The sequence below is a fragment of the Rattus norvegicus genome, chromosome 17, assembly GCF_036323735.1.
Source record: "Rattus norvegicus strain BN/NHsdMcwi chromosome 17, GRCr8, whole genome shotgun sequence".
Lineage (NCBI taxonomy): Eukaryota > Metazoa > Chordata > Mammalia > Rodentia > Muridae > Rattus > Rattus norvegicus.
Genome location: NC_086035.1, coordinates 66,052,286 through 66,196,464, shown reverse-complemented (window position 1 = coordinate 66,196,464; position 144,179 = coordinate 66,052,286). Strand labels below are relative to the sequence as shown.

The window sequence follows — 144,179 nt, the reverse complement described above, 5'->3', positions numbered from 1 at the left end:
GTATGATGAGGTAGAGATTGTTCTAAAATAGGAGTTGGTGGAGCAATGAGAAGACTAAAGTGAGCTGTAGAAGGATTGTTGGGAATTGGTCTTAAAGAAAGTGGACACGGTTATAATTAAGTCGCGTGTGATATACATGTTATTAAAAACTATACAGCCAAAATTCAATACTCTGAGATAAATGCATTCCTGTTTCTCTTGTTTACAGCAATATCCATTCATTATTAGTAATGTTTAAAGAAAAGAAACTGGTTTAGAGAAGTAATTTCTTTCTTTTTTTGAGAAATGATACACAGAGATCTGTGATCAGTTTTTTTTTCTTTTTAAAGATTTTATTTACTTATTTGTTCACACTTTCACAAACACCCATGCACACAGAGAGGCGTTTGATTGTAGCCCCTCTCCCCTTGTCCTCTGGTCTCCTTCCTCTCCCACAGGACTTCTTTTTTCTCTCAATGAGATGCCCCACCCCCAAGTACTTCCTCATTTTGCTGGTTGTTGCTCTGCTTTGTTCAGTTTTGGTAATCAACTGTTTTAGGATCGCCTGCACCGGCATGGGTTGGAATTATTTACTTGAGCAAAGGCAACTTCCCAGTGGCCCCAGGACAGAGGATTATGACCCCTGACTCCAGCAGCCATTCACTGCCTGCAAATACTCAAGACAGGGTGGAACCTTTTAAGTCATTCTCAATCCATGAAGACATATTGATAGACCCAGACTGAGATACTGTGATCAGTTTTATCATGTGTTTTATACGGTTTCCCATTGGGAAAGCATTCACTTGCTGTGTGGCCACTGCCTTCACAGTGGGGAAAAATACCTTTAAAAGAATTGTTCCTGGGGTTGGGGATTTAGCTCAGTGGTAGAGCGCTTGCCTAGGAAGCGCAAGGCCCTGGGTTCGGTCCCCACCTCCGGAAAAAAAAAAAAAAAAGAGCAGCTCTCTGCTCCCAGACCCGGTAAGAAGGAGACCCAACCGCCTGGTCAGGTGGGCACTCCTGAGGCTGCAGAGCGGAAGAGACCACCAACTCTGCTCACCCCTGCCCACATCCCTGGCCCAAGAGGAAACTGTATAAGGCCTCTGGGCTCCCGTGGGGAAGGGCCCAGGAGTGGCAAGACCCCTGTGCCTGAGACACCGCCGGAACCTGAAAGAAACAGACTGGATAAACAGTTCTCTGCACCCAAATCCCGTGGGAGGGAGAGCTAAACCTTCAGAGAGGCAGACAAGCCTGGGAAACCAGAAGTGACTGCTCCCTGCACACACATCTCGGACGCCAGGGGAAAAAGCCAAAGACCATCTGGAACCCTGGTGCACTGAAGTTCCCGGAAGGGGCGGCACAGGTCTTCCTGGTTGCTGCCGCTGCAGAGAGCCCGTGGGCAGCACCCCACGAGCGAACCTGAGCCTCGGGACCACAGGTAAGACCAAATTTTCTGCTGCAAGAAAGCTGCCTGGTGAACTCAAGACACAGGCCCACAGAAACAGCTGAAGACCTGTAGAGAGGAAAAACTACACGCCAGAAAGCAGAACACTCTGTCCCCATAACTGACTGAAAGAGAGGAAAACAGGTCTACAGCACTCCTGTCACAGAGGCTTATAGGACAGTCTAGCCACTGTCAGAAATAGCAGAACAAAGTAACACTAGAGATAATCTGATGGCGAGAGGCAAGCGCAGGAACCCAAGCAACAGAAACCAAGACTACATGGCACCATCGGAGCCCAATTCTCCCATCAAAACAAACATGGAATATCCAAACACACCAGAAAAGCAAGATCTATTTTCAAAATCATATTTAATCATGATGCTGGAGGACTTCAAGAAAGACATGAAGAACTCCCTTAGAGAACAAGTAGAAGCCTACAGAGAGGAATCGCAAAAATCCCTGAAAGAATTCCAGGAAAACACAATCAAACAGTTGAAGGAATTAAAAATGGAAATAGAAGCAATCAAGAAAGAACACATGGAAACAACCCTGGATATAGAAAACCAAAAGAAGAGACAAGGAGCTGTAGATACAAGCCTCACCAACAGAATTCAAGAGATGGAAGAGAGAATCTCAGGAGCAGAAGATTCCATAGAAATCATTGACTCAACTGTCAAAGATAATGTAAAGCGGAAAAAGCTACTGGTCCAAAACATACAGGAAATCCAGGACTCAATGAGAAGATCAAACCTAAGGATAATAGGTATAGAAGAGAGTGAAGACTCCCAGCTCAAAGGACCAGTAAATATCTTCAACAAAATCATAGAAGAAAACTTCCCTAACCTAAAAAAAGAGATACCCATAGACATACAAGAAGCCTACAGAACTCCAAATAGATTGGACCAGAAAAGAAACACCTCCCGTCACATAATTGTCAAAACACCCAACGCACAAAATAAAGAAAGAATATTAAAAGCAGTAAGGGAAAAAGGTCAAGTAACATATAAAGGGAGACCTATCAGAATCACACCAGACTTCTCGCCAGAAACTATGAAGGCCAGAAGATCCAGGACTGATGTCATACAGACCCTAAGAGAACACAAATGCCAGCCCAGGTTACTGTATCCAGCAAAACTCTCAATTAACATTGATGGAGAAACCAAGATATTCCATGACAAAACCAAATTTACACAATATCTTTCTACAAATCCAGCACTACAAAGGATAATAAATGGTAAAGCCCAACATAAGGAGACAAGCTATACCCTAGAAGAAGCAAGAAACTAATCGTCTTGGCAACAAAACAAAGAGAATGAAAGCACACAAACATAACCTCACATCCAAATATGAATATAAAGGGAAGCAATAATCACTATTCCTTAATATCTCTCAATATCAATGGCCTCAACTCCCCAATAAAAAGACATAGATTAACAAACTGGATACGCAATGAGGACCCTGCATTCTGCTGCCTACAGGAAACACACCTCAGAGACAAAGACAGACACTACCTCAGAGTGAAAGGCTGGAAAACAACTTTCCAAGCAAATGGTCAGAAGACGCAAGCTGGAGTAGCCATTCTAATATCAAATAAAATCAATTTCCAACTAAAAGTCATCAAAAAAGATAAGGAAGGACACTTCATATTCATCAAAGGAAAAATCCACCAAGATGAACTCTCAATCCTAAATATCTATGCCCCAAATACAAGGGCACCTACATACGTAAAAGAAACCTTACTAAAGCTCAAAACACACATTGCACCTCACACAATAATAGTGGGAGACTTCAACACCCCACTCTCATCAATGGACAGATCATGGAAACAGAAATTAAACAGTGATGTCGACAGACTAAGAGAAGTCATGAGCCAAATGGACTTAACGGATATTTATAGAACATTCTATCCTAAAGCAAAAGGATATACCTTCTTCTCAGCTCCTCATGGTACTTTCTCCAAAATTGACCATATAATTGGTCAAAAAACGGGCCTCAACAGGTACAGAAAGATAGAGATAATCCCATGCGTGCTATCGGACCACCACGGCCTAAAACTGGTCTTCAATAACAATAAGGGAAGAATGCCCACATATACGTGGAAATTGAACAATGCTCTACTCAATGATAACCTGGTCAAGGAAGAAATAAAGAAAGAAATTAAAAACTTTTTAGAATTTAATGAAAATGAAGATACAACATACTCAAACTTATGGGACACAATGAAAGCTGTGCTAAGAGGAAAACTCATAGCGCTGAGTGCCTGCAGAAAGAAACAGGAAAGAGCATATGTCAGCAGCTTGACAGCACACCTAAAAGCTCTAGAACAAAAAGAAGCAAATACACCCAGGAGGAGTAGAAGGCAGGAAATAATCAAACTCAGAGCTGAAATCAAGCAAGTAGAAACAAAAAGGACCATAGAAAGAATCAACAGAACCAAAAGTTGGTTCTTTGAGAAAATCAACAAGATAGATAAACCCTTAGCCAGACTAACGAGAGGACACAGAGAGTGCGTCCAAATTAACAAAATTAGAAATGAAAAGGGAGACATAACTACAGATTCAGAGGAAATTCAAAAAATCATCAGATCTTACTATAAAAACCTATATTCAACAAAATTTGAAAATCTTCAAGAAATGGACAATTTCCTAGACAGATACCAGGTATCGAAGTTAAATCAGGAACAGATAAACCAGTTAAACAACCCCATAACTCCTAAGGAGATAGAAGCAGTCATTAAAGGTCTTCCAACCAAAAAGAGCCCAGATCCAGACGGGTTTAGTGCAGAATTCTATCAAACCTTCATAGAAGACCTCATACCAATATTATCCAAACTATTCCACAAAATTGAAACAGATGGAGCACTACCGAATTCCTTCTACGAAGCCACAATTACTCTTATACCTAAACCACACAAAGACACAACAAAGAAAGAGAACTTCAGACCAATTTCCCTTATGAATATCGACGCAAAAATACTCAATAAAATTCTGGCAAACCGAATTCAAGAGCACATCAAAACAATCATCCACCATGATCAAGTAGGCTTCATCCCAGGCATGCAGGGATGGTTTAATATACGGAAAACCATCAACGTGATCCATTATATAAACAAACTGAAAGAACAAAACCACATGATCATTTCATTAGATGCTGAGAAAGCATTTGACAAAATTCAACACCCCTTCATGATAAAAGTCCTGGAAAGAATAGGAATTCAAGGCCCATACCTAAACATAGTAAAAGCCATATACAGCAAACCAGTTGCTAACATTAAACTAAATGGAGAGAAACTTGAAGCAATCCCACTAAAATCAGGGACTAGACAAGGCTGCCCACTCTCTCCCTACTTATTCAATATAGTTCTTGAAGTTCTAGCCAGAGCAATCAGACAACAAAAGGAGATCAAGGGGATACAGATCGGAAAAGAAGAAGTCAAAATATCACTATTTGCAGATGACATGATAGTATATTTAAGTGATCCCAAAAGTTCCACCAGAGAACTACTAAAGCTGATAAACAACTTCAGCAAAGTGGCTGGGTATAAAATTAACTCAAATAAATCAGTTGCCTTCCTCTATACAAAAGAGAAACAAGCCGAGAAAGAAATTAGGGAAACGACACCCTTCATAATAGACCCAAATAATATAAAGTACCTCGGTGTGACTTTAACCAAGCAAGTAAAAGATCTGTACAATAAGAACTTCAAGACACTGAGGAAAGAAATTGAAGAAGACCTCAGAAGATGGAAAGATCTCCCATGCTCATGGATTGGCAGGATTAATATAGTAAAAATGGCCATTTTACCAAAAGCAATCTACAGATTCAATGCAATCCCCATCAAAATACCAATACAATTCTTCAAAGAGTTAGACAGAACAATTTGCAAATTCATCTGGCATAACAAAAAAGCTATCCTCAACAATAAAAGGACTTCAGGGGGAATCACTATCCCTGAACTCAAGCAGTATTACAGAGCAATAGTGATAAAAACTGCATGGTATTGGTACAGAGACAGACAGATAGACCAATGGAATAGAATTGAAGACCCAGAAATGAACCCACACACCTATGGTCACTTGATTTTTGACAAAGGAGCCAAAACCATCCAATGGAAAAAAGATAGCATTTTCAGCAAATGGTGCTGGTTCAACTGGAGGGCAACATGTAGAAGAATGCGGATCGATCCATGCTTATCACCCTGTACAAAGCTTAAGTCCAAGTGGATCAAGGACCTCCACATCAAACCAGACACACTCAAACTAATAGAAGAAAAACTAGGGAAGCATCTGGAACACATGGGCACTGGAAAAAATTTCCTGAACAAAACACCAATGACTTATGCTCTAAGATCAAGAATCGACAAATGGGATCTCATAAAACTGCAAAGCTTCTGTAAGGCAAAGGACACGGTGGTTAGGACAAAACGGCAACCAACAGATTGGGAAAAGATCTTTACCAATCCTACAACAGATAGAGGCCTTATATCCAAAATATACAAAGAACTCAAGAAGTTAGACCGCAGGGAAACAAATAACCCTATTAAAAAATGGGGTTCAGAGCTAAACAAAGAATTCACAGCTGAGGAAAGCCGAATGGCTGAGAAACACCTAAAGAAATGTTCAACATCTTTAGTCATAAGGGAAATGCAAATCAAAACAACCCTGAGATTTCACCTCACACCAGTGAGAATGGCTAAGATCAAAAACTCAGGTGACAGCAGATGCTGGCGAGGATGTGGAGAAAGAGGAACACTCCTCCATTGTTGGTGGGATTGCAGACTGGTAAAACCATTCTGGAAATCAGTCTGGAGGTTCCTCAGAAAATTGGACATTGAACTGCCTGAGGATCCAGCTATACCTCTCTTGGGCATATACCCAAAAGATGCCTCAACATATAAAAGAGACACGTGCTCCACTATGTTCATCGCAGCCTTATTTATAATAGCCAGAAAATGGAAAGAACCGAGATGCCCTTCAACAGAGGAATGGATACAGAAAATGTGGTACATCTACACAATGGAATATTACTCAGCTATCAAAAACAACGAGTTTATGAAATTCGTAGGCAAATGGTTGGAACTGGAAAATATCATCCTGAGTGAGCTAACCCAATCACAGAAAGACATACATGGTATGCACTCATTGAGAAGTGGCTATTAGCCCAAATGCTTGAATTACCCTAGATCCCTAGAACAAATGAAACTCAAGACGGATGATCAAAATGTGAATGCTTCACTCCTTCTTTAAATTAGGAAAAAGAATACCCTTGGCAGGGAAGGGAGAGGCAAAAATTAAAACAGAGACTGAAGGAACACCCAATCAGAGCCTGCCCCACATGTGGCCCATACATATACAGCCACCCAATTAGACAAGATGGATGAAGCAAAGAAGTGCAGACCGACAGGAGCCGGATGTAGATCGCTCCTGAGAGACACAGCCAGAATACAGCAAATACAGAGGCGAATGCCAGCAGCAAACCACTGAACTGAGAATAGGTCCCCCGTTGAAGGAATCAGAGAAAGAACTGGAAGAGCTTGAAGGGGATCGAGACCCCAAAAGTACAACAATGTCAAGCAACCACAGCTTCCAGGGACTAAGCCACTACCTAAAGACTATATATGGACTGACCCTGGACTCTGACCCCATAGGTAGCAATGAATATCCTAGTAAGAGCACCAGTGGAAGGGGAAGCCCTGGGTCCTGCTAAGACTGAACCCCCAGTGAACTAGACTATGGGGGGAGGGCGGCAATGGGGGGAGGGTTGGGAGGGGAACACCCATAAGGAAGGGGAGGGGGGAGGGGGATTTTGCCCGGAAACCGGGAAAGGGAATAACACTTGAAATGTATATAAGAAATACTCAAGTTAATAAAAAAAAAACATATATAATTTTAAAGTAAAAAAAAAAAAGAATTGTTCCTAGCTGAGAATGGTAATATACGCCTTTAACCCTAGAATTTAGGAGGCAGAGGCAGGCAGATTTTTATGCATTCCAGGACAACCTGGTCTACATAGTAAGATCATGTCGTCTTAACAAACGAATAAAGGAACAAACAAGAATTATCCCTACTTGGGGCAATTACATAGTAATCTTACAGTACATTTGAAAGGGCAAATGTTTAATTCTAGCTACGAAATTTAGCTGATTATATAAACAAATAACAATAATTTGTCAAAATAGTCTGAAGCTTTGTATTTCTTCACAAGTCTATTCAAGCCTTTTAGAAAGCGCCCATTATCTCCTTATAAAATAAGTACTGGGTGCCCTAGAAACTAATTAAGGAAAAAAACTACAGAAGTGTTCTCCATTAAAGAGAGACATATGTTGTATAAGAGACTTCTATGTAAGATAACTAAAAAGTCAAAAGTGGTTACAGAGTCATCCCCAAAATGTGGAGAAAACCAAACGATTTCATCAACCAAAAGAAAAAAAAACCAACACACACCAAAGATTTTAGTCTTAGGGCTGGAGAGATGGCGCAGCATTTAGCAGCATTTGCTACTCTTGCAGAGAACCCCAGGTTCAGTTCCTAGAACCGGTGTCAGGCACCTCACCACCCCCGGTAACTCCAGTTCCTCCAGATCAACTTCCTTCTCTGGCCTCTGCAGGCCCATGCACACATGTGGCACACAGACATACACTCAGGCACACACACACACACACACACACACACACACGCGCGCGCGCGCGCGCGCGCGCACACACACACACACCATAAATACATCGTTAAAAGAGTCAATTCTAACCGGAGGGAAAGACTATGTGGATGTATGTTCAGATCCACATTTCCCCTATCAAACTCATGCCAGCTTTGAGAACCGAACACATCTACACGGACTTCAGAAATGCAGAATAACATCTTCTATTGCAATGACAATTATCTCAAGCAACTGAAAATTTTCTCTTACATTTTACCTTTCTTAAGTCCCTTTGTAATTTGATATTTCGATTATTTCGATGCTTAGAATTTCACTTGGTATATTCTCCTAAGTGACAATGCTAATCTTAATTTTAACGGTGTTACTATGAGGATGTCACTAGGTCCTTCCAGCAATTACGTTTTCGTTACGACTTGACTTACCTGGAACCCCTGCCTCACTTGAACTCAGTTGACCAGCCGTAGAGGCAAAAGGCAGGACTAAGTCTGAAGGGATGAGTGAGAAGACAGATGGCAGGTCCACGTGGGCAGGAAAAGGGGCAAAGGGCTTTTAAGGGAGCTGTGTTGACAGTAGGGAAAAGCTGTTAGGAATTGTAGTTCAGTCTTTGATGTACACATTGCGTGGTCAGATGATAGGTCAATAGGGTGGTGCTAAGTTGTTGAGGTAAATATTAAAAAATGCTAAACCTATTATCCAGTGCTAGTTCGCCCACCCGTGGGGTCACATGGCGCTGTTGGGTATCTATCTCAGCGACTCCACGCTGCCCCCAAGTCCTCTTAGACCCAGGCAGTCCGCTAGCTGTTCCAGTATGGCACCTTGCCACTCTGATCCCAAGAGTCAGTTCTGGCACCCGTGGGGCTATACGGAACTAGTCATAGTATCTTTGATTATTATCTCTCCTGGCAGTTCTCTGCTAGCCGTGAACTCCCTGGTCCCAGCTACCTGGTAAAATCAAGACTCAACGAACTGCAACCCAACAATCAGATATATGTGTTAAATTCCCAATCCACAATACATCCACACAATAAACTCATAACCCATTGATAAGGGTGTAATCCGTCCATTCAGATAAGATAAATTTTCCTACACAAATCCATTCCTTAAGGAATATACATAACTACCTTGGCAATTCAAGATCACCCGGATCTAGGTCATCCTTCTTGCTCTCCATCTCGATTCTCCTCCTCCTTCCCCTTCTCTCCCACCTTACAAAAGCTTTCTCCCCGCCTTATTATTTTTTTACTGTATTTTTTACTGTACAATCATGGCCTTGACCTAACCTGTGCCAGCCCTCACTTGCATATAGACATCAACCTACACTAGGTTATTATGGGAGTTACACCCTTTCCTTGGCCTGTTGTGTTCAGTGAGTTCTTGGATCTGTTTTCTCTGATACTATTTTAATATAGCCATGTTCCCCTGTGGTCCCAATTAACCCCAATATATTTATTAGGTACCTTTCTATTCCCAGGAATAGGTCATCTCTGCATGTCTGTGCATGTGGGCAGTGTTGAGCAGCAGATGCCCTTCAAATGCTTACCCAAATGCAGTCATAGTCCCTCTTCCAAATGTAGGGGAAGGCTGCTTCCCAAATAGAGTCTCTGTCTGAAGCTCTGCTCACAAAACCCCATTGTTGTGCACTCTTTGGAATGACAGTAAGAAAAGCCTGCTCCCAACAGAGAGAAACTCAGTGACACTGCATGATTTTGATTCTTAATCCTTTGAAGTATCCATTGAAGAACCTGGCCAGCGAGGTTCTTGTTACTTTTACTTTCTTTGAACTCAATAGCTGCACTTCTTTGCTATTATCTTTGAGAATAAATATCCGGGTGCAATGGCTGTTCCAGGTTGTCAATTTGACTATATCTGGAATGAACTATGATCCAGAATTGGAGGGCTCAACTGTAATCCAGATCTTGAGTCTGGAACACACAAGTTCCTGACCTGGATCTTCACATGGAGATCTTGACACACAGTGGCCATGAAAAACTTAGGCCTAGGCAAGTAGTACACAGCCTTAATTTGGGAAACCAAGGCAAGGAGATCTCTGAGTTCAAGGTCAGCTGGGACAGATCCAGGCATGGTGGTACGCACCTTTAGTCTGGACCACACCTTCTGCTGGAGACCTACATAAGGACATTGGCCGAAAGATTTGCTCTTCTTCACCTGCTTGCATTTACTTGCCAGCACATCCGTGGGAACTCAACTTCTACAGAAGACCAGCTGAAACAACTAGCCTTGTGGGACTGAGTAACTACTAGATTCTTGGACTTCCTAGCTACATCTGACCATTTTTTGGGTAGTTGGACTACAGACTGTAATCACAGTATATTCTCTCAGTATAGAGAGACATTCCATAAGTTCTGTGACTCCAGAGAACCCTGACTATTACACATGTAATCCCCCCAATTAGCTGTGAGGACTAAAAGCATGCTGAGAGGTTGACTGTAGTTAATTCATAGTAAGGGAATACTAAAGGTCTTAGGGGAGAAAAATAACTTTTACTCTTATGAGCCTTTACACCTAGATGCGTTTCCTTTCTCTTTTTGTTCTGATCAAGAATGACGGGAGTGTAAAGATTGGTGAGAAAGTCTGGAATGCCTGGAGGACTGATATAACACTGGGACAGCCAATGGTATCAGTCACAGGCTATATTATTCTCAGGGTAGGACTACCCTGTCTTGCTACCCTATTTCAGGTATCCTCCAGACTGCTATGCCCACAAATCTCTAATCACAGATGTTTATGCCCTATGGGTATTCAACTGAACTTTCATGGCAACTGTGGGTATTAAGGTTGACAGAAAACTAAATTAGGGATGGGCAAGATGACTCAGTGGGTAAAGATACCATCAAGGCTGATGACCTGAGTTCAATTCCCATGCCCCTCAGGATAGAAGGAGAGATCCATCTCCTTCCCACTGTCTTCTGATCTCCAGATCTGCACTGTGATACAGGTAACACACACACATACTCTCTCTCTCTCTCTCTCTCTCTCTCTCTCTCTCTCTCTCTCTCTCACACACACACACACACACACACACACACAAATAAACATAATATTTTTAAAGGTAGAACGAGAATACAATAACCAACTACCACATGTTCAACCTCTCTCAGCTGTCCATCCTTCTGACCATCCTCATGCTGACATAGGAAAGTGTGGCCTCAGTATTGGTCTGAGCCTTAGCCTCTGGCTCTGACCAGTTTCTTCTGTTTCATTTGTGTCACATGCACAAGCTTATGCTTCATGTTTTCACTGCTTTGCTTCCTCACCATATTGGACTCTGGCCCTCTGAGATCATGAGCCAAGCCAGTTAAGCAGTTTCAGTGCTTGAAGACAATCATATAAGGGGAATTTAATATACATTAATAGACAGGGTGAACACACAATGGCCTGTGTGTGTTAAGGGGCAGACGTCAAAATATGAGCCACAGTTTCCAAGCATGGTAGGTTGAAAAGTTGCGAGGTTGAGGAAGAAGAATTTTGAGTTCTAGGCTAACCTGGGTTACATAGTGTGATGCTCTCACAAACAAACAAACAAACAAACAGAGGTTAGACAAAATGAAATGAAATTGCTTTACAAACACAGGGTTTAATTTAGCAAGATGTAAAATGTAAGCAAAGGTTGTTGGGGGTACCTGGAAGAGAATGGGGGACAAGAGACACGAAGAAAGACGCCAAGACAAGAGTCTGATCAAGGCGACAATTTTATTTTTCCCAAAGCTGAATTTATACCATAACATGAGTAACAGAGGGGGGGGGACTGTGAAACGTTTATGTAGGCCAAGGACACAGTATTCGTGTGGTCAGGGAGTCGGCTGATGTTGACAGGATGTCAGAAAGGTCACAGGTTTGTCATATTATTAGTCAGCAGGAGAGCTTTATCGTATCATTCATCCTGACCACAGATTTGTGTTAGTCTTCTGCAGCTCGCTGGGGATTCTCCATGAACCCAGTCATACTTAATTCTAACCATAATAATAACATCAACAATGGAGGGCTTCAAGGGCATCGCTCCCAACAGTAAAATCCGTATTATTTTTTTCATAAATGGTGTTCTCTCCTCCGTAAGAAAAACAAAACAGCTGGCTAGAGACTTGAGTTCAAAGTGTTCTTTTGAGGACATCAAAGCACTTTGTCAAATCAACTACTTTTAAAAAGTATATTTATTTAAATGACTGCTCACTCATTTACCCAACTGATTTGAGTTTGACTACGTGACTGTGTTCTATACAAATAGTTAGCATAGCAGTGAAGACAGAGGCTCCCACCGGACAGGTTATCTATCCAGTGGCTGCAAGTCAGAGCAGGATACAAGTTAAGTATTAGCTAAGTACTCTAGTCTTGCCAAATTTGGGTGCTTAACAGATTATTCTGGATTTAATGTTCTTACGGTTTCCTCCACACAAAGCCTCAGGCCTTTGAGAGGACTGGCATGCCCGCCATTCAAGGGCTGCCTCCGGTGGTTGTGTAACTTCAGTTCTTACAACGTTGACATCGGCTCTATCTTTAGGGGATCTTTTCTTCTTTAGTTCCTCTGTTTCTAATTTGGGGAAAACAATGCATTTCTTTCTCACACCGAGGCAGTTGAAAATAAAGAAATGAAGCAACTGGGGGAAAAAAGGCAAGAAACCACGGGATGGGATTGGTTGTTGGTAGCATGTTTGCGCGCTGTACGTGAAGCTGCAGGTTCAGCCTCCAGCACCGAGCAGGCATGCTGGTGTGTGCCTGGAATCCAAGGGCCAGAGGAAGTCTAGGCAGGAGGATCAGAAATTCAAAGTCATCCTTGGCTACACGAGAAGTTTGAGGCTGGTCTGGGATACATAGCTCTGTGTCAAGAAAGAAAAGAAAAGAAGATTCAGAGATAATGATAATGATTTTTGGCTTTCTGGAAAAGAAGAGTCCTTTCCCTGTTTTGGTCCGGGTGCATAGCTAACATCTGAGCTGTGGGTCTGCCCTGAGCTCAGTGCTGGACTGGGGCATCCTCACAGCCAGTGTCTGATTTCCTGTTCCTCATACTCTGTATATCTTGTCAAGCTCTATGAACTTGGTCGCTTCATCTAAGTAAGGCCACCATGCATACAGGAACTGCTCCACGACGAATCTCAGCCAGGGGGTGACTTGGACTTCACCCCGGGCCCCCCTTTCTAGGAGCTCTTCCAGTTCCTCTCGAGTCAGGTAGCTGAAGCTACTGACTTCACTTGGATCTGCACAGATCTTGACGTCTTTCTTGATAAGCAGAAGGTAACAAACTTCGTGTTCTCCCCAGACTGCATCAGATTTTGCCTTATAATGATACCTTGTCATAAACACGATGTCCTCTAGAGAAACCTGTGATAGAAATGGATACAATGAGAACAAATGCAATGGTGTAAAATGCAGAATACGTGGAGAAATAAAAGCAAATATATGTGTTCTCAAGAGACATTAACAACTTTGTTTAGTAGTTGGTAATTGATTAAAGCTTAATTTGGTTGACTGATCTGTTCATTTTTTTGTGATTGTAATATATTTTATAAATGATGGATTTTTTACAGTATATTCACACACGTGTAAAATATACTTTACACACACACCGTTTAACACCACTTGCCTCTTTTTACACTTCTTGTTGTTACCCTCTTTCATAACCACCAATCTTCTGTTTTCACCATAAAGACACACACACAGACACACACAGAGACAAACACACGTACACACAGATAAACACACAAACACACAAATCTAGATTCTGTTTATGAAAGAAAATGTGATAATTGTCTTTCTTAGTCTTGTTTTGTTTGGTGTGATGATAACACACATAAATTAATGATAAAATAAATTTTAAAATATTTTTAAAAGAATATATTACACACACATATCCCCCACATTTGTTTTAAATAATATCAACCTTTCATACATCCAATCCAGTCTACTTCTACAATTTGAGTGCTGTGACTACTGTCCCAAGAAACATACACATGTATCTTTGTTGTATGTGTATAAGGACTCCTATGGGCCTGTGTACAAGAGCTATAGAACCAGCTCAAATGGAAGTCTTTTTTTTTCTTAACAAGCAGCAACATCTTGTTTGGCATTTCAATGTAGTTAGGGTAATCATTAGGGTAATGGTTATGATGTTTAAGTTTCACCCCATGCCCTTTAATATACATTAAAGATATAAGACCCGTATGAACTCCAGACATGAAGGGGAGAGATATACTTCCACAGCACTCTTTGCCATTTTTCTTAGAAGTTTTCAGATGTGCCATAGGGAGTGGCATGAGCTTGCATCATCTCTAGGCATTTTCTTTGGTACTCACAACACAACACTGGTGTAAAAAGAAGGGAAACAGGGGCTGCTAAATAGGGCTCGGGCTTGCTTTATTTCTCATGGGAACACAGGGGCCCCCACACTGATACTGGAGAAGATGATGCTTGGCAACTGCTTGGCATAGACAGTTATAGAATAACCCAAACATCTGTGTCTCTTTCTTCTAGCTCATGTTGAGGTGCAGATATGGAAGAGGAAGCCTTATCGAGAGGCCCCGAGCCAGCCTGAAGGACTGCTATTTAAAAGACAGTTCTTCAACCTACTACTGTGTCTTGATTTTGCCAATAATTATTTCATTAAAACTTTGGAAGACATATTTATCATCAATAGATTTAATCGGTGACAGAGCTGTTTAATCTGTTCTCCTCTGCCTTCTCTATCCTTGCTGACTTCTTTAGCCAGTTGTCTCAGCTCGTGGCAAGTGCTTCATGCACTTTGCAAACAGACTTGAGTCCTCAGAAATTTACAAAGGACTCAGAGGCCTTATCTAGAGCACTCGTAAAATGCTGATCAACATTCAAAGCTGTGTTGATACGTTGGACAAATTTACCACGTACTTCCAAAAGTCATTGTCCATGTAGTGTTGGCGTGTTTTCCGTAATCACTCCCAGGCCCTTGCTGTGGATGAGAGTCCTCTGTTCCTGAGTCATTATGAGGTAAACCAGTAGACACGGCGTGGTGTAAGTCATACATGTTTGCCATGTCATGTTTCTCTTGGCAAGTAATATGGCATTCCACATGCAAGAACTGTAAGGGGCCTGCTGTTGTCCGTTGGGGATACTCATGATCACTTTAGTATACGAACTTGTATGGATTTTCAACACTGAAATTCTTTATCTTTTAGTCCACCTAGAACCTTTTTCCTATGTGGTGATAATTTGATTTTTTTTATAATAAACATGAAGTTTCTTGCTTGCAATAACCCCCTGCTTCAGTTGGAAAGGGAGACTCCAAGATTCCCTAAAAAAAAACTTTAAGAGAAAAAAGTCCCTTAAACTCTTCAGCGTGAGCCAAGGAGTTAACAACCTGTGGATTTCTGTCTGGTTTGGGTCTTCTCCACCACAGTCATTTTGATTTCTTGGAGCAGCTCTGGGAAAGGGTGGTTTGAAGGAGTTCAACCATGGATTGGTGCCGCGTGTCTAACCTTGGCTCTGCTCTTTCTGCCAGATCAGCTTCTGTCAACTTATCCTTTTTACTAAACTGGGTAATGACACACCTATTTAAGCAATCCCTTTAATCTCAACCTGGCTACCACTGTCTGCCTAGGACTCATTTCTCAGTCTCCAGGATGCTCTTGTGCCAATGTACAACATGTTTTCCAAACCAAAACCAGACAAACCACCTGGTACCTTTGTAAACTCTTTCTCTACGAAGTTCAGGGTAGACCACGCATAAAGCCCAGGTAAGAGTTGGTCATTCCACATTGCTCTCTTGACATATTCTAACACGATGGCTTCGGTCAGTTGGGCTTTTATTCCATGTCTCATTGAAATCTACTACTATTGGTTCCAAAGACATTGTACTAGTGTGGAAACCTTATAGTTTTTTGTAGGTCCAAAGTCAAGGATGAAGTGAGGGTCCAGAGGTGGGAGTAGCTTCTCACATAGCAAGAGATAATAAGTATTTCCTATAGAAGTCTTCATTCTATTTTTTTTGAGGAGTTTCCATGCTGATTTCCATGGTGGATACACTAGTTTACACCCCACTAGCAGAATAAGAGGGCTTCTTTCTTTCTAACCACATCTCTGTCAGCATTTGCCATTCTTCCCAAGAAGCCATTTTTGATAGTAATAAGACAGAACCTCAGTGTATTTCAGTTCTTCAGTTATATTTCCCCCAAGGACAAAGAACATTAAAGACTTACAGGCTATTTGCACTTGTGTTATGAACTCGGGTTCACTCATTTGTCGATTTGCTGTTGAGATTGTTGGCCTTTTTTTTCTATACCTTAATTTAGACAACTAAATCTTAGTTAGACCCATTGAAATGGCCTGAATCCTTTAAAGAAGAAACTATTCCACCCCCTATTTCAGAGATCACCATGCAAGCTCAGCAGTTTTCTATGGAAAATATCTATCACCTCTCGAGCCCCTGCTCCAGTGGATAAATGAAGGGATGTGCACAGCCAATCCTAGACATTCTTTTCAGTGCATATTTGCATATTTTGTGAAACCTCAGAGTTTTCCCAAAAGCCAGATTCCTCAGTAGATTTGACCTTGCCCAGATATCGAATTCGCCAAGCCCTACCACCTCTTTCTCACAGCCTCTGGGGGAGCTGAGGCCAGTGGCACAGACATGACTACCTGCTCCTGGGCGATGCCCAGCTCAGCCTGCAGCCGTCTCAGGGCTGCCCTCTTCACTCCCAAGGCGTCCTTCTCCTCCATTTCTTCAGGATTACTCAGTGGATGACTAGAACAGGAATCACTAAAGTACCCTGGAGAAAAGACACATGAGAAACAATTTTTTTTTTGGTTCTTTTTTTCGGAGCTGGGGACCGAACCCAGGGCCTTGTGCCTAGGTAAGCGCTCTACCACTGAGCTAAATCCCCAGCCCCGAGAAACAATATTCTTATTTGTCCCTGGAGATACAATAGTTGCAACAGAACTGCAGCCCTCACAGGATCATCAAGGCATGAGAGAGGAGAGAAGGGAAGGGAGTCAGGGTCCTTGCTTCCAGGGCTGTGATGTTGTTAGTTGAAAAACTAAGTGTTAGTTGAAATTCCTGGACAGATCACACCAAGCCAGCACAGTTCTCCCTTTGGGAGGGGAAGAAGCGAGGAAGAGAAAGAGAGAAGAGAGAGTTGTGTTGGAGATTCCACTGAATCAAATCGCGTAGGCCTGTTCTTGTTAAGCCACTGTGAACCTACCAGGGAAGGTAAGCTTCGTGTCTGCTCGGCGCTGAATCAGAACTTTCTTCTCTGAGTTGAACAAAGCAACACTGAAGGCTCGGTGCAGCAGCCCTGAAAAGGCAAAGGTCCTCGTGTGCGCATGCGTGACAGACTTGTGACGGTTGCCTGCATCCTGTCTTCAATCTCCATGTTTCCAAAGAGACCTAGATGCTTCTAGCAGTTGCATGCTTCATAGGACCAAGGTTTCATACCATCTAGCTATTAAAACTTATTTGACAAACTTGTGAGGGAAAACCAGATCTAGATGCTAGCGAAGCAAAATCCGCACACAAAGATTTTATTCAGGATTATTGTAACTGGGACAAAAGAGACCTCGGTATAGATTTGGGACCAACTCTGAGCATCAAATGGACACTTAAAGTCAAGTGACAGAGTGGAGGTGAGGGGAAATGTCTAAATGGGAAGAAAGACAAGGAAAAAGGAGAGTTGGGAGAAATTGGTACGTTCAGCTGGCCTTGGAGATCCATGAAGTTTTGAGGCAGAGGTAGGCAGGTCTCTGTGAGTTTCAGGTCTGCCTGTAATTCCTAGCAAGTTTCAGACCAGCCAGGACTGCACCATGAGACTCTGTCTCAGAACAAACAAATAACACCTAGATAATCCAATACCCCCGTGATAGGGCTTGAAAACACGATTGAGGTTCAGGAGGGGGAATTCTTTTTGATCCTCACAGGATTCTTATCCCATAGGATTTTAGAGGGAAGTGCGCAGCTGCCTATAAGGTTCAGAATTCTGATGCTGGATGGTTTAAACAGACAATCTTCTGTCCAAGTCGCCTCCTCATTTTCGTCTTTGCCTCTTTATCAAATAAAAAGGGAGAGGAGGAGAAAGGGAGGGAAGAGGGAATGAATGGAGAGGGAGTGAGAAGAGAAAAGGAGACAGAAGGATAGGGAGAGGAAGAGGGAGAGGGAAAGGGAGAGGAAGAAGAGGGAGAGGGAGAGGGAGGGAGAGGGAGAGGGAGAGGGAGAGGGAGAGGGAGAGGGAGAAACTATTGCACAGTAGACAAAACAAAACTACCTTTCTCAATGTTTTTATTCTGATGGCAGTTCCTCTTAGTGTCTGCACCAATGACCTTATCGTTTTCATCAACAACAATCATCATCTCATCTAAACGCTCCAGCTGGTGTTTATCGATCCAGTCAACAGTGACATCAGCCATGTCTGCTAGCTGTGATCCGACCTGTGTAAAAGAGTAGCACCATCTACTGTTTTGCTATTCGTTATCAGACACCTCCAAGGTCATCACACAGCTTCATCCCTCAATGACAGAAAACACTATCTATGGACGCAATATCGTTGTTAGGTACCAACGGGGCATGTATGTTTCCAATTGCATATTTCTGTAGAGAAGCTCTTGATGACTTTCTGAGTGAGAACATAGCCCTCAAGGTCCCTTGAGTCTTTTCAAAGATGACCCAAAGGTAAATCTCCACAAAATGAATGAATGCCGAGGAAAAGTACATGTAATGCTGTTTGTGACATATTTCAAAATGAAGGCCTGGCGGTTGGAACAGACCTGGAGACATTCTATATAGTCTTTCCAGAAAGTCATGTTCACCCATAGAAAGGCTAGTGTCTCCCTCTTACTGTCTGTCTTAGTTAGGGTTTTACTGCTGTGAACAGACACCATGAGCAAGACAAGTCTTGTAAAGACAACATTTAATTGGGGCTGCCTTACAGGTTCAGAGGTTCAGTCCATTATCATCAAGGCGGGAACATGGCAGCATCCAGGCAGGCATGGTGCAGGAGCTGAGAGTTCTACATCTTCATCTGAAGGCTGCTAGCAGGATACTAGATTCCAGGCAGCTAGGATGAGGGTCTTAAAGCTCACACCCACAGTGACACACCTGTAACAGGACCTCACCTCCTAATAGTGCCGCTCCCTTGCCCGAGCATATACAAACCTTAACAATGTCCAGATGGATTTTCTAAGAACATATTGTCAGTAACAATTATTTTGACCAAGTGTTTCTATTTTCTTTCCCCTCCTGTTTGTAAGTCCAAGACAGTTTTTCTATGTAATCCAAGTTGGGATCAATTTAATTCATTAGCCTTCTGCAAAAGCCTCCTAAGGACCAGTAAGTTTGGCACGGGTCCCTATGTCCGGCTTTTGCCCTCTTTAAAGAAATATGAAGGGGGTGGTAAATACAGTCAATTCCTTATGTAGGTATAGAAAATGTCAGAGTGAGACCCATTATTGTGTACAGCAAACGTATGTTAGTAAGAGAAGCAAACAGTCACATTAAAGACTTTGTAATTCAATTCTGCTGTCCATCCTCATCCTCTTATTTCCCTACAAAATCATTGTCTCGGGGAAGAGGCTGCTTAGCTAGATCTCAGAGCATGGGATGGAGCAAAAATCCAAGAGGGGTGGGGAGGAAGAATTTAAAAAATATATTGACGACTTCCTCAGCAAAGGACTTTCTAGAGTGAAAGATACGAATCACTCCTGGCTATTGGAAATTGTGGTGGTGATGTCCAGGCTGACCTGGGACCTTCGGGTGTGAAAGGGCCACAGTTAGGAGGTCTCTAAGTCTTAGTGTTTTGAACAGGAAGCCTTGCCCTAGTCTCTCTGTGTCTCACTTTATCCTGTCGCCTTCCTTGTGCAATCTGTTCTCTTCTTCTTTTCTTCAACCCTTGAACAAATGTTCCAGGCATCAACTATCTCCAGTGCCATGGAACAGGGCAAAATTATAAAAAACAAAGGAAATATAAAAGAGCTAGAAAAATACATTCATGAACAGGGTAAGTAAGATTCTCTTAGAAAAATCCTTTCTAGATACTAATATAATAGCACACATTTCAAGACACAACCGAACCACTAGTAAGTATCCACCTGGGGAAAGACATGCACAAAAAACAGGACAAATCAAAATGCAAAATTTTATCTTCCTGACATATTGTAGACCTATCACGTTATCAGAAGTTCTTGTTTTACAATAAAAATGTGCATAGTAGGAGATCACAGAAGAGCATAAATACATGATTTAAATATAAAGAAACCTGCTGAAGGGAGATCTCTTCCGTCGGAGGGCAGTCGACCAAATTCTCAGTGCAGTGGAGACATGGGCTTCTCCTCCTCCCTTTTATTCTAGGCAGGCCTTCTGAAGAATGGACAGTGGCCAGCCCGGTGTCAGGGACACCTCTCCCACTTAATCTACAAATCCAGTGCTAATCTCTTCCAGGAACTCCCTCGACAATCTCTCGTCTCTATGAGAAAATGCCTGACGAAAGAAAATTAAAGAAAGAATGTTTATTTAGCTTGCATTTTGAGGAGGCTGCCCGTGATGCTAGGAAGGTGGGGTGACAAAGGAGTTTAAATGAGTGGACAGGAAAGTGAGGCAGCTGGTTACACCACAAACAAAACAAAGGGACAAAGAGGAATTCAGCTGTCTTTCTATCGCCCCCACCCCTCTTAATTCAGTCTGGAACTCTCGGCCAAGAGCTGCCCAGAGGTGTGTCTCATAGGTGATTTTGAATTTCTTCAAGTTGATAGATTAACCATTTCATAGATACACAAAGAAATAATATTTGATTCCTACCTGAGGTTAGTGTTGTAAGTTCCCACATAAAGTTAACCCTCACTTAAAAGTAACGTACTTATAATTCCTGTTAGCTGATGAGAGGGCTTTATCACTCAGTTTCTAAAAGACTGCCCAGCTTAAAATAAAAACATAAGGGGTTGGGGATTTAGCTCAGTGGTAGAGCGCTTGCCTAGCAAGCGCAAGGCCCTGGGTTCGGTCCCCAGCTCCGAAAAAAAAAAAAGAAAAAGGAGAAAAAAATAAATAAAAACATAAGAAAGAAACAATGAGAGCAGAATAGAAGTTAGAATTTTTTTGTAAATAAAACTCAACATCCTACCAAGAGAAGTATTTTCAAGAGTTCATGAAATATCTGTGTTTGGGACGAGGTAATAGACCATTGACAAAAGCTGAAGCCATAGATGACATTTTATATGTGCTACAACCAACACTAAACATATGTCTATACTTCAAAACAGTAGGAAAATGATGCCGTGAGATAATTTAGTAAGTAATGTCAGAAAGTTTCATATTATAGCTTGTATAATTCACTGGCATTGCCATCACTGACAAGCCTGGTTCAGTGGAATACACCTGTTACTCCAACACTCCAGAAGGTGAAGCAGGAGGATCAGGAATTCAAGACTAACGTAGCCTACATAGTGAGGCACTGTCATAAACAGGACAAAAGAGGATGGTGGTAAGATGGACACACTTGTTGCTTTTGTAGAGGACTCAGATTCAGTTCCCTGGCACCCCCTATGGCTTCTCTCAACCATCAAAGTCCAGGTTAGGATATCTGATACCCTCTTCTGGCCTCCACGGGCACTTCTGCATACAGTGCCCATTCATACACGTGGGCACTCATAGATACAATAAAATAAAGATAGATACATCTCTTTTCAAAAGGATGTAACAAAGAACGTCATGTCTTTAAATGGTGCATTAATTTCTTTAAGTGGTGCGTTATGAAATTTATTGCCCTTCATTTTAAAGATGAACATTTAAAAAAGAACATTTTGAAATGGGGTTGGAGAGATGATTCAGCAGTTATGAGAGATTATTTCTCTGGGAAAGGACCCAGGTTCAGTTCCCATCACCCTATGGTGGCTCATAACCTGTAGAACCAAATTAAGCACAGAATGTACTACGGGCAAATTCACTCAGTATTCTCTATCCCTTTTCAACGGGCTCCAGAGCATAAGAGAGGGAATGTTGTCACTGGGTTAGTGGAGGAATCTGGATCTGTAGAGCACAAAAATACAAGTCATGAAGAGAAAGAATGAGAGGAGAGAAGGGAGAAGAGACAGATACAGAAGGAAGAAGAAAGAAAGAGATAGGGGTGGAGATCGTGGTTGAAGAATACAAAGAATTTTCCTAAAACAGTTTTCACAACTTTTTTTTTCATTGCTGAAGGGAACCCTGGGCCTCACTAAGGCTCTATCACTGTGCAAGATTTCCACTGTTATGGTTTTCAGAGTTGCAGTTCATAACCAAGATGGTACACATGAAAGCCTTAGAAGAGGATTTATAAAATCAGACGATTACTAGGAAAGATTGTTATGTTATATGGAGACAAACTAGAAGCAGCAGAAAGAGTATGAGCTATCAAGGGGAGATAGAGAAAGACAGGGCTAGAAGAAAAGCAAGCAATTGGTGGGAGAGTGAAATTTCAGTGGATAAAACTCGGGGATGCTCTTCCCGAAGACATGGGTTCGATTCTCAGCTCCCACATTTTGTCTCACAAGAATCTGTAACTCAGTTCCAGGGAATCTAATGCTCTTTTCTGACCGTCACAGGCACTTGGGTGCATGTAGTACATAGACAGCCATGTAGGCAAAACACCCTCACATATAACATGATAATAAAATGTTTGAAACAAAGATTAAGAACTGCAAAAAGACTGGGTTAAAAGGATTAGACAGAGCAGTGCATATATGAGGGGGACACATGCACACAAAAACAAAACAATAAAAAACAAAACAAACATGTGTACTTTGAAAAACAGTAGCCCAGCTTATGCTTGCTGGGTGTGGTGGCTTACACTTCTAATCCTAGCACTCAGGAGGCAGAGGCAGGTGGATCTTTGTGAGATTGAGGCCATCCTGGTCTACAGAGTGATTTTCAGGACTGTCAGGGCTACATAGAGAGACATTGTCTCAAAAGAAAAAACGGAATTAGTATTACTGAATTCAGACGGATAGGGCTGGGAGAGGTTCAGTAAGTGAAGCGCTTTCTTCTAGGGGAGACCCTGTGAAGAATTGATATCCTTTTCCATGATTTATTTGTGAGGCCATGGTGGAATTCTGGCAATGAAACCCAAAGCTTCACATGTGCTAAGAAAGTGAACGGCATCTCCGTCCTATTTTCTTTTCAAATGTTTGGTCGAGCTCTCCAGTGAGGCCACCCTGCGTATCCTTTCTCTGCGGGAAGATTTTAATTGCTCATCTCTTAAAGAGGTATACAGGACTGGATTCACATCCCTGTATCAAGCAATTATTTATCAATTCCATCACTAATTTTAAAAATATGGGGCTGGAGAGATGGCTCAGCGGTTAAGAGCACTGACTGCTCTTCCAGAGGTCCTGAGTTCAATCCCCAGCAACCACATGGTGGCTCACAACCATCTGTAATGGGATCCAATGCCCTCTTCTGGTGTGTCTGAAGACTCTACAGTGTACTCATATAAGTAAAATAAATATATCTTTAAAAAAACTGCCCTCTCTCTTTCTCTGTTCTGATCTCTCTCTCTCTCTCTCTCTCTCTCTCTCTCTCTCTCTCTCTCTCTCTCTCTCTCTTTTATTAACTTGAGCATTTCTTATTTACATTTCGAATGTTATTCCCTTTCCCAGTTTCTGGGCCAACATCCCCCTAACCCCTTCCCCCTCCCCTTCTTTATGGGTGTTCCCCTCCCCATCCTCCCCCTATTGCCGCCCTCCCCCCAACAATCTAGTTCACTGGGGGTTCAGTCTTAGCAGGACCCAGGGCTTCCCCTTCCACTGGTGATCTTACTAGGATATTCATTGCTACCTATGAGGTCAGAGTCCATGGTCAGTCCATGTATAGTCTTTAGGTAGTGGCTTAGTCCCTGGAAGCTCTGGTTGCTTGGCATTGTTGTTCATAAGGGGTCTCGAGCCCCTTCAAGCTCTTCCAGTTCTTTCTCTGATTCCTTCAATGGGGGTCCTATTCTCAGTTCAGTGGTTTGCTGCTGCCATTCGCCTCTGTATTTGCTGTATTCTGGCTGTGTCTCTCAGGAGATCTACATCCGGCTCCTGTCAGCCTGCACTTCTTTGCTTCATCCATCTTGTCTAATTGGGTGGCTGTATATGTATGGGCCATATGTGGGGCAGGCTCTGAATGGGTGTTCCTTCAGTCTCTGTTTTAATCTTTGCCTCTCTATTCCCTGCCATGGGTATTCTTGTTCCCCTTTTAAAGAAGGAGTGAAGCATTCACATTTTGATCATCTGTCTTGAGTTTCGTTTGTTCTAGGGATCTAGGGTAATTCAAGCATTTGGGCTAAAAGCCACTTATCAATGAGTGCATACCATGTGTGTTTTTCTGTGGTTGGGTTACCTCACTCAGGATGATATTTTCCAGTTGTTCTGATCTCTCTTAAGTCACGTCCCTTTCCTCTCTCTCCTCATGAGAGTTGGGCATATCCTAAAAAAAAAAATGATCCTATCAATGTGAAGGCAGTACAGATGTTTTTCTTATTGACTTTTGGTATTTTTTTTAAAAAGCTAGTAGATCACTTTAGAGAAGTTTTTATTTGCAGAAAAATGAGGAGAAAGCACATTTTCATGTAGTCTCCTCATATGCAAGCCACTCCTGTCCCTGTTATTGCTACTTTGCTTTAGTACGATACATTTATTATTACCAATGAACCTACAATGACACCTCAGTGTCATATAAGGTCAACAGTTTACAAGAAGGCTAATTCTTGGTGTACTTTCTTTAGACAGATGTATAATGACACATACTTGTCATTGTAGTTGCATACAGAAGTTTCATGGTTAATCAGGGATGAACCTGATTAATGAGTCAGTTTCTCTGAACAACCAGGATTACAATCCCAAAGGTATCCTCCCTACTCCGACATCCTCCCTAATTTCCAGCCCATCACCATTGAGCTTTTAACTGCTTCCATTTAAAAGAATAGTTTTATTTTATTCTATGTGTATGGGTGTTTTTCCTTCATTTTTAAAAAAAGATTGATTTATTTATTTCAAGTATGTGAGTACACTGTCACTGTCTTCAGACACACCAGGAGAGGGGTTCGGATACCATTACAGATAGTTGTGAGCCACCATGTGGTTGCTGGGAATTGAACTCAGTACCTCTGGAAGAGCAGTTGGTGCTCTTAACCACTGAGCCATCTCTCCAGCCCTTTCCTTCAATTTTTATGCACAGCATATAAATTCATGGTTTCCCAAAGGCTAGGAGAGGTGTCAGATCCCCTGGAACTGGAGTAACAGATAGCTTTGAACTGCCATGTGAGTGCTGGGAACAGGTTTCGATCTTCTCTAAGAGCAGTCAGTGCTCTTAACCACAGAGCCTTCTCTCTAGGTCCCTAACTTTCTCTATTTTAATATGTTAAATTCATTCTCTGAGATTTTCATATGTGCATATAATGTATTTCTATCTTGTTTGCCTCGTATTCCCACCAACTCCTCCTGGATTCTCTCTTCACATTCCCCTCCAACCTCACGTCTTTCCTTGTTTGGTTTTGTAATGTCTTGGGTGACACCGCCTTTTCTTTTCCAGAATGTCATGTGTTTGGGACAATATGCTATGTTTCCTTCTGTATTGAGAAGGTTGTCTTTATTCTTTAAGTGGCTGACTCTTTAAAACACAAAAAGGTAAAGTAATTCGGAAGGACAATCAAGGGAGATTCTGCATATCAACCTCACACTGCCGCACATGTGCACTTGAACCCATACAGACATGAGAACACACCCGTGAACACATGCATGCAGAAGTTTCTTTCTCTTCACCTCTTTGTCTCTCTCTGTCTCTCTCTGTCTCTGTCTCTCTCTGTCTCTCTGTCTCTGTCTCTCTCTGTCTCTCTGTCTCTGTCTCTCTCTGTCTCTCTCTGTCTCTCTCTCTCTCTCTCTCTCTCACACACACACACACACACACACACACACACACACACACACACACACACATGAGAGAAGATTAGAATAGATGCACGTCCCTGTGTGCACATCCTCTATCAGAACGTGGCCATCCTAACTCGTGCTACAGCTGTCTCTGTTGTCCTCAAGCCTTTGGGTCTGATGCCATGCTGTCAGTTTCTGTTACAGTGTTTTCTTACCATCTTTATTTAGAGGTTTGCTTCCAAAGTCATTGATTTTCTGATTCTGTTCTCTTCTCAGCCCATTGATTTCCTCTCCAACCTTCACTTTCTTCTTTTTTTCTTGAGGTTAGTTCGCTCTTCAATTTCTGGTTTCTTGAGGTATAAATTGTTATCTGTCTGAGGTTTCTTATGGTTTTTAGAGTTTTGTGTACACATGTGTGAGCGTGTTCATGTGGGTACAGGTGCATGCACCCATGGCATGAATGTGGAGGTCAGAGGACAACCCTGGGTGTCTGTCTTCAGGTGACCTTTATCTGCTATTCGATATGGGGTCTCTTATTATCCTGCATCTGTCCCTACTAGCAAGCTTCAGAAGGTTTTGTCTGTTGCTTTCTCCTGTCTCACCATCACCAGAGGTACAAGGCTGCCACCACACGCAGCTTTTCAATGTGGAATCTAGAGATCAGAACTCCACTCCTCGCTCTACGGAGGTAAATCCTCTACAACGGTGCCGTCTCACCAGCCCATTCGACCTTTTTTCTGATATGGGCACTCATAGTTATAACTGCTCCCCAGCATTATTGATCAATATGTTGTGGGTGCCCTCACTTGACTAAATATATTTCGCTAATTTCCTTTGTGATATCCTTGAATTGTAAGTTACCTAGAAGAAGTGTGTGATTTAGCTTCCAAATGTTTGGATTTTATAAATTTCCTCCTGTTATTGATTTGTGGTTTAATCTTATTGATCTCATATGATTTTGTTTCCCTTTACAGTTATTAAATTCTATTCCACGTCTCAGCCTATCCTGAAATGTATTCATACACATAAAATTAAAAAAAATCTAAATGAACAAAATTAATCAGCAGAGTATTGTCTTCAAAACTGAGATTTTTTTGGGAGGTGGGGGGTTCAAAATAGGGTTTTTCTGTGCAGCCCCATCTGTCCTGGAACTCACTCTGTAGACCAGGCTGGCCTTAAACTCACAAAGATCTGCCTGCCTCTGCCTCCTGAGTTCTGAGATTAAAGGTATCTTCCACCATTGTCCAGCTAAAAGTGAGAATTGTTAGTATTTACGGGATCTCTCCTCCCCTCTAGCTTTGATTCTGAAATATGTCATAACCATCTTTTTCTTTGATCTAGAATTCTGCCATGATTAGAGAGAAAGAATGACTAGGCAAGGTTGGAGCAACATGAAAGCAAATGGTTGAGAAAAGTGTGATTTTTTTCCCTCAGACTTTATCATTAGTTCTGACATGACCTCTAAGTTTTTCTTAGTTTTCTATTTATTTTTAACGTCTCCTTGAATGATTTTCCTTATTTTTAAATTTTAATCACAGCAGCCTGTTCATGTGTGACCTTCAGTTAAAACTTTCAGTAGAGTGAGGAAAAGAAATCCCAACCATACAGGGTCAAGGGTTTCCCCCATAAGGCAGGAAGAAAGCCAAGTTCTTTGTAGATAGCCTTCCCATTTTCCCCAAATCCTCATGAGTTGAATTAACATAATCATAAAACACAGGAGCAGCTAAAGTACCAAATTACAGTTTCCCCTGCAACCATTTCCTCTTTTTGTCAAATTAAATATCAGAGTGATGACAGATGAAAGGTTCAAGTGAGCACACAAACAAAAGGATACCTTAAATCGCTTATTGAAAGCAGCAAAATGGCACCCAAATACATCTGAAAATCGAGCTCAGAGTAAACCATCAGCAAAAGAGTGGACCATCAGCAAAAACATGAAGGTCCCAGCCCAGAAAGAACTCCCTAACAATCCACTTGGGGTGGCAATATCAGATGGCTGGTCACGAGGTCCCGTGCTGGTATCCGGTGTCTACCTGGGTGACTCGTTTGGTGATCACAGATTGTTTGGCGTGCCCAGATTTATCCACACAAAACTGTCAACACAAAAACGAAACTCTCAACTCCAGGGGAATAAGATATTATTATCAAATATGAGTGATCACCAGGTGGGAACACAGATTCCGGTTATCTCAAACCTCATGTTCCACTGTGAAAGTGTAGTCACATGGGATTTTATTAGTTATAGAACAAAGTGAGAAAAAAAAATAGGGACCTTTACCAAACACATTGGTGGAGGACAATAGGTAGATATGAACTAAGGAAATCTCTGTTAATGACCCAAGTATTTTCCAGTAATATTCTTTGGCTTTCAAACTGCTGAAGGCTAGTGTTTTTCTAAGAGAATTGGATAGTAACAGAGATATAAAAGAATGACATAGAAGAATGGCTTCCAAAGGAACTGAAATTAGCCCAAAGTAATTGGCTCTAACCTGTTATATTTTAACTCTATAATCATAGGTTCCATCATTTGTCCTTGTAGAATCCTTAACATATGGGGCTCCTCAGTATGTGTTTGTCAGATAGAGTTCAAAAGGCAAAGAGATTCATTCAGGTCATGTAAAGGCGAATGTGTCAGTATTTAGTTGAGCCGGCCTCTCCTAGCTCCACGGGGATGGGAGGATGATTAGAAGACCCATGGCAACACCTTGGGATAAAGAGGCAAACCTGTTTATGGAGAACATCTGTGGATGTTAGCAATCTAAGTAAAGCAGTGCCTTCCCAACATTGCATTGAACTCAACATTGGTCTTTTGACGAAGCAAGTAATGGAATCTTTTCATCCTGTCTTGTTACTTGCAAACATTTTGCTTTAGTATCGCTTTCATTGCTGATTTCTGGTTCAGTTTTGGCTGGACATCTGTAGGCCCTCGGAGATCCTTCCATTCCTCGGTGAATAAATACAAAGATTGTATCACATGGGTGACATACTGCTAGCCTCTGAGTGTTTATAGAATTGGAGAAACAGTTGGAAAAAATCAGAATTTTTAAGTGGTATCCTGCCTGCATGAAAAGGGGCTTAACCTCCCAATCCAAAAGGGTATCAAATGAAAATTCCAGTGCAAGGGATGGCATCATTCCCTGTGAAGTGTTGATCAAGAAGACCCAAAGGCCCCTAAAATGACAGAGTATCACTAATGCTATTGGTTGCATGCCCGAGCTAGATGGTACAACTATAGGCTTAAGATCATGTAGTATGTGAAGAAGACAACCTCAGACTGAGCTGAAAGCTGCCTTCTGAAGGGTGACTTTTATGGTCACTGGAAGTTATTATTATCCAAGATGTCAAGGGAGCATTTTCGACAACTGTTCTGTGCAGGGGTGGACCTTATCAACATGAACAATAAGATTTGCCATCTAGTACAGTAGTGGCATAGGTACAATGGTTATGAACAGAGCAACAGATTCCTGGTTGGGATTAAGAACTGCTCCATAAAGGAAAGTCATGTCTGGCACTGTAGTCAAGGACAAACTTGTGATTTGTGAAGTCCTAGGCCCCATTATGGAAGCAACAGCGACTGTCTGGTTGAGTAGGGTACCTGTCAAATTGTCCTCTCTCTAAACATTTGTGTTGATGCCTATAGACTACAGCTGCTGTTCCACATTTGTTTTGGAAGAAAACAACAAATGGGTAGTGGTTGCTGATAGATTTACCACTGGCTAAAATCTCAGGTAGAGATGAAGCTTAGGGTGTCATTGCCGTCCAACATTAAAAGAGGGATTATGAGTATATCGCCCCTTCCAGGGTTCAAGGAACACTGTAGACAAGAGGATAGAGAGAATGTAAGAGTTGAAGAAAAGGGGAGGTAGCCTCGATCTAGACATGGAAAGTAATGATTAGTGGAGCAGAGTGATAGAATGATAGCAGTCAGATCTATGGTGGCAGTCATGGGGCTAATGATACTAGTAGATGGGTGGGGGTAAACTCAAAGGAGCTTCACTTGGGATTTAAGCCATTCATCCTTTCTGTCTTTCCCACTCCACCATCTTCAAATGATCTTGGAAAATGCTAGAGCATTCAAGAAGTAGACGGCTGATTGAAGGAGGACTCCATGATGGAGCTTCTATATTGCAAGGACTGTGAATTGACTCAGCCATTTTGAAGTCACCCAAATTCTTGTAATGTACCCTTGCCCCATGCTCCATAAGGAAATGAACACACCGAGTCACCAACCTGGATTCTGGTGGACTCACACTTTGGTCTGTCATTGGTGTCCTATCTGAGTGAACAGGCATTTGTTTTCATCTTGCCTGTTATTGTAATCATTATGTCTCACAGTATATTCAGATGGAAAAATTAGGAAAAAAAACCACCCTGTGTACATAGAACACATTAATACTTAATTTGTTGGCCCCTGAACATGCACTTTCTTTTTTTTTATTAACTTGAGTATTTCTTATATACATTTCAAGTGTTATTCCCTTTCCCGGTTTCCGGGCAAACATCCCAATAACCCCTCCCCCTCCCCTTCTTTATCGGTGTTCCCCTCCCCATCCTCCCCCCATTGCTGCCCTCCCCCCAACAATCACGTTCACTGGGGGTTCAGTCTTAGCAGGACCCAGGGCTTCCCCTTCCACTGGTGCTCTTACTAGGACACTCATTGCTACCTATGAGGTCAGAGTCCAGGGTCAGTCCATGTATAGTCTTTAGGTAGTGGCTTAGTCACTGGAAGCTCTGGTTGCTTAGCATTGTTGTACATATGGGGTCTCAAGCCCCTTCAAGCTCTTCCAGTTCTTTCTCTGATTTCTTCAACGAGGGTCCTATTCTCAGTTCAGTGGTTTGCTGCTGGCATTCGCCTCTGTATTTGCTGTATTCTGGCTGTGTCTCTCAGGAGAGATCTACATCTGGCTCCTGTCGGCCTGCACTTCTTTGCTTCATCCATCTTGTCTAATTGGGTGGCTGTATATGTATGGGCCATATGTGGGGCAGGCTCTGAATGGGTGTTCCTTCTGTGTCTGTTTTAATCTTTGCCTCTCCCTTCCCAGCCAAGGGTATTCTTTTTCCTCATTTAAAGAAGGAGTGAAGCATTCACATTTTGATCATCCGTCTTGAGTTTCGTTTGTTCTAGGGATCTAGGGTAATTCAAGCATTTGGGCTAATAGCCACTTATCAATGAGTGCATACCATGTATGTCTTTCTGTGATTGGGTTAGCTCACTCAGGATGATATTTTCCAGTTCGAACCATTTGCCTACGAATTTCATAAAATCGTTGTTTTTGATAGCTGAGTAATATTCCATTGTGTAGATGTACCACATTTTCTGTATCCATTCCTCTGTTGAAGGGCATCTGGGTTCTTTCCAGTTTCTGGCTATTATACATAAGGCTGCGATGAACATAGTGGAGCACGTGTCTCTTTTATATGTTGAGGCATCTTTTGGGTATATGCCCAAGAGAGGTATAGCTGGATCCTCAGGCAGTTCAATGTCCAATTTTCTGAGGAACCTCCAGACTGATTTCCAGAATGGTTGTACCAGTCTGCAATCCCACCAACAATGGAGGAGTGTTCCTCTTTCTCCACATCCTCGCCAGCATCTGCTGTCACCTGAGTTTTTGATCTTAGCCATTCTCACTGGCGTGAGGTGAAATCTCAGGGTTGTTTTGATTTGCATTTCCCTTATGACTAAAGATGTTGAACATTTCTTTAGGTGTTTCTCAGCCATTCGGCATTCCACAGCTGTGAATTCTTTGTTTAGCTCTGAACCCCATTTTTAATAGGGTTATTTGTTTCCCTGCGGTCTAACTTCTTGAGTTCTTTGTATATTTTGGATATAAGGCCTCTATCTGTTGTAGGATTGTTAAAGATCTTTTCCCAATCTGTTGGTTGCCATTTTGTCCTAACCACAGTGTCCTTTGCCTTACAGAAGCTTTGCAGTTTTATGAGATCCCATTTGTCGATTCTTGATCTTAGAGCATAAGCCATTGGTGTTTTGTTCAGGAAATTTTTTCCAGTGCCCATGTGTTCCAGATGCTTCCCTAGTTTTTCTTCTATTAGTTTGAGTGTGTCTGGTTTGATGTGGAGGTCCTTGATCCACTTGGACTTAAGCTTTGTACAGGGTGACAAGCATGGATCGATCCGCATTCTTCTACATGTTGCCCTCCAGTTGAACCAGCACCATTTGCTGAAAATGCTATCTTTTTTCCATTGGATGGTTTTGGCTCCTTTGTCAAAAATCAAGTGACCATAGGTGTGTGGGTTCATTTCTGGGTCTTCAATTCTATTCCATTGGTCTATCTGTCTGTCTCTGTACCAATACCATGCAGTTTTTATCACTATTGCTCTGTAATACTGCTTGAGTTCAGGGATAGTGATTCCCCCTGAAGTCCTTTTATTGTTGAGGATAGCTTTAGCTATCCTGGGTTTTTTGTTATTCCAGATGAATTTTCAAATTGTTCTGTCTAACTCTTTGAAGAATTGGATTGGTATTTTGATGGGGATTGCATTGAATCTGTAGATTGCTTTTGGTAAAATGGCCATTTTTACTATATTAATCCTGCCAATCCATGAGCATAGGAGATCTTTCCATCTTCTGAGGTCTTCTTCAATTTCTTTCCTCAGTGTCTTGAAGTTCTTATTGTACAGATCTTTTACTTGCTTGGTTAAAGTCACACCGAGGTACTTTATATTATTTGGGTCTATTATGAAGGGTGTCGTTTCCCTAATTTCTTTTTCGGCTTGTTTCTCTTTTGTATAGAGGAAGGCAACTGATTTATTTCAGTTAATTTTATACCCAGCCACTTTGCTGAAGTTGTTTATCAGCTTTAATAGTTCTCTGATGGAACTTTTGGGATCACTTAAATATACTATCATGTCATCTGCAAATAGTGATATTTTGACTTCTTCTTTTCCGATCTGTATCCCCTTGATCTCCTTTTGTTGTCTGATTGCTCTGGCTAGAACTTCAAGAACTATATTGAATAAGTAGGGAGAGAGTGGGCAGCCTTGTCTAGTCCCTGATTTTAGTGGGATTGCTTCAAGTTTCTCTCCATTTAGTTTAATGTTAGCAACTGGTTTGCTGTATATGGCTTTTACTATGTTTAGGTATGGGCCTTGAATTCCTATTCTTTCCATGACTTTTATCATGAAGGGGTGTTGAATTTTGTCAAATGCTTTCTCAGCATCTAATGAAATGATCATGTGGTTCTGTTCTTTCAGTTTGTTTATATAATGGATCACGTTGATGGTTTTCCGTATATTAAACCATCCCTGCATGCCTGGGATGAAGCCTACTTGATCATGGTGGATGATTGTTTTGATGTGCTCTTGAATTCGGTTTGCCAGAATTTTATTGAGTATTTTTGCGTCGATATTCATAAGGGAAATTGGTCTGAAGTTCTCTTTCTTTGTTGTGTCTTTGTGTGGTTTAGGTATAAGAGTAATTGTGGCTTCGTAGAAGAAATTCGGTAGGGCTCCATCTGTTTCAATTTTGTGGAATAGTTTGGATAATATTGGTATGAGGTCTTCTATGAAGGTTTGATAGAATTCTGCACTAAACCCGTCTGGACCTGGGCTCTTTTTGGTTGGGAGACCTTTAATGACTGCTTCTATCTCCTTAGGAGTTATGGGGTTGTTTAACTGGTTTATCTGTTCCTGATTTAACTTTGATACCTGGTATCTGTCTAGGAAATTGTCCATTTCCTGAAGATTTTCAAGTTTTGTTGAATATAGGTTTTTATAGTAAGATCTGATGATTTTTTGAATTTCCTCTGAATCTGTAGTTATGTCTCCCTTTTCATTTCTAATTTTCTTAATTTGGACGCACTCTCTGTGTCCTCTCGTTAGTCTGGCTAAGGGTTTATCTATCTTGTTGATTTTCCAATCTATTTGGAGTTCTGTAGGCTTCTTGTATGTCTATGGGTATCACTTTTTTTAGGTTAGGGAAGTTTTCTTCTATGATTTTGTTGAAGATATTTACTGGTCCTTTGAGCTGGGAGTCTTCACTCTCTTCTATACCTATTATCCTTAGGTTTGATCTTCTCATTGAGTCCTGGATTTCCTGTATGTTTTGGACCAGTAGCTTTTTCCGCTTTACATTATCTTTGACAGTTGAGTCAATGATTTCTATGGAATCTTCTGCTCCTGAGATTCTCTCTTCCATGTCTTGTATTCTGTTGGTGAAGCTTGTATCTACAGCTCCTTGTCTCTTCTTTTGGTTTTCTATATCCAGGGTTGTTTCCATGTGTTCTTTCTTGATTGCTTCTATTTCCATTTTTAATTCCTTCAACTGTTTGATTGTGTTTTCCCGGAATTCTTTCAGGGATTTTTGAGTCTCCTCTCTATGGGCTTCTACTTGTTTATTTATGTTTTCCTGGAATTCTTTCAGGGATTTTTGTGTCTCCTCTCTATGGGCTTCTACTTGTTTATTTATGTTTTCCTGGAATTCTTTCAGGCATTTTTGCGATTCCTCTCTGTAGGCTTCTACTTGTTCTCTAAGGGAGTTCTTCACGTCTTTCTTGAAGTCCTCCAGCATCATGATCAAAAATGATTTTGAAACTAGATCTTGCTTTTCTGGTGTGTTTGGATATTCCATGTTTGTTTTGATGGGAGAATTGGGCTCCGATGGTGCCATGTAGTCTTGGTTTCTGTTGCTTGGGTTCCTGCACTTGCCTCTCGCCATCAGATTACCTCTAGTGTTACTTTGTTCTGCTATTTCTGACAGTGGCTAGACTGTCTTATAAGCCTGTGTGTCAGGAATGCTGTAGACCTGTTTTCCTCTCTTTCAGTCAGTTATGGGGACAGAGTGTTCTGCTCTCGGGCGTGTAGTTTTTCCTCTCTACAGGTCTTCAGCTGTTCCTGTGGGCCTGTGTCTTGAGTTCACCAGGCAGCTTTCTTGCAGCAGAAAATTTGGTCTTACCTGTGGTTCCGAGGCTCAAGTTCGCTCGTGGGGTGCTGCCCATGGGCTCTCTGCAGCGGCAGCAACCAGGAAGACCTGTGCCGCCCCTTCCGGGAGCTTCAGTACACCAGGGTTCCAGATGGTCTTTGGCTTTTTCCTCTGGCGTCCGAGATGTGTGTGCAGAGAGCAGTCTCTTCTGGTTTCCCAGGCTTGTCTGCCTCTCTGAAGGTTTAGCTCTCCCTCCCACGGGATTTGGGTGCAGAGAACTGTTTATCTGGTCTGTTTCCTTCAGGTTCCAGCGGTGTCTCAGGCAGGGGTCCTGCCGCTCCTGGGCCCTCCCCTACAGGAGCCCAGAGGCCTTGTCAAGTTTCCTCTTGGGCCAGGGATGTGGGCAGGGGTGAGCAGTGTTGGTGGTCTCTTCCGCTCTGCAGCCTCAGGAGTGCCCACCTGACCAGGCGGTTGGGTCTCTCTCTCACGGGGTCTGGGCGCACTTTCTTGTCCCAGGACCCAGATAGTCAGCTATCCAGAGTAGAGAGTCCAGTCTGGTCTCCCATCTTATTCTGTCTGTTTGTCTCTGTCTGTCTGTCTGTCTGTCTGTCTGTCTGTCTGTCTCTCTCTCTCTCTCTCTCTTTCTGTGTGTGTGTGTGTGTGTGTGTGTGTGTGTGTGTGTGTGTGTACATATTCATGTGGATGTGTGCATGTGTTTGGAGGCCAGATGCTGACATTGTTGCCTTCAACTGTTCTCCTCTCTGCCTTATTTATTGAGACAAGATCTGTTGCTGGGCCTGAAGCTCAGTGACTCTGTTAGGCAGGCCAGCCAATGTGTGCCTGACACCCTCCCCTTCGCTCCCCTCCTCCCAGCATTGTCACCAGGTTTACAGGTGCTCACTGCTGCACTTGGCTTGCTACCTGGGTGCAGGGGATTCATGTTCTTGCAGGACACTTTACTGACTGAACCCTTTCTTTAGCTCCTAAACTGTCACTTTTTAAAATCTACATTCCCAGCTCTCCACCTCAGGAATAAGTCAGTTTAGGATGACTTGTTGAGAATATTCTCGTGGATTCAAGATAGGTCTTCCCTGTTCCTACGACTTGCTATAAAAATTCTAGGTCAAGTTTTCCTTGAAAATATTTTTTAAGATTTGTGTGCATGCATGCGTGCACGTGTGTGTGCATGTGTGCGTGCGTGCGTGCATGTGTGTGTTTAATACCCTGAAGTACAGCGTGCTCTAATGTTTCTTTCCAGGTGATTTTAGTCTAGGTGACTTTCTACTGTGTAGCTATGATTAGAACACTTTATCCCCATAGAAATAAAGATAATTATTGAGTATGAAAAAAGTTGCGCAAACATGGGAGGAGGAACTAAAGAGCCTAGCATTGATGTAAATCACACGCAACAATGCGCACTAAAGCAAGCTTTACTTGGCAGCAGAGTTAGTATTTCAGTGAATTAAACAAAAGGGAAAAAACAATGTAGGCATACGACCTGGAGCAAGGACTCATCGACTTTCAGATAATGAGTTACGAAGATGACAGGTTAACAAAGGCTTTGTTAAATGGTTCATTGTGTACTTGGTGAACGACAGAATGGTGGCTGCACAGGGTTGTCTAGTTCTCTTAGGTCCACTGAAAAAATCTATTGAAGAATCTATTTTCAACTGGTATCCCTTAACGAAATTGGGTTGTTCTGGCTAGTTTTATGCCATCTCCATACAAGCTAGAGTCATCAGAGAGAGGGGAGCCTCACCTGAGAAATGCCTCCATAAAATCAGGCTGTAGGTAAGCTGTAGGGCATTTTTAAATTAATGATTAATGGTGGAGAACTGAGAACTTATGGGTGGTGCCATCCCTGGGCTGGTGGTCCAGGGTTCTGTAAGAAAGCAGGTTGAGAGAGTCATCAAAAACAAGCCAGTAAGCAGCACCCCCCATGGTCTCTGCATCAGCTCCTGCCTGCAGGCCCTTGTCCTGCTTCAGTTCTTGTCCTGATTTCCTTGGAACCATAAGCTAAATAAACCCTTTCCTCCCCAAGTTTCTTTGGAGTTTTATCACAGTGAGAGTCTCATCACCCTACGACACATGTCTATTACGTTGTGTTTGTTACATAGATTATTGGATAAAGAAGTTCTCAGAGGGTTTCAGTCATACCCAATTGTGGTATAGTTCCCATTAGTGTGATGCCAGTTGAGTGACACTGTACTAAGAATAATACCTCTTTCTCTCCCCCACCTCCCCTCACTTCCTTTCCACCCCTGACCCCATCTTTCCCTGTCTTTCTTTTTCATGCAGATGCCAAACTCAGGACCTTGGACACACTAGGCAAATACTGTACTCTAATAGCTATTTGGCAAAAACACAACAACCAGAAGTCTAAATTTTAGATCTGGAGAGATTCTCAGCAGATTAAGAGCACTTGCTGGTCTTGCAGAAGACCCTAGTTCGGTTCTTAGTACTCATATGTGGTGGTTCTCAACCACCTGCAACCCAACTCCAGGAGGTCTAATGTTCTCTTCTTATCTCTGCAGGTATATATGTACACACACACACACACACACACACACACACACACACACACACATACACACACACACACGAAGTGGTATTTTATGGTTTCTTTGGAAACTCAGTTATGTCATATGATGTTTTGTTGGGGAAGATAGGTGAAAGGATGTTTTGCTGAAGCAAGCACATGAGAGGACATACGATGTTTAGAAAGAATAGAAATATGACCCCACAGCCAGTGGGAGGAGTCTCTGGCATTGGTTCACCTTACATCTTGTTGCTGATCTTTGCTTGTCATGACTTTGTAGACAGAAACTCACCAAAGAACTTTTCATGATATTCTGGGGGCTGCTTGCTGCTTGCTGCTTCCATGGACTCAGATGGACTGGTGAGGTCTTGAAGAACTTTAGACAAAATCCAAGCTTACATGCATGCATACAAACAAACAACATGCAGGCAAAGCACTCATACACATAAAATAAAATAGGAAAAAAATTTTAAAGTCTAAATTTTCTATGTCAGGTCACCTTATCTATAGAACATAGTTTCCTATTTATAAGGTGACCTGAAGTACTAACTTGTCCTTCCTTTGCAAAACAAAGGAAGAAAAAGTGAAGAGCTAAGTACTTCTTGTTTTGAGGCAGGGTCTCTCTCCTTACACACTAGTTTCCTGCCAAGTCTCCTGCCTGTGCTCCCGTGTCACCCTGGGAAAGCTGAGATTACAGCTGTGCATCACTACATCCAAGGGCTGAAGTAAGCTCAGCAGACTTGTATGGCTTTTGCCTGCAGAACCGACTCCCAGTCCCTAGGCGTCATCGTCTTTAAAAGTGAACGAGTAGTTTGCACTGGTTGGCTCACCTTTGCATTCATTCCCCTGCCCGGCCTTGAATGCTTTCCAAGGCAAAACCACCATTGGCTTTTTTGGTGGCTGGATCAGAAAGATCCAATGGCAGTGTGGTTCAGCAGACACCGTTTGAACATGAAGCAGAATGGTTGAAATATTCCCAGAAGGGAAGTATTTAGCATTCATATTTACAGAAAATAGATGCTTCTTGTGGTTGGAGAGATGGGTCAGCAGTTAAGAGCACTGGCTGCTCTTCTAGGGGACCTGGGTTCAATTCCCAGCAACTACATGACAACTCGCAACTGTCTGTAACTCCAGTTCCAGGGAATTTAACATGCTCGCACAGACATACATGCTGGAAAAACACCAATGCAAATAAATCATAAACTTCATTAAAATTTTGAGGTTTTTTTTTCTTTTATGTAATTTAACCATCATTTCTCCACTGTGAACTTTGTAAATATCAAACTGTTGTAAAGGTTGAAGGGCTTCAATAGAGTGGCAAAAGGCAAATAAGAAACAAGGTTTTGGCCTGAGGGAATGACCGGATAAACAGTTCTCTGCACCCGAATCCCGTGGGAGGGAAAGCTAAACCTTCAGAGAGGCAGATACGCCTGGGAAACCAGAAGAGTCTACACTCGGCCCACATCTCTGACTCCATAGGAAAACACCAAACGCTATCTGGAACCCTGGTACTCGGAAGCTCCCGGAAAGGGCAGGATCTTCCTGAATGCCTCCGCCTCGGAGAGCTCATAAGCAACAGCCCATGAGCAAACTTGAGCCTCGGGACCACAGGTAAGACAAACCTTCCAGCTCCAACTGACCTGCCTGGTGAACTCAAGACACAGGCCCACAGGAACAGCTGAAGACCTGTAGATAGGAAAAACTACACGCCCGAGAGCAGAACACTCTGTCCCCATAACTGGCTGAAAGAAAACAGGAAAACAGGTCTACAGCACTCCTGACACACAGGCTTATAGGACAGTCTAGCCAATGTCAGAAATAGCAGAACAAAGTAACACTAGAGATAATCTGATGGCGAGAGGCAAGCGCAGGTACCCAAACAACAGAAACCAAGACTACATGGCATCATTGGAGCCCAATTCTCCCACCAAAGCAATCACAGAATATTCAAACACACGAGAAAAGCAAGATCTAGTTTCAAAATCATTTTTGATCAAGATGCTGGAGGACTTCAAGAAAGACATGAAGAACTCCCTTACAGAAACACAGGAAAACATAAATAAATAGTAGAAGTCTACAGAGAGGAATCACAAAAATCCCTGATAGAATTCCAGGAAAATATAAACAAACAAATAGAAGCCTATAGAGAGGAATCACAAAAATCCCTGAAAGAATTCCAGGAAAACACAATCAAACAATTGAAGGAATTAAAAATGGAAATAGAAGCAATCAAGAAAGAACACATGGAAACAACCCTGGATATAGAAAACCAAAGGAAGAGACAAGGAGCCGTAGATACAAGCATCAAAAACAGAATACAAGAGATAGAAGAGAATCTCAGGAGCAGAAGATTCCATAGAAATCATCGACTCAACAGTCAAAGATAATGTAAAACGGAAAAAGCTACTGGTCCAAAACATACAGGAAATCCAGGACTCAATGAGAAGATAAAACCTAAGGATAATAGGTAGGAAGAGAGTGAAGACTCCTGGCTCAAAGGACCAGTAAATATATTCAACAAAATCATAGAAGAAAACGTCCCTAACCTAAAAAAAGAGATACCCGTAGGCATACAAGAAGCCTACAGAACTCCAAATAGATTGGACCAGAAAAGAAACACCTCCCGACACATAATAGTCAAAACACCAAATGCACAAAATAAAGAAAGAATATTAAAAGCAGTAAGGGAAAAAGGTCAAGTAACATATAAAGGCAGACCTATCAGAATCACACCAGACTTCTCGCCAGAGACTATGAAAGCCAGAAGATCCTGGACAGATGTCATACAGACCCTAAGAGAACACAAATGCCAGCCCAGGTTACTGTATCCTGCAAAACTCTCAATTAACATACATGGATAAACCAAGATATTCCATGACAAAACCAAATTTACACAATATCTTTCTACAAATCCAGCACTACAAAGGATAATAAATGGTAAAGCACAACATAAGGAGGCAAGCTACACCCTAGAAAAAGCAAGAAACTAATCGTCTTGGCAACAAAACAAAGAGAAGAAAAGCACACAAACATAACCTCACATCCAAATATGAATATACCAGGAAGCAATAATCACTATTCCTTAATATCTCTCAACATCAATGGTCTCAATTCCCCAATAAAAAGACATAGATTAACAAACTGGATATGCAATGAGGACCCTGCATTCTGCTGCCTACAGGAAACACACCTCAGAGACAAAGACAGACACTACCTCAGAGTGAAAGGCTGGAAAACAACTTTCCAAGCAAATGGTCAGAAGAAGCAAGCTGGAGTAGCCATTCTAATATCAAATAAAATCCATTTTCAACTAAAAGTCATCAAAAAAGATAAGGAAGGACACTTCATATTCATCAAAGGAAAAATCCACCAAGATGAACTCTCAATCCTAAATATCTATGCCCCAAATACAAGGGCACCTACATACGTAAAAGAAACCTTACTAAAGCTCAAAACACACATTGCACCTCACACAATAATAGTAGGAGATTTCAACACCCCACTCTCATCAATGGACATATCATGGAAACAGAAATTAAACAGAGACTTAGACAAAGAGAAGTCATGAGCCAAATGGACTTAACAGATATTTATAAAATATTCTACCCTAAAGCAAAAGGATATACCTTCTTCTCAGCTCCTCATGGTACTTTCTCCAAAATTGACCATATAATTGGTCAAAAAACGGGCCTCAACAGGTACAGAAAGATAGAAATAATCCCATGCATGCTATCTGACCACCACGGCCTAAAACTGGTCTTCAATAACAGTAACGAAAGAATGCCCACATATACGTGGAAATTGAACAATGCTCTACTCAATTATAACCTAGTCAAGGAAGAAATAAAGAAAGAAATTAAAAACTTTTTAGAATTTAATGAAAATGAAGGTACAACATACCCAAACGTATGGGACACAATGAAAGCTGTGCTAAGAGGAAAACTCATAGCGCTGAGTGCCTGCAGAAAGAAACAGGAAAGAGCATATGTCAGCAGCTTGACAGCACACCTAAAAGCTCTAGAACAAAAAGAAGCAAATACACCCAGGAGGAGTAGAAGGCAGGAAATAATCAAACTCAGAGCTGAAATCAGCCAAGTAGAAACAAAAAGGACCATAGAAAGAATCAACAGAACCAAAAGTTGGTTCTTTGAGAAAATCAACAAGATAGATAAACCCTTAGCCAGACTAACGAGAGAACACATAGAGTGTGTACAAATGAACAAAATCAGAAATGAAAAGGGAGACATAACTACAGATTCAGAGGAAATTCAAAAAATCATCAGATCTTACTATAAAAGCCTATATTCAACAAAACTTGAAAATCTTCAGGAAATGGACAATTTCCTAGACAGATACCAGGTACCGAAGTTAAATCAGGAACAGATAAACCAGTTAAACAACCCCATAACTCCTAAGGAAATAGAAGCAGTCATTAAAGGTCTCCCAACCAAAAAGAGCCCAGGTCCAGACGGGTTTAGTGCAGAATTCTATAAGACCTTCATAGAAGACCTCATACCAATATTATCCAAACTATTCCACAAAATTGAAACACATGGATCACTACCGAATTCCTTCTATGAAGCCACAATTACTCTTATACCTAAACCACGCAAAGACCCAACAAAGAAAGAGAACTTCAGACCAATTTCCCTTATGAATATCGACGCAAAAATACTCAATAAAATTCTGGCAAACCGAATCCAAGAGCACATCAAAACAATCATCCACCATGATCAAGTAGGCTTCATCCCAGGCATGCAGGGATGGTTTAATATACGGAAAACCATCAACGTGATCCATTATATAAACAAACTGAAAGAACAAAACCACATGATCATTTCATTAGATGCTGAGAAAGCATTTGACAAAATTCAACACCCCTTCATGATAAAAGTCATGGAAAGAATAGGAATTCAAGGCCCATACCTAAACATAGTAAAAGCCATATACAGCAAACCAGTTGCTAACATTAAACTAAATGGAGAGAAACTTGAAGCAATCCCACTAAAATCAGGGACTAGACAAGGCTGCCCACTCTCTCCCTTATTCAATATAGTTCTTGAAGTTCTAGCCAGAGCAATCAGACAACAAAAGGAAGTCAAGGGGATACAGATCGGAAAAGAAGAAGTCAAAATATCACTATTTGCAGATGATATGATAGTATATTTAACTGATCCCAAAAGTTCCACCAGAGAACTACTAAAGCTGATAAACATCTTCAGCAAAGTGGCTGGGTATAAAATTAACTCAAATAAATCAGTAGCCTTCCTCTACACAAAAGAGAAACAAGCCGAGAAAGAAATTGCGGAAGCGACACCCTTCATAATAGACCCAAATAATATAAAGTACCTCGGTGTGACTTTAACCAAGCAAGTAAAAGATCTGTACAATAAGAACTACAAGACACTGAAGAAGGAAATTGAAGAAGACCTCAGAAGATGGAAAGATCTCCCATGCTCATGGATTGGCAGGATTAATATAGTAAAAATGGCCATTTTACCAAAAGCAATCTACAGATTCAATGCAATCCCCATCAAAATACCAATCCAATTCTTCAAAGAGTTAGACAGAACAATTTGAAAATTCATCTGGAATAACAAAAAACCCAGGATAGCTAAAGCTATCCTCAACAATAAAAGGACTTCAGGGGGAATCACTATCCCTGAACTCAAGCAGTATTACAGAGCAATAGTGATAAAAACTGCATGGTATTGGTACAGAGACAGACAGATAGACCAATGGAATAGAATTGAAGACCCAGAAATGAACCCACACACCTATGGGCACTTGATTTTTGACAAAGGAGCCAAAACCTTCCAATGGAAAAAAGATAGCATTTTCAGCAAATGGTGCTGGTTCAACTGGAGGGCAACATGTAGAAGAATGCAGAGCGATCCATGCTTATCACCCTGTACAAAGCTTAAGTCCAAGTGGATCAAGGACCTCCACATCAAACCAGACACACTCAAACTAATAGAAGAAAAACTAGGGAAGCATCTGGAACACATGAGCACTGGAAAAAATTTCCTGAACAAAACACCAATGGCTTATGCTCTAAGATCAAGAATCGACAAATGGGATCTCATAAAACTGCAAAGCTTCTGTAAGGCAAAGGACACTGTGGTTAGGACAAAATGGCAACCAACAGATTGGGAAAAGATCTTTAACAATCCTACAACAGATAGAGGCCTTATATCCAAAATATACAAAGAACTCAAGAAGTTAGACCGCAGGGAGACAAATAAGCCTATTAAAAAATGGGGTTCAGAGCTAAACAAAGAATTCACAGCTGAGGAATGCCGAATGGCTGAGAAACACCTAAAGAAATGTTCAACATCTTTAGTCATAAGGGAAATGCAAATCAAAACAACCCTGAGATTTCACCTCACGCCAGTGAGAATGGCTAAGATCAAAACCTCAGGTGACAGCAAATGCTGGCGAGGATGCAGAGAAAGAGGAACACTCCTCCATTGTTGGTGGGGTTGCAGACTGGTACAACCATTCTGGAAATCAGTCTGGAGGTTCCTCAGAAAATTGGACATTGAACTGCCTGAGGATCCAGCTATACCTCTCTTGGGCATATACCCAAAAGATGCCCCAACATATAAAAAAGACACGTGCTCCACTATGTTCATCGCAGCCTTATTTATAATAGCCAGAAGCTGGAAAGAACCCAGATGCCCTTCAACAGAGGAATGGATACAGAAAATGTGGTACATCTACACAATGGAATATTACTCAGCTATGAAAAACAATGACTTTATGAAATTCGTAGGCAAATGGTTGGAACTGGAAAATATCATCCTGAGTGAGTTAACCCAATCACAGAAAGACATACATGGTATGCACTCATTGATAAGTGGCTATTAGCCCAAATGCTTGAATTACCCTAGATGCCTAGAATAAATGAAACTCAAGACGGATGATTAAAATGTGAATGCTTCACTCCTTCTTTAAAAAGGGAACAAGAATACCCTTGGCAGAGAATAGAGAGGCAAAGATTAAAACAGAGACTGAAGGAACACCCATTCAGAGCCTGCCCCACATGTGGCGCATACATATACAGCCACCCAATTAGACAAGATGGATGAAGCAAAGAAGTGCAGACCGACAGGAGCCAGATGTAGATCGCTCCTGAGAGACACAGCCAGAATACAGCAAATACAGAGGCGAATGCCAGAAGCAAACCACTGAACTGAGAATAGGACCCCCGTTGAAGGAATCAGAGAAAGAACTGGAAGAGCTTGAAGGGGCTCAAGACCCCATATGTACAACAATGCCAAGCAACCAGAGCTTCCAGGGACTAAGCCACTACCTAAAGACTATACATGGACTGACCCTGGACTCTGACCTCATAGGTAGCAATGAATATCCTAGTAAGAGCACCAGTGGAAGGGGAAGCCCTGGGTCCTGCTAAGACTGAACCCCCAGTGAACTAGACTGTTGGGGGGAGGGCGGCAATGGGGGGAGGGTGGGGAGGGGAACACCCATAAGGAAGGGGAGGGGGGAGGGGGATGTTTGCCCGGAAACCGGGAAAGGGAATAACACTTGAAATGTATATAAGAAATACTCAAGTTAATAAAAAAAAATAAAAGAAATGCAGGGACAAAGATAGAACAGAGACTGAAGGAATAACTGACCAATAACTGGCCCAAATTGAGACCCATCCCGTGGGCAAGCATCAATCCTGACATGATTAATAAATACTCTGTTCTGCTTGCAGATAGGAGCCTAGCATCACTGTCCTCTGAGAGACTCCACCCAGCAGCTGACTCAGACAGATGCAGAGACCCACAGTCAAACATTAGAGCTGGGAGTTTCTTATGGAAGAGTTGAGGGAAGGACTGAGGGATACACAGGAAGACCAACAGAGTTAACTAACCTGGACCTTTGGGGCTCTCACAGACTGAACCACCAACCAAAGAGCACATACACGGGCTGGACCTAGGCCTTCCTGCACATATGTAGCAGATGTGTAGTTGGGTAGTTCAGTCTTCATGGGAGTCCACCAAAACCTGGAGCAGAGGCTCTCCCTAAATCTGTTGCCTGTCTATGGAATTCGTTCCCCAACTGGTCTGCCTTGTTTGACCTTAGTGGGAGAGAATGCATCTAGCTCTGCAGAGACCTGATGTGCCAGGGTTGGGGGATACCTACAGGGGGCCCTACCCTCTCAGGGAAAGGGGAGAGGGAGGGGAGAGACTCCATGGGAGTGGAGCTGGGAGGAAGCAATTGGGTTGTAGAATGAATGAATGAATAAATGAATGAATAATAAATATTCAAAAAAAGACACGTGCTCCACTATGTTCATAGCAGCCTTATTTATTCTTTTTTTTTTTTTTTTTCGGAGCTGGGGACCAAACCCAGGGCCTTGCGCTTCCTAGGCAAGCGCTCTACCACTGAGTTAAATCCCCAACCGGCAGCCTTATTTATAATAGCCAGAAGCTTGGAAAACCCCAGATGCCTTCAACAGAGGAATGGATACAGAAAATGTGGTACATCTACACAATGGAATATTACTCAGCTATGAAAAACAATGACTTTATGAAATTCATAGGCTAATGGATGGAACTGGAAAATATCATCCTGAGTGAGGTAACCCAATCACAGAAAAACACACATGGTATATACTTATTGATAAGTGGCTATTAGCCCAAATGCTTGAATTACCCTAGATGCATAGAACACATGAACTCAAGACGGATGATCAAAATGTGAATGCTTCACTCCTTCTTTAAAAGGGGAACAAGAATACCCTTGGCAGGGAATAGAGAGGCAAAGATTAAAACAGAGACTGAAGGAACACCCATTCAGAGCCGGCCCCACATGTGGCCTATACATATACAGCCACCCAATTAGACAATATTGATGAAGCAAAGAAGTGCAGGCTGACAGGAGCCGGATGTAGATCGCTCCTGAGAGACACAGCCAGAATACAGCAAATACAGAGGCGAATGCCAGCAGCAAACCACTGAACTGAGAATAGGACCCCCATTGAAGGAATCAGAGAAAGAACTGGAAGAGCTTAAAGGGGCTTGAGACCCCATATGAACAACAATGCCAAGCAACCAGAGCTTCCAGGGACTAAGCCACTACCTAAACACTATACATGGACTGACCCTGGACTCTGACCTCATAGGTAGCAGTGAATATCCTAGTAAGATCACCAGTGGAAGGGGAAGCCCTGGGTTATACTAAGACTGAACCCCCAGTGAATGTGATTGTTGAGGGGGAGGGTGGCAATTTGGAGAGGATGGGGAGGGGAACACCCATACAGAAGGGGAGGGGGAGAGGTTAGGGGGATGGTGGCCTGGAAACCGGGAAAGGAAATAACACTCGAAATGTAAATAAGAAATACTCAATTTAATAAAGCAAAAAAAAAAAAGTAAAAAAAAAAAAAAAGATGAAGAAGCCAAGTCTTTAGGAGGTGGGAGAGTTTGTCAGTTTTGATAGCCATGTGAAAAAAAGGCTCATTTCTCCCAGGGCCAATGTCTCTTCAGTGGACTCTGCAGGGTTTCCTTAGATGCCTGCATCTGTTCTTTTGAGACAGGCAGGGTCTCTCTAATCAGGGTGACCTTAGCTCACTCACTGTAGTCACTCTAGTTTTACACTCATGGCAGTTACAGATGAGAGCCACCATACCAGCTCCTGTATTGGGTTTTTGTCTTATTAAAAAATAAGTACTTTTTCTCCTTGTTCCTTTGGTTATTGTGGGCAGTTTTCAATGTTGCATTTTACACACTAGTTTTGTTAAAACTGTTTTGGATGTAGGAGAGTGACTCTGGGACAGCCGAGACACTTTGGAGTGAGTGTACTTCGGTTAATGAAGCCTGGTTGTTAGGTTGTAGATACTCCAGGGATTTCGGATCATCCTTTGGAGGATCGGAACACCATTGAGATGCAGGCCATCACAGCCCTGGCCCAGTTCTGTATGTGATGGATTTGTCTGAGCAGTGTGGACATGGGTTGAAGGAGCAATTAGAACTCTTCCAGAATATCAGACCTCTGTTTATCAACAAGGTAAGTGTGCTAACTAATGCTTAATTTACGTAGTAGCACCTTCTCACTCATAGGTAATGGGTTCCAAGACCACTGAAGCCATTCTATGTTCATTCACCACAGATGTTAGTGATGTGACAACTTACATAAACCTGGTTGCCTGGTAGCACAGACAGTAGTAAGCCAGACAAAGGGATGATCTGTGTCCTGGTGGGAATGCAGCACTAAGACAAGACTTCATTGCACTGCTTAGGATGGAGCACATTTTATTTACAAGTTGTTTATTTATAGAACTTTCCACTTGGTGTTTTATAGCAGTAATTGATTTCAGCTTGGGTCAGAGAAATGGCAGGAAGCAAAGACATGGACAAGGAGAGGGACTACATGATTCTATACATTATTCTATACATTATCCTATACATGATTCTATACATGATTCTATACATTATTCTATACATGATTCTATACATGATTCTACACATGATTCTATACATGATTCTATACATGATTCTATACATGATTCTATACATGATTCTATACATGATTCTATAGTGTAAAAGTAGTAACTTCTTTTCTTCCTTGCTAGCCTCTTATTGTTGTAGCAAACAAATGTGATGTGAAGAGAATAGCTGAACTTTCTGAAGGAGATCAGGTAAGTCACTGATACATTAATTATGTATACTTTCTTTTAAAGTAGCTGTGAGTCCTTAGACCGTCCTTTAGAAAGATTTTTAGTGCTCCCAGATCAGGTTTCTATTCGAGAACTAAGATGATCCTCAGTGGTTTAGTGGCAGGACATTAAAGCTGGAGTGTAGTTTCCTGATTCCTGCTCTGTGTCCAGTCTGTAGGAACGCCTGTGTTCTGGGGTTGCTACACTAAACCACTGGGAAATGTGCTTCCCTAGAAAAGGACTGCTTTTAAATTGGTACCCAAGGGGAAGCCAGGTACCTCAAGTCATGTGTACTTTTATCTTTTCCAGGCCTTAGGCTATGAAATGTTCTAGGGAAGTATTTCCCACAAGTTTCTCTTTAGAACGAGTGTAAATATGGCTTACTTTATTACATAATGGAATCTGTAGCTAAGTAAGTTTGCAAGTGAGTAAGGGAGAACACCTTCTAAGTTCAGTGTCTGCCAGCATTATCCATGAGGTAGGCTGCATTGGTAGTCAAAAATTTTCAAACAGTTTAACCCTTTTAGTAGACAGTTTTCAGGATAAATGCTTTGAGAGACAGGTACTTGAACAGTGCTCTCACTGCCATCCTGAGTATAAGTTCCCTTCATGTTTACCTGTAGCTTGTCAGAAATTAATACCCTAGGGCTCATAGACTCCTGGTCCAACCCCCTGGGGTATGGAGCAGTATGAGTTTGCACAGGTGACAAGTGCACACTGAAAGTGCTGTCTGGATATATCTTTATATCTTTTGTCATGTTTAAACCAAGGTGGATGGTTCCTGAGTGGAAGGGACTTCTGTCCATGGGAAGCATTAGCTTGTCCTAAGTTGTCTTCTTAGGGCAGAACACAGCAAGTTTGGGGCTTTTTTTCGACTACTTACTTATTTAAAGACAGGACTAATGTAGGTTAGGATGGCCTTGAACTCTTTATCCTCCCGTCTGCTCATTCCAGCTGGCAGGATCGTATATTCTTTAAATTACTAATTATCTAACTGATGTCAGAGAGTCAGTTTATTTTAAAAAGCAGAGAAACAAAAACTCTTTATATCTTATAAATAATCTTAATTTGTCAGTCCATATGGCATTGAAGAGAGGAGGAGGCGGGAAGGGAGTGGGTAGAGCCTGGAAGGCTTACAAGTGAAACAAACTGGTCAGGTGCTCGGGCTTTGGGGTCAGCACAGGTCCAGCTTCACTACTCAGCAATGTGGTAGGAAAGGGAGTCACCCTGCGGAGCCCCACATGTCTGGCTAGTGAAGGTACTGCCTGGATAATTGGTCACTGGCCAGCGGTTAGTAGAGAGCTGACATCACTGTAGGTTATCTTTCTGGTCTCTGATTCTCTCTAGTGAAAACAGTGCCTACCCAGCAGTCGTTGCTGTTACAGGAATTGGGAAGTGGATGCTGTAGAAATGTACAGCTTGCTTAGCGCTTGCACTGTAGAGCCTGTCCTTCAACATTGGTGTGTTGTCACATGGTAGTAACAGTCAACAGTTATCACATGACTGGGGGCTCAGTGACTGCCTTACACCCCGGGTCACAGTGACTGCCTTACACCCTGGGTCACAGTGACTGTTTTACACCCCGGGTCATTCGTTGTTAAGTGACAGGATTTGTGCTCAGAGACCCTAGCTTTCGCTGAAATCATGCTCTAGACCCTTGATAATAGAAGTTGACCTTGTTCATGGGAACTTTTAGTGTCTATTAGAAGTTGGTCCCCCGTCTCTAAGCTAGAGAGAGGTTTGTAGTTGTAAACATTTGAGAAGAGCATATTGCGTCCCTTCTTTAGAGTCTTAGTGATTCACAAAATGAAACAGCAAATATTTTTGTATTTTCTGAAGAATTCTCTTGGGCTATTATAGCAGAAACTTTAAAATAAGGAATGGCACTGAAAACGTCTTTTGAAAAGTTGGTCCTGTCTTCATGAGGAGCTGTGCTTCAGAAATCCCAGCAGGGAGACTGAGGCAGAAGCTAGCTTGTATTACATGGTGTATGTGTTCTAGGCCAGCCTGAACTACGAATCCAGGGTCTGCCTTCTTAAAACAAAACAATAAAAGTTGGTCATCCTCTTCTTTTGCATTTTTCCTCCTAAGAAATTGCATCTTGAGTTTGTGGATATAGGTCAGTGGGAGCTTGCTTGTAGCTGAGTTTAACCCCTAGTGCTGGGAGTTGGGGAGTAGGGGAAATCTTACAGAGTATTCCACAGAGCTTCTGACTTTGATCCGGTTTGATTCTATGGGGGTTTGTTTGTTTAATTTTTGAGGCAACATTTTTCTCTGTAGCTTTGACTGTCGTAGAGCCTCACTTTAAACCAGGCTGGCCTTGAACTCAGAGATCCATCTGGCTCTGCTGTTCCACTTATGTATTTATTTATTTATTTTTAATTATATAAGATTGTTGTAGAAATTAACTTAAAACTGTTCTTAGAGTTAAAAACAAATCATAGTTGTTGAGCAAATAGTGTTTGCAACTTCCATTCACAAAACATTAATGCATGTTGCCCTTCTTTTCTTTGTATTCCAGAAAATATTTCTAGACTTGCAGGATTTCCTGTATCGAGACCAGCACCCTGACTGAGGAAGGTGTCATTCAAGTTAAAACGGAGGTTGGTGCTTTCTTAACTCGGGGCTAGTGTTTTTGTCTGAGAACGGTCAGTTGTGGGAAACTGTTTGCATTTTGGGAATTACTAACACTGGAAATAATTTAGGTGGGGTTTCTGTTTTTGTGTTTGTTTTTGTTTTCCTTGAATACGATTAGTTGTTTAAATTGTTAGGTGAACCTTTGGGAAACCTAGTTACCTGCTGAAAGAAAATATGTAGGAAGTTCCATACTGGGTTGTGAACCTGTGGATGAGTGGAGGACTTGATTCTTCCTTGCAGTGTGAGGCTGGGGACTGGCCTCAATGGCTTTGTGACTCTTATTTTTCTACTTTCTTAGGCTTGTGATAGGCTTTTGGCTCACCGAGTAGAAACGAAAATGAAAGGAAATAAAGTGAATGAGGTTCTGAACAGATTGCACTTAGCTGTGCCCAACAAGAGAGATGACAAGGTAAGGCAAGGCCGCCCTTCTTCGCAGGCTTCAGTTTGTGTTGCTGTGCTGGGCCGGTGGCCGCTTGGCACGTCCTCTTCCTGGTGTTGCCCAGAGTCACACGCGGGTTTCACTTTTTCATTCCTGGTGAAGTCACACGTGCCTGTGGGAGGGATGAAGTAAAGAAGAGTTCTGTGCACCTACTTCTCCCTGTCACAGTCTGCGTTGTAACTTGTTGTTTGTCCCTTAGAAGTAGCTTGGGTGCAATTGTCACACATCCCCATCCCCCCTGTTTTTTAAATTGTCAGTGGAAGCATATTTTTGTGTTTTTCTGCCATTATAAGCAGTCTGCATCTTTATAGATGTGTTCCTACAAATAAATCTGTATTTTAGGATATACGTTCCTAAAAGTTGTTTTCTTTATCACTTTTTTCCTTGCCTGCTTTGTAAATATGTACACAGTGTGCATTCCTGGTGTCTGTGGAGGTCCAGAGACAGCATCAGATCCCCTGAAGTCATAGTTAGCGGTGAGCCGCTTGAGTCCTGAGTCCTGTGAACTGAACTAGGTCCTCCGCAGGAACAACCTGCAGATTTTCTTAACCACTGAACTATCTCTCCAGCCCCTCTTTATTTTATTGTTGTTTTTAAACATCTCAAAAAACCTGCACATTTTCATTACATTAGCATTAGTGCTCTTTCGTAGTTATTAGATTGTGGGTTCTAGAGAACTGGCGACATTATTTCTAAAATACTTTAGTGTCATTTTCCTCTGTATTTTCGTATTTTTGTTTCTGTTTGCTTTCATTTTTCTTCTGAATAGAGTTTTATGTGTGCTCAATTTAGTTTTTCCTGAGGGAGGTGTGGTTTACTACTTGTTTCATGGAGTGGTCATTGTTCTCAACTAATTAATGAATTTAATGCTGTTGAATTCTAAACATACTTAGGTTTATGTCTGTTTCTCATTCTACTGTTTTCCTGTGTGTTTTTCTTATATGTTTTATGATAATTTTTGTTTTTGCTTTTTTTCCAAATGAACTATAGTATCCATTTTGGGGGTTGTCTGGTCTCTTTTACCTACTCTGGCCCCAAACCTCACTCCCCAGAATGTACTTTATTTTAATTGGTGTGGGTTGTTTTGTGTTTCCCTTGCAGACTGCCTTTGTGTGTGTGTGTGTTTGGTTCCTTTAAGTTTCTTTCATACTCGGGAAGGCATTTCACATACTTTAAACAATGTCTTCTTAGGAGAGACCCCCGTTCATCCCAGAAGGAGTGGTAGCTCGTCGGAAGAGAATGGAGATTGCAGAGCCCAAGAAGAGGGTAGGTTACTGGACCTCTTTGTCCAAGTTTCTTATGAACAGGGACAGAAGGCCTGCCTGTGCACCAGAAAAAGTGGTGCTGGGTGGTGGTCTTAGCCATGTGAAGCCTCCTTGGTGCAGGAGGTGCAAATTGAGTGTGCCCAGGGTTTGGCCCTGTAAGATTCAGGGACACAGTGGTGAATCCTTAGCATATGCTTGACTGGAGCTTTTCAGTTGATGTCATAGTGCAGTGAACAAAGTCCATGAGACACGTAGTCCCCAGGTGGGCAAAACAGCCCTCCTGATAGACATAGATGTGCAAAAGGTCAGAGGCTGCTTCATCGGGAAGGAGGCTGCAAAGCATCTGGGGACATAAAGCTAAGACAAACTTTTGGGGCTTTCTTTTCAGGAACGAGATCTTGAGCTGGAAATGGGAGATGATTATATTTTGGATCTTCAGAGTAAGTAAGGTGTTTTGGAGTGTCAGTTGTATGAAAAGTGTTTCAGAAAAGAAAGGAACTCAGTGAGTGAAAGTCTTCCAGCGAGTTTATTGGTTTATAAACTTTTACTTTTTTTCTTTTTTAAAAAAAATATTTATTTATTATATATGAGTCCACTCAAGATGTCCTCACACACACACAGAAGAGGGCATCAGATCCCATTACAGATGGCTGTGAGCTACCATGTGGTTGCTGGGAATTGAACTCAGGACTTCTGTAAGAGTAGTCAGTTCTCTTAACCACCAAGCCATCCCTCCAGCCCCCAAGATTTTACTTTTTTGAAGATTAGAAGTTGCAGACTTACAGAGCTGTGTATAAATAATGTCCTGTTGTTTCAGATGAAAGGATTCTTTTTCGGTAGTATTTGGAAGTTGGACACACGGGTCAGTATTGTTCTTGTTAGTAGTAAGTTAAGGGTGTTGAACACAGCTGTTTTGTTAGGCTATAAAGTGGTTTTACTTATAAAGGGATTATCCAGAGTAGTCATCTTGATGACACAGTACTTGAAGATTTGAGAAACTACCATAAACATAACTCCTTTTTCCTTTCAATATTAGAATACTGGGACTTAATGAATTCATCTGAGAAGTATGATAAGATACCAGAGATTTGGGAAGGCCACAATGTTGCTGATTATATCGATCCTGCTATCATGAAGGTCTGCAATGCTTTTTAAATTACTTGCCCCACTTTGATGAGACTAGAAGAACTTCACCAACTTTTACTCCTTCCTTGTTCTCCTTTTGTTCTATGCCCTCAGACATCTTTTTCACCCTGTTTTTGCTCTCTTGGAGACATCACTTCTCAATTCAAAGGACACTAATTATTCTTTTTCTGTGTGGTCCTGGTGGCGCCCAGCCTTCCCCACCGAGCTGCAGTGGCCCCATCATTTTGCTTGTGTTGATGTCCAGTGTGGAGATCCATCCTGTCCCTGGCTCCGTCCTCTCTCTGGAACATCTTCTGAGTCTTCTCAGACAACCTCCTGCAGTCTTTTGCTAGTTTAGCAAGTGACAGCGAATTAACAAGAAAATTCAGTCCATGGGGTGTGAGCTCTGATTTACAGATTTCTCTGTCTCACTGACCTTTTTATGTTTGGCTCCTTCTAATCTGGAAGGGGGGATTAACCTCAGTGCTTTTCTTAGACACATTCCCACAGAGAACTGGCCCACCGCCGACCTCTCTCCTGCTGGGGCACCTATCCCTTGCTTGCTTTTTCATAGCGCGTCAATGTTTACACGATTGTCTTCTCATTTATCTATATTTCTGTGTGCGTGCGTGTGCGTGTGCATGTTTGTGTGCGTTGCTGGGGAGTGAACCCAGGATCTTGTGCTTGTGAGCTTTGTCACCTCGCTGCATCCCCAACCTCTGTGCATTTAAAGTTTCACTTTGTAACCAGTGCAGTTGTGCTTAGTATGGTATTTAAGAGGATGAATGGGGGTTTGTACAGATTTATTTTGTGTATCTGCTGGGGACACTAGGGAATGAGGGAATGGGTCCCTATGTTTTTTATCTTAAAGATGAAATGCAATTGGCAGAAAACAGTGCATACGTTGGTCATGCTGTCTCTTTGGCCTTCGTAAATCCTCTTTTCCATGAGATTAACTGTACACGTGGGCCCCGGTTGTGACGAGACCACACAGCGTTCTCATACCTTCAGGTATCTGAGGAAACATGATTCCTGTAAATATGTCGCTGCACTTACTTCCCTGCAGGGTTTCCTTGTTAACTTCATGATTCTTTTTAAAGAAATTAGAAGAGTTGGAAAAGGAAGAAGAGCTCAGAACAGCTGCTGGGGAGTATGACAGTGAATCTGAGAGTGAAGACGAGGAAATGGTGGAAATCTGACAGCTGGCAAAACAAATTAGAGAGAAGAAGAAGTTGAAAATTCTACAGTCCAAAGAAAAGAACACACAGGGACCCCGGATGCCCCCGACTGCTAAGAAGGTTAGTCTGGAGCACCGCAGAGGCAAGTCCAGGCTTGCATGCTGGATCCTGTGTAATCTGCCATGAGAGCCAGGCTTCGCTGCCTGGGATGTCAGGTGCGGCACACCCGGGCGTTCGCAGGGTCTTTGCTCTGGGCTGCAACTTCTCTCCATGCATTGCAGCTCCAGGTGCATCCCTGCTGCTGCCGTGATGTGAGTTAAACCGAAACCTGATGGCAGCTGAGGATGTTAGGTAGTTGTTAAATAGGGTCTCAGGTAGTCTGGGCTAGCCTTGAGCCTGTAGCCAAGGAGTTCCTTCCCGACTCCTGCTCCATAGGTGCCAGGAGTACAGCCGTGTGCCACTGGCATTTTTGTTACCTAAGTTTTCTATTGATTGAGACTCCTAAATCCACAAGGCAGCTCGCCAGCCCCTGATGCTGCTGAGCATAGGAGCATCGCTCTCCAGGTGTGAATGGACCCTGAGCACCACTTGGCTCTGTGTCGGGATATCATTGTCTTTACTTCTGTTCTTGTTGGAACTACCTCTGTGTCCATAGCCTTCCTGAAAGCTGAGGTCAGGGAGTGAGTGGCAGGTTCCCAAAAGGGACAGATACTGGGCAGTTAAAGTATAATGGAGGTGGGGGGTTGGATGTGGGGGGTTGGCGTTGTAGATTCCACAATGGACGCTCCTGGTTTGAAAATACTGTTTTCATGTGCTTGGGCGGCCACTAATATTCACAGACGTGTTGTTTCTCCTGGTGCTTAGTTGTCTGTGAGAAGAGAGTCTGGTTCCCGAGTCTGTCTTCCCTCATCTGTAGTGCCTTCTCTAGCCCATGCAGCAATTCTCTCACCCCGAGAACATAGCAGTCTTGCCATGACTTCTGTGTAGCAAGTGCACTGTTTGTTTTTGTGGGGTGTAATTGAACTGTCCAGAAACTGAAGTTATCCCAACTGGCAGCAAGCATTGACAGTAGGTAATAGTCACTGTACAGCTATACTCTGAAGACCCGGAGCAGGAACAAACTCAGTCTCTCCTGCTGTATGCTGACACGTGGATCCTTTATTTGACTCCGGCTGGGTGGGAGAAATCTCCACCATCAAGCCATCAATCAGCCCTGCACCGACTCTGCTGGGTATCCCTCAGTTAATTCACATCTCACACTGTCTCCCTGCCTGAAGGGGGCATCAAGACCGTAAGGCTGAGACTTTCCTTGCACCAGGCTAGCCCCACTTGCAGGTTATGGGGCAGGGCCTCTAGAGCTCAACTCTCTAATGGCAGAGTGTGGTTCCCCTGATCCTGTCTTTGAGTTTGCATAATTTACTAGAGTACCTCACAATTGGGAAAACATTCCCTTTTGTTGATTACATTTGCCAGTTCATCGTAAGTGTATTTTAAAATTTAAGAGATAAAGACAGTGAAGTGCTGAATGAGGGCAATCTGAAGGGACCTTCAGTCCTGGGCCATGTGACCCCTCTTAGCACATGGCTGGGTGTTTCTCATTTTCCTGTATGCTAGGCATCTAGAGTCACTTCAAACTCTGTTCTTTTAGGTTTTTATTAAAGCTTTTTGCATAAACATACTTGGATCCTGGACTGTAAAAGTGTGATGGGCAAGCTTCTAAACTAATGCTAACAGACTACGTCTGTCCGCCCAGCCTCTTTAGGCCTTTCTGTGCTACATACCTGTGCGCCTCTGAAACAGGGTCTTGAGTTTGCTGCCACAGGGTAATCAGAGCTAGCCTGCTCCCGAACAGAAAGGCGGGGGAAGGGGAACGGACATTTTTAAGTTCTGTCGTCTGCCTTGGAGAGGAGATTATATATAATATTACATGTAATGGTGTAATACTGTAGCATGTCCTTCCATAGAGACATAGTTGGTGCAGCTTTCTATTACTTAGGAAGAAAATGGAGCATTTGTAAAGGGGCAGAAGATGAGAGAAACCGAGAGACGGACTGACTGACTGACTCTTGTGTATGACCTGAAGTCCATAGTTAAAAAGACTCAACTTTACCCCAGGTAGCCTCTGGAACCAGGGACTAAAGGCCAGATGCTCTAGTCTTTTCTGTTCCAGTCCTGAGGAAAGGATGAGGGCTGCGGGCTGGCATCCAGTAACCGAGAGCAGAGCACGTGTCTACCAATTCTCTGTCCAGCACAGCTTCACCTGTGTTTTTCCTCTCTCTCTCTCTCTCTCTCTCTCTCTCTCTCTCTCTCTCTCTCTCTCTCTCTCTCCCCCTCTCTTCCTCTCTCCTTTTCTTTTAAAATTAAATTTCAACAGACATTTTACTTAAAACAAGTTATCTTCCCTCCCCTCCGCACCTTCTCAGGTTCAACGGGCAGATTTAGAGAATGAGATGCGTAGTCTTGGCGTGGACATGGATGATAAAGACAATGTAAGTCTGGAGGGGCAATGTGGTTTCAGATGATCCGTGCTTTTGTTGTTTTGAGACGTTCATTGTCTTGCTGTGTCGCCCAGCCTGCCTTCAAACTCAGTCTTTCCCTGCCTCTAGTTCTCCAGTGCTGGTGGCAGGCATGTGCTGCCAAACCCTTCCCACAGTCAGGTTGCTTAACAATGCGGGTACCTTCCGAGAAATCTGTCACTAGGTGATCTGCTAATGTAAATGTCATGGCATGCACATGATATACGTAATGTAGCTGGTGCATATGCCTACTGCCTCAGCTGTTTCGAGTGGGAGGTTGAAACCTCAGCCTACATCATGTGAACTGTGGACCAAAGCCATTGCCATCACTGCTTGTGATTGATGTTATCCAGTAAAGAACATTAGTGCACAGGATGTGCAAGAGCTGCGGCCTAAGAGCACCATCTTACTCACCACCAGCATGGGTGCTGAGCTGGACATTCCTGAAGCCTTGTCAGGAGACACAGGAGAGCATAGCACTGCGTCTGACCCTTAACCCCTGGCTTCAGACCAGAGCCCGCGAGTAAGCTGCAGTAGGTCTTCCAGAGTCTTTCACTTGCGAGTGATATTGTCTTTAAGAGCTTGTCTGTTTTGTCTTCTTGTTGGACTAATTTCGATTGTTACCAAGAGCACTGTTTGTTTTCCAGGCCCACTATGCAGTCCAGGCCAGAAGATCTCGGAGTGTCACCAGGAAAAGAAAACGAGAAGAGTCTGTTCCTCCCTCTTCCATAGCCCGCAGTCGCAGTCGGAGTTGCTCTAAAACGCCACGTGATGTTTCTGGTCTTCGGGATGTCAAGGTTTGTTTCGTTGATCTGGGACAAAAGAAAATAAGAACCTTCAGGGGTGTTTATAGAACCTCCAGCAAGCACCAGCCATTACTTGAGGAGGGTTGTGATTAAGAGATTAGCTGTTCGTCCTATCTTCTATTTGTAGCATCCTTTGAGAGGAACTTGGACCAGAAGCAGTTGGATCCCCTGGATAGGTGTTCTGGCAAACCATTCTGAACCCCTTGACATGGCAGATAGACAGACATGGCCTCATAAAGTATGGATAGTCTAGGCTTAGGTCCCAACTGTTTGCAAAATACTAGGAAGAGGCCCCATTTCCAGTGAGGAAGTAGGCTGGGAAAACTTGGTTCATTTTCCTCATTAGGGGAATTGTTATCTCTTCAAGGTGGTAGCTTGTCACTATGGTATAATTTGTAATGTCTTTTTCAAAGGTGCAATAGTTGCTTAAAATCTCACTGAAATTTCTTTTTGAGAAAAAAACTTTTTTTTTAGTATTTTGAAAATTCAAATATAAGAGAAAACCTATTTAAACTAGCAGGTTCTCTAATAGAAGGCTGAAGTTTTCATTTCAGATGTCATTTCTATCTGGAAGTCTAGGAAGTGAGTGTTGAGTTGAGGTAGTGTTTTACTATGACTCCTAAGCGGCCTGAGAGTCCAGACTGCTCCATGTTCACCCGGGAGTAAGATTACACTATTGGTCTATGGGTTTCAATACTGGCATTGACATGAGTCAGAAGGTTCAGACCATGGAAGTCTGAACAGATGCTCTTGTAGTCTACTAACGGAAGAAAGGTCCAAGGCTTCCTCGCGTAGTCACTGAGCTCAGATACTCTTATAGTCTATAACTGTAGAAAGGTCCAAGGCTTCCTCACGTAGTCACTGAGCTCAGATGCTCTTGTAGTGTATGACTGTAGAAAGGCTCAAGGCTTCCTCATGTAGTCACTGAGCTCAGATGCTCTTATAGTGTATAACTGTAGAAAGGTTCAAGGCTTCCTCACGTAGTCATTGAGCTCCTGCAGATAGTGTGGTGGTCTGAGAACCCGGTGACTGAGACAACTGGGTCTTGATGGTTCCTTCTGGCTTTGGTAAAATGGTTCCCAGGTAATTACAATGCAGGACAGAAATGTGGTTTTCATTGTTGTGTGTTCTCCTGTGTAGATGGTGAAGAAAGCCAAGACCATGATGAAGAAAGCCCAGAAGAAGATGAATCGCTTGGGGAAGAAGGGGGAAGCAGATAGGCATGTGTTTGATATGAAGCCCAAGCACCTACTCTCTGGGAAGAGGAAAGCTGGTAAAAAGGACAGGAGATAATGTCCTCTTCGGTCGGAGTAGTTTAACTAGACCCGTGATTATTTCTGAGTGTGTGATGGTGTGTTTTATAGAATTTGGGATCAACATCTGTTAACCAAAGAAACGATGGAAATGACTTTTAAATGCTTGTTGCTGTGCTGAAAACTGGTAAAGCCGAGTAAGCGTGTGGTGCCGTGGCCCTGCGCAGTCAGATGTTACCTGCAGAGCGCTCTGTACTGGATGACGCGCTTCTTTCACAGCCAAGGGACTCATTTTGCAGAAAAGATGTATTGGTGTAAGGAGGCTGCTTTGGTGGGGGAAAACTTTTGTAGTAGATCTTTTGACACCCAAAATACCTATTTTTGTTAAGAAAGTATTCCTGCTGGGAGGTCTTACATTTAGCGTGTATCAGAACTTAAACTACAGTCTTAAATTATTTTCTGCATCTGTAGTACAATGCATCATTGTAACTTCAAACATTTTATCCAAAGTAAACATCCAGCAAAAACATAGTTTTGATTATTTACATTTAGTTTGCTTTAATTGCAAGTCTCTTGATAGCCAAAAGGAAGGGGCAGGGAATAGGACTTTGCTTAGAGCAAAAATAGGTTTTTAAAGGGAATAAGTGCCTGGATATGTCTTCTTTCACTAACAACTGCTGGATTAAGATTGGTGTCCTAGAAAGTAAAGAAACATTGATGAGAGGGATCCCAGTGTGGCTGGAACTGCAGCCCTGTCCACAGATCAGAAGACAGCCTTCCCACTGTCAGCGCTTCCTGTCAGTGTGACCGCTTCTGACCTGTATCGGAAACCAGTGATGTATACATGTATTATATTCTCTATCCTAAATCATATGGACTCTTTGAGACTTTTTTAAAAAATAGTTTTATTTGTCTTGGATATGTCATGTATTTGCATTTCAAATGTTATCCCCTTTCTCCCCTCTTCCATCCCCCTCCCCAGCTTCTATGAGGGTGCTCCCACTCCCACCCACCCACTCCAACCTCAACACCCGAGACTTCTTATATTGGCTTTAGTTGTCTGATGACATTTGATGTCTTGATCTATTTTTTATGTGTAGATGATTAAAGTCTATAATCATTAGTATGACTAATACCTTGATTAAATCATAGAATTATTCATCTAACAGTAGAAGATCTAGACAAAGCTTTTTTTTTCCTTAATAGAACTTGTATTTACTTAAATTTCAGAGGCGTTAGTGAGAAAGGGTAGAGAGTGCTGTTCAAAACAAAACAATTAAGCAAATACAGGAGCAGAATGTTCGAGGTCTTGAGCTTCACTGTGTTAGGAATCTGTCCTCATTGCTGTTAGAAAGAACTGGCTGTGAATGCTGGTGTTTGGTAGGTAGGCACTGGGCTACCTCTCTGCCTACCATGCCCTTTAGCAGTGCTGGTTACTAATAGAAGAAGCTGGAATGTGGTGGGGATTCAGCCGCTCCTCCTCTGAGAGAGACACTAAATAGTCTTTAAATGTTAGAGGACTCATTCTGATTGTAAGCATATACTACAAAGACTACAAAGACTAAAGACAGCACTGCAGTACTGTCATAAAGACAGCCATGCAGATGGTTGGAACAGAGTAGAGTAATAGCAGAAATCATTATCCTAAACAATGGACCAGAACAAACAGTGGGCAAAGGACTGTTTCTCCAGCAGCCACTGTGGGAAATGTATGGTTAAAGTCAGGCTCTACCTTACACCACATTAGAACATACATGTTTAAAAGCCTAAGGAGGAGAAGGACATGCAGAACTCCAAAGCTTTAAAGAAAAGGGTAAAACCATCAGAACAATTGACAATTTCTTGGCTATGGCACCAGAGTAAAGGAAAGGTGAAAGTACATAAGCAGGACGCCCTCGGGATTCTTGGTATCGGAGGAGACAGCCTGCGGGATGGGAGAGGAGATCTGCAAGTGGCAGGAGTATGAGTAATCCATGGTTTGTAAAGCTCAACAGAGACCAACTCAATATTGCAAGGGTCTTGAATATGTATTTCTCCAACCGAGATAGTCAGGTGTCCAGATAGCCACAGGCAGACATCTTCAGGGATGCTTTCACCTAAACACTGGGGAAATACGAATGAGCGCGAAACCACTGCTGCACACCCAACAAGCTGACCAGGTCAAACAACAGCCAAGAAGGGGGTAAGCATGGGAAACCCAGGTAGTTCTTCCCTTGTAGTACGTCCCTCAGGTGCTTGGTAGAGTGCTTTGCTAACATGAAACATTCCTGGATAGACAGTCAACACACAGGTGGAAACCTTACCATGCCTTGCTCCTTATCCTGCTTGCTGCTAAGGTGATCCCTCCTTGTTTGAGAAAAATAACTGACTGTATTTTCAAAAGCTATCTCACTCATTTTTAATTTTTTTCTAAAGATATCAGTCATCTTGTTTGTAACAATGATAGTTTAATTTCATGTTTATTCTGTTCCTGGGGTTCAATACATAAAACGAAAAATGTTTATAACCAGAAAATGTTCACTGGATCAAAGTTTTCCCTAGATCTGTCTGTGATAATATCAATAATACAGTGATCTGAAGTTAGGGTCTATTTCCAACAAGGTAAAAGTTACTGTTCACAGTGGGGAGGGCGTGATGCCTATTCTTGGTTGTCAACCTGACTATGGGGATTAACTAAAACCCCAAAATGGCGAGCACAACTGTGAGGGATTTTTGCTTAATTTGAAGCTTAGATTCTTCCTGGGCATTCCAGCAGGGAAAATCTACTGAGTCTAAATGTTGCAGCACGACAGGAGAGATGGGAGAAAAGACATCCTGGGGTTTCGGTGTTAGAATTTGTTCCCTCCAAGTCAGCCTGTTGAACTCTGAATTCATTATAGGAATAATGACTCCTACTCAAGGAAGAATTAGGCAACATCCACTGGATGTTTTTAATTTTCAAGACAGTTGCCCAAGCTTGGTGTAGTGGCAAATGCCTTTAATCCAGCACCTGGGAGGCAGAAGTAGAGGGATCTCTGAGTGGAATGCTAGCCTGGTCTACAGTGAGTTCTAAGACAGCCAGAACTTATAGTGAGACCCTGTCTTTGAAAAAAGAAAAGAAACATACCCAGTACTATGGGGAACAGGGAGTTTTTTGATGACTGAATCTTCTAGCACAATTCTCATAGTAAAGATTATGTGTTTCCATCATTATTGGTAAGTATATTCACAATAACATTTGACCAGGCAAATTTATTCGTTGATTTATACTGACGAACATTAAGCTGCTTGCTTTTTGGCCGTTATTTAACATGTAGAAGACAGGCTTAATGTTTTGTACTGGGGGTCAGCAGTGGCCTAGGTAAAAATTCAACAGGAAGTACTTGATTAAGCTCATCAGCTCCACAAAGAGTCCTTGTGAAATCTGTGAACCCGGTGAAAACCAACAAAGCTCTTATGTAATCCTCACGCACCACATGCTGCCTACAGAGAGAACCCTGATCAGGTGAGCCTATGTAACACAAGGGATGGTGGTGACACCACAGGGAGGTTTTAGGAGAAAAGAGATATTTTTCCATAGATGATACAGAAATATTCTGAGCTGGAGAGAAAGAGGAAGCACTTAAATGAAATGAAGAGCTTGAATTTTATTTAGTGCAAGCAATTAGGAAAGTGCAAGCAAAAAGGAAATTAGAACTCAAGGTTCTGTCATACATGCCAGTTTTACCCATGGGTTATTAAAGAACTTTGTTTTTGAGACATTTTATAATTTTATGCACACGAGTTATTTGCCTTGATCTGTATGTATACCACATAGTTCATTCCAGGTACCCACAGAGGTCATAAGAGTGAACAGGAGCAAGTACTCTTAGCTGCTGTCATTTCCCACACCCAATCCCTGCTTCAACCATTACTTTTCTACACCCCTCAAAGTCCATATATCTTGTCAGGCTCCACAAATGGGGACACATCCTCTAAATAAGGCCACCAAGGCAACAGGAAGTCTTCTACCATGCTTCTGAACCATGGGGTGATCTTCTCTGCCCCACGGGCCTCCCTGTCCAGTAGCTCCTGAACATCCTCCTGGCTCATATAGCTGTAGCTTCTCACTTCCCTGGGATCTGGGTTCAGCGTAAGGTCCTTCCTCACCAACAGAAGATAGCCAATCTCATGGTCTCCCCAGACGGCATCTGACTGACACTTTTGGTATTTTCGGGTCATGAAGGTTATGTCCTTTATGGAAATCTGTTAAAGTTGTTACAGTATTAATAATAGAGAAAATGGGCATTAGATAGAAAACAGCTCATTTCTTTCCTCATTCCTTTCCAGAATGCCATACAAGCACTTAAGCTTCAAGCAGATGGTAGGCAAATCACAATGAAGAGAGCACCGAACTTGGGTTTCATTTCCTGGTCACTATGGCTTCCTTGTTCACTTACAGTGAAGACCATGTATACAGGACATAAGGCTAAACACAGTTATGTAGTGTAGGACATACAGTTACGGGAAAGATTTCTTTTAGAAAATGCAAATAAAAGCACTGGAGGGCTGGTGATGGTAGTACACGCCTTTAATCCCAGTACTAAGGCAAGGCAAGCAGATCATTGTGAGATCCAGGTTAGCCTAGTCTACAAAGCAAGAACCAGGACAGCCAGGCTTACCTACACACACACACACACACACACACACACACACACACACACACACGCACATACACACAAACCAGGACAGCCAGGCTCACCTACACACACACACACACACACACACACACACACACACACACGCACATGCACACACACACAAACCAGGACAGCCAGGCTCACCTACACACACACACACACACACACACACACACACACACACACACACACACACACATACACACACACAAACACACACACATGCACCCTCTAAAAAAAGTTGGGCACTTCATAGGAATGCTGTTTCCTATGGGAGACAGAAGCCATGTTAGCCAGCAGCCACTCCCTCAGTGATCATTTGATGGATGAAACTTGACAACACTGGCATGTGACATTCTGTGTATTAAACAGATCCCTGAGCACATGAAAAAGTTCATTGAGCCCCATGCTGAGTGAGTGGGTACCTGGTCCTGGGGGATGCCCAGTTCAGCCTGCAGACGTCTCAGGGCCGCCCTCCTCACTCCCACGGCATCCTCCTCTTCCAGCTCCTCAGGCACATATAAAGGGTGACTAGAACAGGAATCTGTAAAATGTCCTGGGGCAACATACAGCATGCAGCTTTAGAGAGAACACTCTTTATTGAATAGGAGCAATTTCCTTCCTGGTCATAGTGTAGAGAGTGGGTTCACCTTGGACTTTTATCAGTATCAGCTCTTCTATATGCAAATAGTAGATTATAAAATCTCAAAACTTGATTCGAGTTGCAAAATGCTTATAATTTAATGTCCTTGTATCGAGTGCAAGTGGGACTGTCTTTCTGTCTCTCTGTCTCTCTGTCTCTCTTTCTCTCTCTCTCTCTCTCTCTCTCTCTCTCTCTCTCTCTCTCTCACACACACACACACACACACACACGGGGTTGTGAGGGAAGAGTGCTCAGATGTGTTCTCTCACTAGTCATTCCTGTGAGGTTCCCAAACCCTAAGTTAGACTCCAGTGTTCCCTGGGGTTGAGCTGGGTGGCTCACCAGGAAAAGTGTACTTGGCATCTGCTCTCTGCTGAACCAAGAGCTGGTTTTGTGTGTTGAAGAGGACCACACTGAAGCCTCGGTGTAGCAGACCTGCAAAGTGACCATGTGCGAGTTAGGGTCATGCTGGAGTCAGCATGGAGTCTGCATATCCATCTCTTTCTCAGTCTCATGCAACTCAGGATGATGGCACCAGGAGTGGCTGGTGATTCTTGCTGGGATAGAACCTATGCCAGTCGACTGCATTTGGTGACTCACACAGTAAGTCTGCAAGTGAGTACTGCAGTTTTCCTCCACTTGTAAACAAAACCTAGAGAGCCAAGAAGTAAAGTAAGCCTTGCAAGGCAGGCTGAGCCCCACTGTGTGAATCTAAAGCTATAACTTGAAAGTATGTCCTAGCTGCTTTGGTCACACTGTGCAGGCATATGGATGACCGAGTGGCACACAGACTCACTGCTTATGCCTGGAAGTTGGGACACATGACGCACCGAGAGGGCTCACAGTGGGGTGTCTCCCACCACCCCCTTTTCCTGAGACACATATAGACCTGACACGCCTGCCTATGGAGAAGAGGCTGGCCTTGAACTCACAGAGATAACTTGTCTCTGCTTCTCTACTGGGACTAAAGATGTACAGCGCCACCCCCAGCTTGTCTACAATTTCTGACTTTCCCAATCCCTTCGAGGCAGCAGTCACAGTCTGCATCACCCAGTGCACTGATGGAAGTGTTAGCCTTATCAAGTTAGCAGCAGCCGCAGCAGCACCCGCTGGACAGCTGCCTCCTGACCCTGCATGGCTCAGAGTGGCCCATGGCACCAGGCCTGCACATGGCACCCTCCTTTCCACTCACCCTTGTTGATGTTTTCCATCAGGTGGCAGTTCCTCTTGGTGTCGGCCCCAATGATCTGGTCCTGCTTGTCAATGACAATGAGGATCTCCTCCAGGCGTTTTATCTGGAGTTCATTCAGGTGGGTTTTGCTTGCCTGGAACATACCTGTGAACACCAACGGCCTCTTGTGTAAACAGAAAGCATAAGGGGAGAGAGGTGTGTGAGCCCCTCCAATGTCAGCGCCGGAAGCATGTGCAGATATGGAAGTGTAACGAGAAGGATGAGGCTTTAATGATCAGACAGTGAGCTACACGGGCAACTGAGAGTTCTCATGGTCTGAATTTTATTTCTCCATGATGATTAAATCGCTGTGTAGAGAGAGCAGTGTCCTCAAATGAAGCTAACTGTGGGCAAGGGACACTCCTGCACGAATGCCACCAAATAACGTCTCTACTGTTAGCCATCATTGTCGCTCTCTGTGTCTTCCTTTAATTTGCGATTATTATTTTTTTTTGTATTTGATACTTGCCTGTTCACAAAAGAAGTCCAGGAGAATGTAGAACTGGAGAAATCAAAAGCACCAGGGTTGGGAATAGAGTTCAGTGATAGGGAACTTGTTTTATCTGAGCGAGGACCTGAGACCCAATGCGCAGTACTACAGAATAGATAAATAAATGTTCCCACAAGCCCATGCAGCCCACTCCCAATACAGGGTGATCATGCTAAGGAAGCCAGGAGACGAGTGCCTGGGTCAGAGAGATACACACCGCACTGACAGCACAGCTCTGAGATACCAACCGTTAGGCACAGACAGACTTAGGCTCTCACCTTCTCTGAAGTTTTGTTTGTGCCGCCTCTGAAACCCGGGAGTGAATGGACACAGGAGACCTCAGCTGCAGCTTCCTTTATACGTGGTAACACAGTAGTATCCTGTTGGAAGACCTTTTCAGATTTGGCTCTGTGACAAAACGGTCTCTGTCCTTATCCCTTCCCACTGGAGACTGACAGACGGTGTGCCTACCTCAGTGTATTAGCATAGATGAATAAGAATGACAGGTGTTGCAACTTTTTTCCTGGAATCCATGCATTAAGTATTCCACTGTAGTTTATCTGAGATCTTAGAGGCTCAAGTCACTGTAACATTATTCAAGAGTCTTGATTGCACTTAACCCCAAAAGCACATAAAGTAAAATAAAAAGGCCGAGGCGGCAGTTTGAATTAGGTAGTTGTACATGTCTAGAACACGGAAGTCCATAGCGATGTCAGAATGCTTTTCATCTCCAATACAGTAGTCAGGTCAGAGCAGAGCAAAATAAACTAAATTTAAAATGAAAAAGCAGGAGCGGGGCTGGAGAGACGGCTCAGTGGTTAAGAGCACAGTCTGCTCTTCTGAAGGACCCAGGTTCTATTCCCAGCACCCACAAGGCAGCTCACAACTGTCCATAACTCCAGTTCCAGGGGATCTGACAACTTCACACCAATGCACACAAAATTAAATAAATGAAGGCCCCAAATCTGAAGCATCAGTGCCTGGAGTAGAGACTATGTGTGGAGGCCACCTACCCAGCCGCATCCCGTCACACTCTCCCAAGGTACATGCATGCTAACGTCCCTCTCCCTGGCAGGCCATGCACACTCACTCAGGCATCTACTTCTGTCCGTGTAACCTTCTCCGACTCAAACTTGAGAAGATGCAGTGGAGTCTTAAGGAAAGTCTTAACATCCCTCCCTGTAGGTCTGAACTAGGCTGATCTCCTGCCCCAGCCCATCTCCTCTCTCTCCTCCACCCGCTGGATTCAGTTTTTATGCCAACAACTGGGATGTAGCAGCTGACTTAAGTTTCACCAAGTAGGTGTTTGAATGTCATTCCATGCTGTAAGTGGTCTGTCTTCTTTCTCTGGAAAACACATGGCTCTCTACTGTTTCAGAGTGAAAGAAGGAAAATTGCAGTTAACACTGGGACGGGCCTGTCTACAGAAAGAGCCACACTGTGTTAAAGATTCTTCAAGGCTTGACTTCTTTTTGCATTGCAGAAAAAATATTCAGTCCCTTCTAAGTTTTATTCATATAATGTCTTTGTAATCTCAGCTGAAATGCAAAAATTCAAACATATACACAATATGTTGAATAAATCAAATCTTTACTTTTATATATAAGTTACATATATGTATACATACATATATTAATTTTAAAAGTCACATTATTGTAATGAACACACAAATAAAAACCAACATTTTTCCATTCCCAACACCATGCATCTCAATGAACTCATGTAAAGTTAGTCTAGACGTTCCGATTAGATTGCTACTTAGCCAAATTATTGATTAAATAAAATACTTAGGCTGTGGTCACTTACATGGAGCCTCTGCACTGGCCCAAAGAAGTAAAACTACTTACCCTGAAGGTCATACCAAGACTGATCACGTTTTCTATGTGTTTATCTTATTTTGTGAAAGTGTGTGTGTTTGTGTGTGTGTGTGTGTGTGTGTGTGTGTGTGTGTGTATTGGCACACACGCCCACACACACCATGTGCGTGCAGGAACAGGTAGATATCAGAAGATTCATCAGATCCCGTGGAGCTGGTGTTGCAAATGGTTTTGAGCTATCATGTAGGTGCATGTTGGGAACTGAACTGAGATCCTCTGGAAGAGCAGTGAGCACTCTTAAGTGTCGAACCATCTCCCCCTGCCCCTAAAATGATCACATGTAAATATTAAAGTTGACAGTGGCTCCTAGCTCTGTTTGAGTCTAGTAACAAGAAATACATATTGAGTGTATGTATGTATGTATGCATGTAAAAAGTGTGAGGGGTTGTAGACCTTAAATTTATCTAGGGACTCCAGATTGCCTGACAATCATTTTGTTGGTTCTTCACATCCTTGCTTTTATTTTATACACACACACAATACACACACACACACACACACACACACACACACACACACACACACACACCCAAACCATCACTATTTCCTGAAGCTGGAACATATTATTTGTAGAAAAAGTCAAAATATTTTGTATGTTGTGCTGTCTAGCATGATGTCAACTTGACAAAGCTACAATCATTGGAGAAGAAGAAACTTCAGTTGCCAAACGCCACCATAGGACCTGTAGGGCATTGTTTAAATTGGTGATTGACAGGGAAAGTGCCCAGTCCATTGTTCATTGGTCCACTGCTGGGCTGGTCATCCTAGGTTGTATAAGAAAGCAGGCTGAGCAGGCCATGAGGAGAAGCCAGTAACAGCACCCATCCATGGTTTGTGCATCAGCTTCTGCCTCCGAGTTCCTGTCCTGACTTCCTTCAGTAGTGAACAGTAGTCAAAAGCATAAGAAAAATAAACCCTTTCCTCCCTGAGTTGCTTTGGTTATGGTGTTTCACTGCAGCAATAAAAACCCCAAGTAGGATCTGTGTATTGTTCCACTTCAAGCAGAGCTTGAGCTTGGGTTTAAATGACGTGTCCTGTGTGGTGCGGATACTTCAGTCATCTTTCCTATTCTAAGCTCAGCCCGGAACCAGCAGGAGTATTTGGAAGCTTGTTTGCAATGCAGAGTCTTAGTTGGAAGGAGAAGAAAGACTGACCATTTTTGGTGAAAACAACAACAACAGAACCCTTAGAAGGATTTGGGGCAGGGTTTTGTCAGTGTAGACTGAATGGGCAGGTGTGGCTGAGCTGAAAGAATCTGTCTGTCTGCTGTCACACATGGCCCTGCTTGGGTCTCATTGTGGAGTTTAGTGGTTCATCAGGTGAGTGTGTGTGTGTGTGTGTGTGTTATATGTGTGTGCTGTATGCATGTGTACATTATGTACAGGTTCACATGTTCAGCTGCATATGGGGATTGTATGTGTACAAGAGACACCACAGGAAGGTGGGTGTCGGCCTCACAAGCACCAGCCAACTCCTGGGAGCAGGATCTCTCACTAGGCTAGATTGAGGAAGCAGTAAGCCCTAGGGATTTTCCTGTCTTTGCCTTAGTACTGTGATTTATTACAATGAAATGATTACACCGATCATTAATATGGGGAGTGGAATGTTCCACAGCACTGTTGGGGAGGTCAGAGGACAATTGCACAGTTGGTTCTCTCCCTTCACCTTTACGTGTGTCCTGGGGATTGAACTGGGCTCTCCAGTCTTGACTCATACGTGCTTTTAGCAGTAAGGGCCTCTCACCTGGTCCTGCACCTTACATCTCTACCTGAGTTCTGAGGATCAAACCCAGGTCTTTAGACTTGCAAGGGAAACATTTTGAGGACTGCATCACATTCCCTCCTCACAGTAGGATCTATTACTGTCAAAGTGTGAAATGGCTCTGCTCAGATGGGAAATTGAATACACTAACCACGGTCTTTAATGTGGCAAACCTATAGATGTCATGGGTTCTACACTCATCTTTGAATTATCGTTGGAATCAGTGCTCCCCGACAGTGCGCTGGGAAGTTGTTGGGAGAAACATCACAGTGTGAAATCAACCAAGAAGGGTCGGTGATGACGAGTGCAGATGACTCCTCGACTCTGCTGGGGATGTCATCAGGACAAAAGCACTGAGTCTAAATGTGGCAAGGGACAAGACTGGGAATGACAGAGAAGAGATCCTAATGACAGAAGCCCTCCTCTCCAAGTGACCAGTTCTACCTTGAAATCCTATGAATTCCTTATTCCAACAATCACCCCAGGACTATAGGCCATACAATACTCAGTGAAGGAACAGGTAATTTGTTCTCAGTTTTTATTTATTGACAAGAAAAACGACCGAATGCAATAAGACAGCAAATGGCAAAGCAGTTAACAAAAAAACCTTTTTGTTTTTGTAGTAACAAGAAATTACTTTTCTCATTAGTCAAAAAACAAAAAAAAACAAAAACAAAAAAAAACAACCCAAAAAACTTAGAAAAATCAAAATAGCTAGTTTTTTCTTTCTTTTTTCTTTTTTTTTTTCGGAGCTGGGGACCGAACCCAGGGCCTTCCGCTTGCTAGGCAAGCGCTCTACCACTGAGCTAAATCCCCAAACCCAGCTAGTTTTTTTTTCATCTGCTTGTTATTAGTTAGTTCAGAAATGTTTCTCCCAAAGCCCATGCATTTAAGTGTTTACCCTGATGCAGGATTGATGATAGATGGTTTAGGTGACTAGAACATTGGGGCTTTCTTATTGCAACAGCGGGCAAATCTATTGAACTCATAGATAATGGGCTCTAAGGAGGTGGGACCTAGGTGGGTTATGCCTGTGAAGGATTTACTCTTCTCTGTGCGTCTCTCTCTCTCTTTGTGCTTCCCTGCCAACATGAACTTTGCCCTCTTCTACCTACCTCATAGCTCTAGCTTTTGCCTTACTGCTTTCTGTCTTACCTTAGGTCGAAAGCAATTGAGCCATAAACACACATTGAGACTTTGATACAGTAAACCCAAAGCATTCGTCCCTGTGTACTAAGTTTGTTTCCCAGCTATTTTATCACAGTTCCAGAACGCCGACTAACAAGCCAATGGCTCCAGAGTCTGCATTGAGCATTTCCATGAATTTTATAGATTAAAGGTAGTTTGGAATAGACATTCAACATTTTTTATAATATAGGTATAGCATTTTGCCAAAAATATTCACCCCTTCCTCACTTTGAAGAAAATGAATGTTTTGACTTCTTTTTACATTTGTCCAAAACAGTCCTGTATTTTCTCTTGTAAATCATTACTAGATAGCATAGAGTTAGACCTGAAAGCAACTGGAATTCTGGGGTTTAGCTCACCAAATGAGGGCGAGCTTCTGTGAAGTTAATGAACCTGATTAGAAATGCAAATTTCTGCCTCTTTTAACTTTATTCTATCTATCTATCTATCTATCTATCTATCTATCTACCTACCTACCTACCTACCTATCTTTCAATCATCTACTTACCTTTTTATCTTTCTATTTATTTTAGTTTTTGGAGACAGGGTTTTTCTGTGTAGTCCAGGCTGTTCTGGAACTCACTAAGTAGATCAGGCTAGACTCAAACTCAGAGATCCATCTGCCTCTGCCTCTGGAGTGCTATGACCAAAGGTGCCCAACCCCTGTCCAGCCACAAATTCCTCCTGTATGTTGTTATAATCATGCAGCACACATCCCACCGGAGGGAATTCTGCAGTTGCAAGTGATGACTATAAAAGGCAGAGAGATGACCGGGATCGCAGTGGTCCTTGTCTGAGCCTCTGCTCTACAGAGACTACAGCATATCAGATGCACCACACAGAAGTTTTAGGGAGGAAAGTGATATTTCTGTAGACTGCAGTGGAAAACTTTTTAAGAGCTCGAAGAATCAAGGGAACAACAAGTTAAAACTCTCAGGGTGGGCACTCCTGAGACTGCAGAGCGGAAGAGACCACCAACACTGCCCACCCCTGCCCACATCCCTGGCCCAAGAGGAAACTGTATACGGCCTCTGGGTTCCCATAGATAAGGGCACAGGAGCAGCAGGTCTCCTGCGAATGAGACACCGCCGGAACCTGAATGGACTGACTGGATAAACAGTTTTCTGCACCCAAATCCCATGGGAGGGAGAGCTAAACCTTCAGAGAGGCAGACACGCCTGGGAAACCAGAAGAGACTACACTCTGCCCACATCTCTGAATCCAGAGGAAAACACCAAACGCCATCTGGGACTCTGGTGCATGGGGGCTCCCAGAAAGGGCGGCACAGGTTCTCCTGGTTGCTACCCCCACGAAGAGCTCATAAGCAACACCCCACGCGCAAACTTGAGCCTCGGGACCACAGGTAAGACCAACTTTTCTGCTCCAAAGACCTGCCTGGTGAACTCAGGGCACAGGCCCACAGGAATAGCTGAAGACCTGTAGATAGGAAAAACTACATGCCCAAAAGCAGAACACTTTGTTCTCAGAACTGGCTGAAAGAAAACAGGAAAACAGGTCTACAGCACTCCTGACACACAGGCTTATAGGACAGTCTAGCCACTGTCAGAAATAGCAGAACACAGTAACACTAGAGATAATCTGATGGCGAGAGGCAAGCACAGAAATCCAAGCAACAGAAACCAAGACTACATGGCATCATTGGAGCCCAATTCTCCCACCAAAGCAAACACACCAGAAAAGCAAGATCTAGATTCAAAATCACACTTCATCATGATGCTGGAGGACTTCAAGAAAGACATGAAGAACTCCCTTACAGAAACACAGGAAAACATAAATAAACAAGTAGAAGCCTACAGAGAGGAATCACAAAAATCCCTGAAAGAATTCCAGGAAAACACAATCAAACAGTTGAAGGAATTAAAAATGAAAATAGAAGCAATCAAAAAAGAACACATGGAAACAACCCTGGATATAGAAAACCAAAGGAAGAGACAAGGAGCCGTAGATACAAGCATCACCAACAGAACAAAAGAGATAGAAGAGAGAATCTCAGGAGCAGAAGATTCCATAGAATTCATCAACTCACCTGTCAAAGATAATGTAAAGCACAAAAAGCTACTGGTCCAAAACATACAGGAAATCCAGGACTCAATGAGAAGATCAAACCTAAGGATAATAGGTATAGAAGAGAGTAAAGACTCCTAGCTCAAAGGACCAGTAAATATCTTCAACAAAATCACAGAAGAAAACTTCCCTAACCTAAAGAAAAAATTACCCATAAGCATACAAGAAGCCTACAGAACTCCAAATAGATTGGACCAGAAAAGAAACACCTCCCGTCACATAATAGTCAAAACACCAAATGCACAAAATAAAGAAAGAATATTAAAAGCAGTAAGGGAAAAAGGTCAAGAAACATATAAAGACAGACCTATCAGAATCACACCAGACTTTTCGCCAGAGACTATGAAAGCCAGAAGATCCTGGACAGATGTCATACAGACCCTAAGAAAACACAAATGCCAGCCCAGGTTACTGTATCCTGCAAAACTCTCAATTAACATAGATGGAGAAATCAAGATATTCCATGACGAAAACATATTTACGCAATATCTTTCTACAAATCCAGCGCTACAAAGGATAATAAATGGTAAAGCCCAACATAAGGAGGCAAGCTACACCCTAGAAAAAGCAAGAAACTAATCACCTTGGCAACAAAACAAAGAGAAGAAAAGCACACAAGCATAACCTCACATCCAAATATGAATATAACGGGAAGCAATAATCGCTATTCCTTAATATCTCTCAACATCAATGGACTCAACTCCCCAATAAAAAGACATAGATTAACAAACTGGATACACAACGAGGACCCTGCATTCTGCTGCCTATAAGAAACACACCTCAGAGACAAAGACAGACACTACCTCAGAGTGAAAGGCTGGAAATCAACTTTCCAAGCAAATGGTCTGAAGAAGCAAGCTGGGGTAGCCATTCCAATATCAAATAGAATCAATTTTCAACTAAAAGTCAACAAAAAAGATAAGGAAGGTCACTTCATATTCATCAAAGGAAAAATCCACCAAGATGAACTCTCAATCCTGAATATCTATGCTACAAATACAAGGGCACCTACATACATAAAAGAAACATTACTAAAGCTCAAAGCACACATTGCATCTCACACAATAATAGTAGGAGATTTCAACACCCCACTCTCATCAATGGACAGATCATGGAAACAGAAATTAAACAGAGACCTAGACAGACTAAGAGAAGTCATGAACCAAATGGACTTAACAGATATTTATAGAACATTCTATCCTAAAGCAAAAGGATATACATTCTTCTCAGCTCCTCATGGTACTTTCTCCAAAATTGACCATATAACTGGTCAAAAAATGGGTCTCAACAGGTACAGAAAGATAGAAATAATTCCATGCGTGCTATCAGACCACCACGGCCTAAAGCTGGTCTTCAATAACATTAAGGGAAGAATGCCCACATATACGTGGAAGTTGAACAATGCTCTACTCGACAATAATCTGGTCAAGGAAGAAATAAAGAAAGAAATTAAAGACTTCTTTCAATTTAATGAAAATGAAGGTACAGCATACCCAAACTTATGGGACACAATGAAAGCTGTGCTAAGAGGAAAACTCATAGCACTGAGTGCCTGCAGAAAGAAACAGAAGAGAGCGTATGTCACCAGCTCGACAGCACACCTAAAAGCTCTAGAACAAAAAGAAGCAAATACACCCAGGAGGAGTAGAAGGCAGGAAATAACCAAACTCAGAGCTGAAATCAGCCAAGTAGAAACAAAAAGGACCATAGAAAGAATCAACAGAACCAAAAGTTGGTTCTTTGAGAAAATCAACAAGATAGATAAACCCTTAGCCAGACTAACGAGAGGACACAGAGAGTGTGTCCAAATTAACAAAATCAGAAATGAAAAGGGAGACATAACTACAGATTCAGAGGAAATTCAAAAAATCATCAGAACTTACTATAAAAGCCTATATTCAACAAAACTTGAAAATCTACAGGAAAAGCACAATTTCCTAGACAAATATCAGGTACCGAAGTTAAATCAGGAACAGATAAACCAGTTAAACAACCCCATAACTCCTAAGGAAATAGAAGCAGTCATTAAAGGTCTCCCAACCAAAAAGAGCCCAGGTCCAGATGGGTTTAGTGCAGAATTCTATCAAACCTTCATAGAAGACCTCATACCAATATTATCCAAACTATTCCACAAAATTGAAACAGATGGAGCACTACCGAATTCCTTCTATGAAGCCACAATTACTCTTATACCTAAACCACACAAAGACCCAACAAAGAAAGAGAACTTCAGACCAATTTCCCTTATGAATATCGACGCAAAAATACTCAATAAAATTCTGGCAAACCGAATCCAAGAGCACATCAAAACAATCATCCACCATGATCAAGTAGGCTTCATCCCAGGCATGCAGGGATGGTTTAATATATGGAAAACCATCAACGTGATCCATTATATAAGCAAACTGAAAGAACAAAAACACCTGATCATTTCATTAGATGCTGAGAATGCATTTGACAAAATTCAACACCCCTTCATGATAAAAGTCCTGGAAAGAATAGGAATTCAAGGCCCATACCTAAACATAGTAAAAGCTATATACAGCAAACCAGTTGCTAACATTAAACTAAATGGAGAGAAACTTGAAGCAATCCCACTAAAATCAGGGACTAGACAAGGCTGCCCACTCTCTCCCTACTTATTCAATATAGTTCTTGAAGTTCTAGCCAGAGCAATCAGACAACAAAAGGAGGTCAAGGGGATACAGATCGGAAAAGAAGAAGTCAAAATATCACTATTTGCAGATGACATGATAGTATATTTAACTGATCCCAAAAGTTCCACCAGAGAACTACTAAAGCTGATAAACAACTTCAGCAAAGTGGCTGGGTATAAAATTAACTCAAATAAATCAGTAGCCTTCCTCTACACAAAAGAGAAACAAGCCGAGAAAGAAATTAGGGAAACGACACCCTTCATAATAGACCCAAATAATATAAAGTACCTCTGTGTGACTTTAACCAAGCAAGTAAAAGATCTGTACAATAAGAACTTCAAGACACTGAAGAAAGAAATTGAAATAGACCTCAGAAGATGGAAAGATCTCCCATGCTCATGGATTGGCAGGATTAATATAGTAAAAATGGCCATTTTACCAAAAGCGATCTACAGATTCAATGCAATCCCCATCAAAATACCAATCCAATTCTTCAAAGAGTTAGACAGAACAATTTGCAAATTCATCTGGAATAACAAAAAACCCAGGATAGCTAAAACTATCCTCAACAATAAAAGGACTTCAGGGGGAATCACTATCCCTGAACTCAAGCAGTATTACAGAACAATAGTGATAAAAACTGCATGGTATTGGTACAGAGACAGACAGATAGACCAATGGAATAGAATTGAACACCCAGAAATGAACCCACACACCTATGGTCACTTGATTTTTGACAAAGGAGCCAAAACCATCCAATGGAAAAAAGATAGCATTTTCAGCAAATGGTGCTGGTTCAACTGGAGGTCAGCATGTAGAAGAATGCAGATTGATCCATGCTTATCACCCTGTACAAAGCTTAAGTCCAAGTGGATCAAGGACCTCCACATCAAACCAGATACACTCAAACTAATAGAAGAAAAACTAGGGAAGCATTTGGAACACATGGGAACTAGAAAAAATTTCCTGAACAAAACACCAATGGCTTATGCTCTAAGATCAAGAATCGACAAATGGGATCTCATAAAACTGCAAAGCTTCTGTAAGGCAAAGGACACTGTGGTTAGGACAAATCGGCAGCCAACAGATTGGGAAAAGATCTTTACCAATCCTACAACAGATAGAGGGCTTATATCCAAAATATACAAAGAACTCAAGAAGTTAGACCCCAGGGAGACAAATAACCCTATTAAAAAATGGGGTTCAGAGCTAAACAAAGAATTCACAGCTGAGGAATGCCGAATGGCTGAGAAACACCTAAAGAAATGTTCAACATCTTTAGTCATAAGGGAAATGCAAATCAAAACAACCCTGAGATTTCACCTCACACCAGTGAGAATGGCTAAGATCAAAAACTCAGGTGACAGCAGATGCTGGCGAGGATGCGGAGAAAGAGGAACACTCCTCCATTGTTGGTGGGGTTGCAGACTGGTACAACCATTCTGGAAATCAGTCTGGAGGTTCCTCAGAAAATTGGACATTGAACTGCCTGAGGATTCAGCTATACCTCTCTTGGGCATATACCCAAAATATGCCCCAACATATAAAAAAGACACGTGCTCCACTATGTTCATAGCAGCCTTATTTCTAATAGCCAGAAGCTGGAAAGAACCCAGATGCCCTTCAACAGAGGAATGGATACAGAAAGTGTGGTACATCTACACAATGGAATATTACTCAGCTATCAAAAACAACGGCTTTATGAAATTCGTAGGCAAATGGTTGGAACGGGAAAATATCATCCTGAGTGAGCTAACCCAATCACAGAAAGACATACATGGTATGCACTCACTGATAAGTGGCTATTAGCCCAAATGCTTGAATTACCCTAGATGCCTAGAACAAATGAAACTCAAGACGGATGATCAAATTGTGAATGCTTCACTCCTTCTCTAAAAGGGGAACAAGAATACCCTTCGCAGGGAAGAGAGAGGCAAAGATTAAAACAGAGACTGAAGGAACTCCCATTCAGAGCCTGCCCCACATGTGGCCCATACATATACAGCCACCCAATTAGACAAGATGGATGAAGCAAAGAAGTGCAGACCGACAGGAGCCGGATGTAGATCGCTCCTGAGAGACACAGCCAGAATATAGCAAATACAGAGGCGAATGCCAGCAGCTAACCACTGAACTGAGAATAGGACCCCCGTTGAAGGAATCAGAGAAAGAACTGGAAGAGCTTGAAGGGGCTCGACACCCCATATGTACAACAATGCCAAGCAACCAGAGCTTCCAGGGACTAAGCCACTACCTAAAGACTATACATGGACTGACCCTGGACTCTGACCTCATAGGTAGCAATGAATATCCTAGAGAGAGCACCAGTGGAAGGGGAAGCCCTGGGTCCTGCTAAGACTGAACCCCCAGTGAACTAGACTGTTGGGGGGAGGGCGGCAATGGGGGGAGGGTTGGGAGGGGAACACCCATAAGAAGGGGAGGTGGGAGGGGGATGTTTGCCCGGAAACCAAAGAATTATTAATAAGTATTAAATAAATTAAAAAAAGGAAATAAAAAAAAAGACAATCATTCACCATGATCAAGTAGGCTTCATCCCAGGCATGCAGGGATGGTTTAATATATGGAAAACCATCAACGTGATCCATTATATAAGCAAACTGAAAGAACAAAAACACCTGATCATTTCATTAGATGCTGAGAATGCATTTGACAAAATTCAACACCCCTTCATGATAAAAGTCCTGGAAAGAATAGGAATTCAAGGCCCATACCTAAACATAGTAAAAGCTATATACAGCAAACCAGTTGCTAACATTAAACTAAATGGAGAGAAACTTGAAGCAATCCCACTAAAATCAGGGACTAGACAAGGCTGCCCACTCTCTCCCTACTTATTCAATATAGTTCTTGAAGTTCTAGCCAGAGCAATCAGACAACAAAAGGAGGTCAAGGGGATACAGATCGGAAAAGAAGAAGTCAAAATATCACTATTTGCAGATGATATGATAGTTTATTTAAGTGATCCCAAAAGTTCCACCAGAGAACTACTAAAGCTGATAAACAACTTCAGCAAAGTGGCTGGGTATAAAATTAACTCAAATAAATCAGTAGCCTTCCTCTACACAAAAGAGAAACAAGCCGAGAAAGAAATTAGGGAAACGACACCCTTCATAATAGACCCAAATAATATAAAGTACCTCGGTGTGACTTTAACCAAGCAAGTAAAAGATCTGTACAATAAGAACTTCAAGACACTGAAGAAAGAAATTGAAGAAAACCTCCGAAGATAGAAAGATCTCCCATGCGTTGGCAGGATCAATATAGTAAAAATGGCCATTTTACTAAAAGCGATCTACAGATTCAATGCAATCCCCATCAAAATACCAATCCAATTCTTCAAAGAGCTAGACAGAACAATTTGCAAATTCATCTGGAATAACAAAAACCCAGGATAGCTAAAACTATCCTCAACAATAAAAGGACTTATGAGGGAATCACTACCCCTGAACTCAAGCAGTATTACAGAGCAATAGTGATAAAAACTGCATGGTATTGGTACAGAGACAGACAGATAGACCAATGGAACAGAATTGAAGACCCAGAAATGAACCCACACACCTATGGGCACTTGATTTTTGACAAAGGAGCCAAAACCATCCAATGGAAAAAAGATAGCATTTTCAGCAAATGGTGCTGGTTCATCTGGAGGTCAACATGTAGCAGAATGCAGATTGATCCATGCTTATCACCCTGTACAAAGCTTAAGTCCAAGTGGATCAAGGACCTCCACATCAAACCAGATACACTCAAACTAATAGAAGAAAAACTAGGGAAGCATTTGGAACACATGGGAACTAGAAAAAATTTCCTGAACAAAACACCAATGGCTTATGCTCTAAGATCAAGAATCGACAAATGGGATCTCATAAAACTGCAAAGCTTCTGTAAGGCAAAGGACACTGTGGTTAGGACAAAATGGCAACCAACAGATTGGGAAAAGATCTTTACCAATCCTACAACAGATAGAGGGCTTATATCCAAAATATACAAAGAACTCAAGAAGTTAGACCGCAGGGAGACAAATGACCCTATTAAAAAGTGGGGTTCAGAGCTAAACAAAGAATTCACAGCTGAGGAATGCCAAAAGGCTGAGAAACACCTAAAGAAATGTTCAACATCTTTAGTCATAAGGGAAATGCAAATCAAAACAACCCTGAGATTTCACCTCACACCAGTGAGAATGGCTAAGATCAAAAACTCAGGTGACAGCAGATGCTGGCGAGGATGCAGAGAAAGAGGAACACTCCTCCATTGCTGCTGGGACTGCAAACTGGTACAACCATTCTGGAAATCAGTCTGGAGGTTCCTCAGAAAATTGGACATTGAACTACCTGAGGACCCAGCTATACCTCTCTTGGGCATATACCCAAAAGATGCCCCAACATATAACAAAGACACGTGCTCCACTATGTTCATAGCAGCCTTATTTATAATAGCCAGAAGCTGGAAAGAATCCAGATGCCCTTCAACAGAAGAATGGATACAGAAAATGTGGTACATCTAAACAATGGAATACTACTCAGTTATCAATAACAATGACTTTTGAAATTCATAGGCTAATGGATGGAACTGGAAAATATCATCCTAAGTGAGGTAACCCAATCACAGAAAAACACACATAGTATACACTCATTGATAAGTGGCTATTAGCCCAAATGCTTGAATTACCCTACATGCATAGAACACATGAAACTCAAGAAGGATGACCAAAATGCAAATGCTTTACTCCTTCTCTAAAAGGGGAACAAGAATACCCTTGGCAGGGAATAGAGAGGCAAAGATTAAAACAGAAACAGAAGGAACACCCATTCAGAGCCTGCCCCACATGTGGCCCATACATATACACCCACCCAATTAGATAAGATGGATGAAACAAAGAAGTGCAGACCGACAGGAATCGGATGTAGATCGCTCCTGAGAGACACACCCAGAATACAGCAAATACAGAGGCGAATGCCAGCAGTAATCCACTGAACTGAGATTGGGACCCCCATTGAAGGAATCAGAGAAGGTCTGGAAGAGCTTGAAGGGGCTCAAGACCCCATATGTACAACAATGCCAAGCAACCAGAGCTTCCAGGGACTAAGCCACTACCTAAGGACTATGCATGGACTGACCCTGGACTCTGACCTCATAGGTAGCAATGAATATCCTAGTAAGAGCACCAGTGGAAGGGGAAGCCCTGGGTCCTGCGAAGGCTGAACCCACAGTGAATGTGATTGTTTGGGGGAGGGCGGTAATGGGGGGAGGGTGGGGAGGGGAAGCCCATATAGAAGGGGAGGGGGAGGGGATAGGGGCATGTTGCTCTGGAAACAGGGAAGGGGAATAATAATCAAAATGTAAATAAGAAATACTTAAGTTAATAAAGATAAAAATATCACATATTAAAGGAAGACCCAGACAGCGACAATGATGGCTAACAGTAGAGACGTTCTTTGGTGGCATTCGTGCAGGAGTGTCCCTTGCCCACAGTTAGCTTCATTTGAGGACACTGCTCTCTCTACACAGCGATTTAATCATCATGGAGAAATAAAATTCAGACCATGAGCACTCTCAGTTGCCCGTGTAGCTCACTGTCTGATCACTAAAGCCTCATCCTTCTCCTTACACTTCCATATCTGCGCATGCTTCCGGCGCTGACATTGGAGGGGCTCACACACCTCTCTCCCCTTATGCTTTCTGTTTACACAAGAGGCCGTTGGTGTTCACAGGTATGTTCCAGGCAAGCAAAACCCACCTGAATGAACTCCAGATAAAACGCCTGGAGGAGATCCTCATTGTCATTGACAAGCAGGACCAGATCATTGGGGCCGACACCAAGAGGAACTGCCACCTGATGGAAAACATCAACAAGGGTGAGTGGAAAGGAGGGTGCCATGTGCAGGCCTGGTGCCATGGGCCACTCTGAGCCATGCAGGGTCAGGAGGCAGCTGTCCAGCGGGTGCTGCTGCGGCTGCTGCTAACTTGATAAGGCTAACACTTCCATCAGTGCACTGGGTGATGCAGACTGTGACTGCTGCCTCGAAGGGATTGGGAAAGTCAGAAATTGTAGACAAGCTGGGGGTGGCGCTGTACATCTTTAGTCCCAGTAGAGAAGCAGAGACAAGTTATCTCTCTGAGTTCAAGGCCAGCCTCTTCTCCATAGGCAGGCCTGTGAGGTCTATATGTGTCTCAGGAAAAGGGGGTGGTGGGAGACACCCCACTGTGAGCCCTCTAGGTGCCTCATGTGTCCCAACTTCCAGGCATAAGCAGTGAGTCTGTGTGCCACTCGGTCATCCATATGCCTGCACAGTGTGACCAAAGCAGCTAGGACATACTTTCAAGTTATAGCTTTAGATTCACACAGTGGGGCTCAGCCTGCCTTGCAAGGCTTACTTTACTTCTTGGCTCTCTAGGTTTTGTTTACAAGTGGAGGAAAACTGCAGTACTCACTTGCAGACTTACTGTGTGAGTCACCAAATGCAGTCGACTGGCATAGGTTCTATCCCAGCAAGAATCACCAGCCACTCCTGGTGCCATCATCCTGAGTTGCATGAGACTGAGAAAGAGATGGATATGCAGACTCCATGCTGACTCCAGCATGACCCTAACTCGCACATGGTCACTTTGCAGGTCTGCTACACCGAGGCTTCAGTGTGGTCCTCTTCAACACACAAAACCAGCTCTTGGTTCAGCAGAGAGCAGATGCCAAGTACACTTTTCCTGGTGAGCCACCCAGCTCAACCCCAGGGAGCACTTGAGTCTAACTTAGGGTTTGGGAACCTCACAGGAATGACTAGTGAGAGAACACATCTGAGCACTCTTCCCTCACAACCCCGTGTGTGTGTGTGTGTGTGTGTGTGTGTGTGTGTGAGAGAGAGAGAGAGAGAGAGAGAGAGAGAGAGAGACAGAGAGACAGAGAGACAGAAAGACAGTCCCACTCGCACTCGATACAAGGACATTAAATTATAAGCATTTTGCAACTCGAATCAAGTTTTGAGATTTTATAATCTACTATTTGCATATAGAAGAGCTGATACTGATAAAAGTCCAAGGTGAACCCACTCTCTACACTATGACCAGGAAGGAAATTGCTCCTATTCAATAGTGTTCTCTCTAAAGCAGCATGCTGTATGCTGCCCCAGGACATTTTACAGATTCCTGTTCTAGTCACCCTTTATATGTGCCTGAGGAGCTGGAAGAGGAGGATGCCGTGGGAGTGAGGAGGGCGGCCCTGAGACGTCTGCAGGCTGAACTGGGCATCCCCCAGGACCAGGTACACACTTACTCAGCATGGGGCTCAATGAACTTTTTCATGTGCTCAGGGATCTGTTTGATACATAGAAGGTCACATGCCAGTGTTGTCAAGTTTCATCCATAAAATGGTAACTTAGGGAGTGGCTGCTGGGCTAACATGGCTTCTGTCTCCCGTAGGAAACAGCATTCCTATGAAGTGCCCAACTTTTTTTACAGGGTGTATGTGTGTGTGCTTGTGTGTGTGTGTGTGTGTGTGTGTGTGTGTGTGTGTGTGTGTGTGTGTGTGTGTGTGTGTATGTGTGTGTGCTTGTGTGTGTGTGTGTGTGTGTGAGTGTGTGTGTGTGTCTGTGTGTGTAGGTAAGCCTGGCTGTCCTGGTTCTTGCTTTGTAAACTAGGCTAACCTGGATCTCACAATGATCTGCTTGCCTTGCCTTAGTACTGGGATTAAAGGCGTGTACTACCATCACCAGCCCTCCAGTGCTTTTATTTGCATTTTCTAAAAGAAATCTTTCCCGTAACTGTATGTCCTACACTACATAACTGTGTTTAGCCTTATGTCCTGTATACATGGTCTTCACTGTAAGTGAACAAGGAAGCCATAGTGACCAGGAAATGAAACCCAAGTTCGGTGCTCTCCTCATTGTGATTTGCCTACCATCTGCTTGAAGCTTAAGTGCTTGTATGGCATTCTGGAAAGGAATGAGGAAAGAAATGAGCTGTTTTCTATCTAATGCCCATTTTCTCTGTTATTAATACTGTAACAACTTTAACAGATTTCCATAAAGGACATAACCTTCATGACCCGAAAATACCAAAAGTGTCAGTCAGATGCCGTCTGGGGAGACCATGAGATTGGCTATCTTCTGTTGGTGAGGAAGGACCTTACGCTGAACCCAGATCCCAGGGAAGTGAGAAGCTACAGCTATATGAGCCAGGAGGATGTGCAGGGGCTACTGGACAGGGAGGCCCGTGGGGCAGAGAAGATCACCCGATGGTTCAGAAGCATGGTAGAAGACTTCCTGTTGCCTTGGTGGCCTTATTTAGAGGATGTGTCCCCATTTGTGGAGCCTGACAAGATATATGGACTTTGAGGGGTATAGAAAAGTAATGGTTGAAGCAGGGATTGGGTGTGGGAAATGACAGCAGCTAAGAGTACTTGCTCCTGTTCACTCTTATGACCTCTGTGGGTACCTGGAATGAACTATGTGGTATACATACAGATCAAGGCAAAACCTCGTGTGCATAAAATTATAAAATGTCTCAAAAACAAAGTTCTTTAATAACCCATGGGTAAAACTGGCATGTATGACAGAACCTTGAGTTCTAATTTCCTTTAATTGCTTGCACTAAATAAAATTCAAGCTCTTCATTTCATTTAATTGCTTCCTCTTTCTCTCCAGCTCAGAATATTTCTGTATCATCTATGGAAAAATATCTCTTTTCTCCTAAAACCTCCCTGTGGTGTCACCACCGTCCCTTGTGTTACATAGGCTCACCTGATCAGGGCTCTCTCTGTAGGCAGCATGTGGTGCGTGAGGATTACATAAGAGCTTTGTTGGTTTTCACCGGGTTCACAGATTTCACAAGGACTCTTTGTGGAGCTGATGAGCTTAATCAAGTACTTCCTGTTGAATTTTTACCTAGGCCACTGCTGACCCCCAGTACAAAACATTAAGCCTGTCTTCTACATGTTAAATAACGGCCAAAAAGCAAGCAGCTTAATGTTCGACAGTATAGATCAACGAATAAATTTGCCTGGTCAAATGTTATTGTGAATATACTTACCAATAATGATGGAAACACATAATCTTTACTATGAGAATTGTGCTAGAAGATTCAGTCATCAAAAAACTCCCTGTTCCCCATAGTACTGGGTATGTTTCTTTTCTTTTTTCAAAGACAGGGTCTCACTATAAGTTCTGGCTGTCTTAGAACTCACTGTAGACCAGGCTAGCATTCCACTCAGAGATCCCTCTACTTCTGCCTCCCAGGTGCTGGATTAAAGGCATTTGCCACTACACCAAGCTTGGGCAACTGTCTTGAAAATTAAAAACATCCAGTGGATGTTGCCTAATTCTTCCTTGAGTAGGAGTCATTATTCCTATAATGAATTCAGAGTTCAACAGGCTGACTTGGAGGGAACAAATTCTAACACCGAAACCCCAGGATGTCTTTTCTCCCATCTCTCCTGTCGTGCTGCAACATTTAGACTCAGTAGATTTTCCCTGCTGGAATGCCCAGGAAGAATCTAAGCTTCAAATTAAGCAAAAATCCCTCACAGTTGTGCTCGCCATTTTGGGGTTTTAGTTAATCCCCATAGTCAGGTTGACAACCAAGAATAGGCATCACGCCCTCCCCACTGTGAACAGTAACTTTTACCTTGTTGGAAATAGACCCTAACTTCAGATCACTGTATTATTGATATTATCACAGACAGATCTAGGGAAAACTTTGATCCAGTGAACATTTTCTGGTTATAAACATTTTTCGTTTTATGTATTGAACCCCAGGAACAGAATAAACATGAAATTAAACTATCATTGTTACAAACAAGATGACTGATATCTTTAGAAAAAAATTAAAAATGAGTGAGATAGCTTTTGAAAATACAGTCAGTTATTTTTCTCAAACAAGGAGGGATCACCTTAGCAGCAAGCAGGATAAGGAGCAAGGCATGGTAAGGTTTCCACCTGTGTGTTGACTGTCTATCCAGGAATGTTTCATGTTAGCAAAGCACTCTACCAAGCACCTGAGGGACATACTACAAGGGAAGAATTACCTGGGTTTCCCATGCTTACCCCCTTCTTGGCTGTTGTTTGACCTGGTCAGCTTGGTGGGTGTGCAGCAGTGGTTTCACGCTCATTCCTATTTCCCCAATGTTTAGGTGAAAGCATCCCTGAAGATGTCTGCCTGTGGCTATCTGGACACCTGACTATCTCGGTTGGAGAAATACATATTCAAGACCCTTGCAATATTGAGTTGGTCTCTGTTGAGCTTTACAAACCATGGATTACTCATACTCCTGCCACCTGCAGACCTCCTCTCCCATCCCGCAGGCTGTCTCCTCCGATACCAAGAATCCCGAGGGCGTCCTGCTTATGTACTTTCACCTTTCCTTTACTCTGGTGCCATAGCCAAGAAATTGTCAATTGTTCTGATGGTTTTACCCTTTTCTTTAAAGCTTTGGAGTTCTGCAGGTCCTTCTCCTCCTTAGGCTTTTAAACATGTATGTTCTAATGTGGTGTAAGGTAGAGCCTGACTTTAACCATACATTTCCCACAGTGGCTGCTGGAGAAACAGTCCTTTGCCCACTGTTTGTTCTGGTCCATTGTTTAGGATAATGATTTCTGCTATTACTCTACTCTGTTCCAACCATCTGCATGGTTGTCTTTATGACAGTACTGCAGTGCTGTCTTTAGTCTTTGTAGTCTTTGTAGTATATGCTTACAATCAGAATGAGTCCTCTAACATTTAAAGACTATTTAGTGTCTCTCTAGAGGAGGAGCGGCTGAATCCCCACCACATTCCAGCTTCTTCTATTAGTAACCAGCACTGCTAAAGGGCATGGTAGGCAGAGAGGTAGCCCAGTGCCTACCTACCAAACACCAGCATTCACAGCCAGTTCTTTCTAACAGCAATGAGGACAGATTCCTAACACAGTGAAGCTCAAGACCTCGAACATTCTGCTCCTGTATTTGCTTAATTGTTTTGTTTTGAACAGCACCCTCTACCCTTTCTCACTAACGCCTCTGAAATTTAAGTAAATACAAGTTCTATTAAGGAAAAAAAAAACTTTGTCTAGATCTTCTACTGTTAGATGAATAATTCTATGATTTAATCAAGGTATTAGTCATACTAATGATTATAGACTTTAATCATCTACACATAAAAAAATAGATCAAGACATCAAATGTCATCAGACAACTAAAGCCAATATAAGAAGTCTCGGGTGTTGAGGTTGGAGTGGGTGGGTGGGAGTGGGAGCACCCTCATAGAAGCTGGGGAGGGGGATGGAAGAGGGGAGACAGGGGATAACACTTGAAATGCAAATACATGACATATCCAAGACAAATAAAACTATTTTTTAAAAAAGTCTCAAAGAGTCCATATGATTTAGGATAGAGAATATAATACATGTATACATCACTGGTTTCCGATACAGGTCAGAAGCGGTCACACTGACAGGAAGCGCTGACAGTGGGAAGGCTGTCTTCTGATCTGTGGACAGGGCTGCAGTTCCAGCCACACTGGGATCCCTCTCATCAATGTTTCTTTACTTTCTAGGACACCAATCTTAATCCAGCTGTTGTTAGTGAAAGAAGACATATCCAGGCACTTATTCCCTTTAAAAAACTATTTTTGCTCTAAGCAAAGTCCTATTCCCTGCCCGTTCCTTTTGGCTATCAAGAGACTTGCAATTAAAGCAAACTAAATGTAAATAATCAAAACTATGTTTTTGCTGGATGTTTACTTTGGATAAAATGTTTGAAGTTACAATGATACATTGTACTACAGATGCAGAAAATAATTTAAGACTGTAGTTTAAGTTCTGATACACGCTAAATGTAAGACCTCCCAGCAGGAATACTTTCTTAACAAAAATAGGTATTTTGGGTGTCAAAAGATCTACTACAAAAGTTTTCCCCCACCAAAGCAGCCTCCTTACACCAATACATCTTTTCTGCAAAATGAGTCCCTTGGCTGTGAAAGAAGCGCGTCATCCAGTACAGAGCGCTCTGCAGGTAACATCTGACTGCGCAGGGCCACGGCACCACACGCTTACTCGGCTTTACCAGTTTTCAGCACAGCAACAAGCATTTAAAAGTCATTTCCATCGTTTCTTTGGTTAACAGATGTTGATCCCAAATTCTATAAAACACACCATCACACACTCAGAAATAATCACGGGTCTAGTTAAACTACTCCGACTGAAGAGGACATTATCTCCTGTCCTTTTTACCAGCTTTCCTCTTCCCAGAGAGTAGGTGCTTGGGCTTCATATCAAACACATGCCTATCTGCTTCCCCCTTCTTCCCCAAGCGATTCATCTTCTTCTGGGCTTTCTTCATCATGGTCTTGGCTTTCTTCACCATCTACACAGGAGAACACACAACAATGAAAACCACATTTCTGTCCTGCATTGTAATTACCTGGGAACCATTTTACCAAAGTCAGAAGGAACCATCAAGACCCAGTTGTCTCAGTCACCGGGTTCTCAGACCACCACACTATCTGCAGGAGCTCAATGACTACGTGAGGAAGCCTTGAACCTTTCTACAGTTATAGACTATAAGAGAATCTGAGCTCGGTGTCTACCTGAGGAAGCCTTGGACGGTTCTACCGTTAGTAGACTATAAGAGCATCTGAGCTCAGTGACTACATGAGGAAGCCTTGGACCTTTCTACAGTCAATAGACTACAAGAGCATCTGAGCTCAGTGACTACGTGAGGAAGCCTTGGACCTTTCTACCATTAGTAGACTATAAGAGCATCTGTTCAGACTTCCAGGGTCTGAACCTTCTGACTTATGTCAATGCCAGTATTGAAACCCATAGACCAATAGTGTAATCTTACTCCCGGGTGAACATGGAGCAGTCTGGACTCTCAGGCCGCTTAGGAGTCATAGTAAAACACTACCTCAACTCAACACTCACTTCCTAGACTTCCAGATAGAAATGACATCTGAAATGAAAACTTCAGCCTTCTATTAGAGAACCTGCTAGTTTACATAGGCTTTCTCTTATATTTGAATTTTCAAAATACTAAAAGAAAAGTTTTTTCTCAAAAAGAAATTTCAGTGAGATTTTAAGCAACTATTGCACCTTTGAAAAAGACATTACAAATTACACCATAGTGACAAGCTACCACCTTGAAGAGATAACAATTCCCCTAATGAGGAAAATGAACCAAGTTTTCCCAGCCTACTTCCTCACTGGAAATGGGGCCTCTTCCTAGTATTTTGCAAACAGTTGGGACCTAAGCCTAGACTATCCATCCTTTATGAGGCCATGTCTGTCTATCCTCCAGGTCAAGGGGTTCAGAATGGTTTGCCAGAACACCTATCCAGGGGATCCAACTGCTTCTGGTCCAAGTTCCTCTCCAAAGGATGCTACAAATAGAAGATAGGATGAACAGCTAATCTCTTAATCACAACCCTCCTCAAGTAATGGCTGGTGCTTGCTGGAGGTTCTATGAACACCCCTGAAGGTTCTTATTTTCTTTTATCCCAGATCAACGAAACAAACCTTGACATCCCGAAGACCAGAAACATCACGTGGCGTTTTAGAGCAACTCCGACTGCGACTGCGGGCTATGGAAGAGGGAGGAACAGACTCTTCTCGTTTTCTTTTCCTGGTGACACTCCGAGATCTTCTGGCCTGGACTGCATAGTGGGCCTGGAAAACAAACAGTGCTCTTGGTAACAATCGAAATTAGTCCAACAAGAAGAGAAAACAGACGAGCTCTTAAAGACAATATCACTCGCAAGTGAAAGACTCTGGAAGACCTACTGCAGCTTACTCTCGGGCTCTGGTCTGAAGCCAGGGGTTAAGGGTCAGACGCAGTGCTATGCTCTCCTGTGTCTCCTGACAAGGCTTCAGGAATGTCCAGCTCAGCACCCATGCTGGTGGTGAGTAAGATGGTGCTCTTAGGCCGCAGCTCTTGCACATCCTGTGCACTAATGTTCTTTACTGGATAACATCAATCACAAGCAGTAATGGCAATGGCTTTGGTCCACAGTTCACATGATGTATGCTGAGGTTTTAACCTCCCACTCCAAACAGCTGAGGCAGTAGGCATATGCATCAGCTACATTACGTATATCATGTGCATGCCATGACATTTACATTAGCAGATCACCTAGTGACAGATTTCTCGGAAGGTACCCGCATTGTTAAGCAACCTGACTGTGGGAAGGGTTTGGCAGCACATGCCTGCCACCAGCACTGGAGAACTAGAGGCAGGGAAAGACTGAGATTGAAGGCTGGCTGGGCGACACAGCAAGACAATGAACGTCTCAAAACAACAAAAGCACGGATCATCTGAAACCACACTGCCCCTCCAGACTTACATTGTCTTTATCATCCATGTCCACGCCAAGACTACGCATCTCATTCTCTAAATCTGCCTGTTGAACCTGAGAAGGTGGGGAAGGGAGGGAAGATAACTTGTTCTAAGTAAGATGTCTGTTGAAATTTAATTTTAAAAGAAAAGGGGAGAGAGAGAGAGAGAGAGAGAGAGAGAGAGAGAGAGAGAGAGAGAGAGAGAGAAAGAGAGAGAGGAAAAAAACAGGTGAAGCTGTGCTGGACAGAGAAGTGGCAGACACGTGCTCTGCTCTCGGTTACTGGATGCCAGCCCGCAGCCCTCATCCTTTCCTCAGGACTGGAACAGAAAGGACTAGAGCATCTGGCCTTTAGTCCCTGGTTCCAGAGGCTACCTGGGGTAAAGTTGAGTCTTTTTAACTATGGACTTCAGGTCATACACAAGAGTCAGTCAGTCAGTCTGTCTGTCTCTCGGTTTCTCTCATCTTCTGCCCCCTTTACACATGCTCCATTTTCTTCCTAAGAAATAGAAAGCTGCACCAACTACGTCTCTATGGAAGGACAGGCTATAGTATTACACCATTACATGTAATATTATAATCTCTTCTCCAAGGCAGACGACAGACCTTAAAAAGGTACCTTCCCAGGTTGGGGATTTAGCTCAGCGGTAGAGCGCTTGCCTAGCAAGCGCAAGGCCCTGGGTTCGGTCCCCAGCTCCGAAGGGGAAAAAAATGTCCCTTCCCCTTCCCCCGCCTTTCTGTACGGGAGCAGGCCACCTATGATTACCCTGTGGCAGCAAACTCAAGACCCTGTTTCAGAGGCGCACAGGTATGTAGCACAGAAAGGCCTAAAGAGGCTGGGCGGACAGACATAGTCTGTTAGCATTAGTTTAGAAGCTTGCCCATCACACTTTTACAGTCCAGGATCCAAGTATGTTTATGCAAAAAGCTTTAATAAAAACCTAAAAGAACAGAGTTTGAAGTGACTCTAAATGCCTAGCATACAGGAAAATGAGAAACACCCAGCCATGTGCTAAGAGGGGTCACATGGCCCAGGACTGAAGGTCCCTTCAGATTGCCCTCATTCAGCACTTCACTGCCTTCATCTCTTAAATTTTAAAATACACTTTACGATGAACTGGCAAATGTAATCAACAAAAGGGAATGTTTTCCCAATTGTGAGGTACTCTAGTAAATTATGCAAACTCAAAGACAGGATCAGGGGAACCACACTCTGTAATTAGAGAGTTGAGCTCTAGAGGCCCTGCCCCATAACCTGCAAGTGGGGCTAGCCTGGTGCAAGGAAACTCTCAGCCTCACTGTCTTGATGCTCCCTTCAGGCAGGGAGACAGTGTGAGATGTGAATTAACTGAGGGATACCCAGCAGAGTCGGTGCAGGACTGATTGATGGCTTGATGGTGGAGATTTCTCCCACCCAGCCGGAGTCAAATAAAGGATCCACGTGTCAGCATACAGCAGGAGAGACTGAGTTTGTTCCTGCTCTGGGTCTTCAGAGTATAGCTGTACAGTGACTATTACCTACTGTCAATGCTTGTTGCCAGTTGGGATAACTTCAGTTTCTGGACAGTTCAGCTAAACCCCACAAAAACAAACAGTGCATTTGCTACACAGAAGTCATGGCAAGACTGCTATGTTCTCGGGGTGAGAGAATGGCTGCATGGGCTAGAGAAGGCACTACAGCTGAGGGAAGACAGACTCGGGAACCAGACTCTCTTCTCACAGACAACTAAGCACCAGGAGAAACAACACGTCTGTGAATATTAGTGGCCGCCCAAGCACATGAAAACAGTATTTTCAAACCAGGAGCGTCCATTGTGGAATCTACAACGCCAACCCCCCACCTCCAACCCCCCACCTCCATTATACTTTAACTGCCCAGTATCTATCCCTTTTGGGAACCTGCCACTCACTCCCTGACCTCAGCTTTCAGGAAGGCTATGGACACAGAGGTAGTTCCAAGGAGAACAGAAGTAAAGACAATGACATCCCGACACAAAGCCAAGTGGTGCTCAGGGTCCATTCACACCTGGAGAGCGATGCTCCTATGCTCAGCAACATCAGGGGCTGGCGAGCTGCCTTGTGGATTTAGGAGTCTCAATCAATAGAAAACTAGGTCACGAAAATGCACAGTGGCACACGGCTGTACTCCTGGCACCTGTGGAGCAGGAGTCGGGAAGGAACTCCTTGGCTGCAGGTTCAAGCCCGGACTACCTGAGACCCTCTTTAACAACTACCTAACATCCTCAGCCGTCATCAGGTTTCGGTTTAACTCACATCATGGCAGCAATGACTCAGTCTGCAGCAGGGATGCACCTGGAGCTGCAATGCATGGAGAGAAGCTGCAGCCCAGAGCAGGACCCTGCGAACGCCGGGGTGTGCCGCACCTGACATCCCAGGCAGCGAAGCCGGGCTCTCATGGCGGATTACACAGGATCCAGCATGCAAGCCTGGACTTGGCTCTGCGGGGCTCCACACTAACCTTCTTAGCAGTCCGGGGCATCCGGGGTCCCTGTGTGTTCTTTTCTTTGGACTGTAGAATTTTCAACTTCTTCTCTCTAATTTGTTTTGCCAGCTGTCGGATTTCCACCATTTCCTCGTCTTCACTCTCAGAGTCGCTGTCATACTCCCCAGCAGCTGTTCTGAGCTCTTCTTCCTTTTCCAACTCTTCTAATTTCTTTAAAAAGAATCATGAAGTTAACAAGGAAACCCTGCAGGGAGGTAAGTGCAGCGACATATTTACAGGAATCATGTGTCCTCAGATACCTGAAGGTATGAGAACGCTGTGTGGTCTCGTCACAACCGGGGCCCACGTGTACAGTTAATCTCATGGAAAAGAGGATTTACGAAGGCCAAAGAGACAGCATGACCAACGTATGCACTGTTTTCTGCCAATTGCATTTCATCTTTAAAGATAAAAAACATAGGGACCCCTTCCCTCATTCCCTAGTGTCCACTGCAGATACACAAAATAAATCTGTACAAACCCCCATTCATCCTCTCAAATACCATACTAAGCACAACTGCACTGGTGACAAAGTGAAACTTTAAATGCACAGAGGTTGGGGATGCAGCGAGGTGACAAAGCTCACAAGCACAAGATCCTGGGTTCACGCCCCAGCAACGCACACAAACACGCACATGCACACGAACACAAACATGCACACTCACACGCACGCACACAGAAATATAGATAAATGAGAAGATAATCGTGTAAACATTGACGCGCTATGAAAAAGCAAGCAAGGGATAGGTGCCCGGCAGGAGAGAGGTCAGCGGTGGGCCAGCTCTCTGTGGGAATGTGTCTAAGAAAGGCACTGAGGTTAATCCCCCCTTCCAGATTAGAAGGAACCAAACATAAAAAGGTCAGTGAGACAGAGAAATCTGTAAATCAGAGCTCACACCCCATGGACTGAATTTTCTTGTTAATTTGCTGTCACTTGCTAAACTGGCAAAAGACTGCAGGAGGATGTCTGAGAAGACTCAGAAGATGTTCCAGAGAGAGGACGGAGCCAGGGACAGGATGGATCTCCACACTGGACATCAACACAAGCAAAATGATGGGGCCACTGCAGCTCGGTAGGGAAGGCTGGGCGCCACCAGGACCACACAGAAAAAGAATAATTAATGTCCTTTGAATTGAGAAGTGATGTCTCCAAGAGAGCAAAAACAGGGTGAAAGGATCTCTGAGGGCATTTAACAAAAGGAGAACAAGGAAGGAGTAAAAGTTGGTGAAGTTCTTCTAAATGTCAAAGTGGGGCAAGTAATTCAAAAAGCATTGCAGAACTTCATGATAGCAGGATCGATATAATCAGCAACATTGTGGCCTTCCCAAATCTCTGGTATCTTATCATACTTCTCAGATGAATTCATTAAGTCCCAGTATTCTAATATTGAAAGGAAAAAGGAGTTATGTTTATGGTAGTTTCTCAAATCTTCAAGTACTGTGTCATCAAGATGACTACTCTGGATAATCCCTTTATAAGTAAAACCACTTTACAGCCTAACAAAACAGCTGTGTTCAACACCCTTAACTTACTACTAACAAGAATACTGACCCGTGTGTCCGACTTCCAAATACTACAAAAAAAGAATCCTTTCATCTGAAACAACAGGACATTATTTATACACATCTCTGTAAGTCTGCAAGTTCTAATCTTCAAAAAAGTAAAATCTTGGGGGCTGGAGGGATGGCTTGGTGGTTAAGAGAACTGACTACTCTTACAGAAGTCCTGAGTTCAATTCCCAGCAACCACATGGTAGCTCACAGCCATCTGTAATGGGATCTGATGACCTCTTCTGTGTGTGTGTGAGGACATCTTGAGTGGACTCATATATAATAAATAAATATTTTTTAAAAAAAAGAAAATAAGTAAAAGTTTATAAACCAATAAACTCTCTGGAAGACTTTCACTCACTGAGTTCCTTTCTTTTCTGAAACACTTTTCATACAACTGACATTCCAAAACACCTTACTTACTCTGAAGATCCAAAATATAATCATCTCCCATTTTCAGGATCTCGTTCCTGAAAAGAAAGCCCCAAAAGTTTGTCTTAGCTTTATGTCCCCAGATGCTTTGCAGCCTCCTTCCCGATGAAGCAGCCTCTGACCTTTTGCACATCTATGTCTATCAGGAGGGCTGTTTTGCCCACCTGAGGACTACGTGTCTCATGGACTTTGTTCACTGAACTATGACATCAACTGAAAAGCTCCAGTCAAGCATATGCTAAGGATTCACCACTGTGTCCCTGAATCTTACAGGGCCAAACCCTGGGCACACTCAATTTGCATTTCCTGCACCAAGGAGGCTTCACATGGCTAAGACCACCACCCAGCATCACTTTTTCTGGTGCACAGGCAGGCCCTCTGTCCCTGTTCATAAGAAACTCAGACAAAGAGGTCCAGTAACCGACCCTCTTCTTCTTGGGTTCTGCGATCTCCATTCTCTTCCGACGAGCTACCACTCCTTCTGGGATGAAAGGGGGTCTCTCCTAAGAAGACATTGTTTAAAGTATGTGAAATGCCTTCCCAAGTATGAAAGAAACTTAAAGGAACCAAACACACACACAAAAAGACAGTCTACAAGGGAAACACAAAACAACCCACACCAATTAAAAGAAAGTGCATTCTGGGGAGTGAGGTTTGGGGCCAGAGTAGGTAAAAGAGACCAGACAACCACCAAAATTGATTCTATAGTTCATTTGGAAAAAAAACAAAAACAAAAATTATCGTAAGGGCTGGAGAGATGGCTCAGCGGTTAAGAGGACCCAACTGCCCTTCCAGAGGTCATGAGTTCAATTCCCAGCAACCACATGGTGGCTCACAACCATCTGTAAGGAGATCCGAAGCCCTCTTCTGGTGTATCTGAAGACAGCTACGGTATACTTATATATAATAGATAAATAAATCTTTTTAAAAAATTATCATGAAACATATAAGAAAAACATACAGGAAAACAGTAGAATGAGAAACAGACATAAACCTAAGTATGTTTACAATTCAACAGAATTAAATTCATTAATTAGTTGAGAACAATGACCACCCCATGAAACAAGTAGTAAACCACACCTCCCTCAGGAAAAACTAAATTGAGCACACATAAAACTCTATTCAGAAGAAAAATGAAAGCAAACAGAAACAAAAATACGAAAATACAGAGAAAAATGACACTAAAGTATTTTAGAAATAATGTTGTCAGTTCTCTAGAACCCACAATCTAATAACTACGAAAGAGCACTAATGCTAATGTAATGAAAATGTGCAGGTTTTTGAGGTGTTTAAAAACAACAATAAAATAAAGAGGGGCTGGAGAGACAGTTCAGCAGTTAAGAAAATCTGCAGGTTGTTCCTGTGGAGGACCTAGTTCAGTTCACAGGACTCAGGACTCAAGCGGCTCACCGCTAACTATGACTTCAGGGGATCTGATGCTGTCTCTGGACCCCCACAGACACCAGGAATGCACACTGTGTACATATTTACAAAGCAGGCAAGGAAAAAAGTGGTAAAGAAAACAACTTTTAGGAACTTCTATCCTAAAATACAGATTTATTTGTAGGAACACATCTATAAAGATGTAGACTGCTTATAATGGCAGAAAAACACAAAAATATGCTTCCACTGACAATTTAAAAAACAGGGGGGATGGGGATGTGTGACAATTGCACCCAAGCTACTTCTAAGGGACAAACAACAAGTTACAACACAGACTGTGACAGGGAGAAGTAGGTGCACAGAACTCTTCTTTACTTCATCCCTCCCACAGGCACGTGTGACTTCACCAGGAACGAAAAAGTGAAACCCACGTGTGACTCTGTGTACACCAGGAAGAGGACGTGCCAAGCGGCCACCGGCCCAGCACAGCAACACAAACTGAAGCCTGCGAAGAAGGGCAGCCTTGCCTTACCTTGTCATCTCTCTTGTTGGGCACAGCTAAGTGCAATCTGTTCAGAACCTCATTCACTTTATTTCCTTTCATTTTCATTTCTACTCGGTGAGCCAAAAGCCTATCACAAGCCTAAGAAAGTAGAAAAACAAGAGTCACAAAGCCATTGAGGCCAGTCCCCAGCCTCACACTGCAAGGAAGAATCAAGTCCTCCACTCATCCACAGGTTCACAACCCAGTATGGAACTTCCTACATATTTTCTTTCAGCAGGTAACTAGGTTCCCCTAAGAATTTAAACAACTAATCCTATTCAAGGAAAACAAAAACAAACACAAAAACAAAAACCCAACCTAAATTATTTCCAGTGTTAGTAATTCCCAAAATGCAAACAGTTTCCCACAACTGACCTATCTCAGACAAAAACACTAGCCCCGAGTTAAGAAAGCACCAACCTCTGTTTTAACTTGAATGACACCTTCCTCAGTCAGGGTGCTGGTCTCGATGACAGGAAATCCTTCAGCCTGCAAGTCTAGAAATATTTTCTGGAATACAAAGAAAAGAAGGGCAACATGCATTAATGTTTTGTGAATGGAAGTTGCAAACACTATTTGCTCAACAACTATGATTTGTTTTTAACTCTAAGAACAGTTTTAAGTTAATTTCTACAACAATCTTATATAATTAAAAATAAATAAATAAATAAATACATAAGTGGAACAGCAGAGCCAGGTGGATCTCTGAGTTCAAGGCCAGCCTGGTTTAAAGTGAGGCTCTACAACAGTCAAAGCTACAGAGAAAAATGTTGCCTCAAAAATTAAACAAACAAACAAACCCCCACAGAATCAAACTGGATCAAAGTCAGAAGCTCTGTGGAATACTCTGTAAGATTTCCCCTACTCCCCAACTCCCAGCACTAGGGGTTAAACTCAGCTACAAGCAAGCTCCCACTGACCTATATCCACAAACTCAAGATGCAATTTCTCAGGAGGAAAAATGCAAAAGAAGAGGATGACCAACTTTTATTGTTTTGTTTTAAGAAGGCAGACCCTGGATTCGTAGTTCAGGCTGGCCTAGAACACATACACCATGTAATACAAGCTAGCTTCTGCCTCAGTCTCCCTGCTGGGATTTCTGAAGCACAGTTCCTCATGAAGACAGGACCAACTTTTCAAAAGACGTTTTCAATGCTATTCCTTATTTTAAAGTTTCTGCTATAATAGCCCAAGAGAATTCTTCAGAAAATACAAAAATATTTGCTGTTTCATTTTGTGAATCACTAAGACTCTAAAGAAGGGACGCAATATGCTCTTCTCAAATGTTTACAACTACAAACCTCTCTCTAGCTTAGAGACGGGGGACCAACTTCTAATAGACACTAAAAGTTCCCATGAACAAGGTCAACTTCTATTATCAAGGGTGTAGAGCATGATTTCAGCGAAAGCTAGGGTCTCTGAGCACAAATCCTGTCACTTAACAAAGAATGACCCGGGGTGTAAAACAGTCACTGTGACCCAGGGTGTAAGGCAGTCACTGTGACCCGGGGTGTAAGGCAGTCACTGAGTCCCCAGTCATGTGATAACTGTTGACTGTTACTACCATGTGACAACACACCAATGTTGAAGGACAGGCTCTATAGTGCAAGTGCTAAGCAAGCTGTACATTTCTACAGCATCCACTTCCCAATTCCTGTAACACCAACGACTGCTGGGTAGGCACTGTTTTCACTAGAGAGAATCAGAGACCAGAAAGATAACCTACAGTGATGTCAGCTCTCTACTAACAGCTGGCCAGTGACCAATTATCCAGGCAGTACCTTCACTAGCCAGACATGTGGGGCTCCACAGGGTGACTCCCTTTCCTACCACATTGCTGAGTAGTGAAGCTGGACCTGAGCTGACCCCAAAGCCTGAGCACCTGACCAGTTTGTTTCACTTGTAAGTCTCCCAGGCTCTGCCCACTCCCTTCCCGCCTCCTCCTCTCTTCAATGCCATATGGACTGACAAATTAAGATTATTTATAAGATATAAAGAGTTTTTGTTTCTCTGCTTTTCAAAATAAACTGATTCTCTGACATCAGTTAGGTAATTAGTAATTTAAAGAATATACGATCCTGCCAGCTGGAATGAGCAGACGGGAGGATAAAGAGTTCAAGGCCATCCTAACCTACATTAGTCCTGTCTTTAAATAAGTAAGTAGTCGAAAAAAAACCCCAAACTTGCTGTGTTCTGCCCTAAGAAGACAACTTAGGACAAACTAATGCTTCCCATGGACAGAAGTCCCTTCCACTCAGGAACCATCCACCTTGGTTTAAACATGACAAAAGATATAAAGATATATCCAGACAGCACTTTCAGTGTGCACTTGTCACCTGTGCAAACTCATACTGCTCCATACCCCAGGGGGTTGGACGAGGAGTCTATGAGCCCTAGGGTATTAATTTCTGACAAGCTACAGGTAAACATGAAGGGAACTTATACTCAGGATGGCAGTGAGAGCACTGTTCAAGTACCTGTCTCTCAAAGCATTTATCCTGAAAACTGTCTACTAAAAGGATTAAACTGTTTGAAAATTTTTGACTACCAATGCAGCCTACCTCATGGATAATGCTGGCAGACACTGAACTTAGAAGGTGTTCTCCCTTACTCACTTGCAAACTTACTTAGCTACAGATTCCACTATGTAATAAAGTAAGCCATATTTACACTCGTTCTAAAGAGAAACTTGTGGGAAATACTTCCCTAGAACATTTCATAGCCTAAGGCCTGGAAAAGATAAAAGTACACATGACTTGAGGTACCTGGCTTCCCCTTGGGTACCAATTTAAAAGCAGTCCTTTTCTAGGGAAGCACATTTCCCAATGGTTTAGTGTAGCAACCCCAGAACACAGGCGTTCCTACAGACTGGACACAGAGCAGGAGTCAGGAACCTACACTCCAGCTTTAATGTCCTGCCACTAAACCACTGAGGATCATCTTAGTTCTCGAATAGAAACCTGTTCTGGGAGCACTAAAAATCTTTCTAAAGGACAGTCAAAGGACTCACAGCTACTTTAAAATAAAGTATACATAATTAATGTATCAGTGACTTACCTGATCTTCTTCAGAAAGTTCAGCTATTCTCTTCACATCACATTTGTTTGCTACAACAATAAGAGGCTAGCAAGGAAGAAAGAAGTCACTACTTTCACACCATAGAATCATGTATAGAATAATGTATAGAATCATGTATAGAATCATGTATAGAATCATGTATAGAATCATGTACAGAATCATGTATAGAAGAATGTATAGAATCATGTATAGAATCATGTACAGAATCATGTATAGAATCATGTATAGAATAATGTATAGAATAATGTATAGAATGTATAGAATCATTTATAGAATGTATAGAAGAATGTATAGAAGCATGTATAGAATCATGTATAGAATCATGTATAGAAGAATGTATAGAATCATGTATAGAACCATGTATAAAACCATGTATAGAGTCATGTAGTCCCTCTCCTTGTCCACGCCCTTGCTTTCTGCTATTTCCCTGACCCAAGCTGAAATCAATTACTGCTATAAAACACCAAGTGGAAAGTTCTATAAATAAACAACTTGTAAATAAAATGTGCTCCATCCTAAGCAGTGCAATGAAGTCTTGTCTTAGTGCTGCATTCCCACCAGGACACAGATCATCCCTTTGTCTGGCTTACTACTGTCTGTGCTACCAGGCAACCAGGTTTATGTAAGTTGTCACATCACTAACATCTATGGTCAAGGAACATAGAACGGCTCCAGTGGTCTTGGAACCCATTACCTATGAGTGAGAAGGGGCTACTACGTAAACTAAGCATTAGTTAGCACACTTACCTTGTTGATAAACAGGGGTCTGATATTCTGGAAGAGTTCTAATTGCTCCTTCAACCCATGTCCACACTGCTCAGACAAATCCATCACATACAGAACTGCAGCTCGGGGCTGGGCCAGGGCTGTGATGGCCTGCATCTCAATGGTGTTCTGATCCTCCAAAGGATGATCCAAAATCCCTGGAGTATCTACAACCTAACAACCAGGCTTCATTAACCGAAGTACACTCACTCCAAAGTGTCTTGGCTGTCCCAGAGTCACTCTCCTACATCCAAAACAGTTCTAACAAAACTAGTGTGTAAAATGCAACATTGAAAACTGCCCATAATAACCAAAGGAACAAGGGAAAAAAGTACTTATTTTTTAATAAGACAAAAACCCAATACAGGAGCTGGTATGGTGGCTCTCATCTGTAACTGCCATGAGTGTAAAACTAGAGTGACTACAGTGAGTGAGCTAAGGTCACCCTGACTAGAGAGACCCTGCCTGTCTCAAAAGAACAGATGCAGGCATCTAAGGAAACCCTGCAGAGTCCACTGAAGAGACATTGGCCCTGGGAGAAATGAGCCTTTTCTTCACATGGCTATCAAAACTGACAAACTCTCCCACCTCCTAAAGACTTGGCTACTTCATCATTTTTTTTAACTTTTTTTGTCTTTATTAAATTGAGTATTTCTTATTTACATTTCGAGTGTTATTTCCTTTCCCGGTTTCCAGGCCAACATCCCCCTAACCCCTCCCCTTCCCCTTCTTTATGGGTGTTCCCCTCCCCATCCTCCCCCCATTGCTGCCCTCCCCCCAACAGTCACATTCAATGGGGGTTCAGTCTTAGCAGGACCCAGGGCTTCCCCTTCCACTGATGATCGTACTAGGATATTCACTGCTACTTATGAGGTCAGAGTTCAGAGTCAGTCCATGTATAGTCTTTAGGTAGTGGCTTAGTCCCTGGAAGCTCTGGTTGCTTGGCATTGTTGTTCATATGGGGTCTCAAGCCCCTTTAAGCTCTTCCAGTTCTTTCTCTGATTCCTTCAACGGGAGTCCTGTTCTCAGTTCAGTGGTTTGCTGCTGGCATTCGCCTCTGTATTTGCTGTATTCTGGCTGTGTCTCTCAGGAGCGATCTAAATCCGGCTCCTTATGTTGGGCTTTACCATTTATTATCCTTTGTAGCGCTGGATTTGTAGAAAGATATTGCGTAAATATGTTTTCGTCATGGAATATCTTGATTTCTCCATCTATGTTAATTGAGAATTTTGCAGGATACAGTAACCTGGGCTGGCATTTGTGTTTTCTTAGGGTCTGTATGACATCTGTCCAGGATCTTCTGGCTTTCATAGTCTCTGGCGAAAAGTCTGGTGTGATTCTGATAGGTCTGCCTTTATATGTTACTTGACCTTTATCCCTTACTGCTTTTAATATTCTTTCTTTATTTTGTGCATTTTGAGTTTTGACTATTATGTGTTGGGAGGTGTTTCTTTTCTGGTCCAATCTATTTGGAGTTCTGTAGGCTTCTTGAATGCCTATGGGTATCTCTTTTTTTAGGTTAGGGAAGTTTTCTTCTATGATTTTGTTGAAGATATTTACTGGTCCTTTGAGCTGGGAGTCTTCACTCTCTTCTATACCTATTATCCTTAGGTTTGATCTTCTCATTGAGTCCTGGATTTCCTGTATGTTTTGGACCAGTAGCTTTTTCTGCTTTACATTATCTTTGACTGTTGAGTCGATGATTTCTATGGAATATTCTGCTCCTGAGATTCTCTCTTCTATCTCTTGTATTCTGTTGGTGATGCTTGTATCTATGGCTCCTTGTCTCTTCCTTTGGTTTTCTACATCCAGGGTTGTTTCCATGTGTTCTTTCTTGATTGCTTCTATTTCCATTTTTAATTCCTTCAATTCTTTGATTATTTTTTCCTGGAATTCTTTCAGGGATTTTTGTGATTCCTCTCCATAAGCTTCTACTTGTTTATTTATATTTTCTTGGAATTCTTTCAGGGATTTTTGTGATTCCTGTCTGTAGAGTTCTACTTGTTTATTTATGTTTTCCTGTGTTTCTGTAAGGGAGTTCTTCATGTCTTTCTTGAAGTCCTCCAGCATCATGATGAAGTGTGATTTTGAATCTAGATCTTGCTTTTCTGGTGTGTTTAGATATTCTGTGTTGGCTTTGGTGGGAGAATTGTGCTCGGATGATGCCATGTAGTCTTGGTTTCTGTTGCTTGGGTTCCTGCGCTTGCCTCTCGCCATCAGATTATCTCTAGTGTTACTTTGTTCTGCTATTTCTGACAGTGGCTAGACTGTCCTGTAAGCCTGTGTGTCAGGAGTGCTGTAGACCTGTTTTACTGTTTTCTTTCAGCCAGTTATGGGGACAGAGTGTTCTGCTTTGGGGCGTGTAGTTTTTCCTATCTACAGGTCTTCAGCTGTTCCTGTGGCCCTGTGTCTTGAGTTCACCAGGCAGGTCGCTTGGAGCTGGAAGGTTTGTCTTACCTGTGGTGCCAAGGCTCAAGTTTGCTCGTGGGGTGTTGCTTATGAGCTCTCCGAGGCGGAGGCATTCAGGAAGATCTTTGCCTCCCTTTCCGGGAGCTTCCGTGCACCAGGGTTCCAGATGGCATTTGGTGTTTTCCTCTGGAGTCAGAGATGTGGGCCGAGTGTAGACTCTTCTGGTTTCCCAGGCATGTCTGCCTCTCTGAAGGTTTAGCTTTCCCTCCCATGGGATTCGGGTGCAGAGAACTGTTTATCCGGTCAGTCCCTTCAGGTCAAAACCTTGTTTCTTATTTGCCTTTTGCCACTCTATTGAAGCCCTTCAACCTTTACAACAGTTTGATATCTACAAAGTTCACACTGGAGAAATGATGGTTAAATTACATAAAAGAAAAAAAAACCTCAAAGTTTTAATGAAGTTTATGATTTATTTGCATTGGTGTTTTTCCAGCATGTATGTCTGTGCGAGCATGTTAAATTCCCTGGAACTGGAGTTACAGACAGTTGTGAGTTGTCATGTAGTTGCTGGGACTTGAACCCAGGTCCCCTAGAAGAGCTGCCAGAGCTCTTAACTGCTGACCCATCTCTCCAACCCCAAGAAGCATCTATTTTCTGTTAAATATGAATGCCAAATACTTCCCTTCTGGGAATATTTCAACCATTCTGCTTCATGTTCAAATGGTGTCTGCTGAACCACACTGCCATCGGATCTTTCTGATCCAGCCACAAAAAAGCCAATGGTGGTTTTTGCCTTGGAAAGCATTCAAGGCCGGGCAGGGGAATGAATGCAAAGGTGAGCCAACCAGTGCAAACTACTCGTTCACTTTTAAAGAGGATGATGCCTAGGGACTGGGAGATGGTTCTGCAGACAAAAGCCATACAAGTCTGGTGAGCTGACTTCAGCCCTTGGATGTAGTGATGCACAGCTGTAATCTCAGATTTCCCAGGGTGACACAGGAGCACAGGCAGGAGACTTGGCCGGAAACTAGTGTGTAAGGAGAGAGACCCTGCCTCAAAACAAGAAGTACTTAGCTCTTCACTTTTTCTTCCTTTGTTTTGCAAAGGAAGGACAAGTTAGTACTTCAGGTCACCTTATAAATAGGAAACTATGTTCTATATATACGGTGACCTGACATAGAAAATTTAGACTTTAAAATTTTTTTCCTATTTTATTTTATGTGTATGAGTGCTTTGCCTGCATGTTGTTTGTTTGTATGCATGCATGTAGGCTTGGATTTTGTCCAAAGTTCTTCAAGACCTCACCAGTCCATCTGAGTCCATGGAAGCAGCAAGCAGCAAGCAGCCTCCACAATATCATGAAAAGTACTTTGGTGAGTTTCTCTCTACAAAGTCATGACAAGCAAAGATCAGCAACAAGATGTAAGGTGAACCAATGCCAGAGACTCCTCCCACTGGCTGTGGGGTCATATTTCTATTCTTTCTAAACATCGTATGTCCTCTCGTGTGTTTGCTTCAGCAAAATATCCTTTCACCTATCTTCCCCAACAAAACATCATATGACATAACTGAGTTTCCAAAGAAACCATAAATTACCACTTTGTGTGTGTGTGTGTGTGTGTGTGTGTGTGTGTGTGTGTGTGTGTGTGTACATATATACCTGTAGAGATAAGAAGAGAACATTAGACCTCCTGGAGTTGGGTTGCAGGTGGTTGAGAACCACCACATATGAGTACTGAGAAACGAACTAGGGTCTTCTGCAAGACCAGCAAGTGCTCTTAATCTGGTGAGAATTTCTCCAGATCTAAAATTTAGACTTCTGGTTGTTGTGTGTTTGCCAAATAGCTATTAAAGTATTTGCCTAGTGTATCCAAGGTCCTGAGTTTGGCATCTGCATAAAAAAGAAAGACAGGGAAAGATGGGTCAGGGGTGGAAAGGAAGTGAGGGGAGGTGGGGAAGAGAAAGAGGTATTATTCTTAGTACAGTGTCACTCAACTGGCATCACACTAATGGGAACTGTACCACAATTGGGGATGACTGAAACCCTCTGAGAACTTCTTTATCCAATAATCTATGTAACAAACACAAAGTAATAGACTTGTGTCGTAGGGTGATGAGACTCTCACTGTGATAAAACTCCAAAGAAACTTGGGGAGGAAAGGGTTTATTTAGGTTATGGTTCCAAGGAAATCAGGACAGGAACTGAAGCAGGAAAAGGGCCTGCAGAGAGGAGCTGATATGGAGACAATGGGGGGTGATTCTTACTGGCTTGTTTTTGATGACTCTCTCAACCTGCTTTCTTACAGAACCCCGGACCACCAGCCCAGGGATGGCACCACCCATAAGTTCTCAGTTCTCCACCATTAATCACTAATTTAAAAATGCCCTACAGCTTACCTACAGCCTGATTTTATGGAGGCATTTCTCAGGTGAGGCTCCCCTCTCTCTGATGACTCTAGCTTGTATCGAGTTGGCATAAAACTAGCCAGAACAACCCAATTTCGTTAAGGGATACCAGTTGAAAATAGATTCTTCAATAGATTTTTCAGTGGACCTAAGAGAACTAGACAACTCTGTGCAGCCACCATTCTGTCATTCACCAAGTACACAATGAACCATTTAACAAAGCCTTTGTTAACCTATCACCTTTGGTAACTCAGCATCTGAAAGTCAATGAGCCCTTGCTCCAGGTCCTATGCCTACACTGTTTTTTCCCTTTTGTTTAATTCACTGAAATACTAACTCTGCTGCCAAGTAAAGCTTGCTTTACTGCTCATTGTGTGCGTGTGATTTACATCAATACTAGGCTCTTTAGTTCCTCCTCCCATGTTTGCGAAACTTTTTTCATACTCAATAATTATCTTTATTTCTATGGGGATAAAATGTTCTAATCATAGCCACACAATAGGAAGTCACCTAGACTAAAATCACCTGGAAAGAAACATTAGGGCAAGCTGTACTTCAGGGTAATACACACACACACACACACACACACACACACACACACACGCACGCACACATGCACGCATCCACGCACACACATGCATGCATGCACGCAAATCTTAAAAAATATTTTCAAGGAAAACTTGACCTAGAATTTTTATAGCAAGTCGTAGGAACAGGGAAGACCTATCTTGAATCCACGAGTATATTCTCAACAAGTCATCCTAAACTGACTTACTCCTGAGGTGAAAAGCTGGGAATGTAGATTTTAAAAAGTGACAGTTAAGGAGCTAAAGAAAGGGTTCAGTCAGTAAAGTGTCCTGCAAGAGCATGAAACCCCTGCACCCAGGTAACAAGCCAAGTGCAGCAGTGAGCACCTGTAAACCTGGTGACAATGCTGGGAGGAGGGGAGGGAAGGGGAGGGTGTCAGGCACACATTGGCTGGTCTGCCTAACGGAGTCACTGAGCTTCAGGCCCAGCGACAGATCTTGTCTCAATAAATAAGGCAGAGAGGAGAACAGTTGAAGGCAACAATGTCAGCATCTGGCCTCCAAACACATGCACACATCCACATGAATATGTACACATACACACACACACACACACACACACACAGAGAGAGATAGAGACAGACAGACAGACAGACAGACAGACAGACAGACAGACAGACAGAGACAAACAGACAGAATAAGATGGGAGACCAGATTGGACTGTCTACTCTGGATAGCTGACTGTCTGGGTCCTGGGACAAGAAAGTGCATGTTCAGGGGCCAACAAATTAATTATTAATGTGTTCTATGTACACAGGGTGGTTTTTCCTCATTTTTCCATCTGAATATACTGTGAGACATAATGATTACAATAACAGGCAAGATGAAAACAAATGCATGTTCACTCAGATAGGACACCAATGACAGACCAAAGTATGAGTCCACCAGAATCCAGGTTGGTGACTCGGTGTGTTCATTTCCTTATGGAGCATGGGGCAAGGGTACATTACAAGAATTTGGGTGACTTCAAAATGGCTGAGTCCAGCAAACCACTGAACTGAGAATAGGACCCCCGTTGAAGGAATCAGAGAAAGAACTGGAAGAACTAGAAGGGGCTCGAGACCCCTTATGAACAACAATGTCAAGCAACTAGAGCTTCCAGGGACTAAGCCACTACCTAAAGACTATACATGGACTGACCCTGGACTCTGACCTCATAGGTAGCAATGAATATCCTAGTAAGAGCACCAGTGGAAGGGGTAGCTCTTGGTCCTGCTAAGACTGAACCCCCAGTGAACGTGATTGTTGGGGGGAGGGTGGTAATGGGGGGAGGGTTGGGAGGGGAACACCCATAAGGAAGGGGAGGGGGGAGGGGGATGTTTGCCTGGAAACCGGGAAAGGGAATAACACTCGAAATGTATATAAGAAATACTCAAGTTAATAAAAAAATAAATAAATAAATAAATAAATAATACTGATAAAATAGAGACAAAATGAAAGAGAGGAAATAATCTAAGGGTGGAAAGTTTGAGCATGATGAGGATGGAGCATGGCGAAATGAGGTGTTGGTGGAAGCTTTGACCACTAAACAAGTTTCTTCTTCTAATGCTCATAATTCAATTTTTGACTCATTAAATGAATTTAATTGAAAAAAATTGGCTGAGTCAATTCACAGTCCTTGCAATATAGAAGCTGCATCATGGAGTCCTCCTTCAATCAGCCGTCTACTTCTTGAATGCTCTAGCATTTTCCAAGATCATTTGAAGATGGTGGAGTGGGAAAGACAGAAAGGATGAATGGCTTAAATCCCAAGTGAAGCTCCTTTGAGTTTACCCCCACCCATCTACTAGTATCATTAGCCCCATGACTGCCACCATAGATCTGACTGCTATCATTCTATCACTCTGCTCCACTAGTCATTACTTTCCATGTCTAGATCAAGGCTATCTTCCCTTTTCTTCAACTCTTACATTCTCTCTATCCTCTTGTCTACAGTGTTCCTTGAACCCTGGAAGGGGTGATATACTCATAATCCCTCTTTTAATGTTGGACGGCAATGACACCCTAAACTTCATCTCTACCTGAGATTTTAGCCAGTGGTAAATCTATCAGCAACCACTACCCATTTGTTGTTTTCTTCCAAAACAAATGTGGAACAGCAGCTGTAGTCTATAGGCATCAACACAAATGTTTAGAGAGAGGACAATTTGACAGGTACCCTACTCAACCAGACAGTCGCTGTTGCTTCCATAATGGGGCCCAGGACTTCACAAATCACAAGTTTGTCCTTGACTACAGTGCCAGACATGACTTTCCTTTATGGAGCAGTTCTTAAACCCAACCAGGAATCTGTTGCTCTGTTCATAACCATTGTACCTATGCCACTACTGTACTAGATGGCAAATCTTATTGTTCATGTTGATAAGGTACACTCCTGCAGAGACAGTTGTTGAAAATTCTCCCTTGACATCTTGGATAATAATAACTTCCAGTGACCATAAAAGTCACCCTTCAGAAGGGAGCTTTCAGCTCAGTCTCAGGTTGTCTTCTTCACGTGCTACATGATCCTTTTTTTTTTCTTTTTTCTTTTTTTCGGAGCTGGGGGCTGAAGCCAGGGCATTGTGCTTGCTAGGCAAGTGCTCTACCACTGAGCTAAATCCCCAACCCCACTACATGATCTTAAGCCTACAGTTGTACCATCTAGCTCGGGCATGCAACCAATAGCATTAGTGATACTCTGTCATTTTAGGGGCCTCTGGGTCTTCCTGATCAACAATTTGCAGGGAATGATGCCATCCCTTGCACTGGAATTTTCATTTAATACCCTTTTGGATTAGGGGGGGGGGTTTAAGTCCCTTTTCATGCAGGCAGGATACCACTTAAAAATTCTGATTTTTTTCCAAGTGTTTCTCCAATTCTATAAGCACTCAGAGGCTAGCAGTATGTCACCCATGTGATACAATCTTTGTATTTATTCACCAAGGAATGGAAGGATCTCTGAGGGCCCACAGCTGTCCAGCCAAAACTGAACCAGAAATCAGCAATGAAAGCAATACTAGGGGTTGGGGATTTAGCTCAGTGGTAGAGCACTTGCTTAGCAAGCGCCAGGCCCTGGGTTTGGTCCCCAGCTCCGAAAAAAAGAAAAGAAAAGAAAAAAAAAAAGAAAGCGATACTAAAGCAAAATGTTTACAAGGAACAAGACAGGATGAAACAAGTCCATAACTTGCTTCATCAAAAGACCAATGCTGAGTTCAATGTAAGGGTGGGAAGGCACTGCTTTACTTAGATTGCTAACATCCACAGATGTTCTCCATAAACAGGTTTGCCTCTTTATCCCAAGATGTTGCCATGGGTCTTCTAATCACCCTCCCATACCCGTGGAGTTAGGAGAGGCCAGCTCAACTAAATACTAACACATTCGCCTTTACATGACCTGAATGAATCTCTTTGCCTTTTGAACTCTATCTGACAAACACATACTGAGGAGCCCCATATGTTAAGGATTCTACAAGGTCAAATGATGGAACCTATGATTATAGAGAGTTAAAATATAACAGGTTAGAGCCAATTACTTTGGGCTAATTTCAGTTCCTTTGGAAGCCATTCTTCTATGTCATTCTTTTATATCTCTTACTATCCAATTCTCTTAGAAAAACACTAGCCTTCAGCAGTTTGAAAGCCGAAGAATATCACTGGAAAATACTTGGGTCATTAACAGAGATTTTCTTAGTTCGTATCTACCTATTTTCCTCCACCAATCTGTTTGGTAAAAGTCCCCCCCCCCTTTTTTTGCTTTTTTTTGCTGTGTTCTATAACTAATAAAATCCCACGTGACTACACTTTCACAGTGGAACATGAGATTTGAGATAACCGGAATCTGTGTTCCCACCTGGTGATCACTCATATTTGATAATAATATCTTATTCCCCTGGAGTTGAGAGTTTCGTTTTTGTGTTGACAGTTTTGTGTGGATAAATCTGGGCACGCCAAACAATCTGTGATCACCAAACGAGTCACCCAGGTAGACACCGGATACCAGCACGGGACCTCGTGACCAGCCATCTGATATTGCCATCCCAAGTGGATTGTTAGGGAGTTCTTTCTGGGCTGGGACCTTCATGTTTTTGCTGATGGTCCACTCTTTTGCTGATGGTTTACTCTGAGCTCGATTTTCAGATGTATTTGGGTGCCATTTTGCTGCTTTCAATAAGCGATTTAAGGTATCCTTTTGTTTGTGTGCTCACTTGAACCTTTCATCTGTCATCACTCTGATGTCTAATTTGACAAAAAGAGGAAATGGTGGCAGGGGAAACTGTAATTTGGTACTTTAGCTGCTCCTGTGTTTTATGATTATGTTAATTCAACTCATGAGGATTTGGGGAAAATGGGAAGGCTAGCTACAAAGAACTTGGCTTTCTTCCTGCCTTATGGGAAAACCCTTGACCCTGTATGGTTGGGATTTCTTTTCCTCACTCTACTGAAAGTTTTAACTGAAGGTCACACATGAACAGGCTGCTGTGATTAAAATTTAAAAATAAGGAAAAATCATTCAAGGAGATGTTAAAAATAAATAGAAAATTAAGAAAAACTTAAAGGTCATGTCAGAACTAATGATAAAGTCTGAGGGAAAAAAATCACACTTTTCTCAACCATCTGCTTTCATGTTGCTCCAACCTTGCCTAGTCATTCTTTCTCTCTAATCATGGCAGAATTCTAGATCAAAGAAAAAGATGGTTATGACATATTTCAGAATCAAAGCCAGAAGGGAGGAGAGATCCCGTAAATACTAAAAATTCTCACTTTTACCTGGACAATGGTGGAAGATACCTTTAATCTCAGAACTCAGGAGGCAGAGGCAGGCAGATCTTTGTGAGTTTTAGGTCAGCCTGGTCTACAGAGTGAGTTCCAGGACAGATGGGGCTGCACAGAAAAACCCTATTTTGAACCCCCCACCTCCAAAAAAATCTCAGTTTTGAAGACAATACTCTGCTGATTAATTTTTGTTCATTTAGATTTTTTTAAATTTTATCTGTATGAATACATTTCAGGATAGGCTGAGACGTGGAATAGAATTTAATAAATGTAAAGGGAAACAAAATCATATGAGATCAATAAGATTAAACCACAAATCAATAACAGGAGGAAATTTATAAAATCCAAACATTTGGAAGTTAAATCACACACTTCTTCTAGGTAACTTACAATTCAAAGATATCACAAAGGAAATTAGCGAAATATATTTAATCAAGTGAGGGCACCCACAACATATTGATAAATAATGCTGGGGGAGCAGTTATAACTATAAGTGCCCATATCAGAAAAAAAGGTCGAATGGGTTGGTGAGACGGCACCGTTGTAGACTATTTACCTCCATAGAGTGAGGAGTGGAGTTCTGATCTCTAGATTCCACATTGAAAAGCTGCGTGTGGTGGCAGCCTTGTACCTCTGGTGATGGTGAGACAGGAGAAAGCAACAGACAAAACCTTCTGAAGCTTGCTAGTAGGGACAGATGCAGGATAATAAGAGACCCCATATCGAATAGCAGATAAAGATCACCTGAAGACAGACACCCAGGGTTGTCCTCTGACCTCCACATTCATGCCATGGGTGCATGCACCTGTACCCACATGAACACGCTCACACATGTGTACACAAAACTCTAAAAGCCATAAGAAACCTCAGACAGATAACAATTTATACCTCAAGAAACCAGAAATTGAAGAGCGAACTAACCTCAAGAAAAAAAGAAGAAAGTGAAGGTTGGAGAGGAAATCAATGGGCTGAGAAGAGAACAGAATCGGAAAATCAATGGCTTTGGAAGCAAACCACTAAATAAAGATGGTAAGAAAACACTGTAACAGAAACTGACATCATGGCATCAGACCGAAAGGCTTGAGGACAACAGAGACAGCTGTACCACGAGTTAGGATGGCCACGTTCTGATAGAGGATGTGTACACAGGGACGTGCATCTATTCTAATCTTCTTTTCTCATGTGTGTGTGTGTGAGTGTGTGTGTGTGTGTGTGTGTGTGTGTGTGTGTGTGTTTGTGTGTGAGAGAGCGAGAGAAACAGAGACAGAGACAGAGAGACAAAGAGAGACAGAGAGATGGAGAGAGAGAAAGTTATGCATGCATGTGTGCATGGATGTGTTCTCATGTCTGTATGGGTTCAAGTGCACATGTGCAGCAACGTGAGGTTGATATGCAGAATCTCCCTTGATTGTCCTTCCAAATTACTTTACCTTTTTGTGTTTCAAAGAGTCATCCACTTAAAGAATAAAGACAACCTCAATACAGAAGGAAACATAGCATATTGTCCCAACCACATGACATCCTGGAAAAGAAAAGGAGGGGTCACCCAAGACATTACAAAACCAAACAAGGAAAGACGTGAGGTTGGAGGGGGATGTGAAGAGAGGAATCCAGGAGGAGTTGGTGGGAATACGAGGCAAACAAGATAGAAATACATTATATGCACATATGAAATTCTCAGAGAATGAATTTAACATATTAAAATAGAGAAAGTTAGGGACCTGGAGAGAAGGCTCTGTGGTTAAGAGCACTGGCTGCTTTTAGAGGAGATCTGGACTTTTTCCCAGCACTCACATGGCAGCTCAGAGCCATCTGTTACTCCAGTTCCAGGGGATCTGACACCTCTCCTAGCTGTACATAAAAAATGAAGGAAAGCACCCATACACATAGAATAAAATAAAACTATTCTTTTAAATGGAGGCAGTTAAAAGATCAATGGTGATGGGCTGGAAATTAGGGAGGATGTCGGAGTAGGGAAGATGCCTTTGGGATTGTAATCCTGGTTGTTCAGAGAAACTCTGACTCATTAATCAGGTTCATCCCTGATTAACCATGAAACTTCTGTGTGCAACTACAATGACAAGTATGTGTCATTATACATCTGTCTAAAGAATGTACACCAAGAATTAGCCTTCTTGTAAACTGTTGACCTTATATGACACTAAGGTGTCATTGTAGGTTCATTGGTGATAATAAATGTATCGTATTAAAGCAAAGTAGCAATAACAGGGACAGGAGTGGTGTGCATATGAGGAGACTACATGAAAATGTGCTTTTTCCTCATTTTTATGCAAATAAAACCTTCTCTAAAGTGATCTACTAGCTTCTTAAAAAATATATACCAAAAATCAATAAGAAAAAGATCTGTACTGCCTTCACATTGATAGGATCATTTTTCTTTAGGATATGCCCAAATCTCATGAGGAGAGAGAGGAAAGGGACGTGACTTAAGAGAGATCAGAACAACTGGAAAATATCATCCTGAGTGAGGTAACCCAACCACAGAAAAACACACATGGTATGCACTCATTGATAAGTGGCTATTAGCCCAAATGCTTGAATTACCCGAGATGCCTAGAACAAAAGAAACTCAAGACGGATGATCAAAATATGAATGCTTCATTCCTTCTTTAAAAAGGGAACAAGAATACCCATGGCAGGGAATAGAGAGGCAAAGATTAAAACAGAGACAGAAGGAACACCCATTCAGAGCCTGCCCCACATGTGGCCCATACATATACAGCCACCCAATTAGACAAGATGGATGAAGCAAAGAAGTGCAGACCGACAGGAGCCGGATGTAGATCGCTCCTGAGAGACACAGCCAGAATACAGCAAATACAGAGGCGAATGCCAGCAGCAAACCACTGAACTGAGAACAGGACCCCCGTTGAAGGAATCAGAGAAAGAACTGGAAGAGCTTGAAGGGGCTCGAGACCCCTTATGAACAACAATGCCAAGCAACCAGAGCTTCCAGGGACTAAGCCACTACCTAAAGACTATACATGGACTGACCCTGGGCTCCAACCTCATAGGTAGCAATGAATATCCTAGTAAGATCATCAGTGGAAGGGGAAGCCTTTGGTCCTGCTAAGACTGAACCCCCAGTGAACTAGATTGTTAGGGGGAGGGCGGCAATGGGGGGAGGATGGGGAGGGGAACACCCATAAAGAAGGGGAATGGGGGCTGGGGATTTAGCTCAGTGGTAGAGCGCTTACCTAGGAAGCGCAAGGCCCTGGCTTTGGTCCCCAGCTCCGAAAAAAAGAACCAAAAAAAAAAAGGGGGGGAAGGGGAGGGGTTAGGGGGATGTTGGCCCGGAAACCGGGAAAGGGAATAACATTCGAAATGTAAATAAGAAATGTTCAAGTTAATAAAAGAGAGAGAGAGAGAGAGAGAGAGAGAGAGAGAGAGAGAGAGAGGGAGAGAGAGAGAGCGAGAGAGGGAGATAGAGAGATCAGAACAGAGAAAGAGAGAGGGCAATTTTTTTTAAAGATATATTTATTTTACTTATATGAGTACATTGTAAAGTCTTCAGACACACCAGAAGAGGGCATCGGATCACATTACAAATGGTTGTGAGCCACCATGTGGTTGCTGGGGATTGAACTCAGGACCTCTGGAAGAGCAGTCAGTGCTCTTAACTGCTGAGCCATCTCTCCAGCCCCATATTTTTAAAATTAGTGATGGAATTGATATATAATTGCTGATACAGGGATGTGAATCCATTCCTGTATACCTCTTTAAGAGATGAGCAATTAAAATCTTCCTGCAGTGAAAGGATACGCAGGGTGGCCTCACTGGAGAGCTCGACCAAACATTTGAAAAGAAAATAGGATGGAGATGCAGTTCACTTTCTTAGCACATGTGAAGCTTTGGGTTTCATTGCCAGAATACCACCATGGCCTAACAAATAAATCATGGAAAAGGATATCAATTCTTCACAGGGTCTCCCCTAGAAGAAAGCACTTCACTTACTGAACCTCTCCCAGCCCTATCCGTCTGAATTCAATAATATTAATTCAGTTTTTTTCTTTTGAGACAATGTCTCTCTATGTAGCCCTGACAGTCATGAAACTCACTCTGTAGACCAGCCTGGCCTCAAACTCACAAAGATCCACCTGCCTCTGCCTCCTGAGTGCTAGGATTCGAAGTGTAAGCCACCACACCCGGCAAGCATAAGTTGGGCTACTGTTTTTCAAAGTACACATGTTTGTTTTGTTTTTTATAGTTTTGGTTTTGTGTGCATGTGTCCCCCTCATATATGCACTGCTCTGTCTACTCCTTTTAACCCAGTCTTTTTGCAGTTCTTAATCTTTCTTTCAAACATTTCATTATCATGTTATATGTGAGGGTGTTTTGCCTACATGGCTGTCTATGTACTACATGCACCCAAGTGCCTGTGACGGTCAGAAAAGAGCATCAGATTCCCTGGAACTGAGTTACAGATTCTTGTGAGACAAAATGAGGGGGCTGAGAATCAAACCCAGGTCTTCGGGAAGAGCAACCCCGAGTTTTATCCACTGGAATTTCACTCTCCCACCGATTGCTTGCTTTTCTTCTAGCCCTGTCTTTCTCTATCTCCCCTTGATAGCTCATACTCTTTCTGCTGCTTCTAGCTTGTCTCCATATAACATAACAATCTTTCCTAATAATCATCTGATTTTATTAATCCTCTTCTAAGGCTTTCCTGTGTACCATCTTGGTTATGAACTGCAACTCTGAAAACCATAACAGTGGAAATCTTGCACAGTGGTAGAGCCTTAGTGAGGCCCAGGATTCCCTTCAGTAATGAAAAAAAAATGTTGTGAAAACTGTTTTAGGAAAATTCTTTGTATTCTTCAACCACAATCTCACCCCCATCTCTTTCTTTCTTCTTCCTTCTGTATCTGTCTCTTCTCCCTTCTCTCCTCTCATTCTTTCTCTTCATGACTTGTATTTTTGTGCTCTATGTATCAGATCCCGATTCCTCCACTAACCCAGTGACAACATTCCCTCTCTTATGCCCTGGAGCACGTTGAAAAGGGATGGAGAATACTGAGTGAATTTGCCTGTAGTACATTCTGTGCTTAATTTGGTTCTACAGGTTATGAGCCACCATAGGGTGATGGGAAATGAACCTGGATCCTTTCCCAGAGAAATAATCTCTCACAAGTGCTGAATCATCTCTCCTGCCCCATTATAAAATGTTCTTTTATCTTTTCATCTTTAAAATGAAGGGCAATAAATTTCATAACGCACCACTTAAAGAAATTAATGCACCATTTAAAGACATGACGTTCTTTGTTACGTCCTTTTGAAAAGAGATGTATCTATCTTTATTTTATTGCATCTATGAGTGCCCACGTGTATGAATGGGCACTGTATGCAGAAGTGCCCGTGGAGGCCAGAAGAGGGTATCAGATATCCTAACCTGGACTTTGATGGTTGAGAGAAGCCATAGGGGGTGCCAGGGAACTGAATCTGTGTCCTCTACAAAAGCAACATTTGAGTCCATCTTACCACAATCCTCTTTTGTCCTGTTTATGACAGTGCCTCACTATGTAGGCTACGTTAGTCTTGAATTCCTGATCCTCTTGCTTCACCTTCTGGAGTGTTGGAGTAACAGGTGTATTCCACTGAACCAGGCTTGTCAGTGATGGCAATGCCACTGAATTATACAAGCTATAATATGAAACTTTCTGACGTTACTTACTAAATTATCTCACGGCATCATTTTCCTACTGTTTTGAAGTATAGACATATGTTTAATGTTGGTTGTAGCACCTATAACATATCATCTATGGCTTCAGCTTTTGTCAATGGTCTATTACCTGGTCCCAAACACAGATATTTCATGAACTCTTGAAAATACTTCTCTTGGTAGGATGTTGAGTTTTATTTACAAAAAAGAATTCTAACTTCTATTCTGCTCTCATTGTTTCTGTCTTAGTTTTTATTTTAAGCTGGGCAATCTTTTAGAAACTGAGTGATAAAGCCCTCTCATCAGCTACAGGAATTATAAGTACGTTACTTTTAAGTGAGGGTTAACTTTATGTGGGAACTTACAATACTAACCTCAGGTAGGAATCAAATGTTATTTCTTTGCGTATCTATGAAATGGTTAACCTATCAACTAGAAGAAATTGAAAATCACCTATGAGACACACCTCTGGGCAGCTCTTGGCCGAGAGTTCCAGACTGAATTAAGAGGGGTGGGGGCGATAGAAAGACAGCTGAATTCCTCTTTGTCCTTTTGTTTTGTTTGTGGTGTAACCAGCTGCCTCACTTTCCTGTCCACTCATTTAAACTCCTTTGTCACCCCACCTTCCTAGCATCATGGGCAGCCTCCTCAAACTGCGAGCTAAATAAACATTCTTTCTTTAATTTTCTTTCGTCAGGCATTTTCTCATAGAGACGAGAGATTGTCGAGGGAGTTCCTGGAAGAGATTAGCACTGGATTTGTAGATTAAGTGGGAGAGGTGTCCCTGACACCGGGCTGGCCACTGTCCATTCTTCAGAAGGCCTGCCTAGAATAAAAGGGAGGAGGAGAAGCCCATGTCTCCACTGCACTGAGAATTTGGTCGACTGCCCTCCGACGGAAGAGATCTCCCTTCAGCAGGTTTCTTTATATTTAAATCATGTATTTATGCTCTTCTGTGATCTCCTACTATGCACATTTTTATTGTAAAACAAGAACTTCTGATAACGTGATAGGACAATAATATGTCAGGAAGATAAAATTTTGCATTTTGATTTGTCCTGTTCTTTGTGCATGTCTTTCCCCAGGTGGATACTTACTAGTGGTTCGGTTGTGTCTTGATTCCAACCTTATTTCTTTTTTTTTTTCTTTTTCTTTTTTTTTTTTTTTTTTTTTTTTTTTTTTTTTTTTTTTGGAGCTGGGGACTGAACCAAGGGCCTCGAGGTTGCTAGGCAAGCGCTCTACCACTGAGCTAAATCCCCTCGGTTGTGTCTTGAAATGTGTGCTATTATATTAGTATCCAGAAAGGATTTTTCTAAGAGAATCTTACCCTGTTCATGAATGTATTTTTCTAGCTCTTTTATACTTCCTTTGTTTTTTATAATTTTGCCCTGTTCCATGGCACTGGAGATAGTTGATGCCTGGAACATTTGTTTAAGGGTTGAAGAAAAGAAGAAGAGAACAGATTGCACAAGGAAGGCGACAGGATAAAGTGAGACACAGAGAGACTAGGGCGAGGCTTCCTGTTCAAAACACTAAGACTTGGAGACCTCCTAACTGTGGCCTTTTCACACCCGAAGGTCCCAGGTCAGCATGGACATCACCGCTACAATTTCCAATAGCCAGGAGTGATTAGTATCTTTCACTCTAGAAAGTCCTTTGTTGAGGAAGTCGTCAATATACTTTTTAAATTCTTCCTCCCCACCCCTCTTGGATTTTTGCTCCATTCCATGCTCTGAGATCTAGCTAAGCAGCCTCTTCCCCGAGACAATGATTTTGTAGGGAAATAAGAGGATGAGGATGGACAGCAGAAGTGAATTACAAAGTCTTTAATGTGACTGTTTGCTTCTCTTACTAACATACGTTTGCTGTACACAATAATGGGTCTCACTCTGACATTTTCTATACCTACATAAGGAATTGACTGTATTTACCCTCCCTCTTCATATTTCTTTAAAGAGGGCAAAAGCCGGGCATAGGGACCCGTGCCAATCTTACCGATCCTTAGGAGGCTTTTGCAGAAGGCTAATGAATTAAATTGATCCCAACTTGGATTACATAGAAAAACTGTCTTGGACTCACAAACAAGAGGGGAAAGAAAATAGAAACACTTGGTCAAAACAATTGTTACTGACAATATGTTCTTAGAAAATCCATCTGGACACTGTCAAGGTTTGTATATGCTCGGGCGAGGGAGCAGCACTATTAGGAGGTGAGGTCCTGTTACAGGTGTGTCACTGTGGGTGTGGGTTTTAAGACCCTCATCCTAGCTGCCTGGAATCTAGTATCCTGCTAGCATCTTCAGATGAAGATGAAGAGCTCTCAGCTCCTCCTGCACCATGCCTGCCTGGATGCTGCCGTGCTCCCACCTTGATGATAATGGACTGAACCTCTGAACCTGTAAGGCAGCCCCAATTAAATGTTGTCCTTACAAGACTTGCCTTGGTCATGGTGTCTGTTCACAGCAGTAAAACCCTAACTAAGACAGACACTAAGAGGGAGACACTAGCCTTTCTATGGGTGAACATGACTTTCTGGAAAGACTATATAGAATGTCTCCAGGTCTGTTCCAACCGCCAGGCCTTCATTTTGAAATATGTCACAAACAGCATTACATGTACTTTTCCTCGGTATTCATTCATTTTGTGGAGATTTACCTTTGGGTCATCTTTGAAAAGACTCAAGGGAACTTGAGGGCTATGTTCTCACTCAGAAAGTCATCAAGAGGTTCTCTACAGAAATATACAAGTGGAAACACACATGCCCTGTTGGTACCTAACAGCACTATTGCGTCCGTAGATAGTGTTTTTTGTCATTGAGGGATGAAGGTGTGTGATGACCTTGGAGGTGTCTGATAACAAATAGCAAAACAGTAGATGGTGCTACTCTTTTACACAGGTCGGATCACAGCTAGTAGACATGTCTGATGTCACTGTTGACTGGATCGATAAACACCAGCTGGAGCGTTTAGATGAGATGATGATTGTTGTTGATGAAAACGATAAGGTCATTGGTGCAGACACTGAGAGGAACTGCCATCAGAATAAAAACATTGAGAAAGGTAGTTTTGTTTTGTCTACTGTGCAATAGTTTCTCCCTCTCCCTCTCCCTCTCCCTCTCCCTCTCCCTCTCCCTCTCCCTCTCCCTCTCCCTCTCCCTCTTCTTCCTCTCCCTCTGCCTCTCCTTCTTCTTCCTCTCCCTCTCCCTCTTCCTCTCCCTATCCTTCTGTCTCCTTCTCTCTTCTTCTCACTCCCTCTCCATTCGTTCCCTCTTCCCTCCCTTTCTCCTCCTCTCCCTTTTTATTTGATAAAGAGGCAAAGATTAAAATGGGGAGCTGACTTGGACAGAGGATTGTCTGTTAAAACCATCCACTATCAGAATTCTGAACCTTATAGGCAGCTGCGCACTTCCCTCTAAAATCTTATGGGATAAGAATCCTGTGAGGATCAAAAAGAATTCCCCATCCTGAACCTCAATCGTGTTTTCAAGCCCTATCACAGGGGGTATTGGATTATGTAGGTGTTATTTGTTTGTTCTGAGACAGAGTCTCATAGTGCAGTCCTAGCTGGTCTGAAACGTGCTAGGAATTACAGGCAGACCTGAAACTCACAGAGACCTGCCTACCTCTGCCTCAAAACTTCATGGATCTCCAAGGCCAGCTGAACGTACCAATTTCTCCCAACTCTCCTTTTTCCTTGTCTTTCTTCCCATTTAGACATTTCCCCTCACCTCCACTCTGTCACTTGACTTTAAGTGTCCATTTGATGCTCAGAGTTGGTCCCAAATCTATACCGAGGTCTCTTTTGTCCCAGTTACAATAATCCTGAATAAAATCTTTGTGTGCGGATTTTGCTTCGCTAGCATCTAGATCTGGTTTTCCCTCACAAGTTTGTCAAATAACTTTTAATAACTAGATGGTATGAAACCTTGGTCCTATGAAGCATGCAACTGCTAGAAGCATCTAGGTCTCTTTGGAAACATGGGGATTGAAGACAGGATGCAGGCAACCGTCACAAGTCTGTCACGCATGCGCACACGAGGACCTTTGCCTTTTCAGGGCTGCTGCACCGAGCCTTCAGTGTTGCTTTGTTCAACTCAGAGAAGAAAGTTCTGATTCAGCGCCGAGCAGACACGAAGCTTACCTTCCCTGGTAGGTTCACAGTGGCTTAACAAGAACAGGCCTACGCGATTTGATTCAGTGGAATCTCCAACACAACTCTCTCTTCTCTCTTTTTCTTCCTCGCTTCTTCCCCTCCCAAAGGGAGAACTGTGCTGGCTTGGTGTGATCTGTCCAGGAATTTCAACTAACACTTAGTTTTTCAACTAAGAACACCACAGCCCTGGAAGCAAGGACCCTGACTCCCTTCCTTCTCTCCTCTCTCATGCCTTGATGATCCTGTGAGGGCTGCAGTTCTGTTGCAACTATTGTATCTCCAGGGACAAATAAGAATATTGTTTCTCATGTGTATTCTCTACAGGGTACTATACCGATTCCTGTTGTAGTCATCCACTGAGTAATCCTGAAGAAATGGAGGAGAAAGACGCCTTGGGAGTGAAGAAGGCAGCCCTGAGACGGCTGCAGGCTGAGCTGGGCATCCCCCAGGACCAGGTACCCATGTCTGTGCCCCCTGGCCTCAGCTCACCTGGGGCTGTGAGAAAGACGTGGTGGGGCTTGGGGAATTCAATATCTAAGCTAGGTCAAGTCTACTGAGGAATATGGCTTTTGGGAAAACCCTGAGGTTTCCCAAAATATGCACTGAAAAGAATGTCTAGGATTGGCTGTGCACATCCCTTCATTTATCCACTGGAGCAGGGGCTTGAGAGGGGATAGATATTTTCCACAGAAAACTGCTGAGCTTGCATGGTGATCTCTGAAATAAGGGGTGGAATAGTTTCTTCTTTAAAGGATACAGGCCATTTCAATGGGTCTAACTAAGATTTAGTTATCTAAATTAAGGTATAGGAAAAAATTAGCCAACACTCTCAACAGCAAATGGACAAATGAGTGAACCCGAGTTCATAACACAAGTGCGAACAGCCCGTAAGTCTGTAACGTTCTTTGTCCTTGGGGGAAATATAACTGAAGAACTGAAATACACTGAGGTTCTGTCTTATTACTATCAAAAATGGCTTCTTGGGAAGAATGGCAAATGCTGACAGAGATGTGGTTAGAAAGAAAGAAGCCCTCTTATTCTGCTAGTGGGGTGTAAACTAGTGTATCCACCATGGAAATCAGCATGGAAACTCCTCAAAAAAAATAGAATGAAGACTTCTATAGGAAATACTTATTATCTCTTGCTATGTGAGAAGCTACTCCCACCTCTGGACTTTGACTTCATCCTTGACTTTGGACCTACAAAAAAACTATAAGGTTTCCACACTAGTACAATGTCTTTGGAACCAAAAGTGGTAGATTTCAATGAGACATGGAATAAAAGCCCAACTGACCGAAGCCATCGTGTTAGAATATGTCAAGAGAGCAATGTGGAATGACCAACTCTTACCTGGGCTTTATGCGTGGTCTACCCTGAACTTCGTAGAGAAAGAGTTTACAAAGGTACAAGGTGGTTTGTCTGGTTTTGTTTTGGAAATCATGTTGTACATTGGTACAAGAGCATCCTGGAGTCTGAGAAACGAATCCTAGGCAGACAGTAGTAGCCAGGTTAAGATTAAAGGGATTGCTTAAATAGGTGTGTCATTACCCAGTTTAGTAAAAAGGATAAATTGACAGAAGCTGATTTGGCAGAAAGAGCAGAGCCAAGGTTAGACACGCGGCACCAATCCATGGTTTAACTCCTTCAAACCACCCTTTCCCAGAGCTGCTCCAAGAAATCAAAATGACTGTGGTGGAGAAGACCGAAACCAGACAGAAATCCACAGGGTTATTGACTCCTTGGCTCACGCTGAAGAGTTTAAGGGACTTTTTTCTCTTAAAGTTTTTTTTTAGGGAATCTTGGAGTCTCCCTTTCCAACTGAACAGGGGGTTATTGCAAGCAAGAAACTTCATGTTTATTAAAAAAAATCAAATTATCACCACATAGGAAAAAGGTTCTAGGTGGACTAAAAGATAAAGAATTTCAGTGTTGAAAATCCATATAAGTTCGTATACTAAAGTGATCATGAGTATCCCCAACGGACAACAGCAGGCCCCTTACAGTTCCTGCATGCGGAATGCCATATTACTTGCCAAGAGAAACATGACATGGCAAACATGTATGACTTACACCATGCTGTGTCTACTGGTTTACCGCATAATGACTCAGGAAAAGAGGACTCTCATCCACAACGAGGGCCTGGGAGCGATTATGGAAAACACGCCAACACTACTTGGAAAATGACTTTTGGAAGTAAGTGGTAAATTTGTCCAACGTATCAACACAACTGAATGTCGATCAACATTTTACCAGTGCTCTAGATAAGGCCTCTGAGTCCTTTGTAAATTTCTGAGGACTCAAGTTTGTTTGCAAAGTGCATGAAGCACTTGCCACGAGCTGCGACAACTGGCTAAAGAAGTCAGCAAGGATAGAGAAGGCAGAGGAGGACAGATTAAACAGCTCTGTCACCAATTAAATCTATTGATGATGTCTTCCAAAGTTTTTTTTTTATTAACTTGAGTATTTCTTATATACATTTCAAGTGTTATTCCCTTTCCCGGTTTCCGGGCAAATATCCCCCTCCCCCCTCCCCTTCCTTATGGGTGTTCCCCTCCCAACCCTCCCCCCATTGCCGCCCTCCCCCCATAGTCTAGTTCACTGGGGGTTCAGTCTTAGCAGGACCCAGGGCTTCCCCTTCCACTGGTGCTCTTACTAGGATATTCATTGCTACCTATGGGGTCAGAGTCCAGGGTCAGTCCATGTATAGCCTTTAGGTAGTGGCTTAGTCCCTGGAAGCTCTGGTTGTTGACATTGTTGTACTTTTGGGGTCTCGAGCCCCTTCAAGCTCTTCCAGTTCTTTCTCTGATTCCTTCAACGGGGGTCCTATTCTCAGTTCAGTGGTTTGCTGCTGGCATTCGCCTCTGTATTTGCTGTATTCTGGCTGTGTCTCTCAGGAGCGATCTACATCGGGCTCCTGTCGGTCTGCACTTCTTTGCTTCATCCATCTTGTCTAATTGGGTGGCTGTATATGTATGGGCCACATGTGGGGCAGGCTCTGAATGGGTGTTCCTTCAGTCTCTGTTTTAATCTTTGCCTCTCCCTTCCCTGCCAAGGGTATTCTTTTTCCTCATTTAAAGAAGGAGTGAAGCATTCACATTTTGATCATCTGTCTTGAGTTTCGTTTGTTCTAGGGATCTAGGGTAATTCAAGCATTTGGGCTAATACCCACTTATCAATGAGTGCATACCATGTATGTCTTTCTGTGATTGGGTTAGCTCACTCAGGATGATATTTTCCAGTTCCAACCATTTGCCTACGAATTTCATAAACTCGTTGTTTTTGATAGCTGAGTAATATTCCATTGTGTAGATGTACCACATTTTCTGTATCCATTCCTCTGTTGAAGGGCATCTGGGTTCTTTCCAGTTTCTGGCTATTATAAATAAGGCTGCGATGAACATAGTGGAGCACGTGTCTCTTTTATATGTTGAGGCATCTTTTGGGTATATGCCCAAGAGAGGTATAGCTGGATCCTCAGGCAGTTCAATGTCCAATTTTCTGAGGAACCTCCAGACTGATTTCCAGAATGGTTTTACCAGTCTGCAATCCCACCAACAATGGAGGAGTGTTCCTCTTTCTCCACATCCTCGCCAGCATCTGCTGTCACCTGAGTTTTTGATCTTAGCCATTCTCACTGGTGTGAGGTGAAATCTCAGGGTTGTTTTGATTTGCATTTCCCGTATGACTAAAGATGTTGAACATTTCTTTAGGTGTTTCTCAGCCATTCGGCATTCCTCAGCTGTGAATTCTTTGTTTAGCTCTGAACCCCATTTTTTAATAGGGTTATTTGATTCCCTGCGGTCTAACTTCTTGAGTTCTTTGTATATTTTGGATATAAGGCCTCTATCTGTTGTAGGATTGGTAAAGATCTTTTCCCAATCTGTTGGTTGTTGTTTTGTCCTAACCACAGTGTCCTTTGCCTTACAGAAGCTTTGCAGTTTTATGAGATCCCATTTGTCGATTCTTGATCTTAGAGCATAAGCCATTGGTGTTTTGTTCAGGAAATTTTTTCCAGTGCCCATGTGTTCCAGATGCTTCCCTAGTTTTTCTTCTATTAGTTTGAGTGTGTCTGGTTTGATGTGGAGGTCCTTGATCCACTTGGACTTAAGCTTTGTACAGGGTGATAAGCATGGATCGATCTGCATTCTTCTACATGTTGACCTCCAGTTGAACCAGCACCATTTGCTGAAAATGCTATCTTTTTTCCATTGGATGGCTTTGGCTCCTTTGTCAAAAATCAAGTGACCATAGGTGTGTGGGTTCATTTCTGGGTCTTCAATTCTATTCCATTGGTCTATCTGTCTGTCTCTGTACCAATACCATGCAGTTTTTATCACTATTGCTCTGTAATACTGCTTGAGTTCAGGGATAGTGATTCCCCCTGAAGTCCTTTTATTGTTGAGGATAGCTTTAGCTATCCTGGGTTTTTTGTTATTCCAGATGAATTTGCAAATTGTTCTGTCTAACTTTTTGAAGAATTGGATTGGTATTTTGATGGGGATTGCATTGAATCTGTAGATTGCTTTTGGTAAAATGGCCATTTTTACTATATTAATCCTGCCCATCCATGAGCATGGGAGATCTTTCCATCTTCTGAGGTCTTCTTCAATTTCTTTCCTCAGTGTCTTGAAGTTCTTATTGTACAGATCTTTTACTTGCTTGGTTAAAGTCACACCGAGGTACTTTATATTATTTGGGTCTATTATGAAGGGTGTCGTTTCCCTAATTTCTTTCTCGGCTTGTTTCTCTTTTGTGTAGAGGAAGGCTACTGATTTATTTGAGTTAATTTTATACCCAGCCACTTTGCTGAAGTTGTTTATCAGCTTTAGTAGTTCTCTGGTGGAACTTTTGGGATCACTTAAATATACTATCATATCATCTGCAAACAGTGATATTTTGACTTCTTCTTTTCCGATCTGTATCCACTTGACCTCCTTTTGTTGTCTGATTGCTCTGGCTAGAACTTCAAGAACTATATTGAATAAGTAGGGAGAGAGTGGGCAGCCTTGTCTAGTCCCTGATTTTAGTGAGATTCCTTCAAGTTTCTCCCCATTTAGTTTAATGTTAGCAACTGGTTTGCTGTATATGGCTTTTACTATGTTCAGGTATGGGCCTTGAATTCCTATTCTTTCCAGTACTTTTATCATGAAGGGGTGTTGAATTTTGTCAAATGCTTTCTCAGCGTCTAATGAAATGATCATGTGGTTTTGTTCTTTCAGTTTGTTTATATAATGGATCACTTTGATGGTTTTCCGTATATTAAACCATCCCTGCATGCCTGGGATGAAGCCTACTTGGTCATGGTGGATGATTGTTTTGATGTGATCTTGGATTCGGTTTGCCAGAATTTTGTTGAGTATTTTTGCGTCGATATTCATAAGGGAAATTGGTCTGAAGTTCTCTTTCTTTGTTCTGTCTTTGTGTGGTTTAGGTATAAGAATAATTGTGGCTTCGTAGAAGGTATTCGGTAGTGATCCATCTGTTTCAATTTTGTGGAATAGTTTGGATAATATTGGTATGAGGTCTTCTCTGAAGGTTTGGTAGAATTCTGCACTAAACCCGTCTGTACCTGGGCTCTTTTTGGTTGGGAGACCTTTAATGACTGCTTCTATTTCCTTAGGAGTTATGGGGTTGTTTAACTGGTTTATCTGTTCCTGATTTAACTTCGGTACCTGGTATCTGTCTAGGAAATTGTCCATTTCCTGTAGATTTTCAAGTTTTGTTGAATATAGGTTTTTATAGTAAGATCTGATGATTTTTTGAATTTCCTCTGAATCTGTAGTTATGTCTCCCTTTTCATTTCTGATTTTGTTAATTTGGACGCACTCTCTGTGTCCTCTCGTTAGTCTGGCTAAGGGTTTATCTATCTTGTTGATTTTCTCAAAGAACCAACTTTTGGTTCTGTTGATTCTTTCTATGGTCCTTTTTGTTTCTACTTGCTTGATTTCAGCTCTGAGTTTGATTATTTCCTGCCTTCTACTCCTCCTGGGTGTATTTGCTTCTTTTTGTTCTAGAGCTTTTAGGTGTGCTGTCAAGCTGCTGACATATGCTCTTTCCTGTTTCTTTCTGCAGGCACTCAGCGCTATGAGTTTTCCTCTTAGCACAGCTTTCATTGTGTCCCATAAGTTTGGGTATGTTGTACCTTCATTTTCATTAAATTCTAAAAAGTTTTTAATTTCTTTCTTTATTTCTTCCTTGACCAGGTTATCATTGAGTAGAGCATTGTTCAATTTCCAAGTATATGTGGGCATTCTTCCTTGATTGTTATTGAAGACCAGTTTTAGGCCGTGGTGGTCCGAGAGCACGCATGGGATTATTTCTATCTTTCTGTACCTGTTGAGGCCCGTTTTTTGACCAATTATATGGTCAATTTTGGAGAAAGTACCATGAGGAGCTGAGAAGAAGGTATATCCTTTTGCTTTAGGATAGAATGTTCTATAAATATCCGTTAAGTCCATTTGGCTCATGACTTCTCTTAGTCTGTCTACATCTCTGTTCAATTTCTGTTTCCATGATCTGTCCATTGATAAGAGTGGGGTGTTGAAATCTCCCACTATTATTGTGTGAGGTGCAATGTGTGTTTTGAGTTTTAGAAAGGTTTCTTTTACATATGTAGGTGCCCTTGTATTTGGGGCATAGATATTTAGGATTGAGAGTTCATCTTGGTGGAATTTTCCTTTGATGAATATGAAGTGTCCTTCCTTATCTTTTTTGATGACTTTTAATTGAAAATTGATTTTATTTGATATTAGAATAGCTACTCCAGCTTGCTTCTTCTGACCATTTGCTTGGAAAGTTGTTTTCCAGCCTTTCACTCTGAGCTAATGTCTGTTTTTGTCTCTGAGGTATGTTTCCTGTAGGCAGCAGAATGCAGGGTCCTCGTTGCGTATCCAGTTTGTTAATCTATTTCTTTTTATTGGGGAGTTGAGGCCATTGATGTTGAGAGATATTAAGGAATAGTGATTATTGCTTCCCGTTATATTCATATTTGGATGTGAGGTTATGTTTGTGTGCTTTCATTCTCTTTGTTTTGTTGCCAAGATGATTAGTTTCTTGCTTCTTCTTGGGTGTAGCTTTCCTCCTTATGTTGGGCTTTACCATTTATTATCCTTTGTAGTGCTGGATTTGTAGAAAGATATTGTGTAAATTTGGTTTTGTCATGGAATATCTTGGTTTCTCCATCTATGTTAATTGAGAGTTTTGCAGCATACAGTAACCTGGGCTGGCACTTGTGTTCTCTTAGGGTCTGTATGACATCAGTCCAGGATCTTCTGGCCTTCATAGTTTCTGGCGAGAAGTCTGGTGTGATTCTGATAGGTCTGCCTTTATATGTTACTTGACCTTTTTCCCTTACTGCTTTTAATATTCTTTCTTTATTTTGTGCGTTTGGTGTTTTGACTATTATGTGACGGGAGGTGTTCTTTTCTGGTCCAATCTATTTGGAGTTCTGTAGGCTTCTGGTATGCCTATGGGTATCTCTTTTTTTAGGTTAGGGAAGTTTTCTTCTATGATTTTGTTGAAGATATTTACTGGTCCTTTGAGCTGGGAGTCTTCACTCTCTTCTAAACCTATTATCCTTAGGTTTGATCTACTCATTGAGTCCTGGATTTCCTGTATGTTTTGGACCAGTAGCTTTTTCCGCTTTACATTATCTTTGACAGTTGAGTCAATGATTTCTATGGAATCTTCTGCTCCTGAGATTCTCTCTTCCATCTCTTGTATTCAGTTGGTGAAGCTTGTATCTACAGCTCCTTGTCTCTTCTTTTGGTTTTCTATATCCAGGGTTGTTTCCATGTGTTCTTTCTTGATTGCTTCTATTTCCATTTTTAATTCCTTCAACTGTTTGATTGTGTTTTCCTGGAATTCTTTCAGGGATTTTTGCGATTCCTCTCTGTAGGCTTCTACTTGTTTATTAATGTTTTCCTGTGTTTCCCTAAGGTAGTTCTTCACGTCTTTCTTGAAGTCCTCCAGCATCATGATCAAATATGATTTTGAAACTAAATCTTGCTTTTCTGGTGTGTTTGGATATTCCATGTTTGTTTTGGTGGGAGAATTGGGCTCCGATGATGCCAAGTAGTCTTGGTTTCTGTTGCTTGGGTTCCTGCGCTTGCCTCTCGCCATCAGATTATCTCTAGTGTTACTTTGTTCTGCTATTTCTGACAGTGGCTAGACTGTCCTATAAGCCTGTGTGTCAGGAGTGCTGTAGACCTGTTTTCCTCTCTTTCAGTCAGTTATGGGGACAGAGTGTTCTGCTTTCGGGCGTGTAGTTTTTCCTCTCTACAGGTCTTCAGCTGTTCCTGTGGGCCTGTGTCTTGAGTTCACCAGGCAGCTTTCTTGCAGCAGAAAAGTTGGTCTTACCTGTGGTCCCGAGGCTCAAGTTCGCTCGTGGGGTGCTGCCCACGGGCTCTCTGCGGCGGCAGCAACCAGGAATACCTGTGCCGCCCCTTCCAGGAGCTTCAGTGCACCAGGGTTCCAGATGGCCTTTGGTGTTTTCCTCTGGCATCCGAGATGTATGTACAGAGAGCAGTCTCTTCTGGTTTCCCAGGCTTGTCTGCCTCTCTGAAGGTTTAGCTCTCCCTCCCATGGGATTTGGGTGCAGAGAACTGTTTATCCGGTCTGTTTCCTTCAGGTTCCGGCAGTGTCTCAGGCAGGGGTCCTGCCGCTTCTGGGCCCTCCCCCACGGGAGCCCAGAGGCCTTATACAGTTTCCTCTTGGGCCAGGGATGTGGGCAGGGGTGGGCAGTGTTGGTGGTCTCTACCGCTCTGCAGCCTCAGGAGTGCCCACCTGACCAGGCGGTTGGGTCTCTCTCTCACCGGGTCTGGGAGCAGAGAGCTGCTGCGGGCCGGGATCCGTGGGTGTGGGACTTCTGGTAAACACAGAACGTGCCCGGTCCTAGAGGAATTCTGCTTCCGTGTGTCCCAAGCTCATCAGGCAGCTTTCTTGCAGCAGAAAAGTTGGTCTTACCTGTGGTCCCGAGGCTCAAGTTCGCTCGTGGGGTGCTGCCCACGGGCTCTCTGCGGCAGCAGCAACCAGGAAGACCTGTGCCGCCCCTTCCGGGAACTTCAGTGCACCAGGGTTCCAGATGGTCTTTGGCTTTTTCCTCTGGCGTCTGAGATGTGTGTGCAGGGAGCAGTCTCTTCTGGTTTCCCAGGCTTGTCTGCCTCTCTGATGGTTTAGCTCTCCCTCCCACGGGATTTGGGTGCAGAGAACTGTTTACCGGTCTGTTTCCTTCAGGTTCCGGCGGTGTCTCAGGCAGGGGTCCTGCTGCTCCTGGGCCCTCCCCCACGGGAGCCCAGAGGCCTTATACAGTTTCCTCTTGGGCCAGGGATGTGGGCAGGGGTGGGCAGTGTTGGTGGTCTCTTCTGCTCTGCAGCCTCAGGAGTGCCCACCTGACCAGGCGGTTGGGTCTCTCTCTCACAGGGTCCGGGAGCAGAGAGCTGCTGCGGGCCGGGCCTTCCAAAGTTTTAATGAAATAATTATTGGCAAAATCAAGACACAGTAGTAGGCTGAAGAACTGTATTTAAATAGCAGTCCTTCAGGCTGGCGCGGGGCCTCTCGATAGCTTCCTCTTCCATATCTGCACCTCAATATGAGCTAGAAGAAAGAGACATAGATGTTTGGGTTATTCTATAGCTGTCTATGCCAAGCAGTTGCCAAGCATCATCTTCTCCAGTATCAGTGTGGGGGCCCCTGTGTTCCCATGAGAAATAAAGCAAGCACGAGCTCTATTTAGCAGCCCCTGTTTCCCTTCTTTTTACACCAGTGTTGTGTCGTGAGTACCAAAGAAAATGCCTAGAGATGATGCAAGCTCATGCCATGCCCTATGGCACATCTGAAAACTTCTAAGAAAAATGGCAAAGAGTGCTGTGGAAGTATACCTCTCCCCTTCATGTCTGGAGTTCATACGGGTCTTTTATCTTTAATGTATATTAAAGGGCATGGAGTGAAACTTAAACATCATAACCATTACCCTAATAATTACCCTAACTACATTGAAATGCCAAACAAGATGTTGCTGCTTGTTAAAGAAAAAAAAGACTTCCATTTGAGCTGGTCCTATAGCTCATGTACACAGGCCCATAGGAGTCCTTGTACACATACAACAAAGATACATGTGTATGTTTCTTGGGACAGTAGTCACAGCAGCCAAATTCTAGAAGTAGACTGGATTGGATGTGTAAAAGGTTGATATTATTTAAAACAAATGTGGGGGATATGTGTGTGTAATATATTCTTTTAAAAATATTTTAAAATTTATTTTATCATTAATTTATGTGTGTTATCATCACACCATACAAAACAAGACTAAGAAAGACAATTATCACATTTTATTTCATAAACAGAATCTAGATTTGTATGTTTGTGTGTTTATCTGTGTGTCTGTCTGTGTGTACGTGTGTTTGTCTCTGTGTGTGTCTGTGAGTGTGTTTATGGTGAAAACAGAAGATTGATGGTTAGGAAAGAGGGTAACAACAAGAAGTAAAAAAAGAGGCAAGAGGTGTTAAAGGGTGTGTGTGTGTAAAGTATATTTTACACGTGTGTGAATATACTGTAAAAAAATCCATCATTTATAAAATATATTACAATCACAAAAAAATGAACAGATCAGTCAACCAAATTAAGCTTTAATCAATTACCAACTACTAAACAAAGTTGTTAATCTCTCTTGAGAACACATATATTTGCTTTTATTTCTCCACGTATTCTGCATTTTACACCAGATTTGTTCTCATTGTATCAATTTCCATCACAGGTTTCTCTAGAGGACATCGTGTTTATGAAAAGGTATCATTATAAGGCAAAATCTGATGCAGTCTGGGGAGAACACGAAGTTTGTTACCTTCTGCTTATCAAGAAAGACGTCAAGATCTGTCCAGATCCGAGTGAAGTCAGTAGCTTCAGCTACCTGACTCGAGAAGAACTGGAAGAGCTTCTAGAAAGGGGGGCCCGGGGTGAAGTCCAAGTGACCCCCTGGCTGAGATTCGTCGTGGAGCAGTTCCTGTATGCATGGTGGCCTTACTTAGATGAAGCGACCCGGTTCATAGAGCTTGACAAGATATACAGAGTATGAGGAACCGGAAATAAAACACTGGCTGTGAGGATGCCCCAGTTCAGCACTGAGCTCAGGGCAGACCCACAGCTCAGATGTTAGCTATGCACCCGGACCAAAACAGGGAAAGGACTCTTCTTTTCCAGAAAGCCAAAAATCATTATCATTAACTCTGAATCTTCTTTTCTTTTCTTTCTTGACACAGAGCTATGTATCCCAGACCAGCCTCAAACTTCTCGTGTAGCCAAGGATGACTGAATTTCTGATCCTCCTGCCTCCACCTCCCCTGGCCCTTGGATTCCAGGCACACACCAGTATGCCTGCTCGGTGCTGGAGGCTGAACCTGCAGCTTCACGTACAGCGCGCAAACATGCTACCAACAACCAATCCCATCCCGTGGTTTCTTGCCTTTTTTCCCCCAGTTGCTTCATTTCTTTATTTTCAACTGCCTCGGTGTGGGAAAGAAATGTATTGTTTTCCCCAAATTAGAAACAGAGGAACTAAAGAAGAGAGGAACCCCTAAAGATAGAGCCGATGTCAACGCTGTAAGAACTGAAGTTACACAACCACCTGAGGCAGCCCTTGAATGGCGGGCATGCCAGTCCTCTCAAAGGCCTGAGGCTTTGTGTGGAGGAAACCGTAAGAACATTAAATCCAGAATAATCTGTTAAGCACCCAAATTTGGCAAGACTAGAGTACCTAGCTAATACTTAACTTGTATCCTGCTCTGACTTGCAGCCACTGGATAGATAACCTGTCCGCTGGGAGCCTCTGTCTTCACTGCTATGCTAACTATTTGTATAGAACACAGTCACGCAGTCAAACTCAAATCAGTTGGGTAAATGAGTGAACAGTCATTTAAATAAATATAATTTTTAAAAGTAGTTGATTTGACAAAGTGTTTTGATGTCCTCAAAAGAACACTTTGAACTCAAGTCTCTAGCCAGCTGTTTCGATTTTCTTATGGAGGAGAGAACACCATTTATGAAAAAAATAATACGGATTTTACTGTTAGGAGTGATGCCCTTGAAGCCCTCCATTGTTGATGCTATTATTATGGTTAGAATTAAGTATGACTGGGTTCATGGAGAATCCCCAGCGAGCTGCAGAGGACTAATACAAATCTGTGGTCAGGATGAATGATACGATAAAGCTCTCCTGCTGACTAATAATATGACAAACCTGTGACCTTTCTGACATCCTGTCAACATCAGCCGACTCCCTGACCACACGAATACTGTGTCCTTGGCCTACATAAACGTTTCACACTTCCCCCCGCTCCCTCTGTTACTCATGTTATGGTATAAATTCAGCTTTGGGAAAAATATAATTGTCGCCTTGATCAGACTCTTGTCTTGGCATCTTTCTTCGAGTCTCTTGTCCCCCATTCTCTTCCAGGTACCCCCAACAACCTTTGCTTACATTTTACATCTTGCTAAATTAAACCCTGTATCTGTAAAGCAATTTCATTTCATTTTGTCTAACCTCTGTTTGTTTGTTTGTTTGTTTGTTTGTTTGTGAGAGCATCACACTATGTAACCCAGGTTAGCCTAGAACTCAAAATTCTTCTTCCTCAACCTCCCAACTTTTCAACCTACCATGCTTGGTAACTCTGACTCATATTTTGACGTCTGCCCCTCAACACACACAGGCCATTGTGTGTTCACCCTGTCTATTAATGTATAATAAATTCCCCTTATATGATTGTCATCAAGCACTGAAACTGCTTAACTGGCTTGGCTCATGATCTCAGAGGGCCAGAGTCCAATATGGTGAGGAAGCAAAGCAGTGAAAACGTGAAGCATAAGCTTCTGCATGTGACACAAATGAAACGGAAGAAACTGGTCAGAGCCAGAGGCTAAGGCTCAGACCAATACTGAGGCCACACTTTCGTATGTCAGCATGAGGATGGTCAGAAGGATGGACAGCTGAGAGAGGTTGAACATGTGGTTGTTGTTGGGAAACATGGCATTCAACTAGTACTTTATAATGTTTGCCTTGGGACGTCTTTGTCATAAAGAAAGATGTCCCTCTTCACCCTAGAGCCACAAGTGTAGGTTGTGAGGAGTGTATGCACAGGATCCCAAGCTTGTTTGACCTCAGAAACCTCCAGTACCAAGAATGCCCAACCTATCTTCAAATCACTTCATTAAAGACCACATTTTGTACAAGTCTGTGTGAGCCACATTTCTGAACACAAACACAAGTTGGCAGACTCCAGTGATCGCTCTCCCATCCTCCGTTCTTCTTTTGCATATCCGCAGTAGGGGACAAATTATCTTTTGCTGGTTGGCTTTAAATGCCCTTCTCTGCTAGCCAATATGATTTTCTCCTAAACAGACAGCCATTCATTCTTTCTAGTATAAGGAAGGTGAAATTGGATGTGGTAGTTGGTTATTGTATTCTCGTTCTACCTTTAAAATATTATGTTTATTTGTGTGTGTGTGTGTGTGTGTGTGTGTGTGTGTGAGAGAGAGAGAGAGAGAGAGAGAGAGAGAGAGAGAGAGAGAGAGAGGGAGAGAGAGAGAGAGAGAAAGAGTATGTGTGTGTGTTACCTGTATCACAGTGCAGATCTGGAGATCAGAAGACAGCCGGAAGGAGGTGGATCTCTCCTTCTATCCTGAGGGGCGTGGGAATTGAACTCAGGTCATCAGCCTTGATGGTATCTTTACCCTCTGAGTCATCTTGCTCATCCCTAATTTAGTTTTCTGTCAACCTTAGCACCCACAGTTGCCATAAAAGTTCAGTTGAATACCCATAGGGCATAAACATCTGTGATTAGAGATTTTGTGGGCATAGCAGTCTGGAGGATACCTGAAATAGGGTAGCAAGACAGGGGAGTCCAACCCTGAGAATAATATAGCCTGTGACTGATACCATTGGCTGGCCCAGTGTTATGTCAGTCCTCCAGCCATTCCAGACTTTCTCACCAATCTTTACACTCCTGTCATTCTTGATCAGAACAAAAAGAGAAAGGAAATGCATCTAGGTGTAAAGGCTCATAAGAGTAAAAGTTATTTTTCTCCCCTAAGACCTTTAGTATTCCCTTACTATGAATTAACTACAGTCAATCTCTCAGCATGCTTTTAGTCCTCACAGTTAATTGGGGGGATTACATGTGTATTAGTCAGGGTTCTCTAGAGTCACAGAACTTATGGAATGTCTCTCTATACTGAGAGAATATACTGTGATTACAGTCTGTAGTCCAACTACCCCAAAATGGTCAGATGTAGCTAGGAAGTCCAAGAATCTAGTAGTTACTCAGTCCCACAAGGCTAGTTGTTTCAGCTGGTCTTCTGTAGAAGTTGAGTTCCCACGGATGTGCTGGCAAGTAAATGCAAGCAGGTGAAGAAGAGCAAATCTTTCGGCCAATGTCCTTATGTAGGTCTCCAGCAGAAGGTGTGGTCCAGACTAAAGGTGCGTACCACCATGCCTGGATCTGTCCCAGCTGACCTTGAACTCAGAGATCTCCTTGCCTTGGTTTCCCAAATTAAGGCTGTGTACTTCTTGCCTAGGCCTAAGTTTTTCATGGCTACTGTGTGTCTAGATCTCCATGTGAAGATCCAGGTCAGGAACTTGTGTGTTCCAGACTCAAGATCTGGATTACAGTTGAGCCCTCCAATTCTGGATCATAGTTCATTCCAGATATAGTCAAATTGACAACCTGGAACAGCCATTGCACCCTGATATTTATTCTCAAAGATAATAGCAAAGAAGTGCAGCTATTGAGTTCAAAGAAAGTAAAAGTAACAAGAACCTAGCTGGCCAGGTTCTTCAATGGATACTTCAAAGGATTAAGAATCAAAATCATGCAGTGTCACTGAGTTTCTCTCTGTTGGGAGCAGGCTTTTTTACTGTCATTCCAAAGAGTGCACAACAATGGGGTTTTGTGGGCAGAGCTTCAGACAGAGACTCTATTTGGGAAGCAGCCTTCCCCTACATTTGGAAGAGGGAATATGACTGCATTTGGGTAGGCATTTGAAGGGCATCTGCTGCTCAACACTACCCACATGCACAGACATGCAGAGATGACCTATTACTGGGAAATGAAAGTTACCTAATAAATATATTGGGGTTAATTGGGACCACAGGGGAACATGGCTATATTAAAATAGTATCAAAGAAAACAGATCCAAGAACTCACTGAACACAACAGGCCAAGGAAAGGGTGTAACTCCCAATAAAAGGTGGACACCTAGTGTAGGTTGATGTCTATATGCAAGTGAGGGCTGGCACAAGTTAGGTCAAGGCCATGATTGTAGAGTAAAAAAAATAAGGCAGGGACAAAGCTTTTGTAAGGTGGGAGGGAAGGGGACGGAGGAGGAGAATCGAGATGGAGACCAAGAAGGATGACCTACACCCGAGGATCCCGGCCTGCAGCAGCTCTCTGCTCCCAGACCCCGAGAGAGAGACACCCAACCGCCTGGTCAGGTGGGCACTCCCAAGGCTGCAGAGCGGAAGAGACCACCAACACTGCCCACCCCTGCCCACATCCCTGGCCCAAGAGGAAACTGTATAAGGCCTCTGGGCTCCCGTGGGGGAGGGCCCAGGAGCGGCAGGACCCCTGCCTGAGACACCGCTGGAACCTGAAGGAAACAGACCGGATAAACAGTTCTCTGCACCCAAATCCCATGGGAGGGAGAGCTAAACCTTCAGAGAGGCAGACAAGCCTGGGAAACCAGAAGAGACTGCTCTCTGCACATACATCTCAGACACCAGAGGAAAACACCAAAGGCCATCTGGAACCCTGATGCACTGAAGCTCCCGGAAAGGGCAGCGCAGATCTTCCTGGTTGCTGCCGCCACAGAGAGCCCGAGGGCAGCATCCCGCGAGTGAACTTGAGCCTTAGGACCACAGGTAAGACCAACTTTTCTGCTGCAAGTGACCTGCCTGGTGAACTCAAGACACAGGCCCACAGGAACAGCTGAAGACCTGTAGAGAGGAAAAACTACATGCCCGAAAGCAGAACACTCTGTCCCCATAACTGGCTGAAAGAAAACAGGAAAACAGGTCTACAGCACTCCTAACACACAGGCTTATAGGACAGTCTAGCCACAGTCAGAAATAGCAGAACAAAGTAACACTAGAGATAATCTGATGGCGAGAGGCAAGCGCAGGAACCCAAGCAACAGAAACCAAGACTACATGGCATCATCGGAGCCCAATTCTCCCACCATAATAAACATGTGTATCCAAACACACCAGAAAAGCAAGATCTAGTTTCAAAATCATATTTGATCATGATGCTGGAGGACTTCAAGAAAGACGTGGAGAACTTCCTTAGAGAACAAGTAGAAGCCTACAGAGAGGAATCACAAAAATGCCTGAAAGAATTCCAAGAAAACATAAATAAACAAGTAGAAACCCATAGAGAGGAGACACAAAAATCCCTGAAAGAATTCCAGGAAAACACAATCAAACAGTTGAAGGAATTAAAAATGGAAATAGAAGCAATCAAGAAAGAACACATGGAAACAGCCCTGGACATAGAAAATCAAAAGAAAAGACAAGGAGCTGTAGATACAAGCTTCACCAACAGAATACAAGAGATGGAAGAGAGAATCTCGGGAGCAGAAGATTCCATAGAAATCATTGACTCAACTGTCAAAGATAATGTAAAGCGGAAAAAGCTACTGGTCCAAAACATACAGGAAATCCAGGACTCAATGAGAAGATCAAACCTAAGGATAATAGGTATAGAAGAGAGTGAAGACTCCCAGCTCAAAGGACCAGTAAATATCTTCAACAAAATCATAGAAGAAAACTTCCCTAACCTAAAAAAAGAGATACCCATAGGCATACAAGAAGCCTACAGAACTCCAAATAGATTGGACCAGAAAAGAAACACCTCCCGTCACATAATTGTCAAAACACCAAACGCACAAAATAAAGAAAGAATATTAAAAGCAGTAAGGGAAAAAGGTCAAGTAACATATAAAGGCAGACCTATCAGAATCACACCAGACTTTTCGCCAGAAACTATGAAGGCCAGAAGATCCTGGACTGATGTCATACAGACCCTAAGAGAACACAAATGCCAGCCCAGGTTACTGTATCCTGCAAAACTCTCAATTAACATAGATGGAGAAACCAAGATATTCCATGACAAAACCAAATTTACACAATATCTTTCTACAAATCCAGCACTACAAAGGATAATAAAGGGTAAAGCCCAACATAAGGAGGCAAGCTATACCCTAGAAGAAGCAAGAAACTAATCGTCTTGGCAACAAAACAAAGAGAGTGAAAGCACACAAACATAACCTCACATCCAAATATGAATATAACGGGAAGCAATAATCACTATTCCTTAATATCTCTCAACATCAATGGCCTCAACTCCCCAATAAAAAGACATAGATTAACAAACTGGATACGCAACGAGGACCCTGCATTCTGCTACCTACAGGAAACACACCTCAGAGACAAAAACAGACACTACCTCAGAGTGAAAGGCAGGAAAACAACTTTCCAAGCAAATGGTCAGAAGACGCAAGCTGGAGTAGCCATTCTAATATCAAATAAAATCAATTTTCAACTAAAAGTCATCAAAAAAGATAAGGAAGGACACTTCATATTCATCAAAGGAAAAATCCACCAAAATGAACTCTCAATCCTAAATATCTATGCCCCAAATACAAGGGCACCTACATACGTAAAAGAAACCTTACTAAAGCTCAAAACACACATTGCACCTCACACAATAATAGTGGGAGATTTCAACACCCCACTCTCATCAATAGACAGATCATGGAAACAAAAATTAAACAGTGATGTCGACAGACTAAGAGAAGTCATGAGCCAAATGGACTTAACGGATATTTATAGAACATTCTATCCTAAAGCAAAAGGATATACCTTCTTCTCAGCTCCTCATGGTACTTTCTCCAAAATTGACCATATAATTGGTCAAAAAACGGGCTTCAACAGGTACAGAAAGATAGAAATAATCCCATGCGTTCTATCAGACCACCACGGCCTAAAACTGGTCTTCAATAACAATAAGGGAAGAATGCCCACATATACGTGGAAATTGAACAATGCTCTACTCAATGATAACCTAGTCAAGGAAGAAAGAAAGAAAGAAATTAAAAACTTTTTGGAATTTAATGAAAATGAAGGTGCAACATACCCAAACTTATGGGACACAATGAAAGCTGTGCTAAGAGGAAAACTCATAGCGCTGAGTGCCTGCAGAAAGAAACAGGAAAGAGCATATGTCAGCAGCTTGACAGCACACCTAAAAGCTCTAGAACAAAAAGAAGCAAATACACCCAGGAGGAGTAGAAGGCAGGAAATAAATAAACTCAGAGCTGAAATCAACCAAGTAGAAACAAAAAGGACCATAGAAAGAATCAACAGAACCAAAGTTGGTTCTTTGAGAAAATCAACAAGATAGATAAACCCTTAGCCAGACTAACGAGAGGACACAGAGAGTGCGTCCAAATTAACAAAATCAGAAATGAAAAGGGAGACATAACTACAGATTCAGAGGAAATTCAAAAAATCATCAGATCTTACTATAAAAACCTATATTCAACAAAACTTGAAAATCTACAGGAAATGGACAATTTCCTAGACAGATACCAGGTACCGAAGTTAAATCAGGAACAGATAAACCAGTTAAACAACCCCATAACTCCTAAGGAAATAGAAGCAGTCATTAAAGGTCTCCCAACCAAAAAGAGCCCAGGTCCAGACGGGTTTAGTGCAGAATTCTATCAAACCTTCAGAGAAGACCTCATACCAATATTATCCAAACTATTCCACAAAATTGAAACAGATGGAGCACTACCGAATAAGTTCTACGAAGCCACAATTACTCTTATACCTAAACCACACAAAGACACAACAAAGAAAGAGAACTTCAGACCAATTTCCCTTATGAATATCGACGCAAAAATACTCAATAAAATGCTGGCAAACCTATTCAAGAGCACATCAAAACAATCATCCACCATGATCAAGTAGGCTTCATCCCAGGCATGCAGGGATGGTTTAATATATGGAAAACCATCAACGTGATCCATTATATAAACAAACTGAAAGAACAGAACCACATGATCATTTCATTAGATGCTGAGAAAGCATTTGACAATATTCAACACCCCTTCATGATAAAAGTCCTGGAAAGAATAGGAATTCAAGGCCCATACCTAAACATAGTAAAAGCCATATACAGCAAACCAGTTGCTAACATTAAACTAAAGGGAGAGAAACTTGAAGCAATCCCACTAAAATCAGGGACTAGACAAGGCTGCCCATTCTCTCCCTACTTATTCAATATAGTTCTTGATGTTCTAGCCAGAGCAATCAGACAACAAAAGGAGATCAAGGGGATACAGATCGGAAAAGAAGAGGTCAAAATATCACTGTTCGCAGATGATATGATAGTATATTTAACTGATCCCAAAAGTTCCATCAGAGAACTACTAAAGCTGATAAACAACTTCAGCAAAGTGGCTGGGTAAAAAATTAACTCAAATAAATCAGTTGCCTTCCTCTATACAAAAGAAAACAAGCCGAGAAAGAAATTAGGGAACCGACACCCTTCATAATAGACCCAAATAATATAAAGTACCTCGGTGTGACCTTAACCAAGCAAGTAAAAGATCTGTACAATAAGAACTTCAAGACACTGAGGAAAGAAATTGAAGAAGACCTCAGAAGATGGAAAGATCTCCCATGCTCATGGATGGGCAGGATTAATATAGTAAAAATGGCCATTTTACCAAAAGCAATCTACAGATTCAATGCAATCCCCATCAAAATACCAATCCAATTCTTCAAAGAGTTAGACAGAACAATTTGCAAATTCATCTGGAATAACAAAAAACCCAGGAAGGCTAAAGCTATCCTCAACAATAAAAGGACTACAGGGGGAATCACTATCCCTGAACTCAAGCAGTATTACAGAGCAATAGTGATAAAAACTGCATGGTATTGGTACAGAGACAGACAGATAGACCACTGGAATAGAATTGAAGACCCAGAAATGAACCCACACACCTATGGTCACTTGATTTTTGACAAAGGAGCCAAAACCATCCAATGGAAAAAAGATAGCATTTTCAGCAAATGGTGCTGGTTCAACTGGAGGTCAACATGTAGAAGAATGCAGATCGATCCATGCTTATCACCCTGTACAAAGCTTAAGTCCAAGTGGATCAAGGACCTCCACATCAAATCAGACACACTCAAACTAATAGAAGAAAAACTAGGGAAGCATCTGGAACACATGGGCACTGGAAAAAATTTCCTGAAAAAAACACCAATGGCTTATGCTCTAAGATCAAGAATCGACAAATGGGATCTCATAAAACTGCAAAGCTTCTGTAAGGCAAAGGACACTGTGGTTAGGACAAAACAGCAACCAACAGATTGGGAAAAGATCTTTACCAATCCTACAACAGATAGAGGCCTTATATCCAAAATATACAAAGAACTCAAGAAGTTAGACCGCAGGGAAACAAATAACACTATTAAAAAAATGGGGTTTAGAGCTAAACAAAGAATTCACAGCTGAGGAATGCCGAATGGCTGAGAAACACCTAAAGAAATGTTCAACATCTTTAGTCATAAGGGAAATGCAAACCAAAACAACCCTGAGATTTCACCTCACACCAGTGAGAATGGCTAAGATCAAAAACTGAGGTGACAGCAGATGCTGGCGAGGATGCGGAGAAAGAGGAACACTCCTCCATTGTTGGTGGGATTGCAGACTGGTACAACCATTCTGGAAATCAGTCTGGAGTTTCCTCAGAAAATTGGACATTGAACTACCTGAGGATCCAGCTATACCTCTCTTGGGCATATACCCAAAAGATGCCCCAACATATAAAAAAGACACGTGCTCCACTATGTTCATAGCAGCCTTATTTATTCTTTTTTTTTTTCAGAGCTGGGGACCGAACCCAGGGCCTTGCGCTTCCTAGGCAAGCGCTCTACCACTGAGCTAAATCCCCAACCGGCAGCCTTATTTATAATAGCCAGAAGCTGGAAAGAACCCAGATGCCTTCAACAGAGGAATGGATACAGAAAATGTGGTACATCTACTCAATGGAATATTACTCAGCTATCAAAAACGAGTTTATGAAATTCGTAGGCAAATGGTTGGAACTGGAAAATATCATCCTGAGTGAGCTAACCCAATCACAGAAAGACATACATGGTATGCACTCATTGATAAGTGGCTATTAGCCCAAATGCCTGAATTACCCTAGATCCCTTGAACAAACGAAACTCAAGACGGATGATCAAAATGTGAATGCTTCACTCCTTCTTTAAAAGGGGAACAAGAATACCCTTGGCAGGGAATAGAGAGGCAAAGATTAAAACAGAGACTGAAGGAACACCCATTCAGAGCCTTCCCCACATGTGGCCCATACATATACAGCCACCCAATTAGACAAGATGGATGAAGCAAAGAAGTGCAGACTGACAGGAGCCGGATGTAGATCGCTCCTGAGAGACACAGCCAGAATACAGCAAATACAGAGGCGAATGCCAGCAGCAAACCACTGAACTGAGAACAGGACCCCCGTTGAAGGAATCAGAGAAAGAACTGGAAGAGCTTCAAGGGGCTCGAGACCCCATATGTACAACAATGCCAAGCAACCAGAGCTTCCAGGGACTAAGCCACTACCTAAAGACTATACATGGACTGACCCTGGACTCTGACCTCATAGGTAGCAATGAATATCCTAGTAAGAGCACCAGTGGAAGGCGAAGCCCTGGGTCCTGCTAAGACTGAACCCCCAGTGAACTAGACTGTGGGGGGGAGGGCGGCAATGGGGGGAGGGTTGGGAGGGGAATACCCATAAGGAAGGGGAGGGGGATGTTTGCCCGGAAACCGGGAAAGGGAATAACACTCGAAATGTATATGAGAAATACTCAAGTTAAAAAAAAAAAAAGAAAAAAAAAAAAGAAGGATGACCTAGATCTGGGTGATCTTGAATTGCCAAGGTAGTTATGTATATTCCTTAAGGAATGGATTTCTGTAGGAAAATTTATCTTATCTGAATGGACGGATTATATCCTTATCAATGGGTTCTGAGTTTATTGTGTGGATGTACTATGGATTGAGAATTTAACATATAAATCTGATTGTTGGGTTGCAGTTCGTTGAGTCTTGATTTTACCAGGTAGCTGGGACCAGGGAGTTCACGGCTAGCAGAGAACTGCCAGGAGAGATAATAATCAAAGATACTATGACTAGTTCCGTATAGCCCCACGGGTACCGGAACTGACTCTTGGGATCAGAGTGGCAAGGTGCCATACTGGAACAGCTAGGGGACTGCCTGGGTCTGAGAGGACTTGGGAGCAGCATGGAGCCGCTGAGATAGAGACGCAACAGAGCCTTGCGACCCCACGGGTGTCAGAACTAGCACTGGATTAAAGGTTTAGTATTTTTTTTATGTTCTTTTTTTTTTTTTTTATTAACTTGAGTATTTCTTTTTTACATTTCGAGTGTTATTCCCTTTCCTGGTTTCCGGGCAAACATCCCAATAACCCCTCCCCTTCCCCTTCTTTATGGGTGTTCCCCTCCCCATCCTCCCCCCTTTGCTGCCCTCCCCCCAACAATCACGTTCACTGGGGGTTCAGTCTTAGCAGGACCCAGGGCTTCCCCTTCCACTGGTGCTCTTACTAGGATATTCATTGCTACCTATGAGGTCAGAGTCCAGGGTCAGTCCATGTATACTCTTTAGGTAGTGGCTTAGTCCCTGGAAGCTCTGGTTGCCTGGCATTGTTGTACATATGGGGTCTCAAGCCCCTTCAAGCTCTTCCAGTTCTTTCTCTGATTCCTTCAACGGGGGTCCTGTTCTCAGTTCAGTGGTTTGCTGCTGGCATTCGCCTCTGTATTTGCTGTATTCTGGCTGTGTCTCTCAGGAGAGATCTACATCCGGCTCCTGTAGGCCTGCACTTCTTTGCTTCATCCATCTTGTCTAATTGGGTGGCTGTATATGTATGGGCCACATGTGGGGCAGGCTCTGAATGGGTGTTCCTTCAGTCTCTGTTTTAATCTTTGCCTCTCTATTCCCTGCCAAGGGAATTCTTGTTCCCCTTTTAAAGAAGGAGTGAAGCATTCATATTTTGATCATCCGTCTTGAGTTTCAATTGTTCTCGGCATCTAGGGTAATTTAAGCATTTGGGCTAATATCCACTTATCAATGAGTGCATACCATGTATGTCTTTCTGTGATTGGGTTAGCTCACTCAGGATGATATTTTCCACTTCCATACATTTGCCTATGAATTTCATAAAGTCATTGTTTTTGATAGCTGAGTAATATTCCATTGTGTAGATGTACCACATTTTCTGTATCCATTCCTCTGTTGAAGGGCATCTGGGTTCTTTCCAGCTTCTGGCTATTATAAATAAGGCTGCTATGAACACAGTGGAGCACGTGTCTTTGTTATATGTTGGGGCATCTTTTGGGTATATGCCCAAGAGAGGTATAGCTGGATCCTCAGGCAGTTCAATGTCCAATTTTCTGAGGAACCTCCAGACTGATTTCCAGAATGGTTGTACCAGTCTGCAATCCCACCAACAATGGAGGAGTGTTCCTCTTTCTCCGCATCCTCGCCAGCATCTGCTGTCACCTGAGTTTTTGATCTTAGCCATTATCACTGGTGAGAGGTGAAATCCCAGGGTTGTTTTGATTTGCATTTCCCTTATGACTAAAGATGTTGAACATTTCTTTAGGTGTTTCTCAGCCATTCGGCATTCCTCAGCTGTGAATTCTATGTTCAGCTCTGA

General features: G+C 42.6%; 6 protein-coding genes, 1 long non-coding RNA gene and 1 pseudogene across 7 annotated transcripts; 3 read left to right on the top strand and 5 right to left on the bottom strand.

The window, feature by feature from the left end:
* Nucleotides 1-12,633: 12,633 nt before the first annotated feature.
* LOC102550988 (isopentenyl-diphosphate delta-isomerase 2-like) lies at nt 12,634-18,541 on the bottom strand. The gene is made up of 4 exons (XM_039096390.2): nt 18,316-18,541; nt 17,260-17,352; nt 16,697-16,827; nt 12,634-13,411 (listed from the first exon to the last, which is right to left on the bottom strand). Exons 1-4 carry the CDS (start codon nt 18,455-18,457, stop codon nt 13,094-13,096), a joined length of 684 nt encoding a protein of 227 aa, XP_038952318.2. The 5' UTR covers nt 18,458-18,541; the 3' UTR covers nt 12,634-13,093.
* A 30,142-nt stretch (nt 18,542-48,683) lies between these two features.
* On the top strand, nt 48,684-60,349 carry LOC134482633 (GTP-binding protein 4-like; annotated as a pseudogene).
* A 2,780-nt stretch (nt 60,350-63,129) lies between these two features.
* LOC134482632 (isopentenyl-diphosphate delta-isomerase 2-like) lies at nt 63,130-64,456 on the bottom strand. Its single transcript, XM_063276836.1, has 2 exons — nt 64,307-64,456; nt 63,130-63,447 (listed from the first exon to the last, which is right to left on the bottom strand). The coding sequence occupies exons 1-2, from the start codon at nt 64,454-64,456 to the stop codon at nt 63,130-63,132; spliced, it is 468 nt and encodes a 155-aa protein (XP_063132906.1).
* Nucleotides 64,457-81,547: 17,091 nt separating this feature from the next.
* Nucleotides 81,548-84,161, top strand: LOC134482631 (isopentenyl-diphosphate delta-isomerase 2-like). Its single transcript, XM_063276835.1, has 4 exons — nt 81,548-81,689; nt 82,447-82,539; nt 82,959-83,089; nt 83,844-84,161. The coding sequence occupies exons 1-4, from the start codon at nt 81,548-81,550 to the stop codon at nt 84,159-84,161; spliced, it is 684 nt and encodes a 227-aa protein (XP_063132905.1).
* A 2,765-nt stretch (nt 84,162-86,926) lies between these two features.
* Nucleotides 86,927-92,832, bottom strand: LOC134482729 (GTP-binding protein 4-like). Its single transcript, XM_063276957.1, has 3 exons — nt 92,609-92,832; nt 89,315-89,464; nt 86,927-88,163 (listed from the first exon to the last, which is right to left on the bottom strand). The coding sequence occupies exons 1-3, from the start codon at nt 92,717-92,719 to the stop codon at nt 88,011-88,013; spliced, it is 414 nt and encodes a 137-aa protein (XP_063133027.1). The 5' UTR covers nt 92,720-92,832; the 3' UTR covers nt 86,927-88,010.
* A 1,893-nt stretch (nt 92,833-94,725) lies between these two features.
* On the bottom strand, nt 94,726-97,165 carry LOC134482728 (GTP-binding protein 4-like). Its single transcript, XM_063276956.1, has 3 exons — nt 96,963-97,165; nt 96,531-96,641; nt 94,726-95,118 (listed from the first exon to the last, which is right to left on the bottom strand). The coding sequence occupies exons 1-3, from the start codon at nt 97,083-97,085 to the stop codon at nt 94,843-94,845; spliced, it is 510 nt and encodes a 169-aa protein (XP_063133026.1). The 5' UTR covers nt 97,086-97,165; the 3' UTR covers nt 94,726-94,842.
* A 20,865-nt stretch (nt 97,166-118,030) lies between these two features.
* Nucleotides 118,031-120,209, bottom strand: LOC102552003 (uncharacterized). The gene is made up of 2 exons (XR_005495894.2): nt 119,946-120,209; nt 118,031-119,248 (listed from the first exon to the last, which is right to left on the bottom strand). It is a non-coding gene; the product is annotated as an uncharacterized LOC102552003 (long non-coding RNA).
* On the top strand, nt 119,136-132,266 carry Idi2l2 (isopentenyl-diphosphate delta isomerase 2 like 2). Its single transcript, XM_039096457.2, has 4 exons — nt 119,136-119,277; nt 120,274-120,366; nt 120,695-120,825; nt 131,124-132,266. The coding sequence occupies exons 1-4, from the start codon at nt 119,136-119,138 to the stop codon at nt 131,439-131,441; spliced, it is 684 nt and encodes a 227-aa protein (XP_038952385.1). The 3' UTR covers nt 131,442-132,266.
* The last annotated feature ends 11,913 nt before the right edge of the window (nt 132,267-144,179 follow it).

Bases quoted from the DNA above. Each gene is read 5' to 3' on its own strand.
- LOC102550988 (XM_039096390.2), bottom strand. From the start codon at position 18,457: ATGGCTGATGTCACTGTTGACTGGATCGATAAACACCAGCTGGAGCGT. The intron at 17,353-18,315 runs GTAGTTTTGTTT...TTGCCTTTTCAG, and splicing joins GAATAAAAACATTGAGAAAG to GGCTGCTGCACCGAGCCTTC. The intron at 16,828-17,259 runs GTAGGTTCACAG...TCTTTTCTCCAG, and splicing joins CACGAAGCTTACCTTCCCTG to GGTACTTTAGTGATTCCTGT.
- LOC134482632 (XM_063276836.1), bottom strand. From the start codon at position 64,456: ATGCTGTATGTTGCCCCAGGACATTTTACAGATTCCTGTTCTAGTCAC. The intron at 63,448-64,306 runs GTACCCACTCAC...CAACTTTAACAG, and splicing joins TGGGCATCCCCCAGGACCAG to ATTTCCATAAAGGACATAAC.
- LOC134482631 (XM_063276835.1), top strand. From the start codon at position 81,548: ATGTTCCAGGCAAGCAAAACCCACCTGAATGAACTCCAGATAAAACGC. The intron at 82,540-82,958 runs GTGAGCCACCCA...ATGCTGCCCCAG, and splicing joins TGCCAAGTACACTTTTCCTG to GACATTTTACAGATTCCTGT. The intron at 83,090-83,843 runs GTACACACTTAC...CAACTTTAACAG, and splicing joins TGGGCATCCCCCAGGACCAG to ATTTCCATAAAGGACATAAC.
- LOC134482729 (XM_063276957.1), bottom strand. From the start codon at position 92,719: ATGGTGGAAATCCGACAGCTGGCAAAACAAATTAGAGAGAAGAAGTTG. The intron at 89,465-92,608 runs GTTAGTGTGGAG...TTTGTTTTCCAG, and splicing joins TGCCCCGGACTGCTAAGAAG to GCCCACTATGCAGTCCAGGC. The intron at 88,164-89,314 runs GTTTGTTTCGTT...TCTCCTGTGTAG, and splicing joins CTGGTCTTCGGGATGTCAAG to ATGGTGAAGAAAGCCAAGAC.
- LOC134482728 (XM_063276956.1), bottom strand. From the start codon at position 97,085: ATGCATGTTGCCCTTCTTTTCTTTGTATTCCAGAAAATATTTCTAGAC. The intron at 96,642-96,962 runs GTTGGTGCTTTC...CTACTTTCTTAG, and splicing joins TCATTCAAGTTAAAACAGAG to GCTTGTGATAGGCTTTTGGC. The intron at 95,119-96,530 runs GTAAGGCAAGGC...ATGTCTTCTTAG, and splicing joins CCAACAAGAGAGATGACAAG to GAGAGACCCCCTTTCATCCC.
- Idi2l2 (XM_039096457.2), top strand. From the start codon at position 119,136: ATGTCTGATGTCACTGTTGACTGGATCGATAAACACCAGCTGGAGCGT. The intron at 120,367-120,694 runs GTAGGTTCACAG...TATTCTCTACAG, and splicing joins CACGAAGCTTACCTTCCCTG to GGTACTATACCGATTCCTGT. The intron at 120,826-131,123 runs GTACCCATGTCT...TTTCCATCACAG, and splicing joins TGGGCATCCCCCAGGACCAG to GTTTCTCTAGAGGACATCGT.